Source organism: Dasypus novemcinctus, chromosome 5 (genome assembly GCF_030445035.2).
Source record: "Dasypus novemcinctus isolate mDasNov1 chromosome 5, mDasNov1.1.hap2, whole genome shotgun sequence".
Classification (NCBI taxonomy): domain Eukaryota; kingdom Metazoa; phylum Chordata; class Mammalia; order Cingulata; family Dasypodidae; genus Dasypus; species Dasypus novemcinctus.
The window spans coordinates 107,341,256-107,456,523 of NC_080677.1; the positions used below are offsets into that span (position 1 = coordinate 107,341,256).

A 115,268-nucleotide genomic window follows, 5' to 3' on the forward strand; every position below is an offset into this window, starting at 1 on the left:
AGTTTAGGGATGTTGGGCGAGAGTGGGTAACTGTCACCCTCACCTCCTTCCACCTTCCAGCACCGCTGTCCAACTCTCCAGCGCGGCCACTCCCCGGGGACCGAAGTCCCCATGTCCGCAGACCCGGGCGGGGTGGGGGAGGGCCGGGAGGCCCCCCAGCTCCCCTCCCGCCGCTCGGGACGCGTGGGGGAGGGGAGGGAAGCGAGGGGCCGGGGAGGCGGGGCCGTCCCACTCCGCGTGGCCCCCACCCGCGGGCCGGGCGGCATTCCTGGGAGGCCGGCGCTCTGACGTGGACCCGGGGGCCGCGGGCGAGGCGGGGGGGCCGCGGCCCGGGGGCTTCTTAAACCCCCCGCCCCGGCCCGGCCCGCACTTCCCGAGCACTGCTCCGCCCCCGGAGGGAGAGAGCGCGAGAGGCCGAGTCGCCGAGGAGGCCCGCCGAGCCCCGCCAGCCAGGGGCGCGAGAGAAGTTGCCGAGCCGCGCGGCTCCCGCCAGCGCCCCCCGCCCGTCCCCGCCGCGCCCCGACCGCGACCCGCCCAGGCAGCGCAGCCCCGGCCCCAGCCCGCGCCGTTATGATGAACAGCGGCTACCCGGAGGCCGCGGGCCTCGGCCTGGGCGACGAGGCGGACGAGATGCCGTCCACGGAGAAGGACCTGGCGGAGGACGCGCCGTGGAAGAAGATCCAGCAGAACACGTTCACGCGCTGGTGCAACGAGCACCTCAAGTGCGTGGGCAAGCGCCTGACGGACCTGCAGCGCGACCTCAGCGACGGGCTGCGCCTCATCGCGCTGCTCGAGGTGCTCAGCCAGAAGCGCATGTACCGCAAGTTCCACCCGCGCCCCAACTTCCGCCAGATGAAGCTGGAGAACGTGTCCGTGGCCCTCGAGTTCCTGGAGCGCGAGCACATCAAGCTCGTGTCCATCGGTCAGTGCCGGCGCCGAGGGCTCGGGCGAGGCGGGTGGGGGGCAGGGGAGACGCGCCCCGAGGGCGGGCCGTGCGGGCTGCGGGGCGCAGGTGCCGGAGCGGGCGCCCGGGTTGCGGCGAGGGAGCGCGGGGAACGCCCCTCTGGGCCCAGGTTGCGGCCCGTCGCCCACCTCGCGGCTCACCGCCTCGCCCAGGCTCTGCCTCCACACCCCTCGCGGCACCCGGGCCAGCTAGGCCAGCCCAGACCTTCCCGTTCCAGCTTCAGCTTCCCCACTCCCGCGCCCACCAACCCGCCCCTGCTCACAGTGCGCTCTCCTTCCAACCGGCAACCCTGGCCCTGGTTGGAAAGGACAGGGCTAGTGCCCCTTACTGATTCCTGGGGGGGGGACATCTGCCCCCAAACAAAGCGCTTTGCCTCCCAGCACCTGCGCCCCGGGAGGAGGGGACTGAAGACCGGTCCCAGCCGCTGCCCGGATCCCCGGGCTCTGAGGCTGAGCGCGAGCTGGTGGCCCCGCGAGCGAGGGGCGGGCGCCCGGGGCAGGCATGTGCTCGGCAGCTGGGCCCTGGCCGGGGGGCCGAGGCGGGCAGGGCCCGGCCTCAGAAACCTAAAAAGGCACTGAGCGAGCGCAGGGAGCTTTAACCCCTGCCTGCCCGCCGCAAACCGCGTCTGCCTGCTGGGGGGAGGGGGCTCCCACTCGTGGAGGCCCTGCCCCAGCCCTCCCCATCCGCCGGGGATTGGCTGCAGCTAACTTGTCTGGGCTGAGGGGAGGGAGGACAAAGCCTGTAGAAGGGAGGAAGTCATTGAGTGTAACCAGATTTGGAAGGTGTGTCAGTGCTGGGTGGGGGGTGGGGAATCACTCCAGGCTTAGGAGCTGAGAGGAAGCCAAGGATGGGCTTTGAGTGGCAAGAAGTACCCCCTCCACTTGCCCGCAACCCTGCGGCCTTCCAGGCAGGCTCCTCCTCGGGAAGACCCTGTGAGCTCTAGAGCCTTGCTTTGATTTACAGGAGGGGGCCCCACGTGGAGGTACACCCCAGGGCCCCACAAGGGGAGTTTTGCGTGGGGCCAGGTAACCTGGAGATCCCTCCCTCCCTCGCTGCTCCAGAGACACCCCCAGATAACTGAATGTCCACCCCCACTCTCCCTCAGGGCCATCTCTAGGTCTCCTGAATTAGCAGCTGAGGTCAGTCTGGGGCCCTTTGCCCCGTCCAGGCCCCTCCTTCCGCCTTACCTCCTCCTGCCCCGGTGCTCCCTCCTCTACCCCCACCTCACCCGCCTGCTCTGGCCTGGAAATAGCCCTGCCTCCGTGACACAGCAGATGTCTCTGAGCTTTCCAGAAGGACAAGCTTGAGGGCAGGGGGTGGGGGAGGGGGCACTGATGAACATAGTGGGGCTGAGGGCTATGTGAGTGGGGGTGGGGGGGCGACCTCCTGCACCTTGGGATTGGAAAGGCAGGACTGACACTCCTGGGCGGGGTCTGGTGGGACAGCCCCAGGCCTGACCGAGCCGTCAGAGGAGACTGCTCAGCCTCCCCCTCCTCGCCGGCCACGGGGGCGGCCCACTGCCCCTCTCCCGGCCTCGTCCTTCCTGCGCTTACCTCTCCCTTCCCCCACGGCGCTGCCAGGCTCGGGCCCCCCGGGCTGGACTGTGCAGGGGCGGGCTCAGACTGGAGGGGGAAGAAGCCAAACCTGGCCTGGGGGTGGGAGGGAAGTTCCCTCGGGTTCCCGCCGAGAGGAAGGGGAGCTTTCCCGGTTCGCGCCAAGCTCTAGCACTGATGAGATAAACTGTCAGCAGTTCAGCTGCTGAGGCTGAGGCGGGAGGGGAGGGGGCTTAGAAGGCAGGCGCTGCCCGGCCTGAGGGGATGTAAAGGGGCTACCCTCGGGGCGGGAGCATCCTGCTTCCTCTAGTTCCCACTGTCCCATTTAGTGGCGGAAAGAGGAGACCCGCGGGACATTGTTTCAGGACTGAAATCGAGCATCTGGGCACCTTGGTGGGAGGCCAAAAGACACCCTGCTTCCCTTTCTAGGGAAGTCAGGCTGGGGTGGGAGCCGGGAAGTCCACCTGAAGGAGGGGGTACTCAGCCTGGGCTGGAGGAGCTGCGAACCCTTCCTATGCCTACCACCCCATGGGGCCCCCACTGCCCCCTCAGCCCCTCCAAACAAAGGGGCCTATGAGGCAGCTCTGTCCCGCAGCTGTTCCCCAGTTGCTATTCCTTCTCTTTGAGCCAACAGCCGGGGGAGGGGCTGGAGGGGGCAGCAGCTGTCCTAGCCCCTCCCTCGGCCCAGCCCTCTCCTCCTCCCCCTCCACTGGAAGCCTGGGGTGGTCTCTGGGACTGGCTGGCTGACTCCTCCCGCCCCCTTTGGGGTATCCCCAGGCGGGCGCTGGGTAGGGTGTGAGGAAGCCTGCGTTAGCGAGCTCCCCTCTTCAGCCTGGGGAGAGGAAGGTCATTGCTCTCAGAGTGGGACCCTGGGCCCCCTGGCCTCTCCTGCTTCAGGCTGTGGACCGCTCACTGGCTGTTTGGCCCAGGGCCAGTTGCTGGGGAGAAACCTCTCTCTCCAGCAACTATGAATGATCACGCCCCCGCCCCCAACCCCCCCACACATACACGCCCCCTCCCAAGCAGGCAGCCTCAAGCCCTCCCTCCCAGGGGTCTGGCTCCAGTGTCCAAAAAGTACTTCTGCATGTGCGTGCACCAGCTTGGGAGGCTGTCAGGGTCGTGAGGCTGTGGGGCTCTGGGGTGTCAAGACTGTGTGAAAGTGTTGTGGGCCTGTGTGTGTTTGAGAAAGAGAAGGGAAGCACTGGGAGGCCGGGAGGGAGTGTGTCATGGAATCCGAAAGCTGCCAAACCATTGTGCTGCAGTGGAGCCAGGGGAAAGGGGGCGGGCGGGGGCGCTGCTGGGGAAGGAAGGATGAATCAGTGAAAGGGTGGGGGGAGCCTAGGGGGCCAGAGCCTGCCAGGCAGAGGACAGGGACGCTGAGATTCCCGCTTCTGGAGGCAGGTGGGGGTGGGCTGGGGGATGCCGTAGTTTTCCAGGCCCTTGGTCTCCTTCCTCCCTCCCCCAAGATCTGGGAAAGAGGGGGGCAGGAAAGATGTGTAGGGGGAGCCTTGAACCCCACCCTCTCCCATCTCTCTGGCAACACCAGTAAACAAGGCTGAATCTTTCACTCCCTCCCAACCTCCTAAAAGCAATGTTCAGAGAAGCTTAGGATTTTAGGCTTTGTATTGTCTTTGATTCCAGAGATCTCTCCTCTAGGCTGTCCCCAGTGCCTGGGTAGTCCTTTTAGCTATTACAGGAGAACTAGGTCCCACAATCTTGGGGAACTGGTTCTGGTCCACAGTGTCTGAGATTTGAGTCCTGATAGGCGACATTTCCCCTGGCTCTTGTGAAATCCCCCTGACCCTCAGAATTTGAAGGACTTCCTAGCCTTAACTGAGCAGGCACTGTATCCTGTCTCCTCCCAGAACCCCTTTGTCCAAAAGCCTTTTATGGCATTCAGGGTAAAATTTGGGTGGAACCAAGTCTTAAAATATTCATTCAACCAATATTTATTGCGACCCTACTAAGTTCCAGTCCCTGAGTATAGAAAGATAAAACCCATTGTATAGAGTGAGAGAAGCTAGACAAAAAGAGTACATACTGAATGATCCCATTTGTATGAAATTCTAGAAATTGCAAATTAATCTATACTGACAGAGAGATCAGTAGTTTCCTGGGAAGGGAGGAGGGAAGGGGCAGAGGGACAGGAGGAAGGGATTACAAAGGGGTATGAACTAGGAAACTTTGGGGTGATGGATGTGTTTATGTTCTTGATTTGTGGAGGTAGATTTATAGGTATGTACATATGCCAAAGCTTATCAAATTATATTCTTTAATATGTGTAGTTTATTGTAGGTCAATTATACCTAATAAAACTGTTAAAAACAAACAACCCAGTGTTTTCCCCAAAAGGCTTACAATGCAGCAGGGCCAGACAAATAACGGATAATTACCTGGGCGGCTTGTAGTATAAGAGGCAGAATCAAGTGCCGTAATCGAGGTGAAAGTACCTGTTTGGGGAACGCAGAAGGAAGCAGTCTCATTCTGAAGGGAGGGGGTCCATTAAGGAACTAGAATCTGGGCTGCGGTCTGGCAGAAGGGAGGCAATTTGGTCGGCAGAGAAGGAGTTTCCAGAGGTAGGAGACCTGACCCCTGTGCTCCAGCAGCTGCTCCAGAAGCTCTGTCCCCTTAGCCAGGTGAGGGAGGCACTCCAGGGGCAGAGGGGCCGTGCAGCAGAGGGGCGTCCCTCCTGAGCCCAGCTTGTCCCCTCTGCTCTGCAGACAGCAAGGCCATCGTGGATGGGAACCTGAAGCTGATCCTGGGCCTGATCTGGACGCTGATCCTGCACTACTCCATCTCTATGCCCATGTGGGAGGATGAGGAGGACGAGGACGCCCGCAAGCAGACCCCCAAGCAGCGTCTACTCGGCTGGATCCAGAACAAGGTGCCCCAGCTGCCCATCACCAACTTCAACCGCGACTGGCAGGACGGCAAAGCGCTGGGTGCCCTGGTGGACAACTGTGCTCCCGGTGAGTGGGCCAGCGGGCCCATCGTGCCGCCCCGAGCCCAGAAGGAGAGCTGGGACAAGCTGCGGTTCAGAGGCTGGAGGCTGTCAGAATCACCTGTGGGGCTGCCCCTCTCCCCCACTTGAGGATCACTGCCAGAGTCAGGCCCTTGCTGATGGCGGTGCCGGGCAAAGATTTAGAGCCCCTCGTTTTATAGACAAGAATACTGAGGTCCAGAGAAGGCTAGTGACTTGTCCAAGATCACACGACTTATCTGCGGCAGAGCTAAACCTAGAGGCCAGGGCCTTGACTCCTTACTCCATGCACTTTCTACTTTGCCATTGTAGCAAGAAGGAAAGGTGTTAGACCCAGAGAAAGTTCTCCTCTCTGTCACCCTGGGACAGCTTTGAGAGGGGGTTGAGGCCCAGTGGCAGGTGACCAGCGCTGTTCCCTCTCACTGGAGGCCCTGGCCATATCAGGGCCATGAGGAAACTGAGGCATCACAAGCTAGAGCCCCACCCCATATTCAGCCTCCTTTCTGACCCTTATCTCCTGAGAGGTTGGGTCGTCTTCTACCCTAAGTTGGTCAGCCCTGCCTCTGGGGAGTCATGGCCCTTTGGGAGAATCTTCCCCCACCTTGGGGTCAGCCGGGGAGCAGAGGGTGGGAGGCAGGGGCACCGGCCGCCTGGGAAGCATTCCCAGCTGCTGAGCCGCGGCCCATAGCTGATGTGGCTGCCAGCAGTGAGCTCAGCTGTTCCGGCCGGTCATGGATTCCAGCCTTTGAGCCGGCCCCCTCCCTGCCCATGAGTATCACTACCCTCCTCCAGCTCTGGCCTGGACCAAGCACCCCCCCCCCCAATCCCTCACCCCACTCACAGGAGTGCTCTGGCGCTGCCTCAGCATTCTTCCTGTTAGGAGGGCTGGGTACTGACTGGGTGGCTGTAGAGGGGAATTCATCTCTCCCGGGGCCGTTCAATGCCTCATTTTCCCCAACTGGGCAGTAGGAGGGGAGAGGAAGTACACAGAGACTTTTGACTTGAGGGCAGCTTTAAGGAGACCTTCTACGGGCTGGGCGAGAGGCGTGGATGGCACTCTGACCTCCTCTGGCTACCCCTGAGCATGGGGCAGGAGAGGTCTAGGAGGGGGTGCCCTTACAGGGTTTGGGGATCAGGGTCTGCGCTGAGCCCGAGCAGGCAGGAGCAGGCTGGCAGGGCTGGTGCCAGGCTGTGTCAGCTGCTCAGAAAGCCCTCATTGTTGGTACGAGGAGCTAGGAAGGGCTGTGCCTCTAACCGGTGGTGAGCCTCGCCGCGATGGGCCGCCGCACCAGGGGACAATGGGAACCTGGCTGGGCCTAGAGCGGGGGGGCGGGGTGTGCACCCACAACCTGTGAGGGTGTGGGATGAGCAAATGCTCCGCATTCTGGTGACTGGGTTCCCCTAATCGTCATCTCTCACCACCGTCTCTCTAGGCCTCTGCCCCGACTGGGAGGCCTGGGACCCCAACCAGCCCGTGGAGAATGCCCGGGAGGCCATGCAACAGGCGGACGACTGGCTCGGCGTACCCCAGGTACACTTGCCCATCAGGGGGCATGTTGTAAGGACAGGAGGGCCAAGGGCTGGGTCTTTAAGCCGGTCAGGATGGAGGTGAGACCAGGCTGGCCAGGTAAAGTGGGCACCATGTAACCCTGCTCCTCCCTGTGCCAGGTGATTGCCCCCGAGGAGATTGTGGACCCCAACGTGGATGAGCATTCTGTCATGACCTACCTATCCCAGTTCCCCAAGGCCAAGCTCAAACCTGGCGCCCCCGTTCGATCCAAGCAGCTGAACCCCAAGAAGGCCTTTGCCTATGGGCCTGGTATGTGTTTGGCCCCTGACAGCCCCTCACCCCCACCCCACTCCACCCCGGCAGCTGTGCCCATGCTAGGGTCTCCCACAGTGACCTGGGCTCTGCCCTCCTTCCCTCAGGCATCGAGCCCCAAGGCAACACCGTGCTGCAGCCTGCCCATTTCACCGTGCAGACCGTGGACGCCGGCATAGGCGAGGTGCTGGTGTACATCGAGGATCCCGAGGGCCACACCGAGGAGGTATGGAGAGGCCAGCAGGGGCAGGCAGGAAAAGTGCGGGGTTGGAACCAGGGACTACAGGGTCAACAGCAGGAACGGCCTGAAGCTGGCTACCCAGGTCACCACTCTGCTGTGTAGATAGGGGCCTTGTGGGGCCGGGGAACCAGCGGGGAAGGGGCTTACAGCCACCGTGACTTACAAACTTCTTCCTTCCCAACAGGCCAAGGTGGTTCCCAACAATGACAAGGACCGCACCTATGCCGTGTCCTACGTGCCCAAGGTCGCTGGTTTGCACAAGGTATCTTCCGGGAGGCTCCCCCTGCACCGCATTCCGTTCACCCCCTGGTCCTGGCTGAATGAACCCCTCTCAGCTCGCTCCCCCAGTGTGCCAGCCAGCCTCCTCTCGCTCTCCTGGGTGTTACTGCCCTTCTCCATCCTCGCTCAGAGCTGCCTTCCCCGGGCAGCTAACCTTTGGCCCCTGACCCCCAGGTGACCGTGCTCTTTGCTGGCCAGAACATCGAGCGCAGCCCCTTTGAGGTGAACGTGGGCATGGCCCTGGGGGATGCCAACAAGGTGTCGGCCCGTGGCCCTGGCCTGGAGCCTGTGGGCAACGTGGCCAACAAGCCCACCTACTTTGACATCTACACTGCGGGTAAGAAGGGCCCCAGGGGCGTGCCAGGGGCTCAGCCCCTGACCACGTGCAGGGGGGCGAGAGTGGGGGCTGAGGCAGAGGTCCCAGCCGGGGGCTGCATGGTCCCTAGATGAGGGAGCCCCGGGCGGCTGTGTCCAGAGCGGGCACTGACGGCCTGCGTCAATGGCAGGGGCCGGCACTGGTGATGTTGCCGTGGTGATCGTGGACCCACAGGGCCGGCGGGACACGGTGGAGGTGGCCCTGGAGGACAAGGGCGACAACACGTTCCGCTGCACGTACAGGCCAGTGATGGAGGGGCCACACACGGTGCACGTGGCCTTCGCTGGTGCCCCCATCACCCGCAGCCCTTTCCCCGTCCACGTGGCGGAAGGTAAGGGCCCTTCACCCATCCCCACGACCATCCTCAACAGGGCCAGGACCAGACCTCCAAATTCCAGGTCTGAGGATTTATGGGAAGTGAGGCACGGAATCCAGAGAGGGCTGGGGGTGGCTGCTGAAGGCGTAAAGTGAGCAGAAGGATGGCCAGGATGTGGACTCCGGAGAGACCCTGTTCTTGTCGACCCTCACAGCCCACCCCCATGTCAGGAGGTCATGCTGAAGGACTGCCAGAACAGGTGCCCCATGGAAGGGTTGAGGGGAAGGACAGGGCCACGTTAGGGGGCACATACGGTGAGCGCCTGTGTGCCAGGCCATCTGTGGGTAGCTCCCCCCACGTGGTTTGCTCCCTGCCACTCAGTGCCCTCTGTGCCCATCGTCCACCTGCCCGAGAGAGTGGCATCACATTAGTACTGTCCAGCGGAGGTGGCATCAGGCCTGGCTGTAGCTGATGGGCCTCACCTATGCTGTGTGGTGCCCCGTCCGGGGCATTCTGGGGCAGGCCCCATGTTCCATGCCACTGCCTGTGTTCTCTGGCAGATCTGGTTTCTTTGCCACTGGTAATTTCCATGATAAAATCTAGGTTCTGTATCCTTCCTTGTGTTCCGTGGCCAGCCCCAGCCTCTGTGCTATTGCCTGTGATCCACATAGACCTGGATTATTTGTCATTGCCTGTTTCGGGGCATCCCAAGGGTTCCATGACATTTCATGGCAGGCTGAGATAACCATTCTTTGCCTGTGTTTGTTCAGGGCCAGGTCTGAGTTCCGTGGCCCTGGCAGGGCTCTGTGGCAGGCTGATTTCCATGCCTTGCCTGTGTTCTGTGGCAGGCTTCATATTATGTGGGCTATCTCTTGTTCCGTGGCCCTGCTGAATGTTTTGTGGCATGACTTGGTTCCTAAGGTCACCATGGTGGCTCTGAGAAGGCCACCCCAGGCGAGTAAAGGACCCTTCCCTGTCACCTTTAGCCCCACTCCCTGCCCAGGCTCTGCCATGCCTTTATCTCAGTGCCAGTGACCCCAAGAACCCCAGCAGGAAGGGTTTCTCACAACCTGCCTGATCCAGGGCCTGTAACCAGCTCCCTGCCCAGCGTGGCTCCCCAAGTGGTTACAGGGACACTGGGCAGGGTTGCATCAGGCCATGGCCTGAGCCTGGGAGGGGGTCAGGAAGACTGTGCACAGTGAGGTGGGGGTGAGTCGTGAGGGGCTGAGGCTCTAAGGCTCAGCCCAGGACCCCCCAGAACTCCTGACCTGCCCTTTCCTCCTCTCCCCAGCCTGTAACCCCAATGCCTGCCGGGCCTCTGGGCGAGGTCTACAGCCCAAGGGTGTGCGTGTGAAGGAGGTGGCAGACTTCAAGGTGTTCACCAAAGGTGCTGGCAGCGGGGAGCTCAAGGTCACAGTCAAGGGGCCAAGTGAGTGCTGGGGCCCAGGGCTCGGGGAGCGGGGAGGAAATACGGCCAGTGGTTCTGACTCCCTAAGGGCAGGGACAGCCAGCACCATGGCTCCCTGGGGGAGTCTCCCTCCTGGTCTCCAGGGAGTCACACCACAGGATCTCAGGCATATCTCTCCCTGCCTCAGTTTCCCAGTCTGAATGCTGGAAATGACTCTGTCGGCCCTACCTGCTACACTGCTGATGACTTGTGGTCCCTGCCTTGGGTTTTAGCTCTGCCCACTGGCAGCACTGCCCCCAGCCTGGGCCTGGGTCCCCAGGGCTCTCTGAGGGGACAGAGGAGGTGGGACTTCCGATGGTTGATCCTACCCCCTGCATCTCCTCAGAGGGCACAGAGGAGCCAGTGAAGGTGCGGGAGGCAGGGGACGGAGTGTTCGAGTGCGAGTACTATCCGGTGGTGCCCGGGAAGTACGTGGTGACCATCACATGGGGCGGCTATGCCATCCCCCGCAGGTGAGTGCCATGCACCCCTGTGCCTTCCTAACTGGGCATCTCTGGGTGAGAGGGAGGCGGCCTGGGGTCAGTGAGGAGCTAGAGCCTCTGGCAGGAGCAGTTCCTGGCACTGACACCCACTCTCTCTTTACCCAGCCCCTTTGAGGTACAGGTGAGCCCCGAGGCAGGAACGCAGAAAGTACGGGCCTGGGGTCCCGGTTTGGAGACTGGCCAGGTGGGCAAGTCAGCCGACTTTGTGGTGGAGGCCATTGGCACGGAGGTGGGGACGCTGGGTGAGTGGCTGGTGCCAGAAGATGGAATTGCTGGGGCATGGTGTAGTGGGGGCACCCTGGACAGTGGCAGGAGGCCAGTGGGTGTAGCCTCTGGGGAATGGATGGGACAGGACGCAAGCAGGGAGGCGGGACATGGGCGACTGGGGTGGGTGCTGGGACAGTGATAGCCAGTACCTGTCTGAGGGCCCCTGGTGCCTCTTGTGCCCCTGACCCTCCCTGCCTCGCACCCAGGCTTCTCCATCGAGGGGCCCTCGCAGGCCAAGATCGAGTGTGATGACAAGGGGGACGGTTCCTGCGACGTGCGGTACTGGCCCACGGAGCCCGGGGAGTATGCCGTGCATGTCATCTGCGACGATGAGGACATCCGCGACTCACCCTTCATTGCCCACATCCAGCCGGCCCCCCCGGACTGCTTCCCAGACAAGGTGCAGCCCCAGCTCCTGCACCCTGGGCCCGGGGAGAGGGTGTGCTGACCCTCCTGAGCCCTCAACTCAGGCCCTCCTCTCCTGTCCCTGCACAGGTGAAGGCCTTTGGGCCTGGCCTGGAGCCCACCGGCTGCATCGTGGACAAGCCCGCCGAGTTCACCATCGACGCCCGTGCAGCCGGCAAGGGGGACCTGAAGCTCTATGCCCAGGTGGGGCACTGCCCAGCCTTGCTGCCCCTCACCTCCCTGGGCAGGCACCTTGAGAGGGCTGGGGGCAGACTAGGGACAGGGGCCTCTAGGCAGGAAACTGTAGCGTCATAGAAAGTCAGACCTGATTCTCACGGGTTCACAAGTACTATGGGAAGTTTTGAATGTTGTGTTTCCTTATTGGTCATAATCTTAAAAACATACTTATAAAGACAAAACTCGTTTTACCCTAATAACTTCGCTATTTGAAAGATGTTTTGATTGAATAAGACATTGATTTTTTAAGTCATATTCTCACACTGGTATCCGTTGCCCCCTGAAAGTTAATGAATGTATTCTTGAGGGTCCAAGAGGATGATTCTTCCTAAAAGGCTCATTTTTCAGGTTTTAGGAATCTCCTCTACCAACACACTTCAGAGATGAGGAAACCTAGGCTGGGAGACCCGGCCGCGCAGATGGGGTGGTCTCCTGGCTCCCAGGGTGGGGGGTGGGGGTGTCCCGTCACCAAAGCACTGGCAGGCATGGCCGCCGGCTGGGGCTGGGGTGCGGCGGGGGCAGTGGGTGCGCTGGAGGGCGGGTAAGGAGGGCTGGCGGGAGTCCCACCTGAGGCCAGCAGAGGGCGTGGGTGCGCTGAGGAGGCCCGAGCTCACTGACCCTTGCTGGGTGATGTCCACAGGACGCAGATGGCTGCCCCATCGACATCAAGGTGATCCCCAATGGTGACGGCACCTTCCGCTGCTCCTACGTGCCCACCAAGCCCATCAAGCACACCATCATCATCTCCTGGGGAGGCGTCAACGTGCCCAAGAGCCCCTTCCGGGTTCGTCCCCCAAGCCCTGCCCCATGCCCACTGCCAGGGGGAAGGCAGAGCCCCAGGAGGGAGACATGGCCGTCCGGGGCCCCTGTCACCTCTCCCCATCTCAAGGCCCCCACGAAGAGGCCGCCCCTGGTCCAAGGCCGATCCCAGGAGGGGATGGGCCGTGAGGGAGGGGCACCTAGCTGAGCATCAACCCTCCCCACAGGTCAACGTGGGAGAGGGCAGCCACCCGGAGCGGGTGAAGGTGTACGGCCCCGGCGTGGAGAAGACGGGCCTCAAGGCCAACGAGCCCACCTACTTCACGGTGGACTGCAGCGAGGCGGGGCAAGGTGTGAGCCCCGCCGGCGGGCGGGCGGGACCGGGCTGGTGGGCGGGGCCTGGGTAGTGGGCGGGGCCGGGCTGGTGGGCGGGGCCTGGGCGGGGCTGCGGCTCTGGCCGTCTTTTCCCAGGGATTTCAAGGAACCGGTCAGGTTGGGGAGGTTGTTGAGCGCCCCTGCTCACGGGTAGGGGCCTGCCTCTCCTCAGGGGATGTGAGCATTGGCATCAAGTGCGCCCCCGGTGTGGTGGGCCCTGCAGAGGCTGACATCGATTTTGACATCATCAAGAATGACAACGACACCTTCACAGTCAAGTACACGCCCCCCGGGGCGGGCCGCTACACCATCATGGTGCTGTTTGCCAACCAGGTACCCCAGCCTCTCCCCCTCTGTAGCCATGGGCGTCCTGCACCTCTGAGTCTAAGCACGCAGTTGGAGATGCTGTGGCTTGGGGCAGGGGATGTCCAATTCCTCCGACATTTATTGAGAACTTCCTGTATGTGGGCAGGGCGCTTCAGAGGAAACAAAGCGGGGCCTTTGGAAGGCTGCCCTTGTCCACACGGGTCCTCTGGCCCATGGCAGGGGTGTGGCCTTCTCTGATGTGCCCTGACCAAGCCCTCCCCCATCCAGGAGATCCCTGCCAGCCCCTTCCACATCAAGGTGGACCCGTCCCACGATGCCAGCAAGGTCAAGGCTGAGGGCCCGGGGCTGAACCGCACTGGTAGGTGTCTGGGCTGGGGCTAGGGCTGGGGCTAGGGCTGGGGTGAGGCTGGGGCGAGGTGGCCACCAGGCCCTCACCACCATCTCTGGGTGGGCTCCCTAGGTGTGGAAGTTGGGAAGCCCACTCACTTCACGGTGCTGACCAAGGGTGCTGGCAAGGCCAAGCTGGATGTGCACTTTGCTGGGGCAGCCAAGGGGGAGGCTGTGCGGGACTTTGAAATCATCGACAACCACGACTACTCCTACACTGTCAAGTACACCGCTGTCCAGCAGGTATGCCCCGTCCCCTCCCGTGCCCCTGCCCATCCTGGCTGATCTGGGTCCCAGGTGTTCCCTCAAATCTACGGGTGCAATCCTAGATCCTTGGCCCTTCCCTGCCTCCCTGTCTGCTCTCCTGCTGTGGCTTGCTGAGCCTCAGTGTCTGCATTGCCAAGGCGCTTGTGCCAGACTGTGAAGCCGCCCCGTTCTGATCTGCTATTGCACCCAACAGGGCAATATGGCAGTGACAGTGACCTATGGCGGGGACCCTGTCCCCAAGAGCCCATTTGTGGTGAATGTGGCCCCCCCACTGGACCTCAGCAAAGTCAAAGTTCAAGGCCTCAACAGCAGTAAGTGGGACAAGAATTGCCCTGGGAGTAAGGGAGTGAGGTGGGGCAGCCCAGCGTCCCAGCTCACGGTGTCTCTTGCCGTCTACGCAGAGGTGGCTGTGGGGCAAGAGCAGGCGTTCTCCGTGAACACGCGAGGGGCTGGAGGTCAGGGCCAGCTGGATGTGCGGATGACCTCGCCCTCCCGAAGACCCATCCCCTGCAAGCTGGAGCCCGGGGGTGGAGCTGAAGCCCAGGCTGTGCGCTACATGCCTCCTGAGGAGGGGCCCTACAAGGTGGACATCACCTACGATGGCCACCCAGTGCCTGGCAGCCCCTTCGCTGTGGAGGCTGTCCTGCCCCCTGATCCCTCCAAGGTGCGGAATGAGGGGCTGGCGGGAGCTGGGAGTTGGGGGCTGGGAGGGGAGATGGATGAGTCGCAGGGGCAGAGGCCAGGGGGAGTTTTGGTACCTGGGAGTGGACACAGCCAAAGACCCAGAGCCAAGGAGCCCTCCCCACCCCAGGACCTGCCCTTGAGACAACTTGGCTGTGAAGAACCCAGCCTTGGAATCAGACCTGGGCTTGAATCCCAGGTCCACCAACTGGGACAAATTATTTAGCCTCTCTCTGCCTCCATTTCCTCATCTGGAATTGTTACAAGGATTGACACTAATTAACTGGTCTATAGCAGCTGCTAGAACTGAGGTGTGCTAAGCTGGGTGGGGAGCTCTGGAGGGTGGTGTGGGAGAGGCCAAGCACTGGGACCCACATACCTGCACTCCCCTAGGTTTGCGCTTATGGCCCTGGTCTCAAGGGCGGGCTGGTGGGTACCCCCGCACCGTTCTCCATCGACACCAAGGGGGCCGGCACGGGGGGCCTGGGGCTGACCGTGGAGGGGCCCTGCGAGGCCAAGATCGAGTGCCAGGACAATGGTGATGGTTCGTGTGCGGTCAGCTACCTGCCCACGGAGCCAGGCGAGTACACCATCAACATCCTGTTCGCCGAAGCCCACATCCCTGGCTCGCCCTTCAAGGCCACCATCCGGCCCGTGTTTGACCCGAGCAAGGTGCGGGCCAGTGGGCCAGGCCTGGAGCGTGGCAAGGTGGGCGAGGCAGCCACCTTCACCGTGGACTGCTCGGAGGCGGGCGACGCTGAGCTGACCATCGAGATCCTGTCGGACGCAGGCGTGAAGGCCGAGGTGCTGATCCACAACAACGCCGATGGCACCTACCACATCACCTACAGCCCCGCCTTCCCCGGCGCCTACACAATCACCATCAAGTATGGCGGGCACCCCGTGCCCAAATTCCCCACCCGCGTCCACGTGCAGCCTGCTGTCGACACCAGCGGCATCAAGGTCTCGGGGCCAGGCGTGGAGCCACACGGTGAGTGAGAGAGGAGGCGCCGCATAGTCGGTGGGAGGAGGGGTGCAGGGAGCAGCCTGGGTGGAGGGAGGGATCTTAGGGGCTCAGGCAGCTCCCGAGAAGGAGCCCGGGGGCTGGGCAGTGCAGGGAGGGGGAAGATTTGCCTTTTCTTTAGTGGCGAAATTGGTCTGCCCCTGGGCAATTATCTGGGGAGCTCTTCAGCTTTCATCAGATTAAGGGGTTTTGATCCTAAAAAGCTGAGAACCCTGCTCTAGAGGGTGCAGAGGAGAAGCTTTAGGGTTGAGGAAGTGTGAGTGGCCACCTGCTCAGGCCTGCACCTAGGCATGGGCTGGGTGGGGAGGGTGGGAGACCCAGGCCCACCGTCAAGGGGCCCAGAGCCTAGTGGGATGCAGACAGAGATGTCACCATGAGTTCTCAAGAGCTCAGGCCAAGGCTGTGGGAGACAGGGCCTGGGCGCTCGGGATGAGCACTTAGGAAGCCGTCAGGCCCGAGGAGGGGCCTCTGCGGACTTGGGTAGAGTCGCGAGGGCTGCCCCTCCACCTGCTGAGCACACCTCTCCTGGGCCCAGGTGTCCTGCGTGAGGTGACCACTGAGTTCACCGTGGACGCAAGGTCCCTAACAACCAAGGGTGGGAACCACGTGACAGCGCGCGTGCTCAACCCCTCTGGCGCTAAGACCGACACCTACATAACAGACAACGGGGATGGCACCTACCGTGTGCAGTACACTGCCTTTGAAGAGGGTGAGTGCCCGGGATGGGGCACAGCTGGGGCTCGGGTCACTGCATCCTCAGGGGCGGACATGGGGGGCACATGGCCTGCCTGACTCCGTGTGGCCCGGCTTCCAGGCGTGCATCTGGTGGAGGTGCTGTACGATGACGTGGCTGTGCCCAAGAGCCCCTTCCGAGTGGGCGTGATGGAGGGCTGTGACCCCACCCGGGTCCGGGCCTTCGGGCCAGGCTTGGAGGGTGGCTTGGTCAACAAGGCCAACCGCTTCACCGTGGAGACCAGGTATTCACCCCCTTCCTAGTCCTGACCCTGACGCTGTGGTCACCCGATCCCAGGCGCTGGCCTTGTCCGCTTTTCCTTCCGTATGTGCCCCTTCGAGGGGTGACCCTGGAGCAAACCTCCCCAGTATCTCAGGCCAGGCCCTGTAGCCATCCCTTCTCAGCTAGGCACCCAGCGGCCTGCACTCCTTTTCCTGCTCCCCTCCACCACCGTCCCCCCATTCAGCTGCTCCTCCGGATTTCCCCATTCGCTGGTCCTCGCTGAGCTGCGGGGTTGTTGCCTTGCAGGGGTGCGGGCACTGGGGGCCTAGGCCTGGCCATTGAGGGCCCCTCGGAAGCCAAGATGTCCTGCAAGGACAACAAGGACGGCAGCTGCACCGTGGAGTACATCCCCTTCACTCCTGGAGACTACGACGTCAACATCACCTTCGGGGGGCGGCCCATCCCAGGTGTGCAGACGGCGGGTGGGCGGCTCTGGGAAGGCAAGGTTGGGGGGCAGCTGGCTGCTTGTTCAGTAAGAGGAGAATGGGAAGAGGGTGGCTGTGGAACTGTGGGGAGCGGGAACCCTAGAGCAGGATGGGCCACAGCCTAGGGGAAGGGTGTGGAGGAGGCAGGCTTGGGTGCTGAGGGCCGAGACCAAGGGGTGGACAGTGGCTGCAGGGGATGTGACAACCCCTCCAGTTCACACTGGAGGCATCCCAGCCCTTGGCTTCTGAGGGCCCCCAGTGGCCGTAGCGCCCTTGCTACAGTGCCAGGCCCCTGAGGTGCAGGTCCACTCGTGGTGGGTTTAGTCACTCAGACACAGTCCAGGCCACTCTGGGTGGCTGAGCGAGGACAGCCTCGCATGCCCTCTTCCTCTTGTCTGCAACGCAGAGAACTCCCTGCTCTCCTGCAGGGCACAACCGCGCGGGCGTGCGGAGTGTTCAGTCACGGCATAACCTGGGCATGCTACTATTTTTTAAAGTTCCCCTTTAACTTACCTAATTTCACATATTTGTTATTATTATTAACCATAATATTAAAAACACACTTTCTTAAAATTATTCCCTCTTTAACATCTTATTAATTTAGGCAGGCCTTCTTCCAAGGCTGCGGCCCAAACGAGAGAGGTTTGCCCAGCCTCACTCAGTCTGCAGCCAAGTTCATTTATTCTTGTTTGTTTCCTTAGCAAGTCCCCGAGCCTCCCTGGTGTCAATGCCTGGTTCTTTCTTGGCTCCTCAGCATCGGGGAGCCCCTCCCAGGCAGGTGGCTGGAGGCTGATGCCCTTCTCCTTGCAGGGAGCCCATTCCGGGTGCCAGTCAAGGACGTGGTGGACCCTGGGAAAGTGAAGTGCTCAGGGCCAGGGCTGGGGGCTGGCGTCAGGGCCCGGGTACCCCAGACCTTCACGGTGGACTGCAGCCAAGCTGGCCGGGCCCCCCTGCAGGTGGCCGTGCTGGGCCCCACAGGTATGGGATGTCTGGGGAAAGGTGGAGGGAGGCAAGGCGGGGCGCCTGGAGGCTCTGCCGACGCTACTCCCCTCGCCCAGGTGTGGCCGAGCCTGTGGAGGTGCGTGACAATGGGGATGGCACCCACACTGTCCACTACACCCCGGCCACTGACGGGCCCTACACGGTGGCTGTGAAGTATGCCGACCAGGAGGTGCCTCGCAGGTGAGGACCAGCTTTGGACCCTCGTGCTGTGGCTGTGCTTTGGGGGCTCCCACACCCGCAGGGTCATTGCTGGGGCCCAGGGAGAGCCCCTCCCACTGGCCGCAGCTTCACCTGTCTCAGCTGCCCCGTCCTGCTCTTGCCTGTCATCTCCGCCCTGGAGCCAGCACAGCCCCTGGGGTCTCTCCTTGGGCCAGGCTTTCACCACATGTAGCACCTTGGGAAGAAGCATGGCAGGCCTGGGAGAGGGCACCCTCTGAGCCCTCCTCTTTAAACGACCGGTAGTGTCCTCCTGGGGATAGGAGAGGACATGCTCAGGCTCCATCAAGGACCCCCTGAGAGAACCTCCCTCCGGGCTCCTGGGATCCGGTCTGTCCTCCCCACCCCAGCGTCAGCCCTCCTGCCCTTGGATGTGGGGAGGATTCCAGGCCCAGGAGGAGACAGACGACCCCCCACCTTGACCCCCAGCCATCCCTTCTGCCCCTCAGCCCCTTCAAGATCAAGGTGCTTCCAGCCCACGATGCCAGCAAGGTGCGGGCCAGCGGCCCTGGCCTCAACGCCGCGGGCATCCCTGCCAGCCTGCCCGTGGAGTTCACCATCGACGCGCGGGATGCTGGCGAGGGGCTGCTCACCGTGCAGATCCTGGTGAGTCCACACGCGGCCTCCTCCCGCTTCAGGCCCCGGGCCCGGGCAGGCCTTGACCCCTGCTGCTTCCCCAGGACCCCGAGGGGAAGCCCAAGAAGGCCAACATCCGAGACAATGGGGATGGCACCTACACCGTGTCCTACCTGCCGGACATGAGCGGCCGGTACACCATCACCATCAAGTACGGCGGCGACGAGATCCCCTACTCGCCCTTCCGCATCCATGCCCTGCCCACCGGGGACGCCAGCAAGTGCCTCGTCACAGGTGGGCATCCCCCCGGCTTCCGCTGGCCCTGTTCACCCTCCAGCACCCCCTCCAAACCCTTCCAGGTCCCTGGCCCAGCAAGGAGGGGATGCTGGTCAGAGAGCCCACCCCTCCCACCCCTGCCCCGCCCCACCCTGCCCCACCCCGCCCCGCCTGAGGGCTGTGCTGCCTCACACTCTTCTCTATTTCCAGTGTCCATCGGAGGCCACGGCCTGGGTGAGTACCTTTCTCCTCTTGCTGTGGGCAGGGTGGTATGGGACGGCTGGGGACGGAGAGGGCCTGGGCCTCAGCCCCCACCCCCCCTGACTTGGCTCTTCCGTGGGGCAGGTGCCTGCCTGGGCCCTCGCATCCAGATCGGGGAGGAGACGGTGATCACGGTGGACGCCAAGGCGGCAGGCAAGGGGAAGGTGACATGCACGGTGTCCACACCGGATGGGGCGGAGCTCGATGTGGACGTGGTTGAGAACCACGATGGCACCTTTGACATCTACTACACCGCGCCCGAGCCGGGCAAGTACGTCATCACCATCCGCTTCGGAGGCGAGCACATCCCCAACAGCCCCTTCCACGTGCTGGTAAGCTCCGAGGCCGTGCGGCAGGGCTGGATGGGGGCTGGGGAGGTGGGGCCGGGTGCTCTTAGCAGCAGAAAGGAATCCCAGAACCCTCTCCCCACAACCGATGGCTTCTGGAGCCAGGGTGCTTTAAAATCAAGCCTTTGCTCTCCCTGCAGCTTCCCCAAGTGGGAGGCGAGCACAGTCCTGCCTCTGGCTCCCTGAATGTCCACTCTCTCTGGCAGAGCTTGCTAGGTTCGTCTCTGACCCTCAGGCCCACTGCCCTGCCTAGATGGTAAAGCACCCAAGACATCCATCCTGCCAGCCTAGGCCTGTGCCAACTTCTGGTCCCTTGAGCTGGTGTGGCTGGCCTACCACACCCCGTGCTTTCCCGTGCCTTGCCCGCCCCCCAGGCGTGTGACCCCATGCCCCACGTGGAGGAGCCCTCTGACGTGCTGCAGCTGCACCAGCCCTATGCACCTCACCGGCCTGGCGCCTACCCCACACACTGGGTACTGCCACCTCCTGCCTGGGCGAGACCTCCCCCTCCTCCTCCGCCCCTTTCCTTCACTTCTTCTTTCTATTCCTCAGCAGCTAGGGCTCCGGCGTGGTCCGGGGCCGTCTTGGGGAGCAGGTGGGAGTTCGGCTGGGCAGGGGGGCCCCTGGGCTGGGCACAGCACTTCTTCTCTTGCAGCTGACTTGCCTCTCCTGCTCTTCTGGTTTCACCATTAACCATCTCGTTCTTTCCTCTCTTTCTTGGACTTCAGTCCTGGCTCATGCCGAGCGCCCCAGGCCCTGCCCAGCTAAAGATTGTTTCCTCTCACCTGCCGCAGGCCACAGAGGAGCCAGTGGTGCCCGCGGAGCCGATGGAGTCCATGCTAAGACCCTTCAACCTGGTCATCCCCTTCACTGTGCAGAAAGGGGAGCTCACAGGTACTGCCCGGTGCCTGGGGTGTGAGGCTCAGCGGGGAGAGACCTTTCTCCAGGCCCACCCCCTTGTCTTATAGATGAAAACTGGGTCCCAGAGAGGAAAAGTGAGCTGCCCAAAGTCACATAGCTCTTGGGGCAGAACCAGAACTCAGGCTCCCCATCCCGCTGCCCCAGGCTGTCTCCTGGTGCCTGGCCTCTGGGGTGGAAACAGAACCACACAGGAGTGGGGCCCGGGGTGGCCGGGGGTTTGCGGTGGGGGAAACCCGGTGCCCCTGCTAACTGCGCCTGCCCACAGGGGAGGTGCGGATGCCTTCCGGGAAGACCGCACGGCCCAACATCACCGACAACAAGGACGGCACCATCACGGTGAGGTACGCGCCCACCGAGAAAGGCCTGCACCAGATGGGCATCAAGTACGACGGCAACCACATCCCTGGTGAGTTGGGGGCCACACCAAACTTGGGCTATGGTGAGGGGCCAACGGGGGCTTCGTTCTTGCCTTCCTTTTTACAACAATAAATGCTGAGCATCATGCTGGGCCCTGGAGATGCATCCATCTGACTTCTGTGAGTCAGGTCCCACCTATGACAGAGACAAAGGGAGCAGAAGGGAGGCTGCTGGGAAGGTGATGGGGACCAAGGTGGGCTGCAGCAGCCCCTGTTCCCACTAACGACTCTGTGCCCACCCCAGGGAGCCCCCTGCAGTTCTACGTGGATGCCATCAACAGCCGCCACGTGAGTGCCTACGGGCCAGGCCTGAGCCACGGCATGGTCAACAAGCCAGCCACCTTCACCATTGTCACCAAGGATGCCGGGGAAGGTGAGGGAGCTGCAGGCACGGGCGGGGACCCCTGCGTACAGGACGAGGGCAGGACCTCTGATCTCAGCCCCACCTCCACCCACAGGGGGTCTGTCCCTGGCTGTGGAGGGCCCGTCCAAGGCGGAGATCACCTGCAAGGACAACAAGGATGGCACCTGCACTGTGTCTTACCTGCCCACAGCACCTGGAGACTACAGCATCATCGTGCGCTTTGATGACAAGCACATCCCGGGGAGCCCATTCACAGCCAAGATCACAGGTGGGGTGGGGATGTGTGCACACGCAGCCCGCAACGTGCTCACACACACACACACACCATCCAGCATACAACGCATGTGCAAGCCCAGTGTGTCCAGCCCAGGCATTAGGGCAGAGGCTCCTCGAGGTGGCAGAGGTCCTTTTTGGGTAGATGCAAGGAATGCTCTATTCTCTACAGCAAGTGAGAAATACCCAACCACCCCTTTTACTTTGAAACACATTCTGCATGGTCCAGTCTTGCACTTTGTTTCCACCAAAACACATGACCCGAAATTAAAATATGCTAAGGCTCCTTTAGGGATTTAACACATTCAGGAAAGGGACATCCACAGGGTGTCTCCAAGAGAAGTTGGGGTGCTGGGCCCATCCCAGTGCAGGAAGGCCGTGCCCTCCTAGTCCTGGGCCACTCTGTGCTCAGAGTCCAGTTGCCTGACCCCCAACTCGCCCACCAGGGGATGACTCGATGAGGACGTCACAGCTAAACGTGGGCACCTCCACGGACGTGTCACTCAAGATCACAGAGAGCGACCTGAGCCTGCTGACCGCCAGCATCCGCGCCCCGTCGGGCAACGAGGAGCCCTGCCTGCTCAAGCGCCTGCCCAACCGGCACATCGGTGAGCGCGGGGCCGGGCGGGGGCCGCGGGGGGTGAGGCCCGAGGGCGGCCGGCCCGGGACGCTGGGCCTGACACCCCCACCTCCACAGGAATCTCCTTCACCCCCAAGGAGGTGGGGGAGCACGTGGTGAGCGTGCGCAAGAGCGGCAAGCACGTCACCAACAGCCCCTTCAAGATCCTCGTGGGGCCGTCTGAGATTGGGGACGCTAGCAAGGTGCGGGTCTGGGGCAAAGGCCTGTCGGAGGGACAGACCTTCCAGGTGGCAGAGTTCATCGTGGACACTCGTAATGCAGGTACTTCTCGCCCCATTTCCACTGCTCTGCTTTCCTGGCCCACCCTCCTTGGCCATACCCTCCTCCCTGAACTTCCTGGCCTGGTCTCTGTTGGAATTCACATTCTGGGGGGAGATGGGAACCCTCTGTTAGTTCCCTCACTCTTATGGGAAAGTTCAGCTCTCCTGTGCTTCCATTTCTCCCTCCCTCACTGGAACCCAAGAGGTCAACTTTAGGGAATTTTCCAGACTGCCCTGGACCTTGGCCCTTTGGTCAGTGCCTGGCTCACCCCTCTTCCTGCCCTTGAGCTCCCTGTTGGATCCACCCCGCCTGTCCATCCCCAGTCAGCCATAGGGACTGGTCACTATACGCAATCGGATGCCCATTCCGTGCCAGGGCCTGCAGTTTGGGCAGGGGAAGGCGAAGTGGCAGTGGGGGCAGCAGGGACTGAGGGAGACACACCCCTCGCTTGCTTCTCTCCCACAGGCTATGGGGGCTTGGGGCTGAGTATCGAAGGCCCTAGCAAGGTGGACATCAACTGTGAGGACATGGAGGATGGCACATGCAAAGTCACCTACTGCCCTACTGAGCCTGGCACCTACATCATCAACATCAAGTTTGCTGACAAACACGTGCCTGGTGAGGCTCCGGGCTGAAGTCAGGCCGGGAGACCCCAGAGGCTGGGAGGCACCTGACCCGCACTTTCTCCCCGTCCAGGAAGCCCCTTCACTGTGAAGGTCACTGGCGAGGGCCGCATGAAGGAAAGCATCACCCGGCGCAGGCAGGCGCCTTCCATCGCCACCATCGGCAGCACCTGCGACCTCAACCTCAAGATCCCAGGTACCGGCTGGGTGAGGTGGCGGGGGAGGGCTGGGCCGGGCCGCCGGCCCCTGGGGTCTCCTCCAGTTGCTCGCCCCTCACTTCCCTCCTTTCTCCCTCAGGGAACTGGTTCCAGATGGTGTCTGCCCAGGAGCGCCTGACGCGCACCTTCACACGCAGCAGCCACACGTACACGCGCACGGAGCGCACGGAGATCAGCAAGACGCGGGGCGGGGAGACCAAGCGGGAGGTGCGGGTGGAGGAGTCCACCCAGGTGGGCGGAGACCCCTTCCCTGCAGTCTTCGGGGACTTCCTAGGCCGGGAACGCCTGGGCTCCTTCGGCAGCATCACCCGGCAGCAGGAGGGTGAGCAGGGGCAGGGCCCTCCATCCCCAGGGTGGGGAGGGACCGGTCAGCCGGGCCCAGGCCCTGGCACACGGGCTCCAGCCGGCTGGGCCGGGTCCAAGCAGAGGAGGCGGCTTTACGGAAGAGGGAGGCGAGATGCTGGGCCAGGAGCGGCCCGGTGTGCCCTGACCGTCCCCACCCCCTTCAGGTGAGGCCAGCTCTCAGGACATGGCCGCGCAGGTGACCAGCCCGTCGGGCAAGATGGAAGCCGCGGAGATCGTGGAGGGGGAGGACAGCGCCTACAGCGTGCGCTTCGTGCCCCAGGAGATGGGGCCCCACACGGTCACCGTCAAGTACCGCGGCCAGCACGTGCCCGGCAGCCCCTTTCAGTTCACCGTGGGGCCCCTGGGTGAAGGCGGTGCCCACAAGGTGCGGGCTGGAGGCACCGGGCTGGAGCGCGGCGTGGCTGGCGTGCCAGGTGAGGAGGCAGGGTGCCAGGAGCGGGGGCCGGGGCCGCCGGGGCCTGGGTGAGGGTGCTGAGGAGCCGCCCCTGCCTGCTTCCCCGTCTCCAGCCGAGTTCAGCATCTGGACCCGAGAAGCAGGTGCCGGCGGCCTGTCCATTGCCGTGGAGGGCCCCAGCAAGGCGGAGATCGCTTTTGAGGACCGCAAAGACGGCTCCTGCGGCGTCTCCTATGTTGTCCAGGAACCAGGTGGGTCCGTGCTGGGCAGGGGCTGGGTCTGCCTGCCCTTCAGACTGGGTGTCTGCCCTGCAAGCACGGGAACTGCTTGGGGCCGCAGAACTCCCCTTCACCTGGGCCCCTGACTTGTGCTGCGTCCCATCTCCCTCCACCCCACACTTCTGGGGACCCATATCTGTCTCCAGAGCTGAGCCTGCCTGTTCTGGGATGAGGCCGGGCTGGGGCGGTTCTGTCCCTGCCCTCCCATCCCGGGGCCTGTGCTGACCGGCCTCCCCTCCCCAGGTGACTACGAGGTCTCCATCAAGTTCAATGATGAGCACATCCCCGACAGTCCCTTCGTGGTGCCTGTGGCCTCCCTCTCGGATGATGCTCGCCGTCTCACGGTCACCAGTCTCCAGGTAGGTGACCCCCTTGAAGAGGAGCGGGAGTCAAGGATGGTGGCCCCCATGGCCAGGAGCCTAGCGATGACTGGGAAGGGCCAGTGGGACCGAAGCCCCCTCTCCCACTGACTGCATCGCAGAGGCTGGGCCCGCGGGGAGAAGACAACGAGCCCTGAGGCCACTCCCTTGGCTCTGCAGATTTGCCCTGCACTTAGATCCCGTCCTTACCGTCACCTGTCATTTATGTTACTGGGAGTCTGTCCCACCTCCATTTGAGAGTTCTAAACTAAGGAAACTAGATACCAAAACTTGTTAGAATAAGAGTATAAAATAAACACAAAACAAGGGTAAGCAGGTTCTGGGAGAGGGCCAGGAGTGCGTCTGGACATAAAGTGCTCGTGGACTGAGAGCTGGGCTCTGGGTCTTCTGGCTGCTGGGAGGCCAGGTTTGCTGTCCCCCGCTGCCAATTTCTAGAGAGAAGGCGGCTGGACGAGTGAGCAATGAAGGGGGTCTTCTTTTCATTATCTCCTATGGGAATATGTGCAAAGCGGGTTCTCAACAAGCCAGACTGACCCGTGTAAACCCAGGGCACATGTGTTAAGGAGACGCACTGGAAAGGAGCTTGCCAAGCGCGGCTCTTTCGGGGGCATCACCCACAGCCCCCTCCCTATGCTCAGCAGAAAAATGAGGGACGAAGCCCCTTCCAGCTGCCCCCTAAGTAGTCCTGGCAGCCCCTCAGGGAGCCCTTGTGTATCTCCTCTCCCTCACTCACCCTAGGACAGGGCTCTACCCTCCAGTCTCTGGCCCTTGGAGTCCTCCCTGTGCTTCTTCCAGTTCTCCCCATTGGCCCGCCCCCTCTAGGATTGGCTCTTGGGGGTCACCTCCTCACCCAGACTAGGGGCACGTCCTCTTCTTATCCCTGTCATGCTAGCACAGCTAGGTTGGTGCCCGCCTCATCGCAGGTGGATGAGGGTGGCAGGCTCAGCCCCTGCCTCCCGCCTCCCACCTCAGCCTTGCTGAGAGCCTGCCCTCCGTGCTGGGCTGGCAGTCAAGGGCGAGGCTAGGGCTGGGAGGTGGCCGCCCCCCGGCTGGGCTTCCAGTGAGGCCGGTATGGGGCTGCAGCGAGGGCCACTCCCCTGGCCCCCCGGGAGGCTGAGCATCCTCTGTGGTCTTTGCAGGAGACGGGGCTCAAGGTGAACCAGCCGGCGTCCTTTGCGGTGCAGCTCAATGGGGCGCGGGGCGTGATCGATGCTAGGGTGCACACGCCCTCCGGTGCCGTGGAGGAGTGCTACGTCTCCGAGCTGGACAGTGGTGAGCTGGCCCTGCCCTTGCCCGCCGCTGCCCAGGCCAGGACCCTCCGGAAAAGGGAGGGGAAGGACTAAGGCTCACCTCCAACCCTCTGCCCCACAGACAAGCATACCATCCGCTTCATCCCGCACGAGAATGGAGTCCACTCCATCGACGTCAAGTTCAATGGTGCCCACATTCCTGGCAGTCCCTTCAAGATCCGCGTGGGGGAGCAGAGCCAGGCTGGGGACCCAGGCCTGGTGTCGGCCTATGGCCCTGGGCTCGAGGGAGGCACCACTGGTGAGTGAGCTTTGCTTTGGATGTGGGGTCCCCAGCTCCTGTCTGTACCGCCTTGCCCTGTGGCAGGGCAGGGATGACCTGAGCCCCGGAGTCCTCGCATGGCCCCCTCGGGGGAGCCTTGCCCTGTCTAGCCCTGGGTCTCGCTTCCCCTGCCTAGAGCCCGGCTGCTTTTATCCCCGCAGGCGTGTCGTCAGAGTTCATCGTGAACACCCTGAACGCGGGCTCGGGAGCCTTGTCCGTCACCATTGACGGCCCCTCCAAGGTGCAGCTGGACTGTCGGGAATGTCCTGAGGGCCATGTGGTCACTTACACCCCCATGGCCCCTGGCAACTACCTCATTGCCATCAAGTACGGAGGCCCTCAGCACATTGTGGGCAGTCCCTTCAAGGCCAAGGTCACAGGTGAGTGCCCCACGGTGGAGGGAGGGGCACCCATCCCAGCCTGCAGCCCCACTCACCTGGCTGGATGGCCAGAGGCCGTTCGTGTCTGTTCATAATAATCTACCCTAAAGATCATGGACAAGTTACCAAAAACATAGATGAGCCTGGCTCTACATGGGCAAACCATCCTACGGGGTTACAGAAAATCATTTCTAACCATCAAGTTCTTCCTGTTTATTGTTGCCATACCTTTATCTGCAGGGATCCCATGCTTTAATTTTGTTGTCTTCCCTGCTGGTTTCCCATCTTTCTTGTTTCTAAGAAGACAGAGATCAGTAAATACTTTAACAAGCTTCCCTTTTTGAAGCTGTTTGAGCTGTTGGTTGGATAGATCTTCCTTGAGTCTCCTGACAAAGCCAGGAAGGATGAGGGACAGAGCTCCCAGAGGCCCTTGCGCAGGAACAGGCATGCAGTCGAGCCTGTAGCTTGGTGCTTGTTTGGATGATGCTGTCTTCCTCAGATGCTGAAGCTGAGGAAAGGTGGTGGGGGCTCCCTGTGCAGGCAGCATGGCCTGGGACCTCAATCGCTGGCCGAGGACCTGAGGGGCAGGGAGCCCCTCTGATGGGCTCATGGCCACCCCACCCTGCCCCTCAGGTCCCCGCCTATCCGGAGGGCACAGCCTTCATGAAACGTCCACGGTTCTGGTGGAGACCGTGACCAAGTCGTCCTCAAGCCGGGGCTCCAGCTACAGTTCCATCCCCAAGTTCTCCTCCGATGCCAGCAAGGTGGTGACGCGGGGCCCCGGGCTGTCCCAGGCCTTCGTGGGCCAGAAGAACTCCTTCACTGTGGACTGCAGCAAAGCAGGCAGGCTGGAGAGGGGGCGCAAAGTTTCCATGGGAGGGGGGTGTTGGTGGAGTGTGGGGACCAGGAAAAGCGGCGGGGAGCAGGCCGTGGGCTGCTGAGGGACTGCGGACCCCTGGTGCAAGCTGTCCCTCTCTGCCTCCCTGTCCAGGCACCAACATGATGATGGTGGGCGTGCACGGGCCCAAGACGCCCTGTGAGGAGGTGTACGTGAAGCACATGGGCAGCCGGGTCTACAATGTCACCTACACCGTCAAGGAGAAAGGGGACTACATCCTCATCGTCAAGTGGGGTGACGAAAGTGTCCCCGGCAGCCCCTTCAAAGTCAATGTGCCTTGAACCCCAAAAGTGCCTCCCCCAGCCTCTGTCCCCACCTCCAGCCAAATACACACTCACACACACACGTGCCACGCCCAGCCGCACACGCACAGAATCAGACACTGCACACCCTCGCCCCGGGTGTGAAAGGAACGGCAGAGCCTGCCCACCCCACGTGCCCTCAGGGGTTGGAGGGCCTTGTCTGTCTCAGGGCAGTGTCCCTCCCCTAGAATGTGACGTGAGGGCCACTGGGGCCAGGCTCAGGGGCAGAGGCTGTGGCCTAAAGGGGGGGGGCAGGGAAGCCCTAGGTGTCCTGGTGGGGCTGAGGTCAGTGGGGGAGCATGTGTGTGTTGGGGGGGCGTCTGTGTGTGTGACAAAGATCACCCTCAAACCGCACCGCCAGCCGGGCCTCCTTGCCCCCGAGGACTGTGCCTTGCCCCTTTGATGGCCACAACCCTAGAGCTTTAAGGACTTGGAAGAGAAAGCACAATCGGAGGAGAAAACAGACTCGGAGCAGGCAGCAGCGGCAGCACACGGGGCGACTTGTACCTGCCCAGGCCAGGCTTCCTGGGAGGCTGATTTCTCTCTCTTGGTTGTTTTTGTTTTTTTGTTTGTTTTTTTTTATTTACAGTTGCACAGCTCTGCCCCATGGGGGGCCTTTTGTACACACTGCAAGGCCCAGCTTTCTGGGGGGACTTTTGCACATGTCATGCGGCTCAGCTGGGAGCCGCTTAGGTGGAAAACTCCAGACCCAAATAAAGTGCGGCCTGTCTCAGAGGCTCTGGCTGTTCCTTTGAGTGTGCTCTCCATCTCTGGCCACCTCCTCACCTGCCGACACTGAACCAGACCCCAGGGAGGCCCATGGAGGAATGACCAGGCTGAGAGGAAGGCCCTGGGGCAGAGGGCGGCTCCTCTGGGTCACCTGCTTAGCTAGGTCTGGGATGTTGGCGTCCTGGGATGCTCAGGAATGTGGGATTGGTCCTGGGAAAGCTGGAGGGCTGTTGGGTGGAAGACAGGGTGGACGCTATATGCTAGAAGACTGCCCTAACCACTGGGAGGCCTGGGTCAGATCAGCCTAACCTCAGGGATGTTCTTCAAATTAGACCTTACACCAGTGTGCGCTGACGCCAGCAGGAATGCTCTTCACCCAGGAGGCAGGCGGGGCCACATGCAAACCCAGCAGCCTTCACTCTGACCAGTTCCTGGGTCAAACCTGGGCCTGCTTCCTCCTCACCCTCAGTCCCAATCAAGGCTTGCTCAGGGGTCTCCCTCCTAAATGCCTGCAGCAGCCTCTTACCGAGGCTACCTGGTCCGGGCCAGCTCCCTCCAACCCTCCCTCCGTGCTGCAGCCAGAGGGATGTCACATTAACAAGATTATGTCTCTCCCTGGTTTTAGGACCCTTCTGCTGCTCTCTTCTACTTCAGGCTAAAATCTACTCTAACAAGACTTCCAAGCCCCCAAGTCCAGATTCCAGCCTCCTGACTCATTCATTCAAGAATCCCCTGGGAGTTGGGCAGTGTGTCCACTCCCTAACACAGCCTTCTCTAACCCTGCCCCTGTGCTGCAGTTTGGGTTCCCTGCCTGGAAACACCCTTGCCCCCTCCCCTCCTCACCTTCCTGACTAACAGGAAGCTTTCTAGGACTCTTTCCTGCCCCTCGGGGATCAGCAACCCCTCAGCTCCCATAGTGCCCTGGGACACTATGCATTTACCACCCTGATCATGACCCTGTACCTACAAGGCAGCCTCCCCCACCAGACGTGTTCCTAACCCTGGAAGGTCTAATAGGCATATTGAATGAATATATGAATGAGCAGTCGAGTAGAAGGTCAAAGAAGCACAGAAGTATTTCACTCAATTTAACCCCCAACTCTAGACCAGTTCCCTGACATTCAGTACATGGTGGTGGGTCTTCCAGAAAAGGTCCAAAACACACATGGTGCCTGCTCCTAATACCTCTCCTCTTCATCTCTTTACTCAGTAGCTTGTCTGCCTCCTTGCAAGTTTCTCTCTCCCTCTACCTCAGAGGAAGAGGTACCTTCCCCTTCCCTGCTCTGGATCCTGCCCCCTCAAGATTCCTCCAGGGCCATTCCTTACTATGTGTGTGCCCCAGACCCTGCCTAGGATTTTTCACCGGCCCCTCAGTTGTGCAGTGAGCCCCTTGTATCCTCAGCCCCCAGTCATAGTCACATTTGATAAATCATTGAAGGAGTGATGACTGTGGGGCTGTCCCAGCTCCTTTCTTTACCTGACAAGCCCCCTGAAGGCAGGACCTGCTAAGTACCCAACTGCTGGTGGGCACTGAAGGGCAGGTGTGTGCCAGGCACAGAACCAGGTGATTCTACACACACCCTTCCTCGCTCCCTTCTCACTCTCAGTCCTCCTCCCCTTTACTTCCACAGACGGGAGGGTTTTCCTGGATGGTTTGCTCTCTGCATATAGGTCCTAACTCACTCAATCCTCATTCCAGCCCTGTAACCTAGGCATACTATTGTCTGAGGAAACCAAGGCCCTGAGAATTAGACGATGAGTCCAAAATTTCAAACCTAGTTGAGCCCAAATCCCAAATCCACACGTATAACCGCTAGACCAATGCCATGCACTCCATGAATTTCAAACTCACAAACCACATGCCAGATGCCAGGGATGCCTGTTTGTTGAAGGGAGGGGGAAAGAGCAGACTTTTCACTTCCTGTTCATCTCACAGAGTTCACTCTCTTGGGAATGTTAATCCTGTCTATATGGCTTCACAGGCCAGAAATCTGCAAGTCAAGTGAGTCTCTCTATTTCATTCTACCTCCACCTCTCCCCGAACACATCCAGTCCAAAGATCAATTTTCCATTCTGCCTATCAGTACCCCTCGACTCCGACCACTTCCCCACATTCCCCATTACCACTAGCTGAGTGCCAGCCATCATCTCTTACCACTACGGCCTCCCAGCTCCATCTTGCTTTTGCACACAGTGTAGTCACAGTGATCCCTCTGAAACACAAATCTAGCCACATCACCCTCTTGATTAAAACCCTTCAGTGGCTTCCCACTGCCCTAGGATAACTTCCAGATTCTTTAACTTTTCTTGAAGGCACTATACTCTGTAGTCATTAAGCGTTTGCACGCATGGTTCATCTGGCCTAGAACGTTCTCTTGTCCCCCATTCCTATCCCTTTCATTCTGTTGCTCCTTCAGGCCTCAGCTTAGAAGTAACCTTCTTGGAAAAGTGCTCCTTGAGCCACGCCTCCCACCTCCCCCACACCCTTATATAAGTGCTTCCAGGGACTTTTCACATTTTAGCAGTTAACACAGTTTCTAACTGCGTGCTCACTTGGCTCTTTCCCTCCGTAGACAGCATCATTATTAACCTGTTCATTCCTTTATTAGTTGAACAAATACGTATTGAGTGATGTCTACGTCCATCACTGCACCCGTAGAATGAACGGGTGACTGAAACACCCGCTCTGCGAACAAGCGATCGAATGAAAGAGCCTCCCGAGAGCGTCCGCGGTGCCGCGCGGCCTTCTGGGAACCGTAGTCCCCTGATCAGGGCCTCTCTTTACGGCGCAGGCGTATTCAGATTAAGGGAACTTGCTGTTAATGCTCAGGCCCCGGAAGGCGGAGAGGGAGACCTGCGCATGTCTAAAGGCTGGTGGTGAGGCCGAAAAGGGGACGCCCTAAGGAGGCGGGGCCTCGGCTGCTTCTGGCAGACCGGGTGAGCTCTGCCCGGGTGCGAGGATGGCGGGGCGAGGGAAGCTAATCGCTGTGATCGGAGACGAGGACACGGTGACTGGTTTTCTCCTGGGCGGCATAGGGGAGCTTAACAAGAACCGCCAACCTAATTTCCTGGTGGTGGAGAAGGACACAACCATCAATGAGATCGAAGACACTTTCCGGTACGGTGGCCGGCGAGGCCTGAACGGGACCTTCTGCTGTCTGGCGGTCGTAGGGGGAGAGGGCGGAGGTGGCCCGGGGACCAGAGCCTCCGCGGTTCCTGGCGGGCCGAGCCCGGCCTGCACTGGCCGAGACCCAGGCCGAGGCGCCAGACCTCCACCGGGGGGGGTCGGGACGCTCGTCCGCACGTCTGAAGCGGAGGCCTCCTCCTTCCCCGCGCCCCTGGTTGCCTTTTGGGGCTCAGTGGATCCGGGGCTATGCCAGGTCACGAGCCCCCTCTTCATGTGACCATGTGTCAGAAGGGAGCAGGGTTCGTAATGGGCTTGCCTTAGGTGGGTGCCCAGTTCGCCCAGACCCGGGATAGGGCCCCTGACTTCACCTGTAGAGCAGGCTCTGAGCGAGGCAAGCTCTGGGTTTGTTTATTTTTTGTTTTTCTAGACTCTTAAAGGAACCATTCACTAAGACAGGGGTTCTTAACCTTTTTTGTTCCCCGGATCCCTTTGCCAGTCAGGTGAAAACCACAGACCCCTTACTAAGTCCACACTATGCTGTATTATTTAATACATATATCACTCCTGCACCAATACGTCCCCACAAGAATAATGTTTTTTTGAATTTCAATTCAAGCTCATGGACCCCTTGTTAAGAATCCCTGCCTGACTAAGCACTGTACTCAGGCTTTCTTGTACTTTCATCTCCCTTAGGGGTTCACACTCGTCCTATGAAGTAGGGAGGGGTTATTATTCCCACTTGCAGGTGAGAAAACTAAAGCTCAGAGAAGTTAAGGCATGTACACACACACCAGTTGGAAGAGACAGAATTGGGATTTGAACCCATTCCCAGGCCTTTCTGCCTCTCTTAAATTGGGTACCCACCATGCTTCCGCAGCTCTCCTCAGTCTGCCTTGGAATTTCCCATTAGTCTTAATCATAGTGGTCAGACTATCAGGACTGCCTGACTTTCTGCTAAGACCTTGGGCAATTCTTTTGCACCTCATCCTCATTTCCTGCCTGGAGTAAAGGGTGGTAGCTTCAAAGTGGGCGTACAGGCATGGCCTTTAATCCAGGATGTATCTCCTGATGACTAGAATGGAAGGTGCTAGGCTCCTTCCCCCAGCCCCTTCTCTAGGGCCCTTGGCCAAGACTCAGGGATAATCCACTCCCACATGTTTCCCCCTAAACAACCAAGCCAGAGCTGCTGGCTGAGGCTGGTTCAAACTGCTCAAGGTCTGTTAGGCTGTTATGTCGGAAGATACTTTCTGCTGATCTCTAAGCAGTCTGGGGAAATGACTCCATTTGTTCATGAATTTTCCATGTTTCCAACCAAGAGAGACCTTAAAGATCATCAAGACTAACCAAGCCCAGTGCCTGACTCAAGAGTAGGTGCTCAGTAAATAGTTCTTAATGAATAAATGAATGGGGGTGGGGGTGGACGGTGGATCACAAGAAAGGATGATCTCAGTGCCAGGTTCTGCTCATGTGGAAAGTGTGATTCCTTCCTTACTGAGTTTCCTCTTCCTATTTTGTGTTCTTTGCTCACCCCAAACTTCCCTTCCGACCCATCCCCACCCTCATCAGTGAGACCGTGAGGCCTTCAGTGGGCTCCTCAGCCCTTTTCTTTTCCTTTGAGAAGTTAAAGTGTTCACATGGCTTGCAAATTAATATTTAAAAGGTATACATTAAGATGTGTCTCCCACCCATGTCTTCTTCCACCTCATTGTCTTCCCCCTCCCCACTTATGCAAATACAAGGGAATATACACATAATACTTATCCTCCCCCTTCCTTACACAAAGGCAGCATATTTTATACCCTGGCATGCACCTGAATCTTCATTACCAGTCTAGTTGGAAGCCTTCCAAGGAGGGAAGGTAGATGTGCCCTTAGCTTTTAAATAAAATTGATTCTTTTTTTTTTAAAGATTTATTATTTGTATTTCTCTCCCCTCACCTCCCCCACCCCCCATTGTCTCCTCTCTGTGTCCATTCATTGTGTGTTCTTCTGTGTCCGCTTGTATTCTTGTCAGGCAGCACTGGGAATCTGTGTCTCTTTTTGTTCTGACATCTTGCTACATCAGCTCTCCGTGTGTGCAGTGCCACTCCTGGGCAGGCTGCACTTTTTTCGCATGGGGCGGCTCTCCTTGCGGGGTGCACTCCCTGCGACATCCCTATGCGGGGGGAACCCCTGCGTGGCACAGCACTCCTTGCACAACAGCACTGCACGTGGGCCAACTCACCACACGGGCCAGGAGGCCCTGGGTACCAAACCCTGGACCTCCTATATGGTAGACGGACGCTCTATCAGTTGAGCCACATCCGCTTCCCAAAATTGATTCTTGATAGAATTTAGAGAGAATTAAGTGGTAGCCACCTTTTCTGCTTGTCCTCTGCCCATTTCCCTCCACAGCCCAGCCCCACCAACCCAGCGGGGGCTGCTTTGGCAACAGAGAGACAAGTGCCCTGGCAGCTGCCCTGGACTTCCTTCTTCTCCCTCCCAACAGGCAGTTTCTAAACCGGGACGACATTGGCATCATCCTCATCAACCAGTACATCGCCGAGATGGTGCGACACGCACTAGATGCCCACCAGCGCTCCATTCCTGCCGTCCTGGAGATCCCATCCAAGGAACACCCCTATGACGCCGCCAAGGACTCCATCCTGCGCCGGGCCAGGGGCATGTTTACTGCTGAAGACCTGCGCTAGGGGCTCCCCTCCGCCTTCCAGCCCCTCCCTCATCTCCAGGCCCCACCCATCTTGCCATCAGCCCTTCTCTGCATTTTGCATTTTGAGCCTCTGAGTTCCACCATCCTGTCCCTTCCCACCCCGTTGAGAGGCTAGGTGAAGTACTGTGGGTTGCTGGGGCTCTGCCGTTAAAATCAAGGCTGGTTAGGGAATAGGCAGCCTGGCCATCTCTCGTCTTCCACTACCTCTTTCCTCAGCTGTCACAGTGTCATTGTTCATGTTAAATTAAAGTAATATTCTCGCTTCTCTCTCAACTATGGGCTGGTGCTCGAAGGACTTGTGTGGGGTGAGGTTGTTGGGGGAGGGGGGATTAGATTGGCAAGAATGAAGAAGGTTCTGTTAAAGACCCAGGCGTGGAGGTACTAGGCCAGAAAACTGTGCAGGAGGCCATGGCTCAAGGATGGTCCTCTGACTCAAAGGCCAGCTCTGAAGGGTGGTGGGTGGGAGGGGAGAAGACCTGAGCCCTGGCACCTGGCTCCTCTGCTTTAGTCTGCATTGGGCAGTGAGGAGGCCTAACCCCAAGGGACTGGAGCAGAGAGCACAGGAGACCCAGAAGCCTGTCATACTAGGCTGAGCCTGGGTCCTGCAAGAGGTTTGGGGGTCAAATCTCTTAATGCCAGTGGGCCCTGGCCTGAGGCTGCCTTGGAAAGCAGGGTATGGCAAGTAGAACCCTGGCCCTGTGTGAGGTGATGCTTGGTTGCCAGGTGATTGTCCCTGAGCAGCTACCCTGACTGTCAGAAGGAAAAGCACCTGCTTGCTGTGCTCACCCCTCAGCTGTGACCACCCTGGTACTGCTCCTTCCCTGCCACCATGTCACGGCAACTCAACATGGACACGCTGCGGCAAAATTTCTGGAAGGAGGAGTATCTGAGGGAGAAGATGTTGCACTGTGAATGGCATCGCAAGTACGGGTCGTTGGTGAAGGCCAAACAGAAGGCTAAGGCTGCAGCCCGCCTGCCCCTCAAACTGCCCACCCTGTACCCTAAAGCCCCACTCTCACCCCCACCTGCCCCCAAAACAGTCCCTTCCAAGGCCCCCAGCCCCATTCCGGAGGCTCCTATTCAGTCAGAAATGTACCCAGTACCGCCTGCCACCCGGGCCCTGCTGTATGAAGGCATCTCCCACGACTCTCAGGGCCGCTACCACTACCTCAACACCCGAAAACTGGACAGGCCAGAGATGCGCTACCTCTTCCCCATCACCACCAACTTCACATATGGCTGGCAGCTGGGTGAGCCCCGACCTTCTGGAAATTATTCACCTAACACACCGAGCACGTGACCCGTGCCAGGCCGTGCTCTCAGCACTAGGCACGCGAGGCCCAGCCCTTTCGAGGAGCGGGCCTTCCAGTGTGCGGAGCAAGGAATGCCTGGGAGAGAGGCACTCCATGATGAGACTAGGGAGGGGAGGGGTGGGGTGGGGTGCTTCTTTAGATTGAATTGTCAGGCAAGGCCCCTCTGAGAAGTTGATCTTTAGGTTGAGACCTTAATAGCAAGGAGGAGTTTGGATTTTATTCTAAGTGGAAGAGGGAGCCAATGGAGGGTTTTAAGCAGGCAAATGATGCTGACTACTTAAAAAAAAATCACCCCGACTGTTGTGTAAGTAGTGTGTTTTTCGGGGGAAAGAACAGAAGTTGACAGATGATTTGAGCATCTATTCAGGTTGTCCTGGCAAGAGATGATGACTTGGCCTAGGGTAATTAGCAGTAGAGCTGAGAGTAGATTCAGAATGTTTTCGAGGAAGAAATGGCAGAACTTATCAACATATTAGACATGCAAGTAAGAGGAACAGGGGCCACGGCCAGCTTTTCGGCCGGCACAGCAGTGGCAGGGAAGACTGGGAGAGGAGCAGGGCCGGAGTGTGTTTGGAGGCTGAGGTCAGTCTGGGCCCTATTAAGCTGGAGGTGCCGGTGAGGTGGCTGTGTATGAAGTCTGCTCCTAAGGAGAGAGGTGGGAGTGAAAGATGCAGGTTTGGGGGGTGAGATCGCCCAGGAAGTACAAATTGCTGGACTTAGACTGGAGGCAGGCAGGGAGCACAGCCGGGAGCACGCAGGGGGATGATGTTAGTGGGAAGACTATCCATCCTGAATGAGTCTGTTTTTCCTCTGAGGCTGAGTAAGGTCACCAGCTGGGAAGAAGAGAAGCAGAGGCAGTGAGGTAGTTTGAGATGGGGAGTACAGTGTGGGAAAAGGAATGTGCCAGGGTGTTGGGGTGCTGGGTGGTGCTGAGTATCCCTTTGCTGTCTGTGATTGTGAATCAAAGTGAGATTAGTCACTGGTCCTGGACCTTTCTCCAGCTGCTGCGTGCAGGTGCAGAAATGGTGCGCAGTTGGGGGATAATCACAGTTGAGGTCTTGCCAAGCAAGTTCCCCATTTTTTTTTTTTTAAGATTTATTTATTTATTTAATTTCCCCCCCTCCCCTGGTTGTCTGTTCTTGGTGTCTATTTGCTGCGCTTGTTTCTTTGTCCGCTTCTGTTGTCGTCAGCGGCACGGGAATTGTGGGCGGCGCCATTCCTGGGCAGGCTGCTCTTTCTTTTCACGCTGGGCGGCTCTCCTCAAGGGCGCACTCCTTGCGTGTGGGGCTCCCCCACGCGGGGGACACCCTTGTGTGACAAGGCACTCCTTGCGTGCATCAGCACTCCGCATGGCCAGCTCCACACGGGTCAAGGAGGCCCGGGGTTTGAACCACGGACCTCCCATATGGTAGACAGACGCCCTAACCACTGGGCCAAAGTCCGTTTCCCGCAAGTTCCCCATTTTCCCCAGGGCCCCAACAAAAGCAGGAAGCGGGGCCCAGAAGCAGGAGGTAGAGGGAGGCCCTAGCACCCATTCAAGTCTAGCTGAGTCTGTCCCTGTGATAAGAAGGACTGGGTTCCCCAAAAGCAGAGGATTCTGGGGCTGGTTCATCAGTGTGGATGGCTGACGTGGTTCTGCCATCACTGCTATAACCCAGCCAGCTCCCTGTACTCTCCTGCAGCTCCCACGCCTCAGAAGCATTTCCTTTTATTTCTTTGCAAAGTGGATACAACATGGGCAGATTACGAGGGCTATGCAGGCAGACAGGACTCCCCAGTTCCTTGAGTTCCTTCCCAGGAACCCATTCCCAGCCTCTGATCTCTTCCCAGGCCCCCCAGTGAAGCAAGAACTGATCTCCTGCAAGATGTGCCGCATTGATTCATTCTTCCGCAAGAACGGGGCCTTTGCACTGCTTGACCCCCAGGACCTGGCCCTCTGACCTTGCACAGGGCAGGACGGTGGGCTCAGGGAAGACAAGAGGAAATGACCTGCCTCCTGGTGGGGCAAAGCTGCTCTGCCTGTCTGGCTCTCCTAGCCCTCAGGCTGCATTCTGGGCCTTTCTAAAACTACCTCTGACCTGCACTTGCTAACCTCTAGGTTGCCCTCTCGCTTCTTCCTTAACCCTCCGTCTCCTCAGTGAGCCCTTTGAGGATCCAGTAATGACTAGAAGTGGGCTGGGAAGGGTGGTGAGCTCTCCTCTCCAGACACAGGCTCCTCAGCGCCAGGAGACCACAGCAGCTTCTGGAAGTTCTGGGTGTTCCTGGGGAAGGAGGAGCTTGTCAACCCAGCTGTCAAGGAAGAGGGCCACTCCTCCCAACCTCCCTGCGGCCCCCTCACCTGGCCCTGAGGGCCCGCAGGCGCCGAGTCCTCTCCCGGAGCTCTTGTTCCAGCTGCTCCCGCAGGGCGCGCCGCTGCCCAGCCTTGTCCTCCTGGGGGGTGCAGAGCGCTGAGCGCCCTCCCGCACCCCGGGGCTCGATGGGGCCAGCAGGGGGAGCACCCGGGCAGACCCGCGCCTCTCGTGCCCTCGGTACCTTTCATTGCACGCGCGCAGTGCGTGCGCCTCTAAGAAACCCCAGGTCGTGTGCCCCGCACCCCCAGCCCCTTCTCCCTAGGATCTTGCCTGAGGCGGGAGTTGAGCGGGGCTGAGCGGGGGAGTCACCAGGGGGTGAATCCGGGAGTGGCGGTTCCAGGCGATGCAGAGGCGTCCCAGGACCTGCGGGAGGCGGCCGTCAGCGGGCCCCGGCGCCCCCTCGGCGCCCCCTGGGTGGCCCGCCGCCAGGCCAGCCCGGCCCCGCCCCGGCGGGTGCGCACCCGGAGCCGCTGCCGCTCGCGGTCCTGCCGTCGCCGGCGCTGGGCGGTGCGGTGCAGCTCCAGCAGCCGCTGCAGGGCCGCCTCCCGCTGCTCCGCGCTCACCGCTGCCCGCGTCGCCTCCCTGCCGGCGGGCTCGGGCCACGCGGCCCTCGAGGGCTTGGGAGTCTCAGTCCCGCCCTTCCTCTCCTCGCCCGCCTCCTGCTCGGCAGGGCCGGGGCCGCCTCCCGCGGCTGGCGTCCCGTGCGCGTGGCGCCCCAGCCCTGCGGCCCCCGGGACAGCTGCCGGGAGCTCGTGCAGTGCGGAGTCCTGGGTGCTGAGCGCCCCCAGCACGGCCGCTTCTGGGCCTGGGAGCGGTGGCGGGGTCGGCGGTGCGGGCGGCCTGCGGAGCGGATGCGGAGCCCAGGGCCCCTCCTGCGCAGCCCCCAGCTTTCTCGCGGCTTGGGTAGACTCTCCTCTGTGGCCCTCCGTCTTTCGCTGCAACAGCTGGGTGGGCCCCTGGCCGACTGGACTCTCCCTTCCCCCAGCCTGGGGGACCTGTTCCCCCAGACACCCGCAGAAGTCCTCCGAAGGGCGCAGGGGGGCGCCCTCCCCCGGGGGCTGTGTAGGCCCCTGTCCCCCAGCCACCTCCCAGGCTTGTGGGGTACCGCCGTCAGAAAACTGAAGGCCTGTTTCCTGACCAGGAGTCTCCTTCCTGGGCTCCAGGGGGCCCTCTGTTCTCTGACCCTTAGGGCTGTTTCCTCTTTGACCTTGAAGAGCCTCTCTGTTCTCACTCTGGGGAGCTTCCCCCCTCTGAGCTTTTGCGACCTCACCCTGAGGGGCCTCCGGCCTCTGGCTCTGCGGAGGCTCCATCCTCAGCAGGTTCTGAAGGTCTGCCCGCTCCTGGCCCAGTCCCTCTGGAGGATCTTGGGGTTCCAGTGGGTCCTGGGCGGGCAGGCCTGAGGGTCCTGGGGCCACCTGGGCCAGCTGTCTCCCTTGCAGGCTCCCCGATGGCAGGTGAAGGGGACTCTGGGTCTTGGGCTCTGCTTGGCTTCTCTCTGCACCCTGGGCCAAGTCCTGGGGAGGAAAAGCACTTTGCGCCCAGGCTTCTGGGGCATTCCCGCGCCAGGGCCACCTCCTCCAGGGAAGCCTGAAGAAGCCAGTGGCTGACTACACCCTGGCGGACCCCACTTCCCTTACACCCCCTGCCTGATTCCTGGATTTGTTGAACCCACTTTACATGGTGTAGAAGGTGCTTCCATGATGGTACCCCCCCCTGCCTAGAGGAGGTTATGGATCCATCACTCCCAGCCTCACCCCAGTAGCCCCGCTCCCAGGCAGACCCCATACCTGCTGTCCCAGCCTGAAAGGGGCCTTGCCCAGGACCCTCAACCCTTTTACCTTTACCTCTGAGCTTCTGGGTTCCCCCAAGATACTGCTGGTAGTGGGGTTCAACTCTTGCAAGCAACCTGAGGGAGAAAGACCAATGTTGGGGGTCCCTCTATGCATGTCCCAACCACTCCCCCACATTTGCTCCCACCTGAGCTGGAACCCAGGGCATAAGGGGGATGGGTGACCCGAGAGCTGTGTTTGAACTTCAAGGCTGTCAAGCTGTCACAGTTCACCAGTCTACTTGTATCTGTTCAGCCTGCCACGCACCTGCTCTCAAGTTTGCCTGCCCACAGTCAGCCCGGTCTTCCTCCTGCTCTCAGTCAAAGGGACCACCCCAAGGGACCCACCCTCCTCCCCAGAACCCCAAAAGAAGCTGGGGAGAGGGAGAGGCCTGCTTGCCGGGGCCATCCATCCCTTAGCACAAGGATGTCCCACCTTGGCCCATTCAGGCCAAAAGAAGAAACCCAGTGTGGGTGCCTCAATTATTAAGGAAATCCCCTTCAGCAAAATGAAATGAAATAATCTGGGAAATGACTTTTAGGCCAGAGCCTGGGCTAAAGATGGCAAGTCTTCATAATTAGCAAAAGGAACTTAAAGAGATGAAGCTGTCCCTGCTCCTCACAGCTGTGGAGGAAGGAGAGTTGTTCTACATCCATAAAATGAGATTAAGAAAAAACAAACCCTGACTGCATAAGGCCTTACTCCATTTTGCTTTCATGCAATAATAGAGAGTGGTGTGAATACTCAGAACAGGAAATGGGTATGTTCTCTGTGAAAATGAAGCTCTTCTGAAGGGTTTTTTGAACAGGAATCTTATAAGACTCCCCAAGCCTGTAGAAATCATTGCCATGAGCTATGAGAAATAACCTTCAAAATCCCTCTGTAATTCCAATGTGCTGTCTTACTAAATAATCTGGTAATAATGTAATATTTTTGTATCCCCCAAAAGACAAAATAAGTTAACTCTGTCAGTCAGAAAATCATTGCTGGTACTTTACTCTTCCCCCACATGCTTGACAGAACAATTAAAAGCTTACGGCTTTGCTAGATTATTTAACAAATAATCTGAGTGTTTGTTTCATTTCAAGATACCGGCCCAAGGCCCACAGCATCCATCTCCCTGAATTCTAATTGCCTGTTTATTGTCACTCTTCACCGGGCTGTGATCTCAAGGATGGGGACCAGGCCATCTCTTATTCTCTGAATATCCCCAGTGCCTGGCACAGGGCTGACACATAGGTGGCTGGCAGCTGATCTTCCCCTCCCCTCTCCTGGGCAGTCATTGGCAGTCATTTCCAGCACTCTATCCCCTGAGCCCATTAACCTCAGAATCCTCTTGGACACGGTACCTGAGACAATTGGAACCAGTCAGGTGAAATTGGCACATAAAATAAAACGTACTTGTCCTTCCTGGATGCCCTGGTCCTCCATGAAGAGGTGCAAGATAAAGAATGGACTGAAGTCTTGGACCCTTGAACTTGGAGTGAGGCCCCCCTGCATCTAGTCTGGTTCCCCCAGTGCTGGGGGCTCCCTGCTCTCCTGGCTGCCCCACCCTTTCTGGCAGTGTACCTGGTGTGTGCCCTGCCGGCAAGCTGGGATGCCCCCAACTTGGGTGCACGGTGCTCGTGGCCACATCCATATCCAGGTCAGCCAATGGGCCCACCGCCGGTGCCCTGCATGCGCGCAAAGGCTGCCTCAATGCCTCATGGGGCCGTGGGCTCTCGAGCAGGGAGGGAGCCCTTCTCCCCTGTCCCTGCCAGCTCCCAGGCCCCTCCCACCCCCTGCACCACAGGGTCCTGGGAGCTGAAATTCAGAATCATCTTCTCCAGGGACTGTGGAGCAACCACAGGAAAAACTGAGGGCCCCAGGAGATTCTCTGAGGCACGAGGAGGGGCACTAGGCAGGAAAAAAGACAGGGGAAGGGGTCCAGGGCTTGGATGCTTTATGTGGCAATGCCTAGGGGGTGGCCAGGATTCTCTGGGAGAAAGACTCACCTCTCCGGAAGCTGATGGTTCTGGCTCAAGGACTCCCCAGCCTGGGGTGGAGAACACAGCCTGGGACTCTGGAAGGGTTGAGGGGTACCCAGATCCACAAGGCATCCCCCAGTGTGGCAGGCAGCTTCTACAATGGCCCCACGTGGTCCCCATGCCCTTGTAGAACCTCTCCCCCAATCCCTCCTGCTCAGTTGAGCCTGCAGATGAGACTGCAGCCCTGGCAGATGAGACTGCTACCTCATGACAGACCTGGAGCCAGAGGCACCTAGCTCTGACACTCCTTAAATCACAGAAACCATGAAAGAGTAATCATTTTTCAAGTCATTAGGTTTTGGGGTGATTTGTTAGGCAGCAATAGGTAACCAATACACCAGGAATTAATTTCCTGACTTCTGTCCATTCTGGGTGACAGCCCACCCCCAACGCCTGCCCCATGGTAGCCGCTGTCCTCACACTGACTCAGTGGGAAAGCTCGTTGTCACATTGGTCACCACCACCACCTCCTTCTACAGCTGGATGGGACTTGGCCCCTTGGTGGCAGAGCTGGGAGGGCAGTGCACACTGTGGTTCTGGGTCCAGGGCCCCGTCACCACAGCAGCCCCTCCTGAAGGAGTCAGTCTGGCCACCAGGAGTCATGGCCTGGCTGGGGCTGGTCAGTGCCTCTCGTCCCAGGGGCATGCTGGACATGAGCCTCTGTCCCCTGGGACCTGCTGGGCCTGATTCCTTCCAAGCAGCAGCCAGTGTCTCAAGGCCTCCGGGGTATCACCAGGCAGTTGATTTGATCAAGACAGCCATTCCTTGTGGAATAAAAGCAGCCAGGAGGTGACGCGCATGCGCGGATGAGCTCGCCTCAGCCTCTCCCCTGCTCTCTGAGGAGAGTCGTATTACCTTCCCCACTCCATAGCTGAGGAAACAGAGGCTGACCTCCCCCAGGGAGCGTCAGAGCCAAGATCGGTCCTCTCAAGTCCCCTCACCACCACGGCTGCCTCGTGTCCCTCTGTCCCCTGCCCCCAGCCCTGCCCCTGCTCACCCCACTCATGGGCTGCGCAGAGTCCCCACCCGTCCTGCCATGGGACTCGCCATGCCAGCTCCATGCACGCTGGGCCCAGGGCGGCCAGAAGAGGCCCAGCCCCGCCCCGGTCAGCAGCTCCAAGTCCCACAGGAGCTGTGGGGAGATAGGGTGCCAGGGCATGAGAGGGCACCCGCCCTGCCTTCTGCCATGCCCTGCCCCCGGCCAGCCCCTACCTGCTCCTGGGCCCGCCGGCGCCGCTCCAACTCCAGCAGCACGGAGGGCAGCTCCAGCCCACGGGGGCGCCAGGGGGAGTCGGCTGCCTGCCTCCCCCCTTGGGGCTGGTGCTGCTCCTCCCTCACCTGCCGCAGCACAGCTCGGAGCTGGCCCTGGCCCCCCGGGCACCGGAAGAGGTGCTGGTACAGAGCCAAGACCTGCTCAGGGGTACACGGGGGCCCCAGGCCCCCAAGTGTGGCTGCCTGCTCCATGGGGCAGGGGGCAGGCAGATGTCCCCCCTCTCCTCTCTCTAGCTGCCACTGGGGACCTGCGAGGGGCCGAGGCCCCAGAGCCGGGAGGAGACAAAGGCTCCGGATCCCAGTAATGCAGGGCCCTGACACCTGAGCTAGGGCCTGGGTGGCAGCCAAGCCCCACAGACACCCTGGCCTGACTCTGACGTGGGCTTCTTGGCCCTGAAGGTGGCAGTGGTGGGTTGGGAGCACGCCCTGGTGGAGAGAGTGGGGAGTGTGTGTTTGCAGTCCTGAATGAGTGCACGTTTTAACTAGCAGCTCGTAAGTGCACTCTCTGGCTTGTACCAGCAGCAGCAGCGGCCACCAACAGCTCTCTCTGCCTGGACACAGCACCACGTGCGTGTAGTCCTTCCGTGCAGCAATGCTGTGACCGAGGGACCGTCATCTCCCCCAATTTACAGGTAAGAAAGCTGGGCCCCAGAGGGTCGTGGGCCCTGACAGGTGGGCAATGTTCCCTTCATCTCCAGACAGCTGGGCGTTGTAAAGAGGCTCTGGGGGAACACGGTACCCCGACTTTAGGCCCTTCTGTCACACGGAACAGCAAGAGCAGGCAATACCCCGGCTTGCACCTGCCAGGGGCTTGCTCCCCACTTGCTGTCCTGTATTCCTCGCTGCATGAGATCCTGCTATCACGCTCTGTGGCCTGATGCATTTGCCCTACTGCTGTGTGAGAGAGCAGGGGAAACTCTCCTCTCTGAGCCCCAAACGAGAAAAGCCTCACCTGACAGAGCTGACTGAGCAGGGCAGGCAGCTCCCATCAAAGCTGACACCCTCTTAGATGAACAATTGAGGGGTTTGGGGGGAACCCTTTTGGCGGGTGTCCTCTCCTGGAGCGCTGGGCTTTCACTCCTTGCTGTGTAAAAAGTTGTTGAGGGAAGCAGATTTGGCTCAACTGATAGAGCGTCTGCCCACCACATGGGAGGTCCAGAGTTCAAACCCCGGGCCTCCTTGACCCGTGTCGAGCTGGCCCACGTACAGTGCTGATGCGCGCAAGGAGTGCCTTGCCACGCAAGGAGTGCCCTGCCACGCAGGGGTGCCCCCTGAGTAGGGGAGCCCCACGTGCAAGGAGTGCACCCCATAAGGAGAGCCACCCTGTGCAAAAAAAGTGCAGCCTGCCCAGGAGTGGTGCTGCACACATGGAGAACTGATGCAGCAACATGATGCAACAAAAAAGAAACACAGATTCCCAGTGCTGCCGAGAATGCAAGTGGACACAGAAGAACACACAGCGAATGGACACAGAGAGCAGACAACTAGGAGGGAGGGAAGGTGGGGGGGAAGGGGACAGAAGTAAATAAAAATAAATTAAAAAAAAAACAACTTGTTGAAACATCAGGGGCCTGGCAGAGAGGATGGAGGCCCCTGAGGTTTTAGCCAAGGTCCCTAACTCACCAAGGTCACATGGCCTGTGGGTGACAGAGAGGACTCAAATTCTAGACTTTTCCTCGATCTTTCCCCTATAATGATGTCTTCACAACCACTATGTGTGTCTGCTGCCGGGCCTCCCGCCAGCGGGTGTGGCTTGAATGAGCGCAGGGGTCACACACGTGTCTACTTCATCACGGTTTGTTGTCTCTCCTCGCCCCCACCCCGGGCTCATGCCCGAGCACACCACTCCCCTAAACCCAGAGGGAAGGGGATTCCACGTGTGGGCTGAGCCCCTTCTCTGTGGTTCCTCGGCCCCTGCAGGAACCCACACGGATCCAGAGGGCCGCACAAAGACTCCCCCATGGGGGCCACGGGCCATGCCCGCTACCTAGTCTGAGCACAGGCCTGAGACCAGGACGCCTGGGTCCTCCGCAAGCCCCTGGGCCTGTTGCGGGGTTTCCCAGTTAGCACCCGGGTGTGGCAGCCCAAGGGTGCAGATGCAAAGGAGCGCCCAAGGTCCAGCCCCCTCTACCCCACCCCCACTCTGCTGACACAGACGGCTGGAGCCCGTGGCCCCAGCAGCCCTCGCCACCCCCAGCTCCAAAGGAAACACACACACAAGGAAGCCTGAGGCAGGCCTAGAGTTTACTGCTTCTGGCCCAACACGCCGGGCTCTTGGCAGGACAAGGCCCCGGACTCCCGTGCCCAGGCGGGGCACTCTCCTGGCGGCTCTGGTCAGGGGAGGAGCTGGTCTCTGGAGGAGCCAGAGGGAGCACCAAGGCGAGACTTCAGCCGATGAGTCCTGGTCCGGGTGTCGTCCTGTCCTCAGGGTGTCCCCGGGGGCTCCCGACTGGGGCTGGGCGGAGCGCTGGGTGGCTGGTTCCCGGTGAGCAGGACTGGGGGGCAGGCCCCGGGGGGGATGCAGTGGGCCTCGTGCTCCACCAGGCCTGCGGGACACTGGCAGCCCGGGACGCAGGGCCGCACGCAGTGGGCCGCCAGCTCCCCCAGGGGGACGTGCCGGTTGAAGCAGGTGCGGGGGCAGGGCGGGCCGCACTCATCAAACACGAAGCCGCGGTCCAGGGGGCAGCCCACCACTGCAGGGGAGTGGAAGGCAGCGTCGGGGGGGGGCACGCCTGCCCTGCTCCACTCCCACTGACCCCCCTCGCGGGCCTCCCCGTGCCCGCCCTGTCCAGACCCAGGTCCTCTGGGCGGCCCTTCCCTTCCACCTGCACCCGGCAGTGACCCCTCACCGCAGAGTGTGGGGCCCCGCCAGGCAGGTGTCACCCCCGCCCGGCGGCAGTGGCTGGCGTAGGCCTCCAGGGCGTCACAGAGGCAGGCATCGGCGGAGGAGCCGGGGCCGCAAGCGCACAGGTCGTACACGCAGGCAGCAAAGAAGGGCTCCGGGGGCACCACAGCGCGGCAGCGACGGAAGGGGGCTGCCTTCAACACCCCGCACCGCGCATTGGCCTCCCGCCTGGCACGGTAACCCGCGGCCCGGCACGGATCCACCTCGCGGCCCGGGGCACAGGGCCGGCCGGGCGCCGGGCCCTCGGGGACCTGGGTGGGGAGAGCGGCCCTGATGTGATGGTCAACTGGGAAGCTGGCCTTGCCACGCTAGGCTCGTCAAAGCACTCTCCACCAAATACTTGTTTCATCCTCCCAAGGAGAACAAGAACAGCAGCATCTGCCTTCTCCTTGTCCCCATTTTACAGATGGAGAAACTAATACCCAGAGCAGGTGAGTGACTTGTCTAAAGTCACATAGCCAGCGAGTGGCAAAGCAGGGCTTGGGGATTCAGGAGACAAGGTCTCTTTCAATGGACCATCCTGCCTTCCCCAGCTCCACGGCAGTCAAGAAGCCCCGAACCACCCTGAAAGTCCCAAAGCCCACCCGTGTCACCCCCTCTTCCACACCAGAGGGCTGCTCTAGGACATACTCTGCTGTGCCTCTCCCAGCCGCGCCCCTCCCAGGGCCCTGTGTCCACTCACCTGCCAGCTGTTCCCGAACGCGGCTTCGGTGGGCAGGAGCATCCCCTCAGGGCCCCGCAGGTCATCCTGGGCAAAGCCATTGAAGTTCCCGCAGAGCCCGCACGTCTGGCCCCGGTAGGAGCCAGGCACGCTCACCTCCACCTGCGACTGCCCATCCCACAGCACCTGTGCAGAGAGGCCTGGCGCTGGGCCGCGGAGAAGGAAGGGAGCCCCGGAAGCCCAAGAGCCGTCACGGCCCCATTCCTGCGTCAGGCAGAGGCTGAGGGCGGGCGCCCTGTCCTGCCAGCATCCCTGCACTGGGGCGCCGCGCAATCCAGCCCGCTTTCTCGTGGGCTCGCAGGCCTTACAGGGACTCAGTTCACAAGAGCACGATTAGAGTCCATATCAGAAGTGCGGCCCAGCCTCATTTTATGAAGTTACAAATTATTCTTCCTTGTTGGGGGTGAGTGGTTACTCTTTAACCTGAGAGGTGGAAAGAACTGGGGAGACCATCTAGTTTATCCCCACCACCTCCCACTCATCCTTCCCCCATTTTACAGATGAGAAAACCGAGGTCCAGAGAGGGTAGGGACTGGCCTGAAAAACCACCGTGTGTTGGTGACTGAGCGAAGATTAGAACCGGCTGAGCATCCTCTCCCTGCCCCCGAGGTGTCTGCCCCTGCTTTCTCACCCCCACCCCAATCCTGCACGACTCTCTGATACCTGAAGGTAGCAGGTATCCCCACTCCCTTCACAAATGCAGAAGCCTGGACAGGACTGAGGGTCCCGAGGCTGCAGGTGGGGGAGTCCACAGCTCCGCCCCCGCCTGGCCCTCCCACCGCACCTGGAGCCCTGGCTGGGCATGCAGGAGCACAGTGCGGCCCCGCAGCTCCACGTACAGCAGCGGCTCCTTCAGGAAGGGCAAGGCCACCGAGTGCCCATCCACCTGGACAAGAATGGAAGCCGGAGGACGGGCGATGTCGGGGTGGACAGGTGCACAACCGGGGACGTCCTTCCCCAGGCGGCGACCGCCGCTCACCGTGACCGCGCCGCCCTGCAGCAGCCGCACGGCGACGTCTCCCAGCAGCACTGTCACTTCCTGGGTCCAGGCCACGCCGCTCCGGCCCCGGTCATCGTTGGTCACGTGGACGCTGTGGGCGAGAGGGAGCCCAGGCGCCAGTGGTCAGCAGGGACGCGCACAGGGGGTTAGGAAGGAGGGAAGGGGTGCTGCCCACCTGAAGTCCCCTCGCCGGCAGTCCTTGGCCAGCACGTAGCTGCAGCTGCCCTGGAAGTGCAGCAAGCGGCCGTCGAAAGTGCGGTAATGGGGGTCTCCAAAGGCCATGCAGGAAGCGGGCCGGGGCAGGCAACGGGGACAGCAGCTGCCGGGACTCAGGGCGGGGGCCTTGTCCTGGCCTCAGCCCCGGGCCGCGTCAGACACACCGCCCTTCCCCGCAGGCCCACGCAGACCCCTCCCACGACGGATGGAGGAGATCCTGGGTGTTTCCAGGAGGCTGGACTCCTGGTCCCAGGCGGACCGCGAGCGGGACTAGGGCCCCACCTGGCGGCCACGCCGGGGACAACACCTTCCCCCGCGCCCCGACGGCGCCCGGCGCCCGGGCGGCCGCAGCAACCCCGCCTCCCTCTCTCCCGCCGGGTGGCCTCGGCTCGGCGGCGCCGCGAGCCCACCCACCCGTCGCCCGCGGCACTCACTGGGCCACAGGAGAGCGGCGGGCAGCGCTGGCTCTGGCAGCGCACGGTGCCGGCCTCGCAGGAGCAGCTGGTGCAGGCGTCCACGGCCCAGGACCGCCCGGAGGTCACCTCCCGGCCCTGGTGCACGCACGACTGGACAGGCGCTGGGGGGGGGGGCGGGAGACGGGGGAGGGTCGGCAGCCCGCCCCTCCCAGCGGGCCTCGCGCCGGCCTCTGTCCCCCTGGCCCGCACCTTGGCATCGCTCGCAGCAGCCGTCCGTTTCGCGCACCTGCGCCCAGCCGTCGGGGCAGGCGAGGGCCTGGCACTCCTCGGGGTGGCACTGCACGCGGCCCCGCTGGGAAAGACGTCACTGCTCTGGGGCCTCACGCTTCTCCGGGGGCTCCTTGGCTCGAGGCAGCAACCCCTTCTCTCTGCGCCCCCACCCACCACAAGAACCCCCACTTCTCCGTGGTTCAATGAAGTCTAGCCTGGCTCAGTTCCTTGCCCTAATCTGAGCGGCATCTACCCCTCTCAGCCAGAGGGGGCGCCAAGACCCCGTGTATGTGGGTCCTGGCCCCTCCTCTTTATCCCTATTGATATCTATATTTAAATACAGATATTTAGTGCTCTCCCTTCCCTCCTCCACCACCTTCCCAACCCCAGCTCACGTGGCAGGTGCAGGTGATGCAGGCGTTGCGGGGGTCCCGCCAGCTCTCTCCATCTGCCACCCTCCGGCCCCCTGCCTCCACCACACATTCTGGGGAGGAAGAAATGGGGATGGGCAGTTCATTTCTTCCACCAACACCCAGAGGGCCTACCAGTTGTCAGGCCCTCCACGAGTGCGCAGGCCGCCTGGAGGGCCCAGGAAGCCCAAAAAGCCAGAGCCCAGACCCGCCCCCCGGCCAGGAAGCAAACTGAGCATGCAGTGCCCTCGGCTGGGCCTGGGGTCCCTGAGCCCACCGACAGCCTCAGGCCTGGCCTCGAGCATCCAGGTCTCATTCCCTGCCTCCTGGGTCCGCGCCAAAGAGAGCCCTCACCCCCCATTTCTAGAAAAGAATGAACCCTGCTTTCTGAGTGCAGACCCCAGACTGCCCTCTGCACCCATGGGTGCTACCCCTCCTGCCTGCCTTCTGGGCTCACGCTTTGAGGGTGTAGCCCAAGGCTGGGCACTCACCCTGGCACTCGGGACAGCAGCTCCCAGAGGGGGTGTGGCGCTCGGAGGGAGGACAGCTGAGCTCAGGACAGGCCTGGTGAACGCAGAGCCACGTCAGGTCCTATGAGAGTATGAACACAATAGGTAGCAAGCTGGGGCGGGGGGTGGGGGGCTGGGGGTTGAGCAGGTGGCAGGAGGGAGCCAGATGCAAGAGGGAGTGGGCCCTAGTGGGGCTCTGACATTCAGGACAAGTGGGTAAATGTTAGGGTAAGTGGGGACCCCCAGCGCTTCTGCAGGAGGGGAAATGTGGCCCCAGCCCCCAAAGGAGGAAGAAGAGGGGTCTGCGAGGAAGGCCTCACCTGGCACTGGCAGGTGTAGCAGGGGACTGGTGGGGCCAGCTCCGACCCCAGCAGGGCCTCGCTGCAGTTGCTCAGCGCTTCTGTGAAGACAAGACACAGTGCGTGGGGCAGCGGGGGCTGGAAAGCCAGCCGTGCTCATTACCCACTGTGCCCCCAGACTTCTCGGATTCAGGGCCTCCCCATATTCCTAGCACCTTGACACCAGGCAGGAGAAACCCCTTTTCCCTTTGGTTCAGCAAAGAAAAAGTTGGACTTTTGGAAAGGTACTTTGCCAGGATGAGGGGCCTGAAAACTGACCAAGTGTGACATCCTAGACGGCATCAATAGACATCTCTCCAGACTTATGCCTTACATATCGTCTGGCTGAAAGAGGCGGCACTCAGGGCCTGTGTCATCTTAGGTAGAGTAATCAACCTCTCTGAGCCTTGATCTATTCCTTTTGTAACCCTCCCTACCTCACTGGGTATAGTGGGGGGAATTAAATCAGTTACAGTTTACTAATGGTGTACGGCATTCAGGAGGTGCTTCCTAAATGCTAGTCCTCTTCCTTTCCCCTGAAGCGCAACCTAGCGAGCATTGGTAAAAACAGCTCCCCGAAGGCTGCCCCCCAGGCTGCCCCCAGGCTGCCCCTCAGGTCCCCCCCGCCGCCCCTCTGACCGCCCCTCTGGCCTCCCCTCAGTCTTCAAACCACCTCCTCAAAGCAGCACCTCGGAGAGGCAGAGGGCGCACCTGCCACCCTGTGGCGCCACCTGCTGGGGAGGCCGCTCCACAGACTGCACCAGCTTCACAGGGGCCAGGGACCCCTGCCCCCTTCCCCCACTCCCCCCGGGCGCAGTGCAGGCCTCGCCCACCAGGGAATGGGCTTCCAGAACAGTCCACTGGAGGCAGGAAAGGGCTGGAGGAGAGCTGGGCTGGCTCGTTCACATCCCTCGAGAGCTGGGCTGACGACCCTCTTACCCCACCCCGTACCCCGGGACTCACGGGCACAGGTAGGGCAGCAGTTTTGGGGCCCAGGGGGCAGGAGCTGGCTGGGGGGGCAGCCCACGAGGATGGGACACCGCCGTCGGTGACAGCGCAGGCTGGGGGGCCCCTCGGGCTGCAGCTGCAAGAATGAATGAACAGTGGGTGAGTCCCGCTTGTGGAAGCTAAGCGGTCCCCTCTTCCCCTGGACCCAGAGTCCCCTCCACCTGCCTGCTGCACCCCTTCTAGGACGCACTTTGGGCAGATCAGACACAAGGCTACAGAGAGCCTCACGGCCGCCCGGCTTGCTCCTCACCCTATGCCCGGAGCCCCAAGGACGGCGTCTCTTCCTCCGTCCCGTCACTTGGCTGAATCCTCACAGGACCTGTCACCTTCCTGCACCCTCATGCCCGGAGGCCACATCTAACCAGCTGCCAAGTCCAGCCGTCTTCCTCCCCAAACTCAGAGCCTCATATGACAAGTGATGCTGTCTGCTTGCTAGAAACCCTTCCATGGCCCTCCAGGGCTTTCCAACACGACCCCGGCCACTTCCAAGTGGCTCCCCCTCTGCCTTGCCCCCCCCCCCCCACTGCAGCCGGGAGGACCCGCCCACTGCCCCCACCCCTGGAACCCGCCACCGTGCTAGGCCCATGCGTGCTAGCTCTCCGTCCTCGGCCGCACGTCGTCCCGCACCTCCCAGCCACTCCTGCCTCTGCCCCCAGGGTGCCTGCTCCCGGCAGTGTCCAGCTCGCCTGGCCCTGCTCCCCCCGCGGGTGCCCCGGCCCCTCACCCCTCAGCGTTGCCCTCGCCCTACCTCGCAGGTGCACACTTCACAGGGGTCTGCGGCAGGCTGGAAGCTCGCCCCCGGCCCGTACTTCCGACCCTCGTGCTCGCAGTCTTGGCGGCGGGGTAAGAGCAGGACAGGGCCAGGGAGCCTTCAGGCTAGCAGCACTGCCAGGGGAGGGTCCTCCGCCCCCCGCCCCCAGCCCCTGGGAATTGGGGTGGGTACAGGAAGGGAGCCCACCAGCCCAGTGCGGAGGCAAGGGGGCTGGGCGCGGGCAGACCCAGAGCTGGGGGGCTGCCTCCCGCCTTCCCCCTTCCCCACTTCAGGCTTCCGGTACCAGGGCATCGAGGGCAGCAGTCCCCGGGCCCCTGGAGGGGCTGGGCACAGGAGCTGACGCACTGGACGCTGGCACAGGTGATGACGCCCTCGTGACACACGCAGGATGAGCAGGGGCTGTCGGGGGGCACCCAGCTACTGCCTTCAGGGTGCTCCTCGCCGTGAGCCAGGCAGCCTGTGGTCCGAGGCGGGCAGGGATGAGCTTGCAGTCTGAGGTCCACCCATTCGCCCTGCGTGGTCAACAGGGCTGGGGGCGGCAGGCCTGTGAGGGAAGGTGGGCCAGGGCAATTCCCGCCTACAGAGGTGGGGGTCAGTGTGGTGGAGGGGACCGTGGCTGGCCCAGGCGCCAGGTGGCAGCGCCTGGCACGTGTGGAACGACGGGACGGCCCCATCACTAACCACGTGACCCCGGGTACCCAAGGCCACCCGCCCTGTCCCAGCCTCCATCTTCTCATCTGTTAAATGGGCCTTTCGTCTGTCCTGCCTGCCTCACGGGTCAAGTGAGACCGTGGGACAGTGCTGCGGGAGCCACCCCATGCTGGGCAGCGCGTGCGGGGAGGGGCAGGCGGCAGGCCAAGTAAGGCTCATGTTTGGAGCCTGACGACCGAGGCTTGAATATTGACACTGCCACCCACTAGCTGGGTGACCACAGGCGAGTCCTGCTACCTCTCCGATCCTCCGAACAGTGGTGATAGTATCCACCCACTAAGACGGTTGTGAGGACTCAGTAAAATGCCCGAAGTGCTCGGTGCAGTGCCCGGCACATAGCATGTGTCCAATACATGTTTGACATCATCATAATTACGAATGAGAAGTAGCTGGGAAGGGGGAGCGGTTGCAAGGCGAGGCGAACCAGAACCTGGAGCAAAGGAGACGCTCTGGGGCAGGCCAGGGGCAGGGAGAGGCAGAGGAGAGCTGAAGGTCGGCAAGGGCGAGAGCCCAAGGGCATGGGAAGGCCGGAGAAGAGCGGGTGGAGGGAAGGGGCGGCGCCGCGCCCAGGGCCCCCGTGGCGGGCGGCCGGGGGCTGGGCATACCTCTGCAGCGCGGGCAGCAGCCCCCCGGCTCTGAGGCCTGGCGCGTGCAGGGCAGCGGGGGGCACTGCGGCCGCACACAGCTGACCCGGCCGGCCTGCAGGAGACGTGGGGTCGGTGGCCTGCCCCCTGCAGGCCGGGGCTCCCCGCTGGCACCGCAGCCCAGCCCTCGCCCCCCACTCCGTCCTCCCGGCCGTACCTGACAGTGGCACCGCTCGCACCTCCCTGCGGGCCCCTCAAACTCCTCCCCGTCCTCGTGCTCCCGGCCCCCGTAGAGGCAGCCTGTGGGGGACACGCTCCCTGGGTGGGGGGCCTGGCATGACGGCAGGGAAGGGGCCGGGGGGCTGGGGCGCGTGGCAGGCAGCTCACTCTGGCAAACAGGGCAGAAGCAGGGTCCTGGAGAGGGGTGGGGGCAGGCCGCGGCGGGGCATGGCTTCTTCTGGCAGCCCACGGAGCCTTCCTGGGAGAGAGAGGTCACGCTGCCATGCCGACTCCCCCGTTCCTCTGTCACCCCTCACACCAGGCCACCTGCTGCCCCCGGAGCCTGCCAGCCCCGAGCCCTCTTCCCTTGGTCCCCGAAACCCGAACCCAATCCACGGCCCCCTTGAGGCGTGGGTAGAGGAGACAAGCCCTCCCTGGCCACAGAGGAGAAGCCAGGGGTGAAGGGCCACCACGTTCCCAAAGGGGCCGCCTCACCTGGCAGGTGCAGAGGGAGCAGGTGGGGTCCAGTGGGTCGGGAAAGGTCTCTCCGGGGGCAGCAGTGACCCCATGATAGAGGCATCCTGCAGGGGATGGAATGGAAGAGCCGCACCCCATCGTGCCCACTGCTGCCCCCGCCCACCTGCCACCCCCGGGGGCTTCTGCCAAAGCGTAGGGGGTCAGAGAGGTCGTGTGCCCGGGAGTGGCTGGGGAGGGGAAGGGGGTGAGAGACTTTGGCCAGGCCGCAGATGGGTGAGATCTGGGGGAGGGGGGCGGGCCGCATTGCAGGCAGGAGGGCGGGAGGAAGCGGGGGACGAGGAGGTGGCCGCTGTGACTCTGCCATCCGTGAGGGCCAGGGTAGGAAGAGGAGGGTGAGAAAGTTAGCATGACTGAAATGAAGCAGAGATGAGCCCGGCTAGGGGGCGGGCGAAGGAAGCTGGGGCAGCGGGGAGCCATGGCACAGTTTCCAACAGCCGTGGCCTGGGGACCTATTTCAGGAAGCAGAGTTTAAGAGTGGGAAGGTCTGGAAGCAAAAGGCCAGCAGTCTAGTGGGTGACGGTGGGCAGGGAGCAGAGCACGAAGAGCATGGGAGAAGAGGGAGAAACAGACGTGAGTGTGAGTGCACCTGCGTGTCTCTCTCCAGGGAGGGATGAGGGCGACGCGGGGCCGCCGCCGGGAACGTGGGGCCCCTATCAGCTCCCCATGGGGCGCCTACCCTGGCAGTCCGGGCAGCAGTGTCCAGACGGGGTGAGCGGGTGGCTGCAGCCCGGAGGCTCACAGGGGCGGCGGCCGCAGGTCACGAAGCCTCCAAGGCAGGTGCACAGGTGGCAGGGCTCTCGGGGATCCAGGAACTCCTGGCTGCTCAGGTATGACTCCCCCAGGTACTCACAGCCTTCGAGAGGGGAGGGGCGGCGAGGGATGAAAGGAGGGCATCCTGGCTCTGAGCCCGGGACCCAAGGCCTCAAGACCCGGCCATGGGCAGAGGGGAACGGCCCGGCCCAGGCCCCGTGCGCCAGGGAGCCCATGGGCCGGCTGCTGGGTGGGCTCACGGCCTCGGCCTGCAGGTCTGCCCCTGCTATGGAGAGGCAAAGTCCACAGGGCATCCGTCCTGAGAGCCCAGTTCTCCGCAGGCCCCTGAGGAGGCAGCAGTGCTCCACTGCGGGAGAGCGGGGGAAAGCCCCATGTGTCCTCAGGTGCCAGGTGTTCCCTTTCCAACCCCCCTTCCTGCCCTCTGATGCATCGCTGAAGGGGGAGGGTCTGCGGTGCTGGGACCTGACATGAGCATCTCTCTCTAGCTTTGCTGACCTCCCTTTTCAACAAAGGACAGTCCCAAGGTCAGAGCCTCAGTGGACAAAATACGTGACTAGGATTTAATAGCATACACTTTTAAATAGTGTTCATTTTGTATGATAATCTATTCCTGCCAAATAGTCTAATTTTTCTATTTATAGTAGGATATAAAAACTTCCTTTCTGAAAATTTTTAAGTTAAAAAGTGAGTTGATTTAATGAAAAACGTTAAATTTAAAAAAAGGTGGTAGAAGATCCACAGTGAGGATTTATACTCTGAAGGTAGCACAGTGTAAGAGTGATGAGAGACCGGGGAACTGGCCTTGGTTCAACCCTCTCTTATATAGGGGTTAAAATTAAGCCCAGATCAGCTACTCTTCCCCTCTCCCCTCGCCCCCTGCTTCAGTTTCCTCATCAGTAAAACATGGCTGTCATAAATAGCTGCTCAGCAAATGTATGTTCTAGGTAAAATCAAACAAACAACACACACACACACAATTAGGTCCAGAGAAGTTATGTCACTTGACCAAAGTCACACAGCATCAGAGGCAGGAGAAAAATGCAGGCTTTACTCCAGTGCTTTTTCTTCCTGTAATAGTTTCCACCCAGCCTAGGACAGTGAAGATAAGGCCGACCCAGCCCTCCTCCACCACCCCGTCCCCTGCTCCTTACCATCACAGGTAGGGCAGCAGTCGCCCTGGCAGGGAAGGGACACTGCACTGGGGCACAGGTCCTGGGCTGGCAGCTGACGCTTCCCTCCCAGCAGAGGCACACGCGGCACCGGTCAGCAGGCGAAGGAAAGCGCTCCCCACTGGCGAGCTCCTTCCCCTGGTACAGGCAGCCCTGGGGGCAGGCACGTTGGGCAGAGGGAGGCCGGGGTGGTCACCGGCGCCCGCCCGCGGCCACCCAGGCCCTGCTCCCTGCGCACTGAACCCCCAGGAGGAAGCTGCCCGCGGGAGGGAGGCGGGCGGCGCAGGGCCTCACCGCCGCAGGACGGGCAGCAAGGTCCCCGGCGCGGGTGGCTACAGGGGCGCGGGTGGGCAGGGCGGCCGCCGGCAGGACGCGGCGCCGTCGAGGCAGACGCAGCGGCGGCAGGGGTCGCCCGGGCGGGGAGGAAGTGCTCCTGGTGGCGGGCAAGGGTGGCGTCCCCGGGCCGCGGGCACCCGGCCGGGGCTGCTGAGACGAGAGCGCGCCAAGAGCACGGGTGAGGGGCGCGCAGGAGAGGCGGGCCCGGGGGCTGGGGGGGCCGAGGGGTGCGGCTCCTACTGGGGCACTGCGGGCAGCACTCTCCCGGCAGCAGGACCGGCTCGGGACAGGGCGGCGGCGGGCAGCGGCGAGCCAGACACTGCACGTTACCGCTCTGCAGACGACAGAGGGACCAAGCCAGGCCCTGTCGGTGCTGGGGGGCCGGGGGCACTCCCGCCCCGCCCCCCCATCTAGGGGGCCCCGCCCGCCTCCTCACATCCCAGCCCCAATCCCCGGGGCCCCTCCCACCGGCCCGGGTGGCAGACTCACCAGACAGTGACACAGGCGGCAGGGGTCCGAGGGGTGGGGGAAATCCACTCCATTGGGGTACTCTTTCCCCCCAAAGGCACAGCCTGGGGAAGAGACAGCAATAGGCCTCAGAGAGAGCCTGGGGGGCTGCCCCCCCAGCACCTATGGCCTGCATAGCCTGTCGGTCTGTCCCAGCCCCCCCCATCCCATGCCCCTCACCACTGCAGTCGTTCTGGCAGCAGGAGCCCCGCAGCGGGTGTGGGCGCAGGGGGCCCTGGGGCAGGCCCGAAGCTGGCAGTGGGCCCGCCCTTCCTGGCACTTGGCACTCCTGGCAGGGGTCTCGGGGTGGGAGAAGCTCTCGCCATCCACAAACACCTGTTTCTCTAAGACGCAGTCTGGGCGGTGGACAGGATGGGGGGAAGACTGAGCGCATCGGGAGCGGGGGGCTGACAGCCAGCTGGGGGCTGTCCATGAGCGAGAGAGGAGGGGGGGGTGATACTCGTGTGCGGGCCGCAGACCCCTCTGCACAGGCTTGTGTGTGTGTCTGAGCCCGCTGACCTGGCGGGCTCACGGGGCCTCTGCAGGTGAAGGGGTGAGAAGCTTATCTAGGAGTGTCACACACTGGCACAGTCTCTCCGTGAGGACCATGCCGCACCGTGTCCCAGCCCCCAAGCCCCCAGTGTGCTGTGGGAGGGACAGGAGGCCACAGGCAAATTTGTGCGCCCCCCTCCCACCCGCACCCTGGAGTCCCAGGAAGTTCCTGCGGCGTCAGGCTGAAAGCAGTTCTGAAGGCCGACGCTTTCCAAGGTCTCTGTTGGGCTGCGGGGCGTGGGAGCATCAGGGCACCCAGCGCGCCCATACCTGGGCACCTGGGGCAGCACTGGCCGTGTCCGCTCTGGGGCCTGGCACAGGTCGTGGGAGGGCAGTCCACCAACGAGCACCTTACGGTCCCATCCTGGCAGCAGGGGAGAGGGCGTTGGGGCAGGTCCCGGGGAGGGGGCTTCAGCAGGGCGGCAGCCAGCCTCGGGCGGGTACCTGGCAGCGGCAGGCGTGGCAAGGGTGGTCTGGGTCCGTGAAGTTCTGCCCGTTGGCATACACTTGGCCGTGGTAGGTGCAGCTCTCACAGCTGGGGCAGCAGGCACCTGGGGGGGGGGCAGGTAGGCTGGGCAAGATAGGCTGGGCAAAGCTGGGAAGCAGGCCAGGCGGGGCGCGGGGCACTCACCAGGGGGGCTGGGTGGGGTGCTGGCAGGGGGCCGGGGGGCAAGGCACAGCCCCGCACACGGGCACCCCGCCTTGACAGGAGCAGGCAGTGCAGGGCTGACCGTCAGGCTCCCACTGGACGCCCTCGGCAAACTCCTCTCCATCGAGCACGCAGGCTGCAGCGGGGGGCCCGTCACCACGGCAGGGCACCCGCCCCCGTGCCACAGAGACCCCGGCTCTGCCCTCTCTGCGGCAGCTTAGTCTGGAAAGGCCAATGGCCATAGCGACCTCCCAGCTCCCAGCGCCCCTCCACCGCCAGCCGCTGTGGAAGCAGCGCCCCTTCCCAGATGCCCCCCAGCACCCACACACACACCTGCGCAGGGCTGGGGACCCGAGCCCGGGGCGCAGGGGGTGACCGGGCACCGCTGCTCCTCACAGGAGACCTCGCCGGCCTAGGGGAGGGGCTGCGTGAGGGGCGCGGGCACAGAGGCAGGGCCGGGCGCCAGGCCCCCACTACCTGGCAGGAGCAGCGGACGCAGCGGCCGCTCTCTTGGGGCTGGAAGGTCTCCTGGCTCTGGTACTGCTGTCCCTGGTACTCACAGCCTGGACGGGAGAACAGGGAGCGGGGACAGGGGCACGGGGCTGGAGGCCGACCGGAAGCCTCGTGCCCCCCCCCGCGGCATCCACCCCCCGCCCTGACTAGGAACACCCGCCTGTATCCTCCAGGGCACCCTGCCACCCCCCATGCGCCGTACGGGCTGGGGCGCATTGGGGGCCCAGTGCTATGAGAAGGTGAGGCCGGGACTTAGCCCCTCACCTGTCATGACAGGAGCGGACAAAAGGCTTTTCCTGGAGTTCGGTTCCAGGCGCCCCTGGTGGGTCCAAGGAAAACCACCCCCACCCCTGGGGTCCCCTCCCACCGGTGCCTGCCCCTCTGCTTGAGCCTTGGCCCCACGCTCACCGTCACAGACGGGGCAGCACTGCCCGGGGATCCTGCCGGGGTGTGTGCAGGGCACGGGCGGGCAGGGCACAGGCTCACACTGGACGCTTCCATTCTGCCAACAGGGCCCGGTCAGCCCCCCAGAGGCAGCTCCCCGGGACCGGCCCCCCACCCCAGCCTTGTAGCCACACTCACGGCACAGCGGCAGCGCGAGCAGGGGTCCCCAGTGCCCACCGGCTCCCCGCTGCGGTACTCCCGCCCGTTCAGGAAACAGCCTGTTGGGAGGAGGGTGCCTTGGGCCGGCCTGGGAGACCCGGGCTGGGCCGTCCCACCAGCCTCCTCAGCCCCTTCCGTCCTCCCGCCGCGCCCGGGACCCTGCCCTCCCCGTGGGACTCACCGTCGCACACGGGGCAGCAGGTGCCCGGGAAGGGCAGGGCAGGGTAGGGACACAGGCTGCTGCATTCTCGCTGGTGGCACTGGATGAGGCCCCCCTGGTCGGGGGAAGGTGGGCAGGGCAAGGGGTCATCAGGGCTCAGCCGAGGGACGGAAAGGGCTCGGGAGGCCCAGCTCTCCGCGGATTAGGTGTGTAACCCAGCAGGTCACTTAAGCTCCCTGTGACTCGGTGCCCTTCACGGTGAAGTCCCTAGTGCTTAGCAAGCTAGCGGGCAGTGGCAGCTCTGCGGTTCGGGCTCCAGCCCCGGTGGAACCAGCCCCCCTCAGGGTGCACCTGCCTGGACGTGGCGCCGTCACCCTCTTCTCCCATACTGGGAGTGTCTTCCCCCATCTCTCCCTTTAAGGCCTAGGCAAACAACACCTCTTCCATGAAGACTTCCTAGATCTGTGCTGCCCGACAGAAATAGAATACAAGCCACGGAGGTAATTCTAAATTCTCTCACAGTCCAATTTTTAAGAAGAAACAGATGAAACTCATTTTAGTAATATATTCCATTCAATCCAGTAAATCCAAGGTATTATCATTTCAAAATGTAATTAGACTTTGAAAACTACTATTGAGATATTTTACATTATTTTTCCTCATGCTAAGTTTTGAAATCAGGGGTGTCTTTTGTACATCTCAGTTTGGGACAACCATGTGACAAGGGCTCGGTGGCCCCGAATTGGACGGCGCAGTTCTGGCTGTTTCCAGTCAAACTGCATTTTTCCCTCCCTGGAGCTGTTGCCACTCATCACATTCTGCCTGTGCTGAACACCTACTGTGCGCAGGGCTGGGGGTATAGAGGATCCCAGCCCAGCCCCTGCCCTCACGGCACCCAGGATTAGGCCTTCTCCATCTCTGAACCCTCACGTGCCAAGGGGCGTGTGTTCATCAGAAACAGGGAATGAATATCGCGGGCAGGGAGGGCTCAGGGCAGCCCAGAGCAGCGCCAGGACTTACGAGGCACCGGCAGATCCGGCAGGGGTCCCCGGGGGGTGTCCACTCTTGGCCATGCTCCCGGTGAGAGCTGCCTTCCATGCAGCCTGAAGGGACAGAGGGAGGCCTGGTGGGAGCCAGGCTGCCCCCACCCCTCCCCACATGCCCTCCAAGGGTTTTCTCTCCTGAGCCCAGACCAGACCAGGTCGTGCCTCTGCCTAGAGCCCTCAGTGGCTCCCTACTGCCCCAGGTAAGCTCGAGCTCCTAAGTGTGCCCTTCAAGGCCTCCCATGACCCGCGCCCACTTCCCGACCTATCCCTGGCCACTCTTCACCTCTCGTTTAAGCCATTTGTGCCCACTGGCACCTCCTCACCTAACAAATACACACTTCACGCTGAGCGTCACTTCCAAGCCTGCCCCTCTGCCTTCTTCAGCCTCTCACCTAGCTAACTCTTCCCCATCCTTCAGGCTCGGCTCAGACACGCCGCTTCCAGGAAGCGTTCCTTCATGTGCCCAGGCCGGATTAGGCCTTCCTCTGAGTTCCCACAGTACCTGGTACCTATTGCTCTGACCCGCTTTGCAGTGTTACTTTTCTTTTCCAATATGACTTTATGGGTCAGTGTCACCCTCTAATGACAGGTCTTGAGAGCAGACCCCTGTCTTATGTGTTTGGGGGGCACAGCTCATGTAATGCTAACATTTACTTAGTACTATGAGGTAGCTAATATCATCTCCACCTTACAAATGGGGAAACTGAGGCACAGAGTAACTGACTTAGTCACCCAACTACCAAATGGCAAAGGCAGGATTTGACCTCAGGCATTCCAGCAACCGGGCAGGTTTGGCCAGGCATCACGCCCCCACTGACAGAGCCCCCAGCGCAGAGGCAAGCAGGCTGACCCTGGAGTTTAAGAAATGGCACGGCTGTCCCCCAGGGAAGGGGCTGGGGCTCTCACCTTGGCAGGCTGGGCAGCAGTGCCCAGGCCTCAGGACCGGTTCAGGGCAGGGGCTGGGTGGGCACTGCACGGGCATGCAGTGAAGCAGGCTCCTCTGCAAGGTACCCACAGCTATAAGGCCTCCAGGCCGGGGCTCCGAGGGGGCTGCGCGAGCAGGAGTCGGGCACCCTTGGTGGGTGGGGTGGGCAGAGGGCAGGGATGGAGGGGGGGACTCATTGGGCATCAGGTCTAGGCAGGCATTTGGGGGTCTAAGAGAGTGGCAGGCATGGCCCGGAGTGGGGAGCAGGGGCTGGGCAAGGGGGAGCACTCACCAAGCAGGAGCAACGCAGACAGGGGTTGGAGCTGGACAGGAAGCTGGCCCCCTCCTCATAAAGACGCCCCTCGTACTCGCAGCCTGGGGAGGGTTGTCACCATGACAGGCAGGTCGCCGGGGAGCAGGGTGCATGGACATTACCCAAGGGGAGGCATGACCCGAAGTGGGTGCTGGACCCTCTAGGGCTGGGGGATGGTGGGCAGGACAGGGTGGGGCGGTCACCTGGCCGGCAGGCGGGGCAGCACTGTCCAGGTGGCGTGTAGCTCTCCAGGCAGTTGAGCTCCGGGCACGAAGGGCCCTGGCACCGCACGGTCCCTGCCTGCGGGGCAGACGCTGAGCCCTCTCTCCCTCTCCATCCCTCTGGATGGGCTTGGCACTACAAGGCCTGGGACGTGCGGGCAGCAGGGCATGGGCGGTGTCTGGGGCCAGGCCCTGCTGCTTACCTGGCAGGTGCAGGTGACACAGGGCTCCGGGTGCCAGGCTTCCCCAGTCCTGTGGCCCCCAGCGCAGCCTGCAAAGTCAGGGCCCCAAGTAAGATTCCCGGAGGACTGGGGCAAAAGTCCCTCCAGGAGCAGTTGCATCGAAAGGTAGACAGCATCGACCTGGGATTTACTACAGTGATTTTCTAGCAGATGGCAGTCAAGTGTCGGACTCTAAGGTAATCGGTGTAGTTAGATCACTTTGTAAACAGATTGTTGAGTCATGTCTTGAGGAGGGAGGACCTTTTCCTGTTTTGCCAAAAGCATCATAGGTGCTGGCAGTGGCTGGGAGGCACAGCGTGTCCTGCAGGGTGTGTGTGCGCGTGTGTGAGTATGTGAGTGTGTCCCTTTGAGATCCATCACAGACTTCACGCCTTGTGTCTGGCCAAGACTTCTAGGCTTTATTTCCAGACCTCACTGGTCTCCTGAGCCCCTGTCCCACTTTTTTCAATGCCAGCTGAGATTCTTCCCCAGGTAGCGCTGCCCATTAAATAGAGGATGCCCAGTTAAATCTGAATTTCAGATAAATTTTTACTATAAGTATATCCCAAATATTGTGTGGGATATACTTATACTTAAAAATTGTGCTGTTTATGCGAAGTTCAAATTTACCAGGGTATCCTATCTTTGTTTGCTAGGTTTGGCAACCCCATCTCCCTGACCATGAGCTCATAACAGCCTCAGCAGAACCACTGCCCCGTCTCTTCCAGCTCTTTGTGCCGCCGCCGCCACTGCCCTCCTAGTTTCCCAAGCTGGGCCTCTGCATTCCACGACCCAACCAGTCACCAGCTCCTGCCTGTTCTTCTGCAGCCCCTACCACCGCCGCCCCCACGCCTGAGCACCTGTCTTGGTTGTCCCTAAATGGTCTGCCCACGTAGCCCAGACCAGATGAGCCCACCACCCTGCAGCCCGTCCACCTTCGATGGGCCGCAGAGGAGAGTCCAGGCTGCGAGCTTCCTGTAGCCCCCTCCCCTGACCTTTCCAAACTGCTCTCCTGCAGCACAGTTCCCTTTCCTGTGCCCAGAGAGCCCTCACGAGCTGCCTCTCCTGGGGAAATCCCACGCTCCCTGCACAGATCCAGCTCAAATGACTCCGTCCGTGGAGCCCGCCCCGGCTGCCTACTCCAGGGGGCCCTCTCCCAGCCTCTCCCCGGCCGCTGACCACACACTGCCCTTCTCCCCGCCTGTCATGTTACTTGGATCTTAAACCCTGCGTTAGATTGGCTATAAACTTATCTTCTCAACGAGATTAAAAGCTCCTGGAGGGCAGGAAAAGACCCCGCGTCTATCTCCCTTGGAGCCTTTGGCTCAGTCCCAGACCAGAGGCGAAGTTTGCTGACGTTTTCCTCCTGATCTGGACTCCTGGGGGCCGGGACGAAGACAGTGCTGCCCACACCCGCTCCCCCGCAGGGGCAGACCCCTAGCCCCCGGCCCGCCAGAAGGAGAGCGGGAGGTGAGCCCGGGGCCGGCTGGGGCCCACCTGGCTCGCAGTGCGGGCAGCACGCTCCTGGCTCGGGGCAGGGTCCGCTGGGGCACGGCTTCTGGGTGCAGGTCACGGCCCCGTCCTGTGGGGAAGCAGACCTGTGGCTGCACGGCCTCGGAACCCTGGAGGCGGGGAAACCTCCAGACCTGAAGCCTCACCCCAGGCTGGGATACAGCAGACGAGCCGGAGGCTGGGCTGGCTGGGGTGCCTGTGCTGGCCTGGACCCGAGAGCAGGAAAGACACATCTTAGCCCCACCCCGCCGTCTCCCGCTGCTCTTGCCCCCTGGCAGTCAGCTCTTCTGGGTGGGGGCAAACTCCCCAAGGTGGGGAGACCCCAGGAAGAGAAGCAGGGGCTTTCTCAATGGAGGAGTGAGGACAGTAGAGGCCTGACAACACGGGTATGACACGAGGTGACGGGGGAGAGAGACGTCCACGTGGCTGCAGCGCAGGTGGATGAGTGGGGACAGAGAGGGTCACGCAGGCGTTTGGGGCACGATGTAGGGAGACCTGCAACGATATCCGCCTCGTTCCCCAGGCCACTTTGCCTGGTCGGAATCAAAGGAACCTGAGGGGCCCTGCCATGCCTGGGGGCATTGAGTCAGAAAGTGAACTTGCACCCGGCTTTGGGCCTCTGGTGACAAGCACTGAGGGGAGGGGCAGGCAGAGCCCATGACACGGAGTTCAACACCCCAGGCTGGGTGAGCCAGACGGGTGAGGGGGACAGGCGTGGGGCATCCAGGCGGTCACGGGAACTCACCAGACAGCGGCAGGTGGTGCAGGCGTCTGGGGAGAAGGTCTCCCCGTTGCCATAGCTCCGGTCACTGTGGCTGCAGCCTGAGGGGCAGAGAGTGCTGTCGGTCAGGGCCCCCAGGCCCGGCCCCAGGCCCCAAGGAGGGGAGGGCACTTACCACCGCAGTGAGGCCGGCCGGACAGGGGAGCACAGCGCGCGGTCCCAGCCTGGCAGACGCAGGCTGTGCAGGCGTCAGGCTCCCAGCGAGCCCCCTCGGGCCAGGCGCCCCCCTGCCCCCAGCACTGGGGAGGAGCTGGGCGGCACTCACAGGACTCCAGCCGCCTCACCCGTGCCTGCAGGTCCTGGTTCTGGGGGAAGGAGGTGGGGAGGGAAGGGGCTGGCTCAGCTTCCCCCACCATCTCCTGTGGATCTGTGGGGTATGGTGACTAGGGCAGGACAAGAAGGAAACGTGACTAGTCCAAAGCAAAGGGAGGCTCTTCCTTCCCCAAGTCAGCGTCCATCTCTGAGTCATGGTTGTCAGGGCCTGAGAGCTGGACAGAATCCCAGGGAGCATGGGGCCCCGCTTCTCCACTGGGCAGAACAGAGATTCAGCAGCCCCCAAGGTTAACGGCTTCTTCCTCTATCCATCCAAAATCTTACCAGAGGATGCCTTATACATAGTAGGTTCTCCAGGATGTTTGGCAAATAACTGAAAGAATATGAAAATCTGGATGGGCAAAGCAAAAACCCTGGGGGCTTGTCCTTTAAATGAAAGAACCAGTGTTAAGACCTGTTCAAACAAGTGAATGTGGCTCAATGGATAGAGCATCCGCCCACCACACGGGAGGTCCAAGGTTCAAATCCAGAGCCTCCTGACTCATGTGGAGCTGGCCCACGCTCAGTGCTGATGCTCGCAAGGAGTGCTATGCCACGCAGGGGTGTCCCCCATGTAGGGGAGCCCCATGCGCAAGGAGTGCGCCCCGTAAGGAGAGCCGCCCAGCGCCAAAGAAAGTGTAGCCTGCCCAGAAGTGGGGCGGCACACGGAGAGTTGACACAAGATGATGCAACAAAAAGAGACACAGACTCCGGGCGCCACTGAAGAACACACAGTGAATGGACACAGAGAGCAGACAACTGGGAGGGGGGAGGAGGGGAGAGGGGAGAAATAAATAAAGAATAAAAATAAAATCTTAAAAAAAAAGACCTGTTCAGAGAGGAACCTCTCCACACACATTTAAAATGAGACTCTATTTTAGGGCCCCCGGATCCCCCAAGCCCAACCCCTTCCCTCCTTTCCTCCCACTGCACACAGCCCCAGGCACACCCCCTGCTCCAGCGGCACCTGCTCTCTGAGCTCTGTCACCTCAGCCTCCAGCCGTGCCAGCCGCTCCTCCAGGGGGCGCCGCTGCTCCTGGGGGGCCCCAGCGGGGGCTGAGGCATGGACGGGTGCCTGCTGTTGGTGGTCCTGGGTGCCAGCCGTTCCAGAGGGCCCCCTGGGCACCGCCCCACCTGAGGGCACAAGAATCCAGCGTGGGCCTCGGAGCAAGGGGCCGGAGGTTTTCTGGGTTCCGCTCTCAGAACCATACGGAAAGCGGGGGGGGGTCATCGTGCCCCGCCCTCATCTACCGCCACCAGCCTGGGAAGGAGGTGTGGGGACGCTCGGGTGAAAGCTGGAGGGACATGGAAGCAGGAGAAGGAAGCCCTGAGTGGACAAAGGTGACCCAGGCCAACTTTCTAAGCAGCGAGAACCCCCTGGCCAGGCGCGAGCCGCGGGGCTGCCGCGGGTCTCCGGGCCGGCTGGGAGGGTGGAAGTAAGGGGAGATGATCCGGACAGGCCTCCCCACGGCCCGCCTCCACTCTGCAGGTCACAGGCAGGGCGGGGAGGGGGTGCAGGTCAGGGTCATCCATCCCTCCCTTGGCCAGCGACCGCCTGGGGAGCTGCAGGCTGAAGTGCGGGAGCGAGCGAAAGGCAGGGCTGCTTTCAGGCGCCGGGGGTCCAGGCCGAGGGTCCTTCCAGGGTGCGTGTGGGCAGACACGCCCCCGACTGCCCGTCAGTCAAGGCCTGTCAGGACAGGTACCACTTTTGGAGCCTGTGCATAAGGCGGAGCAGCTACTCCCTCTGCTCCCAGCCCTAAGCCTCGTCACTCGTTTCCAGGCCTGTGGCAGAGTCCTGGGGTCTCCACATAGAAGGGGGTTGGTTCCAGAAAGTGGGATTTGGCTGCGTTTGCTGAAGGCTTTGCAGGAGGTGCCCGGCAGGGCCCCCACGTAGCTTTCAACGCCGCGGGCCAGGTGAAGACAGCTTCCTGGAGGGAAGGGGGCCTCTGAGTTGACATTCAGACCTGGGGGCTGAGGGCTGGCCCGGAAAGCAAAGGCGAGGAGGGAACAGGCTGACTCGAGGCGACAGGTTTCCACAGACCTCGGTCACTCCTTGGGTGGGGGCGGGGCAGGAAGGGGAGGATCTGGAGGAGGAGGTGAGAGAGGACGAGGAAAAGGAGGGAGAGGGGGTGCTTTCCCACAGAGGCAGCTCATCAGTGAGGCAGGGCATGGGGGTCAGAAGGGTTTCCCGCAGACACCAGACCTGAGGCCCGGGTCCGTGTCATGCACTCCTCCCCCCATAGGGTCTGCATTCCAAACCTGCTTCCTCCGCCTGATTGAGGCCACCCCACCCACCCACTTTCCCAAACCAGAAACCTTGGGCTCAGCATCCCTCTTTTGTACCTCTTCCAAATTCCCTCAGGGGCCCCCCAGTCCCTCCTCCTCCTTCCTTCCCCTGCTCTCGCCTCTCCTAGTCTCCACTCAGGAGGCGGTGGACAAAGCACCCTGACCAGCCTCCCTGCCTCCACCTGCTCCTCTGCCCTGGGGGAGCCGCGGTTCCCCAGTACAAGCCCAGTATGACCTTGCCCTTCAGCCTGCCTGGCTAATTGCCCCAAGTCTGGTGTCCTAGCACTCCAACCATATGCCGACACCCAAAGCTGTTGTGCCTCGCTTACATGGGGTCTCTGGTCCCCTGCAAGGCAGTTTGTCTCCAGCTCTCTGGCTCCTGTCCCTAGTTTCCTTCCTGATCAGAGGAAGGACCACCAAGGATGGGGTCTTAGCATCCTAAACCATCCACCCACGTTTAACTCCCCTGGGGCCTCGGACCTCCTCCCGCCCCTCCAAACAGTCCCTTCTCCAGGCCCCTCCTCCTCCTGCCCCGGGCAGCGGGCACTGCAAGGGGACAGGGAGGAGCCGGGGTCTTCTGAGACCCTCAGATGAAGACGGGAGCAGTACCTTGCCTGGGGAGACGTGCAGAAAGGGCCCCCGAGGGGTGCGCAAGGCCGGGTTGCTCCCCGAGGAACTGTCCTCTGCTGCCGTCCCACAGTTGTAGTGTTTCCCCCCCCCCACTGGATCCTGCCCGTCCACCTCAGCGGACATGGAGACAAAGTCAGCTCCCACAGCCCGCCTCTCTTCTTTCCCCCCTTTCTCAAGACAAATAATTAACTTCAGACTCCCAGATTCCAGGACGCCTCTTCCCCCACCGTGGCCTGCAGGAATTCGTCCCAGGGCCATGGCAGGAAGCCCCCTCGTGCTCCTGGAAACCCCTGCTCAGCCTCCGGGCTCCCCCCACCAACCTCCCGCCAACCACGGGGTAGACTGAGGCGCCCCCGAGAGGCAAAGCGCCCCGAGACAGGCTGGGAGGAGCAGCCCCCAGCCCCTGCCCATCCCTCAGCCCGGGCTGAGCCCGAGGCGGGGTCCTAGCCGGCCGGCCCCCAGGCCCTCGGCGACCTGACTCACCCCCGCGCGGCGCCAGGGCGAGCGCCAGGCCCCCGAGCTGCAGGACTAGGCGCAGGCGAGCGGCCCCGGGCCCCGCCATGGCCCTCCGCCTGGCTGGCTGTGGTCGCTTCTCAGCGGGCGCCGGGGGAGGCGGGGGTGGGGAGCAGCAGGCCGCCGCCCACCCACGCTTTGTTCAGGGAGGGCGCCTGGCGTCCGTCACCGCGCCACGAGGCGCGCCTCGCACGGCCCCTGCCCCGCCTCTGACCCCGTCTGACCCCGGCCCAGCAAGGCCCCCCCCCCCCCCCCCAGCAGCTCTGCCCCTCCCGGCAGGAAGCTGGGGCGGGGTGGGGGGGGGGCGAGGTCTCTTGCCTATGATCCAGGAGGAGACCCTGAAAATAAATACCAGGTCATCAGCTCAGCATTCAGGACAGCCAGCGGGTCCCCCTGCCGCCTTGCGTTCCCCCACGCGCCCTGGGATTCCCAATTCTAGCCTTTCCTGCGGTGCTGAGAAGGGTGGCGTCAGACTGAGCCGAGTTCAGATAACCCCGCAGCGGATTCCATGTGTCCTCAGCCAGATGCAGATCTTCTCTGAGCCTGTTTCTCTGTTCGTAAATTGCAGATCACAATACCTACCTTACAGATGTACGTGAGGATTAGGTGAGATTACGTATATAAAGAATTTCACATGGAAAGTGCTCAAAGTAATGCCTAAAAACAACAGGTGCTACTCCAGGTCTCTGGTCAGCTCTGGCACCCGGTGTACAGCTCCTCTCTCCACTTTCACGTCTCCTTCCTGGATGCCACTCACCACCCCTAGCCACCTCAGCAGCCCGAGACCCTGACTGCCAGGGCCTCCCTTGGCTGGCTGGTCCTGGTCGGATTTTCCAGCTCCTGAGCTCAGGTGCAGCCTGTGGGCGAGCCTGGGCAGAGGGCAGGGCTGGGCCCTGGGCTCAGTGGGCGGAGGGGGCCCAAGGGAGGAAGTGAGGAAAACTGTCCACGTGGGCCCGCCAGGCTGGGAAACACATCAGCGCAGCTGGGAAGCAGAGGGAGGGTGGGAATGGGGCCCCAAGCTCACTGGCCAAGAGGGCCACGGGGGACGGAGCTGTGACCCCCTCTACAGCAGGCTCCCTTCCTGCCACGAAGTCCAGCAATTCAGAAGCCAGCCCCGTCCGCCTGCTGGGCAGGGACTCAAGGTCCCCCCCAGCCCATCCGCATGTTCCTCGTGCCTCAGTCAAGAGAGGGCAGTTTCTCTCCCAAGGAGTATGGCCCTTACTCTGCGGCCTGAAGAGTTTGGGGCGGGGGGAGGGGGACGCTAGGGCTCAGAGCTGAGACCTGACCCCAGCCGGCCCCCAGCTGGGGTCACAGGAGCCGAGGAAGCCTGGGCCAGCAGACCGGAAAAAAGAACAAGGAAGTGGCAGCTTTATTCCCACCAGGTTTAAGAAAAGTAGTTTCTGCTGACTGGGTGCCTGTTATAAGCAAGTCCCCTGGCAGGCTGGTGCATGGAGACCTTAAACACACCGACGCTGGTGTGGGCACCAGGTCAAGGCCTCGACCTGATGCTTCTTGCTGTGGGACCTTAGGCGGGTCATTTAACTTCTCCAGGGTTAATTTGCCTTCTCTGTAATGTATAGGTCTAACAGCACCACTTTACCCATGCTCAAATTACTTCTCTAGAGTTATCTCTGGTCTTCACCCCACGGGGTGCCTTTGGCTCCACTTTACAGATTAGGAATCTGAAGTCACACTGGAGCCTGGATTCCATGCCAGGTCCTCGGGACCTCAGTCCATACTGACCCCTAGCCACACAGCCTGACCCCACCCTTGACACTACCCTACCCAACTTCTGAGACAGGGTTCTCAGGCTTCCAGCAGATTTGGGGGGTGTCATTTTTTCCTAGAGTCAGAGGGAGAAGCTGTCAGGAGCTGCCTCCTCATGCCTCACTCCTTGTGAATTCCCTCATCCCAGGAGCCCGAGCTTCCCAGCCATCCCTCCTCACCCCCACTCTCAGCTGCCTGCTGCACTGCGGGTCCCCTAGTCTGCCTCTCCCCCTGCCCCTGCCCTCCTACAGCACCCCCTGCAGTCCCACCACCCACCTCCTCCTGGTCTTCATCAGAGCACCTGCATGCTGCTGGAGAAAATCTCACCACCTGGTGAGCTTTCACCTCGAATTCACCACCACAGACCTCCTGGGGGCACTCAGCACTTACCATTCCCTGGGGAATCCATTCTCCCATTCCCTGAGACCACCACTTCACACCCTCTCCTTCCTCCTCTTTTCAGTGGCTCTGGCCTTCCCCGCTTATGATCTTGGGAACTCATTGAAGCTTCCAAAGCCTCAGGCTCCTCCCCGGTGCTGCGGGTGTGATCGTGGTAGCAGCGTTGTGGTAGGGTCTTCTTGGCCTGGGTTCCCCAGAAAGCAGAGCTGAGACAAAGGCTTACATGCAGGATTATTTGGGAATCTAAACCCAGGGAAGGAAGTGGATTTGGCTCAACGGATAGGGCATCCGCCTACCACATGGGAGGTCTAGGGTTCAAATCCAGGACCTTCTGACCTGTGTGGAGCTGGCCCATGCGCAGTGCTGATGTGCACAAGGAGTGCCCTGCTACACAGGGGTGTCCCCCGCGTAGGGGAGCCCCATGTGCAAGGAGTGCGCCCCATAAGGAGATGCAACAAAAAGAGACACAGATTCCCGGTGCCACTGACAAGAATGCAAGCAGACACAGAAGAACACACAGCGAATGGACACAGAGAGCAGACAACTGGGGGGGTGGGTGGAAGGGGAGAGAAATAAATAAGAAATAAATCTTTAAAAAGTAAAATAAAATAAACCCAGGGAGCAGGAATGAGGGGTAAGGAGAATGAAACAGGGAAGGACAGAGAGCCATAAAAGGACTCATTACGGAGTTGGCCACCGCCACGGGTGTCTGTTGTCCAATCCCCACAACAACCGAAAGGACCGCGTGAAAGTGGCGTGGGACAGTCCCCCAGGGGCAGGAAGTGGAAGCACTTATCATCGGCATCCGTCCCCGGGGTCCAGGTGGCCCCATGGGCCCACGGCTGGCCCTACTATGCATGAGTGAGAGTCCCAGTGGCTTCTCCAATGCTGTGGCCTCAGAAACTCCCGGGGGAGAAGAGGGAAATTTACAGCCAGGGCCCGCCCTGCTCGGAGCCGCCCGCGGTCTGCGTAGACCTGGAATAAGGTGTGGCTGAGAGGGCTTGCACAAGAGGTGTCCAACGCAAGGCGTTAAATGGGATCATGCACATAAAAAATGTTTTATAGTGCCTGGCACATTTTAAGCACCCAAAGTATATTATTACTTTTATTGTCCTAATCATTGTCTCTCCCTGAGGCCCAGCCTGAAAAGCCAATATTAACATTCCTTCATCTGCAACAGAAGGTAGAGAAGGTGGAAAATCACTCTGTGATACAAAATCCCAGGGCCCTAAGGAAAGGGTGTTCTTTGCAGAGGCATTCGGGGTCTGCTGTGAGCCTCCTCAGTGCCGGCCGCCGTGCTGGGGGTACAGCCCTGAGCGAGACACGGTCCTTGGCCGTGAAGGGAGGGCAGGGCAGTGGGATTCGGGCAGCGGACAGGCGCGAGCACAGGCCTGCAGGTGCGCGCAGGTGCGGGTGGTGCCTGGCTGGGAATAAAGGGCGCAAGGCTCCCTGGGGGCCAGTGCAACCAGCTGCGGCCTCCTGAGCACGAAGCAGCCCTCTCTTTAGGAAAAGAACATTGTAGCTAAAGAAAGAAAGAAGGAATGCCTTGAAGTCAGGACTGGAGTCATGCAGGAGACCGGTGGTTCCCTCCCAGGATCCGTGGGCCGCAGGGGGACACGTGCGGCACGGCCCAAGGGTCAGAGGCAGCCACCACCGCTGGCTTTCTCCGTTTCCTCCCCTCCCGCTTTCCTCTGTCCCCCTTCTCCCCGTGCAGCCTGCACCCCTCGGTCTGCTTGCCCTCTGGCTTCCCGTTGCTTCAGTGGGAGGCAGCAGCGGGCGGCTGGCTGGGGGGCAGGAGGGCAGAGCGCTCCGGCGGTCTCTTCCCAGGCCTCCTCGCTGTCACTGGGCTCCTGTGGGAACACTCTCCTTGCCCTGGTCCCTCAGCCCAAGGGGTGGCACCTGTCTCCCACTCTGGTTAGTTTCCAGGTGCTGGCATCCCCTATTGATTTTCTTAGCCTTGTCTGCAGATCTGTAAATAGTCCCTTCTGTAAATGCTCCTTAGCTAAACCTTTTAGAGGGGAATTCCATTTTCTGCTGGGTCCTCGGCTCGTAGGCTGACCTCAACCCCTTACTCTACAAAGTTTCTTGAGCCGAGGTCTTTCCCGTGTAAATGAAGTTATCTGCCCTGCCTTGTGTTGGGAGGGTTCAACGAGCCAAGACGTGCGTGGCGGGCGCCTGCTGCATGCCCGGCACCTGGCCAGCCCAGGTCCCCCTCCGTGCCTCACCGCCGCAGGTTGGCTGGCCACTAGAAGCAGGTTGGTTTTCTCTCTGATTTGGTGACGGGAACCAAAGGTCACTGTGGGGAGGAAAGGAGAGATGGGGTTGGGAAGTAAGTAAGCTTTTGCACTTCATGTGATATTTTTTCAAATTACAACAGTTGTGACAATTGAGGTAAAATCCTCCTCCTGCCCCAACGAAACCCATGGTGATCGCCTGGTGTCCTTCCACACCCTCGCCTGGCTCACGCAGCCTCCCCTGGCTCACGCAGCCTCCCCTGGCTCACGCAGCCTCCCCTGGCTCACGCAGCCTCCCCTGGCTCACGCACCCTCCCCTGGCTCACGTACCCTCCCCTGGCTCACGCAGCCTCCCCTGGCTCACGCACCCTCCCCTGGCTCACGAAGCCTCCCCTGGCTCACGCACCCTCCCCTGGCTCACGCAGCCTCCCCTGGCTCACGCACCCTCCCCTGGCTCACGCAGCCTCCCCTGGCTCACGCACCCTCCCCTGGCTCACGCAGCCTCCCCTGGCTCACGCACCCTCCCCTGGCTCACGCACCCTCCCCTGGCTCACGCAGCCTCCCCTGGCTCACGCACCCTCCCCTGGCTCACGCAGCCTCCCCTGGCTCACGCACCCTCCCCTGGCTCACGCAGCCTCCCCTGGCTCACGCACCCTCCCCTGGCTCACGCAGCCTCCCCTGGCTCACGCACCCTCCCCTGGCTCACGCAGCCTCCCCTGGCTCACGCAGCCTCCCCTGGCTCACACAACCTGTGTGCCCCGTGATTGAGGCTAGAGGTGGCGTTTTGGAACAGGCTGTCCAGGGTCCTCAGCTTCCCACCCCAGGTCCCCACAACCCTTGCCACTTTGCCTCCCGGGTGGCAGGGATGTGCTGTTTACCATAGACATGAGATTCTCCTTCCTCCACACATATCCCAGAGCCTCACTACCCCTTCCCCAAATTCAGGCAAATTAGGCCCCCAGCCCCTTTCCTGGACCTTAAAGCGCCCAGCAGATGGATCCACTCCTACGATATCCCAGCCCCACACCAAGCGACAGCATCCCCCCGACGTGCAAGGTGTCCGTCCACACGCCTGACCCGTTACTGCTCCAGGTTAATGCACGCAGGGGGAATCTAAGGTTTCCTCATCGGATTGCACCTGCTGGGATATTAAAGTCATCTTTGTCCACAAGTCTCTCCTGTTATGTTTACCAGAACTGTAGTTGGTGCTGGGGTTTAATGTATACCCAGGGGACCTGAATCTCTGGACTGACCATGTGATAGCCAGGCCCTGAGCCTCAACAGACTTCAGCTCCTACACTCTGGTTTATTGGACTTACCCCACTCAGCTAACATGGAGGTGAAGAAGGTCAACCACCACACCAGGGAGCCAAGAGTGCCTGCAACTGAAAGCAGAATTACATCCAGCATCCATGTGGAATCTAAGCCCCTCTTGATATAGATGTGGAGTGGACACAACCATTCCAGGGTCCACAGGATGGAGGAATAGAGTATGGATTAGAGTGGACTTACTGATATTCTATTCATGAGCTATTGTGATTAGTAATTGCAGAAAATGTGACATTGGTGTGGAGAAAGTGGCCATGGTGGCTGCTGGGGGTAGGGAGTGGGAGGAAGAGATGAGATGTGGAGGCGTTTTCGGGACTTGGAGTTTTCCTGGGTGATGCTGCAGGGATAGTTACCGGACATTGTATGTCCTCCCATGGCCCACTGGGTGGACTGTGGGAGAGCGTGGGCTATGATGTGGGCCATTGACCATGAAGTGCAGCGGTGCTCAGAGATGTATTCACCAAGTGCAATGAATGTCTCATGATGATGGAGGAGATTGTTGCTATGGGGGGAGGAGTGGGGTGAGGGGGGTGGGGGGGTATATGGGGACCTCATATTTTTTGAATGAACCATTAAAAAAATAAATAAAGACAAAAAAAATCAATTGGCCATGGGAAGAAAAAAAAGTGTGTGTACGTTTTTTGGTTTAGCTGTGTTTGGGGAACAGAGCAGAGGCTCTGACCACTGAATCACCATATCGGAGCCCCAGCCTGGGGGTTGGGCACGGAGGATTTGGGGTGAACTCACACAGGGAGTCCGAGCCTCCAGCTCTGCAGCCTGGTCATAGCCAACACTGCCAGCCCACCTACAGCTGAGAGGCACACAGGACCTCGGACAGGGGCTGCGGGGCTGTGCGTGCTGGCCGCCGTGACGGGGAGAGGCCAGTGGGTGCAGAACACCTGGGCCATCTCGAGGCATCCGGTGCTGCCACCTGGTGGTGACCTCAGGCCCCCTCCCCTTTTCAACAGCTTTATTGAGATACAATTTGCATACCATATAACTGGCCCATTTAAATTACACCAGTTGAGAGTCTTTAGTAAATTCACAGAGTTACACAACCATCACAATTGATTTGCATCACTAGAAAAAGAAACCCTTTAACCTTTAGCAGTCATCCCTGATTTCCCACCACTCCCCACCCCGGGCTTAGAAACCACTAATCTACTTTCTGCCTCTACGGATTTGCCTGATCCACACATTTCATATAAATGAAATCACACGGTATGTGGTCTTTTGTGACCGACTTCTGTCACTTAGCATGGTGTAGCGTGTTGTATCATGCATCAAAACTTCATTTTTCTTCAATTGTCAAACAATATTTCATTGTGTACCAATTATACATCTCACATTTTATTTATCCATTCGTCACTTGATGGACATTTGGGTTGTGTCCACTTTTGGATTTTTTAAAAAAGATTTATTTATTTATTTATTTATCTATCTATCTATCTATCTATTTATTTATTTATTTATTTATTTCTCTCCCCTTCTCTCCCCTTCTCTCCCCTTCTCTCCCCCCCACTCCAGTTGTCTGTTCTCTGTGTTTATTTGCTGCGTGTTCTTTGTCTGCTTCTGTTGTCAGCGGCACGGGAATCTGTGTTTCTTTTTGTTGCGTCATCTTGGTGTGTTGGCTCTCCATGTGTGTGGCGCCATTCCTGGGCAGGCTGTACTTTCTTTTGCGCTGGGCAACTCTCCTTACGGGGCACACTCCTTGCGCGTGGGGCTCCCCTTCACGGGGACACCCTTGCGTGGCACGGCACTCCTTGAGTGCATCAGCACTGCGCATGGGCCAGCTCCACACAGGTCAAGGAGGCCCAGGGTTTGAACCGTGGACCTCCCATGTGGTAGACGGACGCCCTAACCCTTGGGCCAAGTCCGCTTCCCCACTTTTGGATTATGAGTAACGCTGCTATGAACATTCATGTAGAAGTTTTTTTGTTTGTTTTTAATTTTTTAAAAAAATTTCTCTCCCCTTCCCCCTCCCCCCAGTTGTCTGCACTCTGTGTCCATTTGCTGTGTGTTCTTCTGTGTCCTCTTGTATTCTTTTCAGCGGCACGGGAATCTGTGTTTCTTTTTGTTGTGTCATCTTGTTGTGTCAGCTCTCTGTGTGGGCGGCGCCACTTCTGGGCAGGCTGCACTATCTTCGTGCGGGACGGCTCTCCTTGCAGGGAGCACTCCTTGTGTGTGGGGCTCCCTTACCCGGGGGCATCACACGCCTTGAGCGCATCAGCACTGTGCGTGGGCCAGCTCACCACACGGATCAGGAGGCCCGGGGTTTGAACCCTGGACCTCCCATATGGCAGATGGATGCTCTATTGATTGAGCCAAATCCGCTTCCCCCATGTACAAGGTTTCTTTTTAAAGATTTATTTATTTATTTATTTAATCCCCCGCCCCCTTGCGGCTTGTTCTTTTCTTTTGCTGTCTCTTCTCTGTGTCCACTTGATGCACATTTTTTCTGTATCTGCTTGTCTCCCTTTTGTTGCTTGCTGCGCCAGCTGTCCGTGCACACAGGCCATCAGCTCTCTATGGCGCACGGGCCAGCTTTGCCTTCACAAGGAGGCTCTGGAACACAAACCCAGAGCCTCCCATATGGTAGATGGGAGCCCAACCAGTTGAGCCAGAGCTGCTTCCCATGTACAAGTTATTGTGTGGATATTTGTTTTCATTTCTCTTAGATCAATCCCAGAGAATGTAATACCTGTATTGTATGGTAACTTTATGTTTAACCTTTTGAGAAATAGCCAAATTGTTCTCCACAGGGTTGTGCCATTTACATCACCCCTAGTAGAGTGTTGGGGTTCTGATTTTTCCACATCCTCACCGACATTTGTTATTGTCTATCTTTTTTTTTAATCCCCCCCTTGCAGCTTTTTGTGTGCTGTCTGCTCTATGTGTCCATTTGCTGTATGTTCTTCTGTGTATGTAATTTATCTTCCCCTCCTCCCTTGCGGCTTGCTTGCTGTCTGCTCTCTCTGTCCATTTGCTGCAGGGCTCTTCTGTGTTCTCACTTGTCTCCCTTCTTTTTGTTGCATCACCTTGCTGAGTTAGCTCTCCACGGCATCTGCAGGCCAGGTGGCACTCCGTGGAGCTTGTGGGCGAGCCTGCCTTCACAAGGAAGCCCGGAGATGCGAACTGAGGGCCTCGCATATGGTAGACAGGAGCCCACCTGTTTGAACCACAGCCATTTCCCATTATCTATCTTTTTGATAGAGCCATCCTAGTGGGTGTGAAATGGTCTGTCATTATGGGTTTGATTTGCATTTCCCTAATGACTAATGATGTTGAACATCTTTTCATGTGCTTATTAGCCATTTATATGTCTTTGGAGAAATGCCTATTTAAATCCTTTGCCCATTTTTAAATTGGGCTGTCTTTTTATTATTCAGTTAAAAGAGTTCTCCATATATTCTAGATGCAAGTCCCTTATCAGATATATGATTTGCAAACATTTTCTCTCATTCTTAGGGTTGTCTCTCATATTTTTGGTGTTGTCATTTGCAGCACAAATTTTTTAATTTTTTAATTTTTATGAAAGTTTTTAATTTTTATGAAATTCAAGTCATCTATTTTACCTTTTGTCACTTGTGCTTTTGCATTAAGAAACAAACCATTGACCAAATCAAAGTCATGAAGATATACTCTTGCTTTCTTCTAAGATTTTAATAATATTAGCTCTCACATTTAAGTCGTTAATCAATTTTGAATTAATTTTTGAATAGGGTATGAGGCAGGAGTCCATCTTTATTCTTTTGCAGTCAATAGCCAGTCATCTTCAGTTTGTTTGAACAGTGTTCTGTATTTTTCAGAGTATAAATTTCGTAGTTGTTTTGTTAAACTTATTCCTATGTATTTTTGATGCTACTGTAAATGAAATTTTTTAATTTAATTTTTGAATTGTTTATTGCAAGTGTATAAAACAGAGTTATTTTTGCAGATTGATAGTGTATCGTGAAATCTTGCTGGTCTCCTTTATTACTTCTAATCCACTTTTAGTGGATTCCTTAAGATTTTCTATATACAAGGTCATGCCATCTGCAGAGATAGTTTTACTGCTTCCTTTACAGTCTGGATGCCTTTTATTTCTTTTTCGTGCCTGGTCACCCTGGCTAGAACCTCTATACAATGTTGAATGGAAATGACAAGAACAAGCATCCTTGTCTTATTCCTGATTTTAGGGGGAAATCATTCAGTCTTTCACCATTAAATATGATGTAAGACTGAGTTTTACATAAATGTCCTCTAACAGGATGAAGAAGTTCCCTTCTCTTCCCAGACTGTTGAATGTTTTTTTTTTTTTTTTAATCATTAAGGGCGGTTGGATTTTGTTAAAGGCTTTTCTGCATCTTTTGAAAGGATTGTGTGTTTTTTGTCCTTTATTATATCGACATGATGAACTGCATTAATTGATTTTCAGGTGTTAAGTGAGCCTTGCACTCCTAGGATAAATCCCACTTGTTCATGATATATAATGATATATGTTGTTGGATTTGGTTTGCTAGTATTGTGTTGAGGATTTCTGTACATATATTCATAGGAGATATCAGTCTCTAGCTTTCTTTTCTTGTGAGTCTTTGTCTGGTTTTGGCATCAGGGTAATACTGGCCTATAGAATGAGTTAGAAAATGTTTCTTCTTCCCCTGTTTTCTGGAAGTTTCTGATGAATTGGTATTAATTCTTCCTTATTCACCCCCTACCCACTGAGTTGGCTCCCTTGTCCATTTGCACCTTGTTTTGCTCATTGTCTACTCATTGTTTGTTTCTTCTTTAGGAGTCACTGGAAATCAAACCCAGGACTTCCCATGAGGGAGGTGGGCACCCAACTCCTTGAGCTACATCTGCTCTTTTTCTCATTTGTTTTTGCTCACTGTCTGCTCATTTTTTGTTCATTGTCTTTTGCATTGTCTGCTCATTGTTTTTGCTCAATATCTGTTCATTTTCTTTTTGTCTTCTTTAGGAGGCACCAGAAACTGAAACTGGGACCTCCCATGTGGGAGGCAGGTGCCCAACTGCCTGAGCTACATCCACCTCCCTAAATTCTTCTTTAAATGTTTGGTAGAATTCATGGTAGAATTCACCAGTGAAACCATCTGGGCCTGACCTTTTCTTTGTAGGTAGTTATTTTATTATTATTATTAATTCCATCTCTTTACTTGTTAAAGATCTATTCTGTCTATTTCTTCTTTTTTTTTCTTTAAAGATTTATTTTTTATTTATTTCTCTCCCCATCCCGCCCCCCTGTTGTCTGTTCTCTATGTCCATTCACTGTGTGTTCTTCTGTGTCTGCTTGCTTTCTTGTCATGTGGCACTGGGAAACTGTAGTGCTTTTTTGTGGTGTCATCTTGCTGCATCAGCTCTCTGTGTGTGCAGTGCCACTCCTGGGTGAGCTGCACTTTTTTTCTTGCGGGATGCACCCCTTGTGCATGGGCACACCTACATGGGGGATAGACCTGTGTGGCACGGCACTCCTTGTGCACAGCAGCACTGCGCATGGGCCAGCTCACCACACAGGTCAGGAGGCCCTGAGTATAGAACCCTGGACCCTCCATATGGTAGGCAAATGCTCTATCAGTTGAGCCACAACTGCATCCTTCTATTTCTTCTTGAGTCAGTTCCAATAGTTTGTGTCTTGATAAGACTTTATTCATTTTATCTAAGTTATCTAGTTTATTGGTATATAGTTGTTTATGGAAGTCCTATATCTCTCTCTTTTTAAAAATTTTCCCTTCCTGCTCCCCACCACCCTGATGTTTTGTTGTTGTTGTTGTTTTTGTTGTTTTGGCTGTCTGTGTCCATTCGATATATGATCTTCTGTACCTATTTCTCTTTTTGTCTTCTCTTTTCATTTTCTCCTCTAGGATTCACCGGGATTCAATCCTGGGGACCTCTGATGTGGAGAGAGTTTCTGTCACTTGTGCCACCTCAGTTCCTGGTTTCTGTTGTGCCTCGCCTTGACTTTCCCTTTCATCTCCTTTTTGTTGCATCATCGTCTTGCTGCATGACTCACTTGTGCAGGTGCTGGCTCACTATGCAGGCACTCAAGCTGGCACTCAGCTCACCACGCAGGCATTGGTTCACTGCTCAGCTCAGGCATGCTTTTTTTTTTTTTTACCAGGAGGCCATAGGGATCAAACCTGGGCTCTCCCATATGGTAGGCAGAAGCCCAATCACTTGAGTTACATCCACTCCCCACCTATATTTCTTTTTTTAATTTCTGTAAGGTTGTTAGTATATGTCCCCTTTTTCATTCTGATTTTATTTTATTTGAGCTCTCTCTCTCTCTTTCTTTCTCTCTTTCTCTCCCCTCTCTCCTTCTCTCCCTCTCTCATTTTGTTTTATTTTTTCCCTTCTGGATAGTCTAGTTAAAGATTTATTAATTTTGTTTCTCTTTCAAAGAACCAACTATCTTTCAGTTTCATTGATTTTTCTCTACTGTTTTTCTATTCTTTATTTTGTTTTATCTCCTCTCTTTATTATTTCCCCCATCTGAATCCTTTGGGCTTAGATTGCTCTTCTTTCTTCTAGTATCTTAAGGTAGATACTGAATTTTATTGATTTGAAATCTTCCCTCTTTTACAATGCAGACACTTACTGCTATAAGTTTCCCTATGAGCACTGTTTTAGCTGCATCCCATAAGTTTTGGTATTCATGTCATCATTTTCATTCATCTCAATATATTTTCTAATTTTTGTAGTTGTTTCTTCTTTGATCCATTAGTTAATTATGAGTGTGCTTTTAATTTCCACGTATTTGAGGTTTCTCAAAATTTTTCCTGTTATTGATTTCTAATTTAATTCCATTATGATCAGAGAATATACTTTATATTATTTCTATCCATTTAATTTGTCGAGTTTTTTTATGGGCTAGCATGTGGTCTATTCTGGATAATGTTTCATGTACACTTGAGAAGAATGTTGTGGCAGTTTGAGATTATTTTATGAATCCCAAAAAGAGAAAGGTTATGTTCGTAAACTAATCTAGTCATCTGGGTGTGATACCCTTTGATTGCATTACATGCAGCTGAGGGGTCTTTGACTAGATTACCTATTAAGATTGCTTTGAGGACTTTTGTCCATGTTTTCTTTTTTTAATCTTATTTTTATTATTTGAGGGCTTTTTTGATTTGACCACATCAGTAAGCTATGACTCAGGCTGGTTCCCTACCCCCTTGGTGAGTGTGATGTAAACTGAAGAAGACACACAGGAAGAGAGAGCTCTGTCATTTCTTTATCCTGCCATGTGACAGAAAGGAGAAGGCTCAAACCATTAAAGCCCAAGGGAGAGGGAAGTGGATTTGGCCCAACGGATAGGGCGTCTGCCTACCACACGGGAGGTCCAAGGTTCAAACCCAGAGCCTCCTGACCCTTGTGATGAGTTGGCCCACGCACAGTGCTGATGCATGCAAGGAGTGCCATGCCATGCAGGGGTGTACCCCACATAGGGGAGCCCCATGTGCAAGGAGTGCGCCCCATAATGAGCTGGCCAGAGCAAAAAAAGTGCCTGCCCAGAAATGGCGCGGCACACACGGAGAGCTTCGCAGCAAGATGATGCAACAAAAAGAGACACAGATTCTGGGTACTGCTGACAAGAATACAGGTGGACACAGAAGAACACACAGTGAATGGACACAGAGAGCAGACAACTGGGGGAGGGAAGAAGGGGAGAGAAATAAATAAAAAATAACTCTTAAGAAAACCCTAAAAAACAAAAATAAAGCCCAGGGGAGAGATGAGCCATTTTGCCTGATAGCTTACAACTGACCTTGGGAAGAGAGCTGAGACTGATATAGGAGGCTGGCAAGGAAACAAGCCCTGTACCAGGAGACAGAGGACTTCACCTAAACACAGAGCCTCAAGAGACTGAGCCCACAGAGCTTCAAGAAGAAGAGGCAGCCCAGAGGGGAAGGCAGAGTCCAGTCAGAGATCAGCAACTGTCTTGCTTCAACATGTGGCAGCTGACTTTGATGAGAAAGCAACCTTGAGCTGGACTTTTACAGCCTTGTAACTGTCAGCTTTTACCCCAAATAAATACCCTTTATAAACATCAACAGATTTCTGGTACTTTGCATCAGTAGCCCTTTGGCAGACTAACACAAATGTATATTCTGTTTTGGGGTGAAGTGTTCTATAGATGTCTGTTAGGTCTAATTGGTTTATAGTGTTGTTTATGTCTTCTATTTTCTTGTTGTTATTCTGCCTTGTTCTAGCCACTATTGAAAGTGGAGTATTGAAATATGCAGCTATTATTGTTGAATTGTCTATTTTTCCCTTTAATTCTGTTAGTTTTTACTTAATGTATTTGGGGCATATATGTTTATAATTGTATCTTCCTGATGGATTGATCCTTTTATCATTATGAAATGTCCCTCTTTTTTTTTTTTAAGATTTATTTATTTATTTCTCCCTCACCCCCACCCCCGGTTGTCTGCTCTCCATGTTCATTCGCTGTGTGTTCTTCTGTGTCCGCTTGTATTCTCATCAGGTGGCACTGGGGATCTGTGTCTATCTTTTTTATTGTGTCATCTTTCTGTGTCAGCTCTCCATGTGTGTGGCACCACTCCTGGGCAGGCTGTGGTTTCGCGTGGGGAGACTCTCCTTGCACAGGGTCCACTCCTCACGTGGGGGGCACTCTTATGCGGGGGCATCTTGTGGGGGCCCAGCACTACTTGCCCACAGCAGCGCTGCATGTGGACTAGCTCACCACATGAACCAGGAGGCCCTGGGCATCGAACCCTTGGACCTCCTATATGGTAGGTGGATGCTCTATCTGTTGAGCCACATCTGCTTCCTGAAATGTCCCTCTTTATCTCTAGGAACATTTTTTGTGCTTTAAAATCTATTTTGTCTGATGTTAATATGGCCCTTCCACATTGTTTATGGTTGCTGTTTGCATGATCTTTTTCATTCTTTTATTTTCAACCTATTTGCATTTTTTTAATCTAAAAGTGTGTCTCTTATAGATATCATATCATTAGATCTTGTTTTTTAATCCAGTCTTTCAGCCTACTTCTTTTAATTGGAATATTAAATCCATTGACATATTATTGCAATATTTGGATTTATGTCAGCCATTTTACTTTTTGTTTTCTAAATGTCTCATGTCTTTTTGTTCTTCTATTTCTTCTTTTTAGCTTTCTTTTACAGTGATTATTTTTTACTGTAATATTTTAATTCTTTTAATTACTTTTTTACTATATATTTTTAGTTATATTCTTAGGGGTTTCTCTGGGGTTTACCATGTTACTTATTATTGACTTCTTAACTTATCAGAATCTACTTTGGATTATACTACCTTAATTCCAGGGAGATATAGAAACATCTCAGGTTCCCTTTTGAAAGGTCAGTGGTAGATCGACAGTTTCTGAGGGAGGCCTAGGGAAACTGAGGCAAAAAAGGAGGAACCCAGCTCCCAATTTTCCAGAATGACCGAAGGAGTCCTTGGATGCAGAAGAGTATGAAACCAGTCTCAGGACAGTTGGAGAAGAGTGTTAGAGTACACGTGGAGTTAGATGCAACCCCCCTGGAAAGGCAGGCAGTAGACACGGACTCCACCAGGGCACCCCCACTCCGTACCATGGGCACCAGGGAGGAGGAGATGTTGAAGCTCATACTAATACTTATCGCTCATGTTAGCTGAGAGAGGAAACGACCCTAGGGCTTCTCTACTAATATGCTCGGAACAGATAAATCTGAGACAGGTGTGGGGGGGGAGTAGGGTGGAGTGTAGGAAGGAGTACTCTGGCAGGTCCCTTCCTGCCCTCATCTCCTACGTGGCCAGGTCAGGAGAGTGGGATAGGCTGAGGGAAGCATCAGGGTCTATCTTGGTTTGCCAAAGGTCTGCAAATGCGAAGTACCAGAAATCTGTTGACGTTTATAAAGAGGATTTATTTGGGGTAAAATCTTATAGTTCCAAGGCCATAAAAAGTCCAAACCAAGGTACCTTCAGAGACGCCTTCTCACCAAAGTCAGCTACTGTTAATCCTGGTGTGTTGCCACGTGGTGAAGCAAGATGGCTGCCCATCTCTGCCCAGGTTTCTCCTTCCCCTCCGAGCTTTCTCTCTCAGGCTCAGCTACTCCGCTTTTGTCTCGATTTCAGCTGCAAACTGGCCCTGGGCTTGTCTCTTTCTGGGCCACCGATATCAGTCACTGCTGTTCTGCTCTCTTCCCAAGCTCAGCTGTAAGCTAGTGGGTAAATGGCTCATCTGTCCCCAGGGCCTCTGCTGTTTGAAACTCCTCCTTTCTGTCACATGGTAGGATAAAAAATGGCAGCGCTCTCTCTCCCTGTGTCTGTCTGAGTGAGTGTTTATATCAGACACAGCAAGGGGACAGGAACTCAACCTGAGTCTTGTCTCAATGATGTAGTCCAATAAAAGCCCTACAGCAATCTTAACAGGCAATCTAACCAAAGGTCCCTCAGCTGAATTTAATACAATCAAAGGGTACCACGCCCAAAGGAATAGATTTGTTTACAAACATAATCTTTCTCTTTTGGGGATTGATAAAATAATCTCATACTGCCACAGGGTGTTTAGGGGAATCTGATTTAGGTGGGACAATTTTCTATCTTGTGAGAACAACAGCATTTGACAAGAAGGAGCTACAACCTCAAAGGGAAGAGAAGTTCCCTAACAGGGAAGGACACAGGTCAGACTCATCATGTTCAGCGCGGGACTGACCCTTTGGCCCTGTCCATGCTGCCCACGATGAGTGCTTCTACCCACGACTAGTCTGCTCAATTGCCCAGGGGCATTAGACTACCATGCCCACTGTTCCCTCACTCCCAGGGCTCCCAGGAGAATTCAGTCCCCCAGCAAGTGTGGAACTGTGTTGATTTATATAATTCATTTTTTAAAATTTTTTTAAGGAGGTACCAGGGATGGACCAAGAACCTTATCCATGGGAAGCAGGTGCTCAACCACTGAGCTACAGCCACTCCCTGATTTACATCACATGCTCCTGGCCCCAGCCTCATGTATGGGACCCGGGAAGCCCCCAGCCATGAGGAGAGCCGCTTTCCTACTCAGGGAAACAGAGGAGCCCCTGGGAACATGATGAGAATTGCCTGTGGGTCTGGAATATAGTTCTCCAGAAGTGGAGGTGAGGCCCTTTCCAGACCTCGGAGCCCTAGTGCACTTGCACTGGCCTCTGCACATCTCGTTGGCCCAGCCTCCTCGCCCCAACATTCCAGTCAGAGCGTGCGGGGGGCTCCTGAGCCCACCCACTCCCACTTTCTGCACAGGCAGCTACTCTTTCCTCCACGGAAGGAAGCCCTTCACCTCCCAGCTCGGTCAGACTCCGCGTCTAACACCCCCAGGCTCAGGCACCTCCAGCCCTGCCCTTCCCTGCTCAATGCCGGGCGTCCTGCTTGTCCAGGGCCCACAGCCCCTCCGCCAGGGCCGGTGACCTTCCTGGGTGTCTCCACCCACCCTTAGACTTGTCAGCTCTGACTCCCGAGTAGCTCCAGAGTTTCCTCCCAGTAACTTGGAGGAGGCGCTGAGTTAGAGGCAGGACCAGCGGGTGGGGGGCAGGGAGCAGCGGCGCTGCCGGCAGCTGGGCTAAGAGGCAGCCGCTTCTCCAGCGCCTTCGGGAGAACGCCTGGCCCCTGCGCTCCGAGCGGGAGCCCGAGTCTGCGCCCCAGGCCCCCGTCATCTGCTCCCTGGGCTCCCTCAGCCACCGCAGTCCCAGGGTAGGAGTGTGTGCGAGGGAGGAGGGGGTCGGCAGGTCTCTCTCCAGCAGGCAGCCGTCTCCTTCTGGCCCTCTAAAGCAGCTCTGCTTGGAAGCAGTGATGCCCGGGGCTACCTGGATAGGACAGGAACACGGCATGGGTGCCATCCCGTGGAAAGGTCCTGGGCGGGCCGAGCATGTGGCGGGAAAGTTGCCTGGACCCAGGAGGAGGGCTGGAGCGGCGAGGTGGCCACTGGGTGGCGCCAGTGAGCAGTACAGGGGCAGAGGCTGGGGTGAAGCTCTGCCGGCTGCACAGCTCTCGGGGTCACCTCAGACTTTCTGAGTCAGGACAGATGCCCAGGCCCAGAAAAACGCATGCCCCAGGGTCCAGGCAGCCGTGCCTAATACAGGCCCATGTCTGGGCTGAATTGTGACCCCCCTCCCCTGCAAAAAAGTCCTAACCTCCCCTTGCCCGTGAATGTGGCTTGATTTGGAAATAAGGTGCTTGCAGATGGGAGCACGCTAAGATGAGGCCATGCTGGGGTAGGGTGGGCCCTAAACCCCACATCACTAGAGTCCTTATTGGAAGAGGAGAGGACACACAGACGCACAGGGAGGGAGGAGGGCCACGTGAAGAGGGAGGAAGAGAGCGGCAGGATGTGTCTGCGAGCCGAGGAACGCCACAGATGCCGGCCCCCACCGGCCCCCACCGGAAGCTGGAAGAGGCCAGAGGAGCCTGCAGAGGGAGCGTGGCCTGTTGACACCTTGATTTCAGACTTCTAGCCTCCACGACCGTTTTTTTAAAAATTTATTTTAATTTATTTGTGTCCCCCCTCCCATTCCCTCCATTGTCTGCTCTCTTCCACTCTCTGTGTGTTCTTCTGTGTCTGCTTGTATTCTCATTAGGTGGCTCCGGAAATCAATCCTGGGACCTTCCGGAGTGGGAGGGCGGTGATTACTCTCTCTTGCGTCACCTCACCTCCCTGTTCTGCTATGTCTTCTAATTCTCTCTCCTCTGTGTCTCTTGTTGTGTCATCTGGCTGAGCCAGCTCTCTGCATCAGCGGGCACTCCTGCGCAGGGCGACTTTCCCACGCAGGGTGGCACTCCTGTGCAGGGCCACATTCCCGTGTGGACTGGCATTCAGCGTGGGCCAGCCTGCCACAAGGGCCAGCGTGCCTTCACCAGGAGGCCCTGGGTGTCGAACCCCACACCTCCCATGTGGTAGATGGGAGCCCAGTTGGTTGAGCCACATCCATTTCCCTCCATGACTGTCTTAAGCCACCCAGTTTGTGATCACTTGTGGCAGCAACCCTAGGAAACTACTACAGGCCGTGACGCTGTGGAATTTTCCTTCTTCTGGTGCTGAGACACTTGAGCCATGAGCCAGGGTTGGTGGGCAGAGGGGGTGGCAGGTGCGAGGGGCCAGGGCGGTGCTGGGGCTCTCGTCGCTGGGGAGGGCAGCAGGGGCCAGGCCCTGGGACTTGGAGTGTGGTGCTGGCTGCCGTGGTGAGCTGCCCCAGGCAGGAGCGCCCACTCCGTGGCCAGGGTGGGGTCCTGGGTGATCTCGACCCCAACTCAAGGCCTTGAAGGGCTGGGGTGCCACGGGGTTGGTGCTGGCTGTCTGGGGGACTGGAGAAGGACAGAGAGGCTGGCTCAGGCTCGAAGGGAGGAGCTCATGACCTAGTCACCCGCCACGAAGCGGGGTGGGGGTGGCGGCACGCGTGCTGTGGGCTTGGTCTCTTGGTGGGCATGAGTGGGGTGTCCTGGGACCCAGAAGCAGGGCCCCAAACTGAGGACTTTAGGGGTCAGGGGTCAGCCCCTGGCTGGGGTGGGGGACAGAGCCGAAGCACAGTGGCGGGAGGGCACCCTATAACCCTCACCCAGACGCCCACTCCTCCTCCCAGCTATGCTCGGCCTGGGTGCCCACCATCCACTCGTGGGAGATGCTGCCTGCCTGGTCCTGGGCCAGATCCCCGGGGCTTGGCACGTTTGAGACCCCTCAAGAGGAGACCTACCCTAGGTCCCTGGCCCCTCACCCTGACCCGCACCCCAATCCCAGTGCTGGCTCCTGGAGCCCAGAGACCCTGAGTCCTCATGAGACCTTCCCCCTGAGGTTTGAGGATCATGGCCTCTCTGCCTCTGCACCCTTGGACAGTCAAGGGCGGTGCGCCCACAGCAGCCTCCATCAACCCCCAAAGCCCCCTGGGATTGACGAGAGGTGATTTACAAACAACCTGGGACCTGCACTCAGGGCTGACAGGCAGGACCCAGAATGCACTGGCGCCCTGTGCGGGCAGGCTCCTCCCGCCCTCCCTCTCCCTCCCCACCAGCCGTGACCCTGCCCCCGCCTCCTAGGGCGCTCTGAGAACGTGGGGGCTCCAGGCCAGGCTCTGCTTCCCCCCCAGGAGGCAGGCACCGGGGAGCGTGGCGACTGCACAAGTGCACACCTCACTAACCAGGGCGACTAGTCCCTTGGGCGCCACCTGTGCCTGAGTCCGCAGGGCAGTCAGGGAGCCTGGTGGAAGTCCCCAAACCTCTGGAACAACGCTGAGCCCAAGAGTGGGGAAGAAGCCAGGAGAGCGCCAGCAGGATGACTTGGCAATGGGCTCCGGAGCCGGGCTGGGTTGGAGAGAGGGAGGGACAGAGAAGCTAGGGGCAGCCCCAGCTTACCTCCTGTGAGAGGCGTTTCCTGGACCTGTTCTTTTTCTCTTTCTTTCTTAGGTTTCATGTTAGACTTACTTGAAGAGTTCTTTAAGGTCTCTTTGTCATATATCACTCTTTTGTGATATATGAATATGAACCAATAATTTTGAACCAAATATGAACCAAATAATTTGCGTCTTCCAAATCACTTTTTAAATTTTTCTTTATTCTTAACCTACAGTAAAACCCACTCGTCCTAGCACACAGTTCTGTGAGTTTTGGCAAATGCATAGAGTCATGGAAGCAACACCACGGTGAAGATACAGAGCAGTTCCACTGCTTTCATTTTACAAACGAGGACACTGACAGTCAGAAAGGTTAGATGTCACATAGATCCTGAACCCAGGTTGCCTGACTCCAAAGTGATCAAATGTCACTTCTGGTTCGTCTTGTTCAAATCCCAACTCCTCATTTTATGAGGTGCTGTGTGCTTTTGGGTGAGCTGCCTGACCTTTCTGAGCTTCATTTCCTTATCTCTCAAATGAAGAGAATACATACCCCTGACTTGTATGGTCATTGTGAGGATCAAATATAACCTCAGTGTTGGGCAGAGTAGGTGTCCAGTAAATGCTAATGCCCCATCACTGTTGAGAGCAGGGATAGGGTGTGTGGGGGGTCTCTCAGCCTTGGCACCTCCCTGCACCACCCCTCTCCTGCAGGAGGGCCCTGGGACCATGGGATGGAGGAAGGGCTGTCCTGTGTGTCACCCCCCAGGGGCCATGCAGGCCACTTGCCTGCAGGAAATTCTTGGTGTCCAAGGAGCTGATGAGGGCACTGGACGTTATCATCCCACCCGACCCGCGCCCCATACCACCCACCCCACCTTGGGGCGGGGGCAAGCAAGGGGGGCTGGCAGAGAGATGGGGCGAGGGAGGTGGGCAGCTCCTTGGAGGGAGGTAAGCCAGCAAGGGGGAGCCACCCTCCACTAACCACGTGAACTTGAACAAGTTACTCAGTGTTACTTCTCTGTAAATGGGGATTCTGATACCCATTTCATAGTGGGTACTTGTGGCAATTAAATGCAGTAACTTATTTTATTTTTTAAAATTTATTTCTCTCCTTCTCCCCCTTGTCTGCTCTCTTGTGTCCATTCACTGTGTGTTCTTCTGTGTCTGCTTGCATTCTCGGCAGCACCAGGAATCTGTCTCTTTTTGTTGCATCATCTTGCTGCGTCAGCTCTCCATGTGTGTGGCACCACTCTTGGGCAGGCTGCACTTTTTTTGCGTGGGGCAGCTCTCCTCGTGGGGCACACTCCTTGCCCGTGGGGCTCCTGTACACGGGGGACACCCCTGGGGGCACGGCACTCCTTGTGCGCACCAGCACTGCGCGTGGGCCAGCCCATCACATGGGTCAGGAGGCCCGGGGTATAGAACCCTTGGCCTCCTACATGGTAGGTGGACGCTTTATCAGTTGAGCCACATCTACTTTCCTAAATGCAGTAGCTTATGAAACGTGCTTTTCAGTGTCTAGCCCGCAGCTAGGACTCATCAGCACTATGTTGCTGTATCTGCTCCTCCTGCCAGCCAGCCTGCGACCACCGAAACGCACGTCCATTCCTAACTGCGAGCCAACCAGCACGGCCCTTCAGCCTGAGCAGCAGCCTGGGCGACCTCTCCTGGTCCTTCTCTGCAGCTGTCTGTGAGGGGCCGCGCCTGCCCCATGCCCTCCTCCCTGACCTCCGTGCCCCAGAGCTATGGGGGATCCCTGGGCTCGCTGGCCCCTTGCCCAGGGCTTTCAGGCACTCCTGTGAGCCTGCCACTGCAAAGCAAAGCCTCCTCAAGTCAGCGCCCGTTGAGGAAGCCCCCGTAAGCTCCTTGCTGCACCCCCACCCCAGCCCTGGCAGAGTCCCCGGAACAAGCCGTCGGGGGGCAGTCAGCTTCCCCGTGGCTGAGGAATAGGGGAGGCCTAGCCCTGGTGCTGGTGGGCAGGACACGGCCCTGCTCCCACGTGTCCACCAGCACCCTCGAGGCCCAGTCCGCCTGGCACAGGGTCTGGGTGGGCCTCAGGTTCCGCCGGTCCTGGCCTGGAGAGCTGCGAGATGCCAAGGATCTGGAACATCAGCCTGGCGGGACCCTACCCCAGAATCCCCTCCAGGAGGCCTGACAACCTCCCTCCTCTGGGACGGCCCAAGAGAGGAGCTCTGTTTGGCTACTGGCCCCAAAATCTCCTTCCCTGCCCCTCATTTGAAATGCTCAACCCTCAACCCCCTGCCCAGCCCACCCCTCAGGAGGCCAAGCAGGGGGCAGCTGGGATGCCCCCCTCATGTAAGTGTCATCAGAGGGGCTCCCCACCCCCAGCCGCTCCAGGGCAGAGAGCACCACTCAGGAGTCTCAGGAGCCAAGCCCCCACCTCCCTCAGGTGCAGGCGCAGCTGAAGAGAGCCGGACACCCCCGGCCGCCCCTGCCGCCCCTGCCGTCCTGGACCAATCGAGGCCCTCAGGGTTCCTCAGAGGGACACCCACCCTGCCAGGGAGGCCCCGGCCCGGTTCTGAGCTGAAGGGCTCGAGTGGGATCTGGCTGGTAAGCTCTGCAGAGCCCCCCGCGGCTCACGTCGAGGCGGGGGGCCCTGGGTGCCCGGCAGGGCCCCCTCTCCCCGGGGGCAGCCCACAGACCCCGGGCTTCGAGGAGGTCTGCCTTGGGACGAGAGGCCCCAGGGGCGCTGAGCTGGCTCCTGTGGAGCGGCCTTGGCCCCTGCCCCTGGAAGCTGGGTCCCACCGTTCCCACGGCAGGAGCCCCGGAAGGTGGGTTTCCAGGCCGGTTCCCTCCTCTTCCTTCTTGTCCAGGAGCCTCGCGCCCCGGGCAGGTCCCCCAGGCCAGCGGGGGGCACAGAGCCCCGGCCTCTTCCGTGACACGGCCCGGAGTGGAAAGGGAAGTGGTCCGAGCCGAGAGCTGAGCTCAGCAGATTTCAGGAGCTCTTGAATCAGACCAGGCGCCGGAGGAGGGATGAGGCTGGGGGGCAGACGGGCGCCCAGACGGGTGAGGGTGTGCGTGGGGGCGAGGGTCCGGAGAGGCACTGACTGAGGACTGCTCTGAGGGGGAGGCCACGGGCAAGGGCCCCGCGGGGAGGAGCAGAGCCCAGAAGCTGGCCGGGGAGCACTCCCAGGGGGGTGGGGAGGCCTCCCCACATCTATTTTTAAAAGGTGGTGAGACATCCAGGCAAGATTGAAACTCCAGAATCGGCGGGTTTAAATGAGAAAGAGAGGCAGGGGCAGGAGGCCAGCCGAGACTTCCAGCTGGAGCCAGGTGCTAAGCCCAGGGGAGGGCAGGGGGCCAAGCGGGGTCTGTGGAGAAGGAATTGGAACCGGGTTGCAGGCAGGCAAGGAGAGAAGCAGCACTGCTTCTTTTATATACATATTTTTTAACAAATCAATTTTATTGATATGTATTAATAAAACGTACAGTTAGCATTTGTTCTTAACAAAAGGGGTGGGAGAGCGAAGAGCCAGGCCTGAAAGGATGAGGGTGTCTGGGGCAGCTCATTGACCTCAGAGTGTGTTAAGAGATCAAACAGCAAGAGCCGTGGGTGGGCAGAGGCGGGGACTCAGGTCTAGAGGCATCCAGGTGACAATACTGGCCAACGGGGGGACTTCCAGGTCACACCACAGAAAGCTCCGAGTTACCAAAAAAGGGGGAGAAAGCCCAGCTGTAGCATCCTGGGCGCGGATCATAAAGCTGCCACTTCTTGGTGTCAGAAGCTGCGAAATGCTCTCTACAGACAAAAGCCAGAGGGAGCGTGCTCCAGGTCAGGTCCCCTGTCACGCCCCTGCTCGGATCCCTCCAGGGACCCTCGCCCTCGCACAGAGCCACAGCCTTTACAACAGCCTGTGAGGTCCCCACAGGCTTGCCCACCCCATAGAACAGGAGGGCAGGGGTTTGGGCCGTTTGTCCACCACCTCATCCTGGCATGCAGAAGGCGCTCAGTCAGTGTTTGCTGGGTTGAAGCCTCACAGCCAATCTGTGGCACCGATGTTCGCATTCTCACTTTACAGACAGGAGGGAAACGGGAGCTCCAAGAGAGTAAGTGGATTGCTCAAGATGACACAGCTCCCGAACTGTGGAGCCAGAAGCTGACTCAGCCCTGATGCGATGCCAGAGCCTGGTATCCAGCCAACAAGAAATGGAGAACCCTGAGAGCCGGGCTGCAGAGGGGAAGTGGGTCTCCCGGAGGCAAAGGCAGCTGCGGCCTGCCCAGGCTGCACGCAGGGGGGCTCGTCCAGAGTAGGGCAGGGGTTTTGTCCACTGCCCCCTTGGACCGTTTTTCTCTCTCGCTACCACTCACACCCGGCTTCTCTCAGTTCCCTTTGGTGACGTGGCTCCCCCCACCACACACGTAAGCTTCTACCCAAATCAGGGGAACAAGCCTCTGACCACGCCTTCCGTCCGTGGGGCCCTGGCCTCCTGGAGTGAGGGGTCAGGGCGCACATCTCTGCGGGGCCTCCGGGGGCTGGACACCAGCCCCAGCCTCCTGCGGGCTGCACACCCTGCCCTGCCACGGGGCCTCGGGAGTGATCACGCCAAGCCGGGCACAGCCTCACTTCCCCTTCGCTGGTCTTCCCCTTCGCATCCACAAGCCGCCCCGGGGAGGCCAGGGGCACCCTTCAACTTGCTAAGAGACTGGGGTGCTGCTCTCAGGCCCAGCCTCGTCCTGCCCAGGAGCTGTTCTGTTGGCTCAGGTTCCCCTGGTCCAGGGAAGGCAGCATCCACGTCCAGCGGCCCTGCCGCGGAGCCGCAGCCCTGGCTCCTCTCACCAGTGCTGCGGCCTTGGGAGCATCGTCTCCCTTTCACAGATGAGGGAAGGGGGCTCACAGGAGCTGCCTGCGTCACTTAGGCGGAACACAGCAGAGGTGGACGCAAGGTACAGTGCTTTGCTCCTTCTCCTACCTGCTGGTTCTTGATGGAAAGTTCAGGGGCTCCAAGAGTGGGGACATCACCTGAGCAAAGTGGACAGCGGTGGGTGATGTGGCACTGGTGGCAGAATCCTAGGGTCTCATGGTCCCTCTGATTCTGTGTGGAGGTCATTTGAAACAAAAGAAGTCTTCTTTTGTTTGTTTATTTTAATTGTTATTGGTAAAATACACACAACATTTTTCAAGAAGGCTTCTCTTGGCTACCACTCCAGATTTATTTTCTAGACCAGCTGGTCTGGTCAGCCAATAAAAAGGATTCCCATTTGTGTGTGTGTGTGTGTGGGGTCACTTTCAATTAAATAGCAGTTTATTTTTTTAAAGAAAGAAAGAGAAAACAATCTCCCCATCTGCTTCCATCCTCCCCCCCCACTTTACATTTTAAACTTATGAAATAGTGAAATACTCAGGAGATACGAATAATAGAATAATCTGTATATAATTATATTTCCATTTTATATTAGGAGTGCTGATGCAAAGTACCAGAACCCTGTTGGCTTTTATAAAGGGTATTTATTTGGGGTAGAAGCTTACAGTCACAAGGCCCTAAAGAGTCCAACTCAAGGTTACTTCCTTCCCTGAAGTCTGTTGCCACGTGTTGAAGCAAGATAGCAGGCGATGTCTGTGAGGATTCAGCCTTCCTCTTTCCTCTTAAGGCTTCGTGGTCCCAGTTTCTTCCAATATCACCTGAAGGCTGGGATAAGGCTTGTCCCTCTTCCCAGGGCTCATTTCTTTCCAGGCTCAACTGATTATTTTCTTCACAAGGTCAGCTGTGGACTACCAGGCTCATCTCTCTCCCCGGGCTGCAGGATCCTCTGTGTATCTACTTTTCTTGTCTTCTTGATTGATTATCCCTTTATATAGCCCACCAAGGGGGCAGGGAATCAACCCTGCATGTCCTAATGATGTGGTCAAATCAAAGCCCTAATCTTAATTTAATCAAAGGCATCTCAACTGAATCTAATACAATGAAAAAGTTATCATGCCCACAGAAACAGACCAGTTTATAAACCTAATATTTCTTTTTGGAATTCATAAATAATCTCAAACTGCCACAGGGCTCTAGAGAGAGTGATAAAGAAGAGAAGGGCAAAAAGACAACACATTCCAAGTGTTGATGAGATTGGTCAGCATAAAGAGCAACCCAGATATTCCTAGAGAGACAGGGGAGGGGGAGGGAGAGGTCAAAGATCAGATTCATTATCCAATACAAATCTAATTTGTTAAAAATACAAAACTCTAAACTGGAAAGGATACAGAGTACCATTGAGAACTTATATATTTCAATTGCTATCTAAAATGTAACCAATTAACTCGGAAATTTTCTACAGTTTACATGATTTTATTTTTTATTTTAAAAATTATTACAGAAAATTAACAGTGAAAAGAAAGGCATGGCCTTTCCTTTCCCTGAGGAAGCTGAGTGGAGTGGGACTCAGACAATTAAAACCACAAGTGATGAGTTAGAGCAGAGGTACATCATTATTGCAGGGTGGTGGGAATGTGGAGAAGCATGGGAAAACTACAATTGGTGTGATCTATAGACTATGGTTAACAGCAATACTATAATATTCTTGCATCAATGCCAAAGCTGTACTGTGTTGGTAATGGAGGTGTATGGAAAAAGCGTGCCACATGTATGCTATGGACCATAATTGGTGATGATAGTCTGATGATATTATCTCATAATCTGTAACAAATGTTCCACCATGGCATGGTGTTGTATGGGAAATCTACACATCTGTATGATTGCTTTGAAAGTTCACAACATCCGTAACAAGAATATATATTTTTAAAAAATAATGTGGGTTGGGGAAAAATACACCAAATGAAAGATAAGGACTTTGTAACAAATTATTTCACAACAATACAAAGTGTTGGTGGAGGGGTGATGTATGAGACCCCTGTGTGATGTTATGTATGTTTATTTTGTAAGTTCACGATCTTTACTATACACTTATTGTTTATGTGTGTTCACATATGAATGATACACTTCAATAAAAAATCACATGCGAAATCAGGGAGGATAAGCTCTGAAGCGAGGGAACCCCACGGAAAAGGGGAAGTCAAGGGAGACTTTCCGGAGGAGGTGCTGAAGCAGAAAATGTGAAACAGACTGGGAGTTATGAAGTGAAAAATGTTCCAGGGGAAGGAAGAGGACGTGTGAAGGTTAAGCCCGGTGAGCGAGGCCCATTTATGGAACCGAAAAACAGAAGGGTGGATGGATGGTCAAGATAGGAAGAGAGCGGTGAGCGAAGCGGCCGCAGACCTGAAAGGTCCAGGGAGGGGGAACTGGGGTGAGGCAGGTTCCGGGTTGAGGATTAGAAAGGGACAGAGTGACCCGAGGACCGCCACCTGCAGGCACATCGAGGAGCAGGTGCTCCCGCCGGAGTGCCCGCGGCGGGCGCCGGCGTGGGGCGATCCTCGGGGGAGCGCGGGCGGTGGGTGCGCCCTCGTACGTGGCTGGGTGAACGGCCCGAGCCTGCAGCTGAGCTCCAGCTCCAGGAAGGCGAGGGCTGACTAACTCCCGGAGCGCGCTCAGCACTGCGCGGGAAGGTTTGTCGAATGACTCGGGCGCTGTTCTGGACTGCGGAAGGAGCCCAGCGGTCTGTTCTGGCGTCTCTCCGGGGTCCCTGCGCTGGGCCCGGGGCTGGGGGAGGGGCGGTAGGGCCCCACCAGGGTCCGCGGTCGCGGGATCAGTGCGCGGGGCACGGGTGTTCGTGGGGCGGGGCGCGGCGCTGCTGGGACGCCGCTCGGCGGCCGCGGCACCAGGGTGGGGGCGGTGCGACGCGGAAGTGCCAGGCGGGCACGCAGGCTGGAGGCACAACTCCCAAGGAGCGCAGCTCGGCGCCGCGCCCGGCCGCTGCTCCGGGCGCAGCCACGCGGGCGCACAGCGGGCAGGTGGGTCTCGGCCGCCGCGCGCCCCCGCACCTCGCGCCTCCTCTCCGCGCCGCAGCCTGCACGCCCGAGGGCGCCTGGAGCGGTGCCGGCGCTGTTGCTGACCCCTCTCCCCCGGCCTCCATCCACCTCGGCCCGCGCTCCCGAGGCTCCTGCGGGCGGCCGGCAGGGGACTGGAATTTGCGGGCGGGCTCTCGCTCCGCCTAGCGCGGGACTTGGGGTGGCGCCTGCTCCTCAAGGCGCGCCCCGCGGGTCTGGCGGCTTCCAGGGCGCCTTCTTGGTCACGAGCTGCTCGGGGTACCGGGCACCAGCCGCCATCGTCCCACAGGTGCCCAGGGAGCCAGAGGCCCCGAGCGGCTGAGTCGGCACCGCTGCCAGGGGCGCCCGCGCGGCCTCTTTTGGAGGCCAAGGATGGGGAGCGCCCGGGTGCCCCGCGGGGGTCTGGCTTTAGGCCCTGCAGGCCTGGATAACCGGGTTGGAGGGGGGCCCGATCCCCGCTTTCCGTGCCCTGCTCATCCCTCTTCCGCGGGGAGCCCTCGCCCCTTTGGGTAAGAGGTGGAAGCGGTCATCGCCGCGGATCTAAGGCCGCGGAGAGCAACTGCAGGGGCAGGAATTCAGGCGGAGGTTGTGGGAAGATGGTGTCAGGTGGAGGCGCCGTCCTTTGCCTCTTGGCCCAGAAAAGGAGGCGTCGGCCTTCCAAGAGTAAAAAATAAACAGGGGGCGCAGCACCTCGTGGGCCAGTTTCTTTACGTCCTTACCCCGAATTTAAGACGGAAACAATCGAGAGTCTAAAAGTGGAGGAAAGTGAGACTGCTGTGGCCGGGATGCGGGGGCAGGAGGAGGTGACGCGTAAGCGCGCCGCGCCCCCCGCCCCCGCGCCGTTGCCTCTAGGACCCCACGAGGGGCGGGAGCGGGTCCCTGCGCGAGGGGGCGGGGGCTTTCCTAGCCTCGCCGCTTTCGTGGGCGCCGCAGCGCGGGGACCCACCAGCCGGAGGCGCGGGCGCTCGGGGAGGTGCTGCGCGGGCTCGCCGGCAGGGGCGGGCGGCCTCCCGGGGAGGAGTCTGCGGGGGTGGCCGCATGGGCCCGGCCTGGCTCGGTCCCCGCGGGCCCAGGGACGGGATAAGTGATCCGCACCCGAGAAGACGCAGGCGGGGCGGGTGGGGACAGCCCGAGGCCCTGGGGCGGGGGCGGCGGGAAGGCGGAATGCCGGCCTCCCTCCCGCCCCCCTTAGCAGTCAGGCCTCGGGCTGTAGGTTTGCGGTGCCCCCCCGTCTAAGTCTAGGAGAGGCACTGGGAAACCACCCTTTCCCCCAAAGACCTTTCTTAGGGGTCCTTCCTCCCGCACCACGGGAGGAAGCCGAGGGGGGCTTCTCTGTGCCGCCTCTGCCGCCCCAGAGCCTCAGCTTGTCCGGAGTGGGGTGGGGGGTGCCGGGAGCGGTCTGCTCACCTAGGGGTGGGGGCGGCACGGAACCCCTTGCCTGCTCCCTGAACTCGGTGGCCCTTGTGAAGCAGGGGTGGCCCTTGTGAAGCAGGGGTGGGAGGGGCAGGGGAGGGCGGGGGCGCGTCCTCCATCTGAGCGGAGGTGTGCCAGGTTCCCCAGGTGGCTGTCTTCTGGGACTCAGCAGGGCCCTGGGGGTGATCCCTGGCTTCTCCCCACCCCGCAGAGGCTCCTGGGCTGCGCCTCTAGGGCAGGGCCTTCACCACAGACATCCTCAGCAGCCCCCACCCCTTTTGACTTTCTGTGATAGTTGGTGGAGCAGCTGCTGGTTTCCCCCATTATCTAGGCTCAAATCCACAAACCTCACGTTGGGGCTGGCTGCATAAATTTTACCCCAGCCCTCCAAGCCCCTTATCTGAGAAGGCAGATGAGCTCAGCTGTCAAGGGGTCAGGGCCGACCCCAGGCCAGCGGTGCCCTCTGATTAAAAATAAGGTCCTCCTCTCAGCAGTGGGGAGGGGGCATGGGGGCCTGGACTTCTGAGGGCTATGGCTTAGGGTCTGGGGCTTGCTAGGAGCCTGATGGTTTCTCTCTGGAGGGGTCAGTAGCGACAGGGGCATGAAGGCATGGACATTCAGAGTTCATGGGTGTTCTGAACGTAGGCTGCCCTCCCACCCCCCCACTCCGGGGGCCTCTGCTGAGCTTGTCTTGCTGAGGGAAGACTGGTGCCTGCCCACCTGGCTGCGAACAGATCCTCCTCAGCCCTGGCCCGGCCTGCGGTGGGAGCCCTTCTCCATGGCCCCTCCCGAGGCTGCCTCAAGGCTCTGCAGCCCTGCCAGCGAGGACCGTGCACTCATTTCAAAACCTGGCTGTGCTGAACAGCGGTGTCCGCTCCGCCAGCTGGACTTGGCCTCCGACTTCTTCCTTGCCTTGGACCAGAGGGGACAGAGGAGTAGCCTTTCTGGTCTCCAGGCCACTCTACCCACTCACACAGCTGTGTGTGTGTGTGGGGGGAAGCAGTGGGGGGTGGAGGCAGTGGGGGGCTTGCCATCGCCAACAGTGCTTCCAGCCCTCCAGCCCACTTAGCCAGCATGCCTGCCTCTGGCGACTGCCAACCCTCTATTCTCGGAGGAAAGTCTCTTGGGGTCCTTGAGTGGGGCGGGGGGGGGGGGGGGGGAATGACCTTGCAGCCAACAGCACTAAATGTAAATGACTGTCAGCTTTGGGGGTCGGGGAATAGCTATGGGGGTGGGAGAGTCAAGCTTTGGTCTTGGGACCCACTTGTGGATTTTCTCCCCATCTCCACATCCCTTCCCCTCTCCCAGTTCACAGTGAGTCAGGTTTCCCAGTTGTCCGGTCTGGCCACTTTCATTTCCCCTGGGGCGGGGTGGAGGCTGGTGCAGAAAGGGGAACCGAGCCCACAGCCTTCTGAGGCCTGGGGGCAGGGCCGGGAGCCTTCCACCCTCCCCATTTCAGTGCCTGGGCCAGACAGGGTCTGCCATACCCTTCAGGGGCTCCTGACAGCTGGGCACTGCCAGGGGAGACCTGCAGATGGAGACTCCTTAGCACTGGGCAGCCACAGTCCAAAAAGGTCCTGGCAGGGAACCTGAGGGGAAATCGAGGCTCAGTGCTCCAAGGCCAAGGCACGCCTGGAACCACAGAGGGGGGTCCAGGCCCAAGATGTCATCTGGACCAACTTCCCACTCAAGACAGGTGTGGAAGCCCCTTGGGGTTCGAGGTCCCCCAGAGACACTCACAGGGGTGGCGTAGCTGTGAGGGCCAAGTCCTCTCGGGATACTAGTTCCCCAGGTGTCCTGGCGTTGACCCTGAACCCAATCCCTGTGTCACACAGTGGTGCCCCAGATGTTAAGGTTAGCTCCCACCCCCACCCATGAGCCTTCTCTTGGCCCATCTGGATGCCCGTTTCCTTTGCCAGGCCTCCCCTGCGGCCCGCCCCCCTTGGCGTCCTTGCCAGCCACAGCCCTGGCAGCCTTCCCCTTGGGTCTGGTCTCTCCTAAGTCTTCACTTTCCCTTCCTGCTCGGAGTCAGAGCAGGATCCTGGAGAGAACAGGGCTAGTGGGGGAGATAGACAGCTGGGGACAGAGTGCTTACAGCGTCTGGGGGTATAGCACTCACTTGACTGGTATTTCTTAAGTCCTATTTTGGTCCAGGGCAAGGCAGGGTGCCCGGGGGTAGCAGGAAGTGTGAGAAAGGAAGTGTAGGGCTGCCCGCCTGGAGGGGTAAACAAGGTGGGTGGGTAGTGCAGGGTGGAGCAAGAGCTCAGAACCCCTAATCTCAACGGAGAAGAGTTTAGGGCCACCCGTGCTATTGGGAGTGGAATGTGAGGCTTGCAGGGGTGGTGGGGCTGGCTGGGCTGGGGTGCCCACTCCACCACAGGCAGGCGTGGGCACATGTCTTCACTTCGACCTTGTTTTAGGCAGAAGGCCTCATGGGGATACCCCTGCCCCCCCCATCCTTATGCCTGTCCACCCCCCCTCACTTATGGTGGGGCCTTTGAGGGGAGGAGATACCAGGGAAGAGCAAAGCAGGGTCCATGGGGGAGGGCTCGTGCCCACGCTTGCACACACAGAGGTGCGCAGAATCTCGGGTGTTTCCTGCCGAGGAGGCAGCCTGCCTTCCCACCCAGCCGCAGCCCCGAGCTCCTTGCTCTGAGCCTCAGGAGGGGGTGGCTGTGATGGCGCAGCCCTTTCTGTCTCTGACCCTGGGCTTGCAGGGCTAAGGGTCAAGGACCGGGGGGGGGGGGGGGGGGGGCTTGTGGACGGAGGAGGGAGGGAGCTCAGGGCTGGGAAGAGAAGGGTTTCTGGTTTGGGGTCTGGAGAGGGTGTTGGGCAGGTGGAGGGGAGGGGCGGGGGGCTCTGTGTGTCCCCTAGGTGTATTTCTTGCAGCTCTGTAGGGCACAGGCACGCGTTAGGTGCTTAATAAATGCTAAACGAGTGCACCTGTGGTGGGAGGCGAAGGGGACGGAATCAGAGTCTAGGAAATTGATGGCTTTAGAGGGGTAGGATCTACGTTTGGTGGCCGTTGTCCTTGCTGGCTGGGGAGGACTTAGATTGACTGATGGGATTCCCCAAAGGAAGCTTCCCCCCTGAGGGAAACTGAGGAAGAAGGGAGGCTCTGAGAACCCGATGTGGGATCCCTCCCTCCATTCGCACACGTGCCAACTTCCTGCTTTAGTCTTAGGCCAGGTTTCTGGAGGCAGAGCCTGCGGTGGGGATTCTCGTTTAGGTGGTTTACTGAGGGAGTTCTCAAGAGAAGGGGCGCGAGGAGGGCAAGGCAGGGCAAAAAGCTAAGCAGGGATGTGGCACCAGCTGAAGACGGGCTCCAGCCTGAGCCGGCCAGCGCGCTGGAAGAAGGGCCTGGCCTTTGGAAGGCCACGTCAGCCAGTCATTGGCTGTGTGCTGTCCCCTCAAGGGGCAGGGTGGGAGCAACCCCTGGGGTGAGGTGGCTGAGGGCCACTTCTCTGGAGAAGGGTGCAGTTCCGCTAGTCAGCGGCGAGTAAAGGGCGTCTGGGTGGGGCACCCACAGTGTCCGCTACGGCTGTAAATCCTCTCCTTTCCTTCCTCCCAAAACACAACGCACAGATGCACTGACCCTGCGACAGGAAAGCCCAGGGTTGGGAAAGAGAATTGGCCTTGAACACCTGGACTCACTGGAGAGATTCCGGGTCCCCAGGCCGGGAGGAAGGGGGAAGCCCTCGCCGCCCAGGCTGGGGATCGCGCCGGGGCGGGAGCGTCTGGCCCAGCTCTGCTGACCCCCCCTCCGTTCTTCTGCAGACGCTCTTGCCATGAACCAGCCTGCCCCCGGGGCTCCCCTGCCGCCCCGCCGGGTGCGGCTGAAGCCCTGGCTGGTGGCCCAGGTGAACAGCTGCCAGTACCCGGGGCTTCAGTGGGTCAACGGGGAAAGGAAATCCTTCTACATCCCCTGGCACCATGCCACGCGGCACGGCCCTGGGCAGGACGGAGATAACACCATCTTCAAGGTACGTCCAAGGCGAGCCGGCCGGGGTGCTGCCTGGACTCTCGGGCTCCCTGCCCGGGGGGGCACCCCTCCCAGGGGCTCGGCCACTCTCCCAGGTGCTTTCTGCAGGCGACCCCAGAATAGGTATCGCAGCCATGGGATACGCCTTTTTTTTTTTCCTTTTCTTTTTTTATCTCCCCCCCGCGCCCCCCAATTGTCTGCTCTCTGTGTCCATTCGCTGTGTGTTCTTCTGTGCCCGCTTCTATCCTTATCAGCAGCACCGGGAATCTGTGTTTCTTTTTGTTGTGTCATCTTGCTGTGTCAGCTCTCAGTGTGTGCGGCACCATTCCTGGGCAGGCTGCACTTTCTTTCGCGCTGGGCGGCTCTCCTTATGGGGTGCACTCCTTGCGCACGGGATTCCCCTACGCAGGGGACACCCCTGCGTGGCAGGGCACTCCTTGCGCGCATCAGCACTGCGCATGGGCCAGCTCCACACGGGTCAAGGAGGCCCGGGGTTTGAACCGTGGACCCCCCATGTGGCAGACGGACGCCCTATCCATTAGGTCAGGTCCACTTCCCGAGATACACCTTTTCTGACCTGCACCCCAGAGCAAGGCAGGGCCTTCCTGTAACACTTCTACCTACCTCCTGTTCTTGTCTCCTTACTTGGTTCCTATTACACCTGAGAACATGCTTAGCATACAAATACACATGAGCTAAAGGACCAGTCATAGTCTTAAGGCTGGGGGGTGTCCACTATTAATATATTTTATATCCATATATTAATATATTTATACTAATTATTTTTATTAATATATGTTCAGTTTTCTGTGTATATGAAATGCAAAAATGGAATCAAACCGTATAGTCTGCCTTATAACCTGCATTTTCCACCTACTGTCAGGAACAGCTTTCCTTTGTGACGTGTCCACAGCAGTTTTAGTGACTGTGTAATGCTCCCTTGGAGGGCTTTAGCACAGTTTTGGCACCCCGTCCCCAGTTTTGGGCACATTGGGTTGCTCTTAGTATTTTGGCGTTGAAGCCCACACTGCCGTGTACATGCTCTAAACTCTCACCTTTTACCTATCCTAAATTGTTTGGGATTAGTTCCTAGAGTTAAAAATTGCTGGGTCAAAGGGAACATATTTTTAAATCATTAGACACATCTTTCGTCATCTTTGCACTTGATCTTTACCTTTCCAAAACTTGAAAAGGCATTTCTTATTTTTAAAATAAGAACACAGTCAAAATTTAAAAGATGTGAAATGATTTACAGAGAAAGGTCTCCCTCCCACCCCTGTCCCCAAGCTACCCACTGCTCTCATTAGAAGCAACTAGTGTTACCTGTCTTGTGTTTATCCTTTCTGAGATGTTTTTATATATTTCAAGCACATTTATCCCTGTCTTTCCTCTGCTTGTGACAAAAGTGGCAGATTTCTACATACTTTTCTGTACCTAATATTTCTTTTCTTTTTTTTTTTTAAGATTTTATTTATTTATATCTCCCCCCTTCTCCCATTGTCTGCTCTCCATGTCCATTCTCTGTGTGTTCTTCTGTGTCTGCTTGTATTCTCATCTAATGGCTCTGGGAATCAATCCTGGGACCTTCTGGAGTGGGAGAGAGGTGATCATTCTCTTGTGCCACCTCAGCTCCGTGGTCTGCTGTGTTTCTTATTATCTCTCCTCTGCGTCTCTTTTTGTTGCGTCATCTTGCTGAGCCAGCTCTCCGTGTGGGCCGGCACACCTGAATAGGGTGGCACTTCTGTGCGGGGGGGCACTCCACCTGGGCCAGCTCACCACACGGGCCAGCTTGCCTTCACCAGGAGTACCTGGGTATTGAACCCTTAACCTCCTATATGGTAGATGGGAGCCCAATTGCTTGAGCCACATCTGCTTCCCCCTAATATTTCTTGAAGAAGCTCTACATGTCATGTCAGTATATAAAAATTTCCTCTTTTCTCTCTCTCTCTCTTTTTTTTTGCTGCCCACTGTTTCATTTTACAGATTGACCATAATTTAACCAGCCCTCTATGGGTGGGTATTTTCAGTTGTTTGGGATGTTTTTGCTTTTAAAAAGAATGCTGCAAAAAGTAACCTAGTATGTACACAATTTTGGGTGGATGCTTGTATATAGGTAAGATAAATTCCTAGAAGTTGAATTTTGGGGTCAAAAGGTTGACATTTGGGATCACTACATCACCAAACTGCCCACCAAAATAATAATGCCCTCTTTGAAGTGTGGAGCCCTTCCGGTGTGCGGGCACAGTTCTGAGTGCTTTGTGGGCACTAACCCATTAGTCTTCACTTCCATCCTGTGGGGCGAGTACTCTGATGGGGAGACCAAGGCAAAGAGGCGAAATGAGTTGCCCCTGGCACCCAGCTGGCAGGTGGCTGGTTCCAGATTCAAACTCTGTCTGCCTCCAGATCCCATGCCCTTATCCACCACATTACGCTGCCCGCCTTGGAGACTGCACTTGTTTGCCCCCCCCCCAGGATCTGTGCTTGCCCGTGACCCCAAAGCGCATTGGTTTCCCCTAGCCTATTGGAACCCTAAGAGCTTGTGCCCCATCTCCCATGTTGTAGGAGGGAAGAGTTGTGCCCCACCTCCCATGTTGTGGGAGGCACTGGGGTGGGGCAAGGCTAGGTGTGGTGTTGAAAGTTCTGGTGCACAGCAGCGACTCGCCTAGGCCAGGAGGTGGCTGGCGCTTTGGTGAGCAGGCAAGGTCCTCTGTGATCGCTGCGGTCCTCTGTGATCGCTGTCTTCTCTTCCTGCCCAGGCCTGGGCCATGGAGACGGGGAAGTACACCGAGGGGGTGGATGAGGCCGACCCCGCCAAGTGGAAGGCCAACCTGCGCTGCGCTCTGAACAAGAGCCGCGACTTCCACCTCGTCTTCGACGGGCCCCGGGAAATGCCGCCTCAGCCCTACAAGATCTACGAGGTCTGCTCCAATGGCCCTACTCCCGCAGGTATCCTGCCTGGCGCTGTGTGAACCGCTTCGGGGGCTGCCGAGCCCGGCCCCCCACCGTGACCTCTTGGGTGCAGGGCAGGCCCAGGGCCTCTCCAGCATGCGGTGCTCTGAGACAGGCTCCCGCTTGGTCATCCGACCCAGGGCCCCAGGAAGGGCCAGGAAGGAGTTCTGATCAGACTCGGACCCCGAGCTAGTCTTTCCCGAAGGAGGGTGTCCATCTTCCTCAGCTGGCCCTCGTCCTTGGCTCATGGACAGCTGTGACTACTGGTGGCCTGGTTGCTGAGTGTCAGGGGTTGGGGGAGAGCCCTGAGATGCCTGGTGGCTGTGCCCTCCACCTCATCCTGTGTTTGGGTGGCTTTGGGGAGGGGGCAGCCACGGTAGGAGCGTCAGGCGCTGCCCTGGCTGTCCAGAACCTCCTCACCCACTGGCTCCCTTCCCCTCTCTCTGTTCTCTCCCTTGCTATGCAGAGGCACAGCCCAGTGAGAGTTACCCTTTTGTGGAAGGAGAGGAGCAGGGTGAAGAGGAGGTGAGTGTGGGGCTGGGAAGTGGCGTGGGTGCCGTTCTTCCCAGCGTCTGCGGCCCTGCAGTGTGGCTCGAGCCCTTGTCAGGACATTTTCTGCCGTCCGTCCCTCTCAGCTTTCGCATTTCGCCAGCTCCCTTCACTAAGCCCTGCTGCTGCTTCTGCAGCCATTCTCGCAGTTTCTTCCCTTGGGATTCTGAGTGATAGGAACAAAGGCACCGCCTTGTGTCTTCCCGGGGCTTTGATGTTATAAAGCATGCTCAAACGCAGTCTGGCTGATCCGCACATTTGGGTTTAGCAAGTGAAGAAATGAGACACATGAGGAAACGGAGGCACTGGGTCAGGAAGGCTGGGACTGCAGCCAGGGAACGGCCAGGTGGTTCTCAGGTGTGGTTGCTCCAGGAGGAGATGGAGTTAATAACCTGTGCTCCCTTCTCTCTTCTCTCTTCCCCACCTCTTCCCTCCTTTGCTGGTGTCTTCCCATCAGCTCCAGAGGAGGTTACCAGACCTGCGCATCACAGGTGGGGCCGGGAGGTGGGGGTGAGGGGCTTAGTATAAGGCAAAGCCACAGGGTGCCACAGGTGGGGGGGGGAGCTGAAGGGAGGCTGGGGGAAGGCCCTGGGCTGGGAGTAGGTGGGCCCGGGGGCAGTTCCTACAAGTGGTATTAATGGCTCTGTCCACTCCCTCCCACCCTCAGCAGAAAAAGTGCAGCCTGGCCTCTCCATGGTACCCTATTCTTTACCCAAAGAGGGGCTCCCGTGGCCTCCCACTCTCCAGCAGCCTGTGGGGCTGGGTCCCCCAGCTCCAGACGGCGGCCTCCTGGCCCCTCCTTCAGGCGACCCTGCCACCTTTGGGGACCTCCTCCCCAAGGTCCTGCCGAGCCTGCAGCCTGGGTCCGTGGCTGCCAGCCTGCCCGCTGCAGGCGAACAGCTCCTGCCTGACCTGCTCATCAGCCCCCACATGCTGCCCTGTAAGGACCCAGGGGCAAGGCTGGGAGGACTAAAGCTGGGGCACCGCGGAGGGGTTTGCGAAGAGGCGGAAAGATGGCAAAGAACGACATTTCTGCCAGCCCCTCCTTGGGCGGGGGGAAGTCAGTGGGAGAGCGGAGGAGGCGGGGCCTGGCCGTTGGGTGGAGAGGGCAGGGAAAGTTCAGGGAGCTGCGGAAGCGGGAGGCCTGGGGCTCACGCCCTGGGCGTGCCTGCCCCTCTTCCTGCAGTGACCGACCTGGAGATCAAGTTCCAGTACCGGGGTCGGCCGCCCCGTGCCCTCACTATCAGCAACCTGCACGGCTGCCGGCTCTTCTACAGCCAGCTGGAGGCCACACAGGAGCAGGTGGAGCTCTTCGGCCCTGTGAGCCTGGAGCAAGTACGCTTCCCCAGCCCTGAGGACATCCCCAGCGACAAGCAGCGGTTCTACACCAACCAGCTGCTGGATGTCCTGGACCGCGGGCTCATCCTCCAGCTGCAGGGCCAGGACCTGTACGCCATCCGCCTGTGCCAGTGCAAGGTGTTCTGGAGCGGGCCCTGCGCCTCAGCCCACGGCTCACGCCCCAACCCCATCCAGCGGGAGGTGAAGACCAAGCTCTTCAGCCTGGAGCATTTTCTCAATGGTGAGAGCCCCATGTCCTTCCTCCCGGCCTGCTGCTGCAGGAGCTTGGCTCTAGCCTCTGACAAGGGGTCTCGATCTTGCTCCAGAGCTCATCCTGTTCCAGAAGGGCCAGACCAACACCCCACCCCCATTTGAGATCTTCTTCTGTTTTGGGGAGGAATGGCCTGACCGCAAACCTCGAGAGAAGAAGCTCATTACTGTCCAGGTACACTGATCCTCATCTCTGCCTTGCCTTGAATGTTGGAGGATCCTGGGGCTACACCCTTGCCCCAGGGTGGAGGCTCAGGGCTCTCGGGTTGGTGTGAACTTGGCTGCCAGAGATAATCAAGGGTTAGGTCTGTCCACATAAGTAGCTTTTGTGCCAAGAAACAGGTGCTGCTTCTTTCTGGTGCCCCCTGCTGGATGTCCTCATGCACAGCTAGACTTGGCAGCCCTGTCCTGTCTCCTCTTCCCCACCCCCAGGTGGTGCCTGTAGCAGCTCGGTTGCTGCTGGAGATGTTCTCAGGGGAACTTTCTTGGTCAGCTGATAGCATCCGGCTACAGATCTCGAACCCAGACCTCAAAGACCACATGGTGGAACAGTTCAAGGAGCTCCATCACCTCTGGCAGACCCAGCAGCGGGTGCAGCCCGTGGTCCCTCCGGGGCCGGGCCTCGATGCTGTCCAGGGGCCCTGGCCCATGCACTCTGCAGGCATGCAATAATGAGGCTGCAGATAAGAGACTTGCCCAGGCTTCCTGGGTGGCTGTACAGACTGACGTGGAGGCGCCCCCGTCATAGTGGGCACCTGGCCGGTCGCAGGGTCCTATCTCAGGGTCTCCTGGAAGTAGATTTGGGCAAGAAGGAGAAGGAAGAGAGTCCTAAGCTCCAGGTTCTCCCAGCAGCGGCTGAGACGAAACTGGAAATCAGCTTCGCTTTGAGGGCTCTATCTTCCTCCAGATCTGCCTCTCATCTCCTAGCTCTGGCGTGCTTTGTTCTTGAAGAAACTCAGCTTGTTTTCCATCAGCACCAGTGAGCATAGAAGGAACTCCCTCAAACCAGGGTGCCACACTGTACAGGGTGAATTGTCCTTGGGTGGCCCACTCTTGTGGCTGCCCCCGTTTCCTCTGGCAAAAAAGAGCCAAGGAGTGCTTTGGGCTCGGTCTCCCAGCAGGGCCTCTGTAGGTATTGGCCTGACTTGGGAGTGTCCTAGTTTAAGCCTTGCTTCCTCATCTCCCTCCTCAGACAGATATGAGCACTTATGTGTCATATCACATACTTAGGACCCTCAGCTGCCCCCTTTCTTGAGAGTCCTGGGGTAGAAAGTAGAAGTTTATGTATTTTTGCATTAATAAATATTAAAAACAGACTTGTCCATTTCTTTACTTTTTCCAGTACCAGTTGCTTCCATGCTGTTCTCCCATCCCTTTTCTGAAGCCAGCTGACCCTCTTTCTCCTAGCCCTTGCCCTCCATCCCTGGGGCTGCTGACATGGGGAGGGCCTGCCTTCCGGGCTGATGAGTCAGTTCTGGCTGGCTGCCTGCACTTTCCAGGAGGCTGGCTGAAGCCAGCAGGTGGATTTTTAAATGTGTGCCCAGTCTAAAAATCCTGTCCACATCAATTTTCCCATAAGGAATGGTGGAAAAGAAAGTGTTGGGATTCCAGCTACAGTGGGGACCAATCTTTTTATCCTCATGTATATTCATATGCTAGTAAACACATTAGAACACTGCTTGCATACTGGTAGCTCATGTTTTGAATTTGGCTCACAGTTGTGATTTTCTGACATGAGCAGTTTGTGTTGTTGCTGTCTTTTATCTTTTTATTTTGGAAGATTTTAAACATTTGCAAAAATAGGAAGAATGGTATGAAACCCCCATGTACCAGCTTCAACAATGATCAGTTCATAGTCTGTTTTCATCTTATACTCACATCCATGCCCCAACTCTGAGATTGCTTTGAAGCATATCCCCGACAATGCTCTAACTACTTCCACCCCTTTCCATACTGAACTCCTGGGCAGCCCACACTTAAAGGGTAGGAAATTAGCTCCACCTCCTTGAGGGAGTACTATCTATATAAAATTATTTAGAATTCTTCTGTATTGTTTCTTCTTTTTTTTTTAAAGATTTATTTATTTAATCTCCCCCCCCTCCCCTGGTTGTCTGTTCTTGGTGTCCATCTGCTGCGTCTTGTTTCTTTGTCCGCTTCTGTTGTCGTCAGCAGCACGGGAAGTGTGGGCGGCGCCATTCCTGGGCAGGCTGCTCTCTCCTTTCACGCTGGGCGGCTCTCCTCACGGGCGCACTCCTTGCGCGTGGGGCTCCCCCACGCGGGGGACACCCTTGCGTGGCACGGCACTCCTTGCGCGCATCAGCACTGCGCATGGCCAGCTCCACACGGGTCAAGGAGGCCCGGGGTTTGAACCGCGGACCTCCCACGTGGTAGACGGACGCCCCAACCACTGGGCCAAAGTCCATTTCCCGTGTATTGTTTCTTCTTCCCCATTATTTATTCAGTCATTTATATCAGAAAGGACTCATGGGTGGTTATTTTATACTTTGGGTTATAATCCAATGCTATATTACTTAGTTGCTCAAATTGTTTTAACTGGCCACTGGCAAATCTTACAGGTTAGCGCCTATGTGCCTTTGACATGTCCCCGTAATTTTTTTTTTTTTTTACTTTCTGGCACTAGAAGATGCTCCAGGTTCATCTTGTATATTCCCTGCCTCAGCTCTAAAATCAGACATATCTCCAAGGAGCGCTGAGTCTTTTTTATAAGACTGGCATTAGAAATAAAAATTTGGGTGCAGGTTCCGCTTGTTGCTACTGGGGTGTTACTGCTTCTAAGCCCTCTCAGTGGACCAAGCTTGGAAATATGTCTGTATACTAACCCATGTTCATATAGATATAACTACAATTGTTTCTGTATCTATCCACCTATACTATATTAAGCTAAATATGAATCTATACCCCTGCCTCCACCTCTAATCCATTACTACCTCTAATCCTGATAGCCCTCTCCCCTTATAGATTATAACTTCCCACCCAACAGTAAGCCTGACTTCTATAATCTGACCCCCATTTTTGTTTAATCCTAATATATATATATACACAGCAGTTTCAGAATTAACACATATTCCTATGAGAAACTACCAACTAGAGTATAGTGCTTGCGTATAATTCCTTTTGTCTTTTTTTAAAAAAAGATTAATTTATTTCTCCCCACTCCCTTGCTGTTCTGCACTTGCTGGGTCTGTTCGTCTTCCTTGCTTCTTTAGGTGTAGCCAGGAATCAAACCTGGGACCTCCAATGTGAGAGGAAGGTGCCTAATCCCTTGAGCCATCTCCATTCCCAATTTTTAAAAAATATCTTATTGTAGTTTTCATTTGCATTTCCCTAATAACTAGTGATGTTGAGCATCTTTGCATGTGCTTTTTTAAAAAATAAATTATTTTTAAAGGATACATAAATCACACAAAATGTTACATTAAAAAATATAAGTGCAATGAAGGTCCCATGATGATGGAGGAGGTTGTTGTTATGGGAGGAGTGGGGTGAGGGGAGTGGGGGTATATATGGGACCTCATATTTTTTTAATGTTACATTAAAAAAAAATAAAGACAAATTAAAAAAAATATATATATAAGAGGTTCCCATATACCCCACTCCCCACACCCCCCACTCCTCCCATATCAACTTCTTTCATTATTGTGGTATCCATTCCCTACTTTGTTGTATCTCTTGTTATGCTTTTCCTTCTTGTGTGTCTTGTTGCGTCATCTTGTTGTGTCAGCTTGCCATACCTGCCCATCTCATCAGCTTGTTGTCTTGCTCATTGTATTAGTCAGTCAAAGGGGTGCTGATGCAAAATACCAGAAATCTGCTGGCTTTTATAAAAGGGAATTTATTTGGGGTAGAACCTTACAGTTACCAGGCCATAAAGCATAAGTTACTTCCCTCACCAAAGTTTTTTGTCACGTTTTGGAGCAAGATGGCTGCTAACATCTGCCAGGCTTCAGGCTTCTTGGGTTCCTCTCTTCCCAGGGTTTGCTTCTCTCTGGGCTCAGGGTTCCTCTTTTCCCGGGGCTTGCTTCTCTTTCCTCACAACGAAGTTCCTCTGTGTGCTCATTTCTGGGGGCTCCAACTCAAGAGTCCAGCATTAAAACTCCAACAGCAAAACTCTAACATCAAAACTCCAGCATCAAGAAGCTCCAACTCTGTCCTTTGCCATGCCTTTTATCTGTGAGTCCCCACCCACCAAGAGGCGGGGACTCAATGCCCTACTGACATGGCCCAATCAAAGCCTTAATCATAATTTAATCATGCCCAGGTACATAGCAGTTTACAAACATCCAATATCTATTTTTGGAATTTATAACTATACCAAACTGCTACACTCATCTTCTTTAGGAGGCACCGGGAACCTCTGCTCCTGCTTTGTTGTGTGTCTCATTGTTTCTTCTTGTGTCTTCTTCTTGTGTCATCTTGTTGTGCCAGCTCACTGTCTTCTTTTAGGAGGAACTGGGAACCAAACCAGACTCTCCCATGTGGTAGGCAGGAGCTCAATTGCTTGAGCCACATCTGTTTCCCTCCTTTTGTCTTTAGACTTAAGTTTTCAATCATTTACAAAGGTAGCATCACCCCCCCACACACACACACACACTGGCCTACGCAGTTCTATTTCATCTTTAGATTGAAGTAAGTTGTCAACACTTTAAGATTAGGAGATGTGAAGTATCTGATTTCCAGCATTTCTCAAAAAATCAGAAAATCTGCAAACATTGTGTCATAGTCCCCATGGGCAATCAGATGGAATTATTAATAATTAATCAGCTGCTATCCCCTTTAAGCAAAGAATGTCTTCCCCAGTTCAATACAGTCCTCTCCCAGTCTGTTTCACACCTTGTCACTGAAGGTGCTTGAGTTTGCAACTCTTGATGAAAGGTGGAGCAGACTAAGAGTAGATGGATTATGGAGGCTTGGAAAAACTCTGTACTAGGTGATCACTGGTAGATTGAAACTTCCTCAATACTGCTGATAGGTCGCTGGCTGCTGAGAGTCTTCCTTGGATTTTTTTTTTCTTTTTTTCTTCTTGTTTTTTTTTTTCCCCCTTGGGTTTTTATTTACTTGACTTCTTAAAAATAAAAAACCAAAACCACCTAGCTATTTCCTATGGATCTCTGTGTTGTAGTAGTTAGTTGTGGGTGAACACTATCCCAAAGAAGTGTCAGAGACAAACATTCCAGAGGTAAAGGCTAATGCATGTTGCAATTCACTCTTCCTTAGTCATGCAAGGGTTCTGCTTGGTATCGGTCTTCAACTGCTCTGGTGGCCTGTGCTGGTGCTTATTTTAAGTTGGATACTCAGAATACCGATGATCATGGCACTGGGGATGAAGACATCCCTCTAGTACCCAGTTTATCTCTTTTCCTTCCTCTCAGCACTTTCTCCCCAAGTACATCTTTGACACAGGATGATCTTTGTATCCAATTAAATATCCCCCCCCTTTTTTTTGCTTTATTTATTTTTTTAATATTACATTAAAAAATATGAGGTCCCCATATATCCCCCACCCCCCTCACCCCACTCCTCCCCCCAAAGCAACAATCTCCTCCATCATCATGAGACATTCATTGCATTTGGTGAATACATCTCTGAGGACCACTGCACCTCATGGTCACACATCATAGCCCATACTCTCCCACAGTCCACCCAGTGGGCCATGGGAGGACATACAATATCCGGTAACTATCCCTGCAGCATCACCCAGGACAACTCCAAGTCCCAAAACACCTCCACATCTCATCTCTTCCTCCCATTCCCCACACCCAGCAGCCACCATGGCCATGTTCTCCACACCATGACCACATTTTCTTCGATTACTAATCACAATAGTTCATGAATTGAATATCAGTAAGTCCACTCTAATCCATATTCTATCCTCCATCCTGTGAACCTTGGAATGGTTGTGTCCACTCCACATCTGTATCAAGAGGGGGCTTACATTCCACATGGATGCTGGATGCAATTCTCTTGCTTTCAGTTGTAGGTATTCTTGGCTCCATGGTGAGGTGGTTGACCTTCAACTCCATGTTAGCTGTGTGGGGTAAGTCCAATAAACCAGAGTATAGGAGCTGAAGTCTGTTGAGGCTCAGGGCCTGGCTATTATATGGCCAGTCCAGAGATTCAGATCCCCTGGGTATATACTAAACCCCAGCACCAACTACAGTTCTGATAAAAGTAACAGGAGAGGCTTGTGAAAAAAGATCACATCTGAGTCCAGCTCTATCACACAGAAACACAAACTCCAAAGAAGGGCCAACTGACATGGCACTGAATTCCATCTGCCATGACCATAGAACCTGTGAGTCTCTGTAGCCCTCAGAAGAACCAATACCCGGGGTTGTATGTACTTTATCTGTCTCTGGGACTCTGCTGAGGTGTGCATAAGGGCAACCCCTCTGATAACCTCCTGGCTCTTTTTTGGAGACTCATAGCCATATAAACTCATTTGTCCTTTCCATTTCCCCCTTGATTCAGGTCAAAAAGCATTTTTAACTCCTGGTATTATATGTAGACTGATATATTCTGCTGGTCCAAGTTGACCCTTTTATTCAAGGTCATTTTCTAGTTACATCATCAGCTGGTACTTGGTAGTAATCCCTTGGCGCCAGGGAGGCTCATCCCTGGGAGTCATGTCCCACGCTGGGGGGAAGGCAACGTATTTACATGCTGAGTTTGGCTTCGAGACTGGCCACATTTGAGCAACACGGAGGCTCTCAGGAGGTAACTCTTAGGCACCCTGCAGCTCTAGGCCTTGTTCTTATTTCAGGTGCACAGGCTCACAAGCATAGTCATTAGTATCAAGGGCTCATTGTTGGACCTTCATTCTTTTTTGGTCTTTGCCGTTGCACTTGGGGGATTGTTGCTGTTCCTTTAGGGACTGTGATAGAGCTCCCCTGGCTAGGAACTCAGCACTCCCTCAGTTGTTGTTTTTACTTGTATCCACTATGAAAATATTGAAACATTTTTATGTTCCCTGGATATATGCACTGTAGAACTCCCTGCCAACCATGTGTCCCCTGTCATTAACATCCCACACCAGTATTCCTCCACTGCCACTGTTGAACCTCTCTGTGATCCAAAATTTCCTGAAAAGTGAAGCCCAATATATTGCCATGTTCCCTTAATAGTAAAATGCAATATAGCGATGAGTTTAAAGGTTAGATATAGAATACATATTAATTTGGAAAAATTACGGTAAAAATAAATTGGGGTATCAAAAAATTGTCTATGTCCTATCTTTTTCTTTTCTTTTTTCTAATTATTAAGCTTATCTTCACAAGAGTTTTAGATCACAGTAATTCATATATACAATATACAGTACTCCCAAATATCCAACATAAAACCTTTTCCCTTTCACAGCAATAATCTTTTTACATATTCATACTATATTTACTGAAACTGATATACAGATATTGAGACAATAGCTTTCAAACAAGGTAACATTTGTGTTTACATTGTGGTTTATATTTTCGACTATACAATTTTCTAAAGTTTTAGTTGACTTATGTTTTACATTATGATTTACATTTTAGCTTATCAGCCCCTATATATTTTTGGTGTAATTTTACATGTCTTATATCCATCCTTGCATACTCTTGTGAAACACTTCTATTGCCCACACAGGTACATTGGTTCCATCTATTCAATACCTCTTTCCCCCTCCCCTTAGGGCCCACAGTGACAGTCAATCTTCATTTCTTGAAGGGCCATGTTCAGAGATACTTGCAACAGTGTTGAGGGCTTGACATGCTCAACTGCCCTAATGCACTGGGAGCCACCCACCATTTCTCTTGAGAGATACAGTTCCCTCTATTTGATGGCATTGGCTCTCCCCAGGATGTGGGTATACCTTCACTCTCATTACATGGGTCTCTATCCAATGATATAACCCACTGTGGCAAAATGAGCATTCACATAGTCCCTAGGAGCCTGTCCTGCATCAGATTATCCCCTTTAAGCATCTTAAACAGGTAACTTTCCTTATTATATTTTTGAAAACGTTTTCTCAGCATTATACTCTCAACCAAATACCTGACAATCTCCTTTGTTCATATGTTGCCCCACCCTCCCCCCAATTTCTTGGGCAATATTACCCATCCTCCCATCCCTAGCCCCCCTCAAGCCCACAAAGCCCCACCCAAATGTAACCCTATGCCCCCATTTTATCCCTTCCTTGTACAAATACTTACCTCCAGCTTATCATAGTTTTCACCCATGTAGGTGTCAGCTTACATCCTTCCTCTACCCCCCAATTTCCTGTAAGCCTATCATCCAGTCTCTAGCTCTCTGAGGCAACTTGGTTTACTTATTTCATATCATTGAGGTCATGTAGTATTTGTCCTTCAATGCCTGGGTTGCTTCACTCAACATAAGGTTCTCAAGATTCATCCATGTTATCACGTGTGTTTGTAGTGCATTTGTTCTTAAAGCTGAGTAGTATTCCATTGTAAGTATATACCACATTTTATTTATCCATTCATCTGTTGATGGGCATTTGGGTTGATTCCAACTTTTGGCAATAGTGAACAATGCTGCTATGAACATTGGTGTGCATATATCGGTTTGTTTCCTTGTTTTCAGTTCTATTGGGTATATACCCAGCAGTGGAATTGCTGGGTTATATGGCAAATCTATGGTTAGTTTTCTGAGAAACCGCCAAACTGTCCTCCAGAATGGCTGGATCCTTCTGCATTCCCACCAGCAGTGGATGAGTGTTCCCATTCCTCCACATCCTCTCCAGCATTCGTAGTCTTCTGTTTTTTTCATAGCTGCCAATCTTATGGGAGTAAGATGGTATCTCATTGTAGTTTTGATTTGCATTTCCCTGATAGCTAGAGATCTGGAGCATTTTTTCATGTGCTTTTTAGCCATTTGTATTTCTCCTTTGGAGAAGTGTTTGTTTAAATCTTTTTCCCATTTTTTAAATGGGTTGTTTATCTTTTTATTTTCAAGATATAGGAGTTTTTTATATATGCAGGTTATAAGTCTCCTATCTGATATATGGTTACCAAATATTTTCTCCCATTGTGTAGTCTCTCTTTTCACTTTCTTGACAAACTCCTTTGAGGTGCAGAAGGAATTAATTTTGAGGAGGTCCCATTTATCTATTTGTTCTTTTTTTTTTTAAAGATTTATTTTTATTTATTTAATTCCCCTCCCCTCTCCCGGTTGTCTGTTTTCTGTGTCTTCTTGCTGCATCTTGTTTCTTTGT

At 57.7% G+C, this 115,268-nt stretch overlaps 6 protein-coding genes across 12 annotated transcripts; 4 read left to right on the forward strand and 2 right to left on the reverse strand.

Moving 5' to 3' along the window:
* The first annotated feature begins 522 nt into the window (after positions 1-522).
* FLNC (filamin C) lies at positions 523-28,346 on the forward strand. Of its 2 annotated transcripts, XM_004463205.5 has the most exons (48): positions 523-922; positions 5,238-5,486; positions 6,931-7,028; positions 7,166-7,316; positions 7,427-7,545; positions 7,745-7,822; positions 8,014-8,176; positions 8,346-8,546; positions 9,823-9,960; positions 10,325-10,451; positions 10,587-10,723; positions 10,955-11,148; positions 11,244-11,357; positions 12,031-12,174; positions 12,377-12,500; positions 12,697-12,857; positions 13,119-13,209; positions 13,312-13,481; positions 13,699-13,816; positions 13,907-14,169; positions 14,580-15,177; positions 15,746-15,919; positions 16,025-16,187; positions 16,472-16,632; positions 17,461-17,628; positions 17,709-17,832; positions 18,318-18,474; positions 18,549-18,738; positions 18,931-18,954; positions 19,066-19,313; positions 19,703-19,801; positions 20,123-20,222; positions 20,515-20,655; positions 20,910-21,038; positions 21,124-21,297; positions 21,749-21,910; positions 22,000-22,203; positions 22,669-22,821; positions 22,900-23,022; positions 23,124-23,366; positions 23,554-23,823; positions 23,918-24,055; positions 24,326-24,441; positions 25,602-25,734; positions 25,834-26,010; positions 26,193-26,411; positions 27,045-27,254; positions 27,403-28,346. In XM_004463205.5, the coding sequence occupies exons 1-48, from the start codon at positions 571-573 to the stop codon at positions 27,588-27,590; spliced, it is 8,178 nt and encodes a 2,725-aa protein (XP_004463262.1). In that variant the 5' UTR covers positions 523-570; the 3' UTR covers positions 27,591-28,346. The 2 variants fall into 2 exon arrangements, with proteins under 2 accessions (XP_004463262.1, XP_004463263.1); XM_004463206.5 differs by lacking the exon at positions 19,703-19,801 and having other exon boundaries at positions 524-922.
* A 2,864-nt stretch (positions 28,347-31,210) lies between these two features.
* Positions 31,211-34,449, forward strand: ATP6V1F (ATPase H+ transporting V1 subunit F). The gene is made up of 2 exons (XM_004463209.5): positions 31,211-31,458; positions 33,955-34,449. Exons 1-2 carry the CDS (start codon positions 31,301-31,303, stop codon positions 34,154-34,156), a joined length of 360 nt encoding a protein of 119 aa, XP_004463266.1. The 5' UTR covers positions 31,211-31,300; the 3' UTR covers positions 34,157-34,449.
* A 50-nt stretch (positions 34,450-34,499) lies between these two features.
* On the forward strand, positions 34,500-37,580 carry SPMIP1 (sperm microtubule inner protein 1). The gene is made up of 2 exons (XM_012527052.4): positions 34,500-35,426; positions 37,320-37,580. The coding sequence occupies exons 1-2, from the start codon at positions 35,006-35,008 to the stop codon at positions 37,427-37,429; spliced, it is 531 nt and encodes a 176-aa protein (XP_012382506.2). The 5' UTR covers positions 34,500-35,005; the 3' UTR covers positions 37,430-37,580.
* Positions 36,759-43,324, reverse strand: LOC139439037 (MAP7 domain-containing protein 1-like). Of its 2 annotated transcripts, none has more exons than XM_071215265.1 (9): positions 42,909-43,324; positions 42,694-42,828; positions 41,664-41,731; positions 41,239-41,342; positions 39,685-39,746; positions 38,302-39,354; positions 38,111-38,203; positions 37,828-37,919; positions 36,759-37,750 (listed from the first exon to the last, which is right to left on the reverse strand). In XM_071215265.1, the coding sequence occupies exons 1-9, from the start codon at positions 43,158-43,160 to the stop codon at positions 37,654-37,656; spliced, it is 1,956 nt and encodes a 651-aa protein (XP_071071366.1). In that variant the 5' UTR covers positions 43,161-43,324; the 3' UTR covers positions 36,759-37,653. The 2 variants fall into 2 exon arrangements, with proteins under 2 accessions (XP_071071366.1, XP_071071365.1); XM_071215264.1 differs by having other exon boundaries at positions 39,679-39,746.
* Positions 43,325-45,307: 1,983 nt separating this feature from the next.
* Positions 45,308-67,653, reverse strand: KCP (kielin cysteine rich BMP regulator). The gene is given in 45 exon segments (XM_071215520.1): positions 45,308-45,661; positions 45,818-46,124; positions 46,556-46,720; positions 47,379-47,480; positions 47,574-47,685; positions 47,770-47,942; positions 48,245-48,387; positions 48,476-48,578; positions 48,892-48,980; positions 49,398-49,497; positions 49,736-49,815; positions 50,717-50,837; positions 51,510-51,592; positions 51,817-51,990; positions 52,850-52,943; positions 53,046-53,306; positions 53,543-53,628; positions 54,261-54,437; positions 55,507-55,533; positions 55,536-55,677; positions 55,814-55,864; positions 55,866-55,940; positions 55,943-56,007; positions 56,101-56,194; positions 56,350-56,432; positions 56,548-56,587; positions 56,590-56,723; positions 57,190-57,283; positions 57,364-57,490; positions 57,551-57,704; positions 57,902-57,980; positions 58,046-58,131; positions 58,490-58,583; positions 58,664-58,743; positions 58,866-58,959; positions 59,865-59,947; positions 60,797-60,890; positions 61,108-61,190; positions 61,332-61,428; positions 61,553-61,620; positions 63,068-63,152; positions 63,828-63,904; positions 63,979-64,168; positions 65,143-65,309; positions 67,575-67,653. Coding segments are annotated over 45 exon segments (5,181 nt in total). The 3' UTR covers positions 45,308-45,392.
* A 27,052-nt stretch (positions 67,654-94,705) lies between these two features.
* Positions 94,706-107,358, forward strand: IRF5 (interferon regulatory factor 5). 5 transcript variants are annotated; one of them, XM_012527063.4, is made up of 9 exons: positions 94,706-94,783; positions 100,732-100,937; positions 103,693-103,882; positions 104,352-104,410; positions 104,892-104,925; positions 105,102-105,374; positions 105,621-106,013; positions 106,099-106,217; positions 106,475-107,358. In XM_012527063.4, exons 2-9 carry the CDS (start codon positions 100,743-100,745, stop codon positions 106,712-106,714), a joined length of 1,503 nt encoding a protein of 500 aa, XP_012382517.2. In that variant the 5' UTR covers positions 94,706-94,783; positions 100,732-100,742; the 3' UTR covers positions 106,715-107,358. The 5 variants fall into 5 exon arrangements, with proteins under 5 accessions (XP_012382517.2, XP_012382518.2, XP_012382516.2 ...); XM_012527064.4 differs by having other exon boundaries at positions 94,729-94,852; XM_012527062.4 differs by lacking the exon at positions 94,706-94,783 and adding an exon at positions 94,933-95,160.
* Positions 107,359-115,268: the final 7,910 nt, after the last annotated feature.

Coding starts and splice junctions, on each gene's coding strand:
- FLNC (XM_004463205.5), top strand. CDS start 571: ATGATGAACAGCGGCTACCCGGAGGCCGCGGGCCTCGGCCTGGGCGAC. Junction 5,487..6,930: donor GGTGGACAACTGTGCTCCCG/GTGAGTGGGCCA, acceptor CCGTCTCTCTAG/GCCTCTGCCCCGACTGGGAG. Junction 7,317..7,426: donor GGCCTTTGCCTATGGGCCTG/GTATGTGTTTGG, acceptor TCCTTCCCTCAG/GCATCGAGCCCCAAGGCAAC.
- ATP6V1F (XM_004463209.5), top strand. CDS start 31,301: ATGGCGGGGCGAGGGAAGCTAATCGCTGTGATCGGAGACGAGGACACG. Junction 31,459..33,954: donor GAGATCGAAGACACTTTCCG/GTACGGTGGCCG, acceptor CCCTCCCAACAG/GCAGTTTCTAAACCGGGACG.
- SPMIP1 (XM_012527052.4), top strand. CDS start 35,006: ATGTCACGGCAACTCAACATGGACACGCTGCGGCAAAATTTCTGGAAG. Junction 35,427..37,319: donor CACATATGGCTGGCAGCTGG/GTGAGCCCCGAC, acceptor ATCTCTTCCCAG/GCCCCCCAGTGAAGCAAGAA.
- LOC139439037 (XM_071215264.1), bottom strand. CDS start 43,160: ATGGAGCAGGCAGCCACACTTGGGGGCCTGGGGCCCCCGTGTACCCCT. Junction 42,829..42,908: donor GCCGGCGGGCCCAGGAGCAG/GTAGGGGCTGGC, acceptor ATCTCCCCACAG/CTCCTGTGGGACTTGGAGCT. Junction 38,204..38,301: donor GCGAGCGGCAGCGGCTCCGG/GTGCGCACCCGC, acceptor CGCCTCCCGCAG/GTCCTGGGACGCCTCTGCAT.
- IRF5 (XM_012527063.4), top strand. CDS start 100,743: ATGAACCAGCCTGCCCCCGGGGCTCCCCTGCCGCCCCGCCGGGTGCGG. Junction 100,938..103,692: donor GAGATAACACCATCTTCAAG/GTACGTCCAAGG, acceptor CTTCCTGCCCAG/GCCTGGGCCATGGAGACGGG. Junction 104,926..105,101: donor ACCAGACCTGCGCATCACAG/GTGGGGCCGGGA, acceptor TCCCACCCTCAG/CAGAAAAAGTGCAGCCTGGC.